The sequence below is a fragment of the Enhydra lutris genome, unplaced genomic scaffold (genome assembly GCF_002288905.1).
Source record: "Enhydra lutris kenyoni isolate GAN:26980312 unplaced genomic scaffold, ASM228890v2 scaffoldscaffold5, whole genome shotgun sequence".
Lineage (NCBI taxonomy): Eukaryota > Metazoa > Chordata > Mammalia > Carnivora > Mustelidae > Enhydra > Enhydra lutris.
Genome location: NW_019154089.1, coordinates 22,977,965 through 23,122,143, shown reverse-complemented (window position 1 = coordinate 23,122,143; position 144,179 = coordinate 22,977,965).

The window sequence follows — 144,179 nt, the reverse complement described above, 5'->3', positions numbered from 1 at the left end:
TAAAAAAAAAAGATAAATCGTTTGATTTGGGGAGGGAAAAAAAAAGCAAGAGAAAAATAGACACACAAATAAACTTCTAGGTCAGTGTTCCATTTGTTCAAAGTATGAATTCCACAAGCTTAATAGGCAGTCATTAGACTTAAAAGACTGAGAAAGAAGCTTATTGATTTGGAAATTAAACATCTGCCAATAACTTGAGTGTATTTTATGTAACAAAATGATGAAAATATGTTTTTGTCATTTAACTTGAAATCACCCATCAAGTGTGCATTGTCCCTTGTGTAAATTTTAGTGTGCTCAAAAAAATCACGCACAAAAATAAAATGAGTTATGTAGGACATAGGATGCCATTTTATGGCTTTACAAATATATTTTTTCCTTGTGATCATGATTTTGAAGGAGAGAGAATATGGCCTGTTTAGAATTGCATTTCATAAATAGGTAGAATATGCAATCTATATTAATAAATTGTTAGAGCATTAGTACCCTTTATAAATGAGCGCAATATTAAATACTTAATTATTCAATAATGCACATTTAGCACACTTCATCTTTCAGCGAAGGAGATGGTGATTAGGGACAAACAAATACTTCCTATAATCAAAAGAGGCACAATCTAAAGTCTAAAGGTACCCACTTCAAGGAAGTGGCTGATATAATCAGAATTTTGAACCCAGAATTTGTGACTCTTTATTGCACTTCAATTTTAGGTGATATGAAAGTGCTTACAGAGTTAGCGTGAATCCAAGAAAGTTTTGATTCACACAGTCTCAAAGGACCTGAGATTCTATAGTCATTGAGAAAATAATTGTTGGGTGCTTTGAGTTTTTTTTTTTTTTCTTTCCCATCTCTCCACTATTTCTGTAATTGGAGGTTATCTATGTATAATTACATCTTTAGTGAAAAGTAATTATAATTCTTATCATTGGATTTTTAAATTAGCTTTTTACTCTAATAAATACTATTTTTTACATCTCATCAGCTACTCTGGGTATAGCCAAAGGAAATGAAAGCAAGATTTCAAACTTTAAAACTGGTTAAGTAGGAAAAAATAAAATTGATAAACATAAAAAATTAGGAGAGAAACATAGAGGTCATTATCAGTATATGGAAAAGCAAGAATTCTGAATATGCTTTTTCTAAGAGCAAAGTACAGAAAGGAAGTAACCAATTATTTTAGAATTCTCTCCTACATTCTTTGTTTCTCTCACTCTCTTTCTCCCTCCCCCTTTTTTTCCCCACCCATTTCCTCTCTCACTTCCCTCTCACCTCCACCAAAGACCTGGTTAATTTATCACAGCCTTTAAACTTATTGTTTATCAAATAGACTTTAATGCTTATCACCATGTGAGTTGGGGCAAGCTCAGTAATCTCTTAGTGTCTTTATAACATTTAAGCAGTTTCTTTGTAGTACTGTATAATAACAAGATAACAGAAGTGTGTTTTTTAGAAAACATTTGTCTGAGAAATCTATTCAAATTATTCCTATTGGAGAATGATTGCTTGAAACTGTCCCAAATCCTTGAAATAAAGGCATTAGCCATAATGGTATAGATGTATGCATCAGATAGTTGAACTGCATGGGGATTATGGAATTAGCATTTACAGCTGATTGACATCCTTCATGTGAGAGACACCATGATTGGCTTCTTACTATGGAGAATAGCAATATTTAATGGAGGGTAGATATTTAATGATCTCTAAAAGGGAAACTGAGCACCTCAGCCTTGTGTTCTGAGCCCTGATCATGCTTTATATGCACAGATGCCCATCTTCTGAGGAAATCTTATATATGACCTTTATCTTAATTTTTATCTTATTTTTTAAAAAGATTTTATTTATTTATTTGACAGAGAGAGACACAGTGAGAGAGGGAACATAAGCAGAGGGAGTAGGAGAGGGAGAAGCAGGCCTCCTGCCAAGCAGGGAGCCCGATGTGGGACTCGATCCCAGGACCCTGGGATCATGGCCCGAGCCAAAGACAGACGCTCAACAACTGAGCCACCCAGGCGCCCCTGAACTTTATCTTATAATTTAGGATAGGAGTTAATGAATTGCATGAATTAAGGATTACCTACTCATGGCCAAGTTTTGGGGCTGTCTTGAGAAGGCACAGTGTTTGATTTCCTCTCCTAAGAAATCTATAAAGTTTTCTAGATTGTTTGTACTGCTAAAATTAGTACCTCATGATGGTTAAAAGCTGAAGCATATCTGGTTATGATTTATATTTGCTCCCTAGTCATTACATGACATTGGGTAAAATACTGACTCTCCTGGAAACTTTGTTCAACCATCTTCAAGAATGATTATAATGATTATAACCATTTCATTGAGTTACTGTGAAAATTAACTGAGGCCTTTGTAGTATGATGTCTGGCTCATGGAAGTGCTGGAAAAAAAATTTTTTAAGATTTTTTTCTATTTATTTGAGAGAGCACACACAGGAGCAGGGGGCAGGGTAGAGGAAGAAGCAGATGCCCCACTGAGCAGGGAGCCTGATGCTGCGGGACTTGATCCCACGGCCGGGATTGTGACCTGAGCTGAAGGCAGTTGCTCAACCAACTGAGTTACCCAGGTGCCTGAAAAATAAATTATTTTTAACTCAAGGAATATTACATTTCTAGGATCATTGTTAATTTCCCCTCTCCTATAGAATCGTGCCAATCCTCATGCTGCATGACTTCTAGAGATTTTGGCCTTCTTTTGAGTATGCAGAAGACCCTCAGATAGCACCCATGTTTCAAGGGGGCAGTTCTTGGAAGCTGCTTGAACTCTCTAGCTGCTCCAGTTGCCTTCAAATGTGTTTACAGCTTCTGTTCTTCTTTCCCCAAACCTAGCTAAGACCTAACTGACCCCAGTTCATACTGACTTGCAAACTTTATTTAAGATTTGAAGATAAAGGAAAGAAGTACATAGAAAGGCAAAATTCATTGCATGTTAGACCTCTTTACTTTGGTGTGTTTTTTTCATCAGAGAGAGTAACATCTTGTTCTGCCCTTGTTCCTCGTTCATATAAACTATCTGCAGAGATTTAGTCCAAACCCTTAATTGATCACTCTGGAATATTTGGTATTAGAATACATCACAGCCCTGGTTATTCTCAAAAACAATAGTGTTTGTATAAATAAAGGGTTCCTTGGGTGATCTTCCTAAATTAAGAACATGAGTTTTATAGGACATAGGCCATTAAACATTGATCTCTCTTCTTTCTGATGATGATGTTGAAGGTGAGGGGAAAATGGCCTATTTAGTTTTGAATTTCATAAACCAATAGAATATGTAATTTATACCCATAAATTACTAGAAATCATTAGTGACTTCCTATTATCTTCACTAACAAACTGCCCAGGGTCGAAATGACTTTTTTTTCCTCTAAAAATTTCTGCCTCATCTGGGATCCCACTATTGTTAGTATTAGTAAGTAGTAAGAATTTTTTATAAATTAACTTTTAATACCAAGCCATTTGTCAAGTACTTGAAAAAGAAAGACTGCTCTGGAGGGGGAAAAAAAAAAAAAAAGTCTTCTGTGAATGTAGCAGTGGTAGGTAGCTCTTGGCTTAGAGATTAGCTAACACTGCCCCGGCTTCCTACAGCTACCATTCCCCAAATCAAAATTGAAGACAAAGTGGGAAAAATAATTTTGAGATCTGAGAGAACTAATGGGTTTGGAGTAACACATTAGTATCAGCTATGTACATTTCAGCAGGAGCAGAAGGCAATCCTCCAACATTTCTGGCTTGCCTTACACATAGTGGCCCCCTACTCAAAATTAGAAATTCTTCTACAGTTGTCTGAATTTCTCTCTTCTGTTCTTTTTTGGATAACTAGACCCCTCTTTTGGAAAAGATACTATTGATGGGATATCTGCCACCATAACTGAGTGTGAAGTAAGGGGGAAATATAGTCAGATCATCTGCCTCAACAGATGATGACTTGCTCTGGTTTGGAAAGGTAGACAATTTGGATTGCTTTGGGGGAGACAAATATCTGGACAGTAGAGCGAACAAGGGCAGAGATTACTTCTCTTTGGAAAACTGTGGAACTGGCCTCTGGCAAAACTGCAAAGTAAGTGATATTTGGTTTGTGGGGACCCTCTCACAGTGTCCCCAGCATTCAGCCTTTAGTGCTCTCCTTTGCCACGTAACCCTCCTCTAACACTGCTTCTTTCTTACTCTCTTCACCAATCTACTGCCTAACTTAATACTTAGTGTTTGAATAACTCAGTATCCTAAATAGAGCCCTTTCCAGAAAATAAATGATCTCATTTCTACAGTCTTGCAGAATTTTTTCATTAGTACTAGTGTCCAACTTGAAGAGAGCCTGTACTTTGTCAGTGTTCCCTCACTCTTCTAATAGGATACCACTTAAACCCACTATTGCTGGGTCAGGGCCAGTAATGTACCCCTTGATGGACAGTCTGAAATCAGACTTGTCCTAGGCACATAGGCAGAGATGCTATCATCAGGCCCTCAGGTTTCTTCTTCATGTTCTCCTTCTATGACTTTTTCTTTGTTCTTACATCAATATCAGATATATTGGCCAGAAATAGGACCACTTTAATTTTAGTACCTTGTGAGTCTGTTCTTTCAAACAGAAATTTGCATGACAAAAACTACCACAAGGGGTTTCTTTAAACAAAACTATAAAGCTTTCAAAATAGAGATGCTGATTCCTTTAAAACAGCAAAGCACATACTAGACACATCTGATATAATTAAAACAAGTAAAATCTATAGTATCAGGATCTAAGACAGTCCCCTTGACAAGTCACCAACTTTCATTTAAAGCCTTCTCATTTTAATGCTATTCTTTTAAGAAAGAAAGAAAAGATGTATTAGTGAGAAATGGAAAAAAAAAAAAACAGAGAACACCCCACAATCAAGGGCAAAAGCAGTGAAATGATTGAAGATGCATTCTTCAATCTGTAGGGTTTACTGGGATTAGTTAGGCTAGACAAAAATCCATGAAGGTCATAATGACATTTTTATCATTTTAGACTGATGTGTGCCATTTTTTTATATTGTCTTTGTAATACACATTAAAATTTTAAAGAGTGAACTGTTACATTAAAAAGCAATGATTTAAAAATTTATCAGCTCCACCCTTCTGTAGTTTAACGAGGATTTTTACCTCCATCATTTAAAAATCAACGAAGAACTTACTTTTTTTTTTTAATTGCTAATGTGCCATCTTCTACAGGTGACTAGTAACTGATTTGTGCCAGTATATTTTTAGCTTGTAAGTATCTATAGTTAGTAATATTAAAAAAAAAAAAAAAAAACGGTTAAGCTTATGTGACATCTATACACAATAACAAGTCAGCATCCCCCATTTTTCAGAAGCTATAAAAGTGTTTGCTCAGTAAATTATTTGATAAACCATATAGGCAATAATAATGAATTGACCTTCAGTAGATGCTTTTATGTGTTAGGTGTCAATGATGTGCCTGCCCTGGAATCAGTGCTTCGTGTATCTTTTTTAAACTTCATAGCAAGTTCTCTAGTCAGTTACCATTTGCACTCAATAGACAGGATTGGGAGGAAGAGAATAAAGAAGGCAGGCAAGCAGGCTGGTCAGGGGGATCTCACGGAAATCCTCAAGCAAGGAATTATCCTTCTTTTACAGATTTGGAAAGAAGCTTGTAGAGGTCAAGAAACCTGCCCAAAGTGGCAAAACTGGCAAGTAGTAGAGATGTGATTTATCTGCAAATCTTCTGAGGCTTAATCTATGTTCTTTTTGCCAGAAATCCCTGCTTACCACACTACATGTATTTTAGCACATCCTTAGAAAATAGGCAGCTTTTTGCAAGATTCAGCTGTGAAAATATTACTACAATACGTTAAACTTCATACAGTAAAACAGTAATACTGACCCATGTGTTAAGAGGACATATTTTAGGCGACATTGGAATTATGAAATAAATTAAAATAGGCATCACAAGTAACAACGGCAAGGAGGCCATCACTAATTGTACTTAAACACATTGGCTGCTTGATGTTAGTGTCAGGGGACAAACCACAGAGCATAACCACCTATAGAGGGTAGAAAGCTTTTTCATTTCCTTTTTTTTCTTCTTTTTTTTTCCCTTTCAGTCTCAGTCTGCATATAAAAATCAATGCAGACCCACATACAAGAAGAATGCTGTCCCTCTTTTTTTTTTTCCCTTTTGGAAAAGCAAATGTATAACTAAACTAATCTCCCCCCTACCCCGCCAAAAAAAAAAAAAAAAAAAAAAAAAAAAAGAACTCAGGAATATAAGTTCTTTTAAAAAGTGAAAGAAATTGTTCCTAGCTAGTGTGCATTATTGAAGGGAGAAAGAAGTAGGGGGTCAGAGAAAGCAGAGCTAGGTGGTGGGAGAAATGAACACAGGTAGGGGTAACAGGGGTCTGGGGAGGTCAGAGGAGAGGAAGGACCTACAGAGGATAATTAGGAGACTGGGATAAGGAGGGCAGGAGAGGAGCCATAGGGGGTACCTGCATCCATGTAGAGAGGACATGTCCAGCCTGACCCTTCGACCCTGGCTTTCTTGGCCATTGGAAGGTCCTGTAGTCCTCTGGCAGCCCCAGGGCACTATGTGATGAGGGCTGGATCTCTTGGAGGCCTCCTGCAGGTGGAGTTCTGTCCATTGTAAGCTCTATGAAAATAGCTCATTAACTTTCAGTCTCACTAAATGTTTCATCCTCCCTCTGCTCTCACCACATAGCCCCCTTTACCCTCTATTTCTCCTCTAGAAACTAGTCAAAACATTTTTTAATTGTTTATAGATTTAACTCTCTCCACTAAGAAATTCTAAGCCTCCTGGAACTCATGTAAGATGTCTGGTTTTTATTCTTTCTCCTTTCAGTTACTATCCTCATCACAAAATTGGTGCTCAGGAGATATTAACCCCCCACCCCCGCCACCAAAAAAAATTACAAACTAAGAGTAGGGCCCAAACCAGGTGAAGGATGGGCAGGGCAGAGAAATATTCCTCCACACACCCCAGTACTCACCACATGCCTTGTTTTTTTGTTTTGTTCTGTTTGTGTGTGTGTGTGTGTCTCACCACACGCCCTGTTTTTTTGTTTTGTTTTGTGTGTGTGTGTGTGTTTGTGTGTGCATGTGTTTAATGTAGCTCTTTAGTTCAAGTTCAGATCACTTAGCCTACTCTCAAGAGCTTAAATGGTCTCACTTGTATCCCTCCAATTTATCTCCAGATACTCTATTTCCTTTGCCAGAGCAAAGATTAATCATGAACAGGTTAATCATGAACTTCTTAGAGTGCCTAGAATAAGTGTGTGCACACTCTCTGCAGGCCCCCTGGCTGCCCCCATTCTGTTTCTCTTTGGAATACTCCCATTATTCTCCCCTTCCTGCTCTTTACCTTTCCACATCTTTGGTCTTAGGTTCTTGTATCTGAAGTCTTTTACCATCTAAACTATCATTGTAGTTTACCAATGTAGCTATCATTGGCTTGTATTCTTTCTCCCCAACCATGGTAAATAGTGCATGAGGAAGGGCTCTTATGTTTCTAGCCCCCAAACAGCATAGCCCTAGCACTCCCGGTGAGTATTCTACAATTGCCTGTTGAAGCTTGAGTACAGGAATACTTTTCTCATTCCCTTCTTCTCTTCCTTAGTAGGAAATATTTCCAAGATCTGAATCTGCCGTCCCTGGAGCAAAAGACCATGGAGATCATTTAGAGCTTTGTGTTCAACTATATTTGTTCATTTTAATTAATAGCCCTGGGATTCCAGCAAGAGGGCTGGTACATCTGGAAGGGAGGGAGAAGTCAAGGGAGGGCTCAGTTATCTATTTTTAGTAAAATTGGCATTGCAAGGATAGAATTAGAGTCTGGGTGCCTAGAGGCCAGATGTGCTAAAGATTAGTTACAGTCTCTTTTGGTTTTTGTTAAAAGTTCCAGATGAAACATGGAATACAGAGTGGATCAAACTATTTATTTCATCCTGGAGCTGCAACTTGAAAGATGGATTTAATATGAAAAACAGGAAACATACCAAAATGTCATTAGGAACCACTTCTTAGTTTTATGGTATTCAATTTTTCCTTTACACATTTCTATACTTAATGAATTTTTTTTAAAATGAGATTTTGGGTTTGCTTTTATTTGTTTTATAGTGTTAAAAATAAAATCTTCTTTCTTGTTTTGATGACTCAATGTGAGATTTCCAACTAAGTGTTGTACAGTTGAATATAGAGTTGCAGTTTCTTTTTATTCAGAAAAAATATATAAGGAGTTAGATGATTAGTAGAATATAATGATAACTAGAATTTCAAACTTACAACTTAATAGACTTAGCCCTTTGGCAATCAGACTTTACCTTATATCACTCCTATTCACTAGAAACTTGCATAGATGCCACAAAATGTAGGATACCATGGATAGCATGAGACCTTGCACAGGTGCCCAGGGGGCTTGGCTGAAGTATAGACTTACTAGCGATGTAAGAATGTCTATTTACATGTGCTCCAACCTTTAATTTCTTCAATTTGTAGAATATGGTTGGGTGAATAGTTTCTAAGATAGCATCTATAGTTTAGTAGGGTAAAAATAACTTGAACCAAAAGAAAGAATAGGCAGAAAGTTCCGATAACTGTGAAATGGCTACTACTGAACGTATACCACCTGTTTATAAATTTAAAGCTAGCTTTTCCCCATTGTTTGAAAAGAGTGGGAAAATAATAAGAAGGAAAAGTCCTGGGAAACAGCTTTGATGGAGCATACACCAACATATTAGCTGATGGATTCTGTCAACTTTGATTATGTGTTTTCTCATTTGATCCACATAAGTCTGCGGCATAGGTATTAGTATCCCCATGAACAGATTGGAAAATAGGTATACTTATTTATATATTAACATGTTTATACTTAGGTACTATGAAATCCATTCCTTGAAGACATTATATATCCATATATACCCCGAGTTAGTAGGGACTGGCATTTGATAGAATCTTAATAAATATTTTTAAGGGAATAAATGGAGAATAAATGAATAATAAATAAGGGAATAAATAAATAAGGGAATAAATATTTTTTAATAGCCATCCTAGTGGCTCATTGCGGTTCTGTTTTGCATTTCTGTAATGACTAAGGATAATGTGAATTTTTTAGATGTTTTTTGGCTATGTTCCTAAGATTCCACAGAGAGGAAAAGAAGTAATAAAACTCAAAGAACAAATCCATTTTCTCTTTAATTACATTTAGAGATATTTTAGGAAATGTCACCACTGCAAACCTGTTGCTGAAGCCAGAATCTTGCAATCATCCTGGACATTTTCTTCTCCTGAATTCCCACCATCAAAACCATCAGCAAGTTCTGCTATATATAGTGCCAAGTATCTTGAATAACTACACTTCTCCACACCTCTACTATTTCCAGCCTAATCCAGTCCAGCATGATCTGTTTCTCACCTAGACTACTGCTTTAATATTCATTATTTGTCTTGTTTAATCCAGAGTCCACATAGCAGCCAGAATTTTAATAATAAATTAGACTATGATCGTTTACTGCTTAAAACCCAACACTTTGTCCCATTACTTGTAGAAGAAAAAAATAAATATCCATACCACAGCTTAGGAGAACCTACATTAGCTGGCACCATCTGTTGTCCCAGTGATATATAAAAATACTCTTTCCTATCAACAGTGCTTTCCATTAAGTCTAACCTTTTACCAATTTCTAGACCCTTCCTTAGAGCATTTTCAAATGTTATTACATTGGCCTAGAAAACAACTTCCAAGTATTACATGGATAGAGACTTCTAATATCTCTTTAATATTACCTTCTCAGAGAAGCTCTTACTGACTGTGTAAGCTAAGGTGTGTGACCCTTTTGAAGCAAGATATTCATCACCTTAACAGTATTTCCCCCCTTCACATTATACTCTTACTTCTTATACACAATTTGTGTATACCTTGTATGCACAAATACAGAAATACTTTAGTATTTATATATATTCTGCCTTTGTGCTTGAGATCGTTAAGTTCCTTTATGGTGGGGACTGTTTTGAGCATGGTATACCATGGTATACCATTTTGACCATGGTATACCCTATGCCCAGCACAGAGTTGATGCTGATAATATGTTTAATGAATGTATAGCTCTGTGCTCTTTGTAACCACAGGGAGTTCAATAGACATCCTATAGAAATGCCCATATGTTCTTGAGAGCAAATTATTGAAAAATATTTAAAATAATATAGTATCTGTCAAGAATAATACCATTTTCCAAGTGTTCAGTTTCTTTAGAAGACGACAAGCTTCCTCTTTCTTGTCAATAACAAAATAAGCCTCTTTGAAACCCGTGGGTTCTGCTGAGTGGCAGTGATGTGCCAAGTAGACAGAGGGAAGGATAAAGAAGGAGAGTAGAACTGGTTAAAAAGAGAATGAAGGCTCATTCTCTCTTATCATGGTCTTTGCACAGCCCGTGTCTTGCCATTCAAGAATCAATACTTTATTTCCATCTCTCTATCTGGTGAGCAGGCTCTAGACCTGTTGACATGAAAATCATCCATAGAGCTGTGGAAGAAATGTGATTAAATTGTGTTGAAATAGCTCAGCCTCTTTCCAACTAATAGAAAATGAATAGTCTGGAGGCCATCTTAGATCCTTGAAATGCCTGTAATGGTAATGCTGTACTATTAAAAATATAAGTGGAAAGCCACCTTTATGCAAGCAAGCAGAACTCAGGATTGCTTTGTTGGTTTGGATATTTGAACTAGTTGAAATATACTTTTATTTTTTTCTGTTGTGTGAATAAGAGCATTACTTGAACTATAGTTAGTTGATTATCACTCTCCATCATATGATTATTATGATATCAGGGGTTTTATTCCACTGCTTTTTTTTTTTTAAACAATAATGTTCAATGAAAGAAAAAACATTTTTTAAATTTTATTTTTAGTGTAAGCTTACTAAATTGTCAGGTAGCCTACTCAATTCACACTTCAACAAACAATAAAATGATTCTCTTTTTAGCAGGTACTTTCAAGTTCATTGTCTCATTTGAAGTTCCCAGCCATAGCTCTGTGATATAGAATGGGAAGATTAAAATTAGAAACATATGATTTTTAGGGGCACCTGGGTGGCTCAGTGGGTTAAAGCCTCTGCCTTTGGCTCAGGTCATGATCCCAGGGTCTTGGGATCAAGCCCTATATCCGGCTCTCTGCTCAGCAGGGAGCCTGCTTCCCTTCCTCTCTCTCTCTGCCTGCCTCTCTGCCTACTTGTGACCTCTATCTGTCAAATAAATAAATAAAGTCTTTAAAAAAAAAAAAGAAACACACGATTTTTAGTTTTCAATTAGTACTGTAGCATAGGTATCATAAATGCAGTACATGAAGAAACTGAAGAGATCAAAGGACTTAAGTTCACATGAATAAATGTAAATATGGAAGATTAAAGCCTAGGCAGAATTCTAATGGAAGAGACTTTACAGAAAAATATGTGTATAAATGTATACACATAGACACACCTATTGAAGCCTTCTGAGAAATGATCCTCTTTTTTAAACCTGAAATTATATATACTTATAAGTGTACAGAGGCATGGTATTCTAAGATTGGGGTTGAAAGGTAGCATCTAGTTGAATATAGTTGATAAAACAAGTCTTGTGTTTTTAATAATAACAATTAAATATTCTTATACCCTCAAATATCTTCATAATTTGATTTTCGTTTTCCTGACATTGACAGTTTTTGTTGCCTTTAGAAACAATTGAGCTTTCTCTATATGCTTCTACCATGTGCAGTATTATAACCTGACCTAATGATGTGGTTTCAACTTTAATGAGTCATCCTGAAGGACATGCCATTAGTGACAGGAACACCTTTCTTAAAATTTAAGATTTTTAATAAAATTTAATCCAGGTTCCTTACTCTCAGAAGTGACATCAGATTGTAGAGTCAGAAAAGAAGACTTAGGGGAACATTTTATAAGTTTCTCAATACCCTAAGCCAGTAATGGGATAAATAATTTATTTACGTTCTGTTTATACTTGTTGGTTTGTTTTTATGCCAGGCTAAGTTCAATTTTATTAACAACCATTTATTTTTTCAAATATACTAGTGCACTGTTCATTTAAAAATGATTTCCATTTTAGAAAACTACAAAAATGCTAAAAAAAAAAAAAAGTTCCATTTACCTTTTACACAAATTCCCCCAATCTTGTTATTTTATATAACCATTGTACAGTTATCAAAACCAGGAAATGATCATTGACACAGAAACATTATTTTCACTGATATCCAAACCTTAGTAAAATTTCGTCAGTTGTCCCACTAATGTCCTTTTTTTGGTCTAAGGTCAAGTCCGGAATCCCACGTTACATTTAGTTATTTTATATTCCTACTCTCTTCCAACCTGGGATAGTTCCTCAGTCTTTGTCTTTTATGAGCTTTACAAATTTAACAAATATTAGCCATTTATATCATAGTCTGTGTCTCAATTTGTGATTGTCTATTTCTTCATGATTAAAATAGAATAATGTAATTGGCAAGACTATCACAGATGTGATTTTTTAGCTGTTTTTTATTGTTTAAATCTTTTCTCCAACAGTAAGAACCTGCATTACATTCACTACACATTTTATTTGTTCAACTCACATAAAATAATTTGATAGTTGTAAACCCATATCCTTGTGGAAAACAAATTTGCTAACTGGAATACAATATTTCTATAGAGTTGTTTTGGTCTTTTGGACCTACTGTGTAGCATCAACATACTGTTTTCTATGGTAACATAGGTTAGTTCCCCAACCCCCAGCCCCTACCCCCTCAACCATCTTACCCATGTTCCCAAGGGTGGTTATGATTTCCATTTGCAATACTTAGGTAGGCTCCTTTGTTACTCTTCCTATTTAAATTTGGCTCCCCCTTACATCCTGGATCATTTTAATTTTTATGATTTTTAATTTTTATTTTTATTTTAATTTCTATATTAATTCTTTGAGTATGTAAGCTATCATCATGGTTCTAAACATCAGAACTACATAAAAAAATACATTCAAGAAGTGTCATCCCTCTCATCCTTTCCGCCCAGTTCTCCTTCCCTCACTTTGCCTCCATTCCTACCCATCCTCTGTAGTTTTTGGTTCAAATGTCAAGGTGTTTTTTTCTGTTTGTTTGTTTGTTTTATTTGTTTTGGGGGGGTTTGTTGTTGCTTTCCACAATTTAGCAGATGCAATGTATTACCTTTTCCCATCAAACACAAAGTTAATAATTTGTGGATTTTTTTTCTTTTGCTTTTTAAAAAATTTAAATATATCATGTAAATTGTTTTATATCAGTTGACTAAGGTCTTTCTCATTTTTTTAAACTGGTGTATTATACTCTGTATTGTAGATGTGCTATCTTTCACTGAGCATTCTCCCATGTATGGACATTTGGGAGGTTTTCCTACTTTGCAGTTACAAATGATACTGCAATGAGTAACATTGTACATAAATAGTTTCATATTATTGAGGATATATCTCTATGGTAAGTTGTTGGAGGCAGGACTATTGGACCAAAGTTAAGAGCACATGTAATTTTATTTGGTATTGTGATGTTCAGCTACAAAGAGCATTACCATTTTGATTTTTTACCAACAGTGTATAAGGATGCCTAATTCTCCACAGGCATCCACATGAGATCCCTACATTTTAAAAAATCTTAACACGAGGCTCTGGGTGGTTCTGTTGTATAAGCCTCAAACTCTGTTTTGGCTCAGGTCGGGATCTCAGTGTGAGATTGAGCCCCTTCTTGATCTCTGCACTCCTGGTGGAATCTGCTTATCTCTCCCCACATCTCTCTGCCACCACCCCCCCCCCACGTTACTCCACCACTCACTCTTTCTTTCTTAAATAAATAAATAAAATCCCCCCCCCCAAATCTTAACATGCTAAAATAGCCAAAAATAGTATATCCTTGTGCATTTCTGTAGTTCTCAGTGGTCTTGAACATTTTTTTCCTAAGTCTAAGGACCATCTTACAACTTTCCTGTCCGTTTTTTTGTCTTTTTCTCATTTCTCTGTTGGTATTTTGTTATCCTTTATCTCAAATTTTAAGAATTCTTCGTAGGTTAAGGACATTATTAACTTTTTGTCCGACATATATGTGACAAATATTTTCTTTCATATTTTCAGTTGTCTTTTGAATTTGTTTTCATGTGTTAGTTGCAATGCAAAAACAGTCATTTTTACATAGTCAGATTTATCAATCTGTCTTATCTCTACTTTGGGGTCATAATCAGAAAACCCTTCCTTACACTTAAGTTAAAAAAGGAAATTACCTGTAGTTTCTTCTTGTAGTATTTCTGTGCTTTACTTTACTTTTATTTTATATTTAGATTTCTAATTCATTTAGAGCCGATTCTTTTTTTTTTTTTTTTTGTTTTTTTATTTTTTTTTCTGTTTTAAAAAATTTTTTTTTTTTTTTTTTCAGTGTTTTTAAATTTTTTTCAGTGTTCCAAAATTCATTGTTTATGTACCACACCCAGGGCACCATGCAATACAGGCCCTTCTTAATACCCACCACCAGGCTCATCCTTCCCCTCACTCCCCTCCCCTCTAAAACCCTCAGTTTGTTTCTCAGAGTCCGCAGTCTCTCATGGTTCTTCTCCCCCTCCAATTTCCCCCAATTCACTTTTCCTTTTCTTTTCCTAATGTCCTCCATGTTATTCCTTATGCTCCACAAGTAAGTGAAACCATGTGATAAATTGACTTTCTCTGCTTGACTTATTTCACTCAGCATAATCTCCTCCACTCCCATCTATGTTGATACAAAAGTTGGGTATTTATCCTTTCTGATGGGGACATAATATTCCATTGTTTATATGGACCATATCTTCTTTATCCGTTTGACTGTTGAAGGGCATCTTGGCTCTTTCCACAGTTTGGCTATTGTGGACATGCTGTTATGAACATTGGGTACATATGGCCCTTCTTTTCACTACATCTGTATCATTGTAGTAGTGCAATTGCAGGGTCATTGGGTAACTCTATTTTTAATTTTTGGGGGCATCTCCACACTGTTTTCCAAAGTGGCCACACCAACTTGCATTCCTACCAACAGTGTAAGTGGTTCCCCTTTCTCCACAACCTCTCCAATATTTATTTCCTGTCTTGTTAATCTTTGCCATTCTAATTCTGTAAGGTGGTATCTCAATGTGGTTTTGATTTGAATTTCCTTATGGCTAATGATGATGAACGTTTTTCTATGTGTCTGCTAGCCATTTGTATGTCTTCTTTGGAGACATGTCTCTTCATGACTTCTGCCCATTTTTTGACATGATTATCTGTTTTTTGGGTGTTGAGTTTGAGGAATTCTTTATAGATCTTAGATATCAGCCCTTTGTCTGTAGTGTCATTTGTGAATATCTTCTCCCATTCCTGGGCTGCCTCTTTGTTTTGTTGACTGTTTCCTTTGCTGTGCAGAAGCTTTTGATCTTGATGAAGTCCCAAAAGTTCATTTTCACTCTTGTTTCCTTTGTCTTTGGAGACCTGTCTTGAAAGAAGTTGCTGTGGCTGATGTCAAAAAACCCATGGCAAATATCATTCTCAATTGGGAAAAGCTGAGAGACTTCCTATTGAGATCAGGAACATAACAAGGATGCTGACTCTCACCTCTGTTGTTCAACATAGTACTAGAAGTCCTAGCAACAACAATCAGACAACAAAAAGAAATAAAACAGAAATAAAACAAAAATTCAAACTGGCAAAGAAGTCAAACTCTCTCTCTTCACAGATGACATGATACTTTATATGGAAAACCCAAAAGACTTCACCCCCAAATTACTCGAACTCATACAGCAACTCAGTAATGTGACAAGATACCAAGATCAGTGCACAGAACTCAGTTGCTTTCTTATACATTAACAGTGAAACTATAGAAAGGGAAATTAGAGAATTGATTCCGTTTACTATAGCAGCAAGAACCATAAGATACCTTGGAATAAACCTACCCAAAGAAGTAAAGTATCTGTACTCGAGGAACTACAGAACACTCATGAAAGAAATTGAAGAAGACACAAAAAGATGGAAAAACATTCCATGCTCCTGGATCAGAAAAATAAACCTTGTTAAAATGTCTATACTGCTACTTTCAATGCCATTGTGATCAAAATTCCATTGGCATTTTTCAAAGTGTTAGAACAAAGAATCCTAAAATTTGTTTGGAACCAGAAAAGACCCCAAATCACCAAGGAAATGTTGAAAAGAAAAACAAAGCTGGGGGCATCACATTGCCTGATTCCAAGATTTGTTACAAAGCTGTGATCACCAAGACAGCATGGAGCTGGCACAAAAACATACACATAGACCAGTGGAACAGAGTAGAGAGCCCAGATATGGACCCTCAGCTCTATGGTCAAATAATCTTCAACAAAGCAGGAAAAAATATCCAGTGGAGAAAAGACAATCTCTTCAATAAATGGTGTTGGGAAAATTGGACAGCTATGTATAGAAGAATGAAACTCAACCATTCCCTTACACCATACACAAAGATAAACTGGAAATGGATGACAGACCTCAATGTGAGACAGGAATCCATCAAAATCCTAGAGGAGAACATAAGCAGTAACCTCTTGAACATCGGCCACAGCATTTTTCTAGAATTGATTCTTTTTTTTTTTTAAACATTTTATTTATTTATTTATTTGAGAGAGAGAGAGAGACAGTGAGAGAGAGCATGAGCGAGGAGAAGGTCAGAGGGAGAAGCAGACTCCCCGTGGAGCTGGGAGCCTGATGCAGGACTCGATCCCGGGACTCCAGGATCATGACCTGAGCTGAAGGCAGTCGCTTAACCAACTGAGCCACCCAGGCGCCCTCTAGAATTGATTCTTATATGTGGTATGACATATGAGTCTGATTTTTCTCAAAGTGACAACCCAGTTGTCCCAGCATTACTTACTAAGAAGTTTATCTATGCCCTAGTAATTTAAGATGCTAACTTTATTGCATGTGAAATTTGTGTATGTAGTTGGGTCTATTTCTGGGTTTTTCTACTCCTTTTAACTGGTCTATTTATCTGCTGATGCATCAGTGACACATTGTTTCAGAGGTTCCACAGTATGCCTTCACAACTTGTAGAGTTAATCTCCAGGTAGTTTCTTTTTTTAAATCTTTTCCTGATTGTTTCTGCATCTTTATTTTCATATGAACTTTCATATCAACTTATCTAACTCTATAAAAATACTTTTGGGCATGTTTTAAAGATTGTATATAATTTTTCAGGCCTAGTAATTTGTCTTTCAGAAGTATATTAAGTATGTGATTATAGAATCATATATCAAATAGAGATAGTATTCTTTCTTAATTTTATACTTCAATATGATTACTCAAATATGGAAATAGTGGACATTTTTGCCTTTTTTCCCTGGTCTAAGTGGAAATGTTCTAGGGTTCCTAGATTAAGCAAGATACTGGCTTTAGTGCTAACAGTTAACATTATAATATGTTAACCAATCAATCAATTTGTATTTCTTCAGTGTTCTTTTTTAATCAAGAGTAAATACTGAGTTTTATCTATAGCTTTTCCAGTATCTATAGAGATAATCATATGATTTTTAAAATATCTTAATCAATAAATATACATTAATATATGCTCTCTTAAAAGATAAACAGAGGCACATTAAAAAATTTGAGAGTGGATAAAAATCCATTTGAATCTCAGAGCATCCAATCTGACCGAATAAGAGCTTCTTGGAGGTGTACAAGACAAAAAACGTTTTATAGGCAGAATAGAGTGGGGGAAAATGGGAAAAAGCTAGTTTGTTACTGCAAAGTCACTCCCATTTTTGGACAGAGGAGTCCATCAGGTAGATATACCTAATTAGCTCTGAACAGGCGATTTCTGATTGACTGAGGATTCTATGTCTGGGAAAGCCAAAACTATAAACTGGCTTGGCTTGGTGATATAGGGCTTAACATAAGTGATTCAAATTTGGTCCTGTTGTCTTGTTTTTACAACTGTATCATACTAATAGATTTTTTTTATATTGGGCCAATATTGTACTTCTGGAGTAAATTCCACTTAGTCTTGGTATGTTATTTCTTAATATAGTATTTGGGTTTGTTCACTGTTTGATTTACCATTTTTACATTGATATTTTTAAGTAATATTTATAGATTTCTTTTCTGAAGGCTATTACCTCTATAATATTTTGATATTGGTATTGTATTAGCTTTGTAAAAAATTAGAAAGTTTGTCTTCATTTTTAAACCTCTGGAACTACAAAGCATTGGAACTAAGTCATGAATGTTTCTTAGATTTCTAAAAAAGCATCTGGACCTGGTGCTTGGTTGGCAAAGCAGTTCCTTAATAACACTGTTTCTTCCATGAAAATTGGTCTGTGTAAGCTTTTTTTCTGTAATGAAATCATGTTTTGTAGTTTGATTTTACTTAGAAAATTATGCATTTCATCTTAAGTTTTCACATTTTTTTTCTTTTTCTTTTCTTTTTTTCCTTTTTGCTTAGTGGTCTGCAGATGGGTCTCTTAAAAATCTCTTTTTAAGATTTTTGAGAATGTTCTCTCTTTTGGAGCATCTGGGTGGCTCAGTGGGTCAAACATCTGACTCTTGATTTCAACTTAGCTCATCATTTCAGGGCCCTGGGATGGAGCCCTACACCCCCAAGCCCAGCTGGGCCCCATGCTCAGTGAGGATTCTGCTTCTCACCCCCTCTCCCTCATCCCCACCCCTTGCTCACACTTGAGGGTGTACTCTCTCTCTCTCTCTCTCTGTCTCAAATACATCATCTTAAAAAAAAAAAAACAGACAAAGACAAAGAAAATGTTATCTCTTTCAATAGCTTCCTCTCTTCATTTCTTAAAGTGTATAGGTATTTTGGCTTCTCATTTTCCTGAAACAAGTTTACTAACAATTTTTTATTAATTATATATTATAGAAAAGGAATTTAGATTTATTTAAATTACTTCTTGTTATGATTTACTATTATGTCACTGGGTTTTTTTTTTTTTCTATTTTTTTCCCATTAATCTTGTCTCTTTATTTCCCTTCTTAGATTGTCTTTGGCTTATTTTTCTGCTTTTTTAGTTTTTTTTTTAATTATTTTTTAAGCTGAGTATTTTATTTTTGTTCTTTAATTTATTTTTATATCAGTTTAATACTATGAGCTTTCCTCTCATTATTACTTTAAATGGATCCCATAGATTCTATTATGTAGCTTTGTTCTGTTTTCTTAGAAATTTTGTAATTTTTACTTCTCTTTTTAGTGTGGTCTTTTAATAGGGTTTTGTGTTAATTTTCAATTGAAGAATTGTTTCTATTTTCTAGTTTTAGTTGCTTTGTGATCAAAGTTGTCTATATTACTTTACCTTGTGGAACTTAACACTCGTTTTGACCCTACAATATGACCAACTGGCAAATTTCTACTGTTCTTGAGAAGGTGTACTCTATGTAATAAGGGTGTAAATTTGAATATATATTCATAAGATTTATCTTTATGTCGCTTAGATTTTCCATCTCTTATGTTTGTTATTTATCTCATTTGTTGTGTACTTTGATCTGTTATGTGCTGTGAGTTCTATATTGAAATGTCTTATCTTTCTATTATTACTGTGTTTCTGCTAAATCTCCTTGCATCTCCTGTAGCTTTGCTTCATAATGGCTGTTAAGTTTCATAAGTACAATATATCCCTTGTGAAATGTGGTTTACTCTAATTCTCTTTTTCCCATCTTGTCATCAGTACCTCTTTACTTTTATTGTTTAGCAAACATTTATCAATTGTTCTTTTGCTATAAGAAGGGCTTACAGTATATATATAACAAAGGTCCTGCCTTCAATAAATTTTTGGTCTTCAAAATCCCCTCAGGGATAGATAGAGTACTATCTACTTATGGAATAAAAATAAAATCATAGAAGACAAAAAATAAACATATCAATAACAAGAACAGCTAAAGCTTCTGATAGTATTTAACATGGTAAGAAAGTAAGAAACAAATAACAGTAGACTGATCTTATTTTATGGATTCATAGGAGGAGAATGTTGGATTCCCCATATCTAGCCCACTGAAAAAAATCCTTGGAAAAAAGAAAACTATAAGTAAATTATTAAATCAACTTATAATGGATCTGAACAGAGATGAGTAAATTATGAATTAGAATAGAGATATCAAAGATAACAAAAAGAATCACTACTGAATCTATAAGATCAATTGGACTTTTTGAATATTTATATAAATATTGTATCATGAAGTAGAGGTAGTTACTGAAGGGAGAGTTGAAAAGAAAACATGTGGAGGAGTTCATGATATGATTATCTTAAGATAAAAATATTGATACACATTTACATAAAACATTTTAGTATATTACATAATACTTAAATGTAGTATATATTTGTAATATCTAGTTACATGTATACAGTTGAATGTGAACTACTTTCATGTGTAATAAAGGTTTAGATATACTTACATGTATATTTGTGTAGATCCATGCATATACTGTGAGGTCAGCATAAAGTTAATGTTAAATGGTAGCAAAACAAGAACAAACCCAGTCAGGGATCTTTTTAATGGTTTAATAGTTTAACCTCTAATCTTTAGAGGTCTTTTTAATGGTTAAGATTCAGAAATATTAGATCAAATGAGAAACATATATGCTCTAATAAGGGCTTAAAGACTTTCTAGTTCAAGGATGAGCAAGGATGACAGCTGGCCATTGCCATCCTAGCTCCTCAAGCACTTCTTTTTCGGAAGAAGCTGGTTGGTTACATGATAGTTGCCTCCCCTTCTTTTTTCTTTTCTTTTTGCAAGTAACTACTACTTAACCATACCAGCAAATCCCTGCTTTTTGCTACAAGGGTGAGTGAACTGAAGGCAGACTATCCACAAGAGCTATCTCCCTTGCTGGACATGTCTTGGGATCTGTTGGAAGCATTACTGTTGGAAAAGCAGCTATATAAGTAGGTTCCCAAGATATATTTATTTTGTCTTTAACATGATACATAATATTATGGAATATATAAATTGAGCATGCTGTGGATTGGAACTATAAAATTAATGGATGTTTAAATGAACACATATTTTAGCATCTTTCAGATTTAAAACTTAAAAGAAAAAATGCCTTCTTTATTAAATACAATGAGGGTACTGTTTCTGTTCCAGCCATTTAAAATCATTTTTAAATGATCTGAAGTAAATAGAGATTACATGTAAGTATACATTTTTTGCATTTGAAAATGTACTCCATATTATAAACTGAGGGTTAAATGTTAGGGATTTAAGGTGAATCTAAAAGAGGTCAGTGGTATTTATTGTTAAATATTTATGAACCCACTGGTAAGGACAAATCATTTTCCTAATCTATTTCACTAATAGAAATTATTTATAAGTACATCATTAATTATTTACATTTTCTGGCATTATGTTTGCATTAATAATTTAAAAATATATAATTATCTATTAAATCATCTAAATATGATTTAACTTCATTTATCTTTTGTAGCACAAATAGCAAGTTGATCATTAACTATAGTCATATAAAACAAGGTTTTCTGCTATAACAAGCTCGGGTATTTAGAAAAAGTAGTGACAAGAGCTTGCATATCTATCTTTTGACTGAATATTTGTGTGGTATAATTAATTTCTTAAAGTTTCTGGAGTTTCAGCCCTGTAAGTCTTTTGTCCACTAGTTACTATATACCCTAAGGTCTCTGGCATGTAGAAAGCAAATTTCTTTCTACAAGTTGCCAATTAACTCCATGCCCTCAGAGCCAAATGCCTTTCTATATACAGCAAGTAAAGACTGATTTTTATTCTGGAAACACCAAACATTCTCATTGGAAACCTCAAAAAGACTTACTGCTGAACAAAATGTATATCATGACAACTTTGTCCTCCCTCAGTTACGATATCCAAGATGGGAACATCCTATCATGCATACTTCCAGAGTATCATGGTCTGGAAGTTGTACCTATAATTATAATCCAAACATAAAAGTACTCAGGCATATGATTGTCCAAGTATCTTGGTCTGAAAAAAAAAAAAATTGTGTTGGAGTGGGGGAAGGCTGTTAATTAAGATCTGTTTAGAGAAATTCCATGTTTAGGATACTGAGAAGTTATCAGCTCATTTTAAATAGGAAAATACTTTTTACACTTTATACATCTTTGATAATGAGCCAGAGTGAGAATCAAAATAATGTGAATTGTAAATGCAATCATCAATTTAAAATCTTTGAGCTGTGGGGCACCTGGGTGGCTCAGTTGGTTAAACATCTCTCTCTCTCTCTTTTTTTTTTTTTTTTAATTATGTTACGTAAGTCACCACAAAGTGCATCTTTAGTTTTTGATGTAGTTTTCCATGATTCATTGTTTGCATATAACACTCATTGCTCTAGGCAATCCATGCCCGCCTTAATACCCATCACCAGGCCAACCCATCCCCCCATTCCCCTCCCTTCTACAACCCTCAATTTGTTTCCCAGAGGAGTCCATAGTCTCCCATGGTTCATCTCCCATTCCTATTTCCCCCCACTTCATTTTTTTTGTCCTTCTCCTAATGTCCTCCATGTTATTCCTTATAGTCCACAAATATGTGAGACCATATGATAATTGCCTTTCTCTGCTTGACTTACTTCACTTCACTTAGCATAATCTCCTCCAGTCCTATCCATGTTGATGTAAAAGTGGGGTATTTATCCTTTCTGATGGCTGAGTGATATCCCATTGTGTGTATGGATCACATCTTTATCCATTAGTCCATTGGAGGGCATCTCAGCTCTTTTCATAGTTTGGCTATTGTGGACATTGCTGCTATGAACGTTGGGGTGCATATGACCCTTCTTTTCACTACATCTGTATCTTTGAGGTAAATACCCAATAGTGCAATTGCTGGGTCATAGGATAGCTCTATTTTTAATTTTTTAAGGAACATCAACTCTGTTTTCCAGAGCAGAATGTCTGACTCTTGATTTTGGCTCAGGTCATGATCTCAAAGAGTCCTGGGATTGAGCCCTGTTTCAAGCTTTGTGCTTAGTAGTGAGTGTGCTTGAGGATCCTCTTTCTATCTCCTTCTGGCCCTCTCTCCAATCTTGTTTTCTCTCTCTCAAGTAAATAAAACTTAAAAAAAAAAAAAAAATCTTTGACCTACAATTTCCAATTACCACAGTCTTTCCTTACAGATTATGGGTTTAGTTGAGTCCTTTCAATATTCATATGTTGATTTCCTAACCTCCCAGTACCTCAGAAAATGACTGTATTAGAGATAGGGTCTTTAAAAATGTAATTCAATTGAAATGAGGTGAAGATGGTGGTCCCTAATTCAATATGACTGGTATATTTATGAAAGAAAATTAGGACCCACACACACACACACACACACACACACACAAAACCATGAGAAGATGAATGAAGAAGATGGCCATCTACAAGTCAGGGGAAAAGGCTTCAAAAGAAACCAACCTTGCTGAAAACCTGGATTTTGGACTTCTATCCCCCAGAAATATGAGAAAATAAATTTTTATTGTTTAAGCTACTTAGCCTTTTTTTAGGGCAACCCTAGCAAATTAATTAACAGACCTTATTTTTTTGATATCCTCATCACAAATCCCAGTTTGTATTCTGCATGTACAATTCTAATTGTTTGGAACCAGGGACCTCTAATAGGACACTTGAAGCAAGAATTGGAAGCAGTTATATAAGCAAGGCAGCTTCTTTATAGAGTAGTAGCCGTGGAAATAGGGTTCAGATTTTAATTGCTTACCGCTTTGGCTTTGGGTGAAAATACCATTTTTAATATTTAGTTTAAGGAAGACAGTTTATGCAAATAAGCTCCTTGAATGCTTTATTAACGGAGTCTTTCTACAACCTTTCCTGACAGCCTTGATACCATTGGGTATTCAAGTTAATCTGAAGGTTAAACCTCCCTGTAGATTTCTAAAGGGAAGCATTAATACGGCCCCAAACTAGGATTCTTAGTTGCGGGGGGGGGGGGGGAGGGAGGGAGAAAAATGGAAAACCTCTTATTTTCAAAATGTTAACCTGGTGTAAGAGATTTATTTTTCTATATTTATATCTATAGGAGTTGCATAAATAAGCTTATAGACTAACACAAAGTACTGTAGCCTCAAGTTTTGTTAATTTGATGGTTTGTACTGGTATAATCTTGACCCTCACTGCCTTATAATTTTTGAACCTGTAATTAAACATACTAAGTATGCAAAGCTGTGTACTGATTTCCAGCTATGCGGTTTCAGGTTACAAATGTTGAAAAAATGTTAACTGCTTCCATAGCAAGATGACCCAAGGGGACACTTTAGGACAATGGGAACTACTGTGCATTAGAAACAGGGCTGATGGCAACATGTGTATCTTTTTAATTTGAGGATTATGTTGGAAATGAAACATAATCTCCGAGGTGAACAAGTACTTTTGCTAGAGTACTTAACCCTAACAGTGAAACTAGCATAAATTACCTGATTGTTATTAACTGGTGTTAAACTTCCCTGCACTTTTAACACTTACATTGTAACTATGATTTTTTTTCCATGTGTTCATGGTTGATTAGAATGTCCCTTTATATTTAACATTTTAAAATCCTGTGCATTGAGTATTTACCAACATATCAATATAGTCATTAAAAATGTGGGTGAGTAGTAATTAGGACTCAGCCTAACATTTTTAAAAGACAGTTGCCTAAATTTTAGCAATAAGTTATAGAGGTTATATTGCATAGTCTGTTCCAAACAACCACAAAACAAATCTCATAATTTTTTAAATTGGATGGCAATACAGAGTATGCAACACATAGTCACAGAACTCCATAATATCTAGACATTTGGGAAATCTTTTTGTTGTATCAGTAGAAAATTTTTCTCTGAACTTTAACCCATTTTTCCAATATTGATTGAATCCTAATGTGATTGGGCAATATTCTGCATTATGAGATAACTTTAACCAAAGTCTTGACAGAATGAAACATTTTAGCGCTATAGCAAATTATTTCTACATACAAATCTTTAGACCAAAGTATTGTGGAAGTCAGATTTTTTCTAAATCTCTGAAAATATCAGTGCTTAGATAATACCACAAATACAATGAAGTTAGTCCTTTTTCTGGATATGTACATTAAAAATTATAAATAAATATACATATACATATATATTTACAAGTCTGAAATTGCTATGAACATTTCCAAATCTCACTGAGTTTTTTTCTAGAAAAAAAAATGTAAAAAAAATGTAAGCTAATAAGCCAGTACCTGGGCAAATGTGACATTAATTTATTAAACATATAAACAATGGAAAATTTTCAGCTTCATCAGTTCTAACTTATCAAGGTCCTCCAAGACACTGAGGTAAGAAACAATGCCATAATCATGCAATCAAACATTATTTCAAACACTGATTTTTAAATATCTCTTTCCTAAATAGTTTTCAGAATTGCCAGATCATTTGAAGGGATAGTGGGTGGGACTGGAGTGTCCTTAGGCACCCTTTGAATGTTGCTTGAGGAAAAACAGTATCCAACTGGCTCCAGAATTTCTCAACTACCCCTCTCTTCCAATCAAAAGAATTTAGAGAAGATCATAGCTGTAAAGAAACACATAAACTGGAAACAAAGTTCCCTTCAGAGGAGGGAGATAATTAAGAAGCATGGATGTAAAGAAGATTTTATTTTCACTGGAAATCTTGAATCTTTAAATTTTGCTCCATGTATGTAATGCCTACTTTTAAATTACTGATCTATTTTTATGAAGAAAAAGCCAGAAGTCAGTATTTGAATGTGACTTTCTCAATTATAAGTCTTGGCAACTGATTAATACTTTCTAAAAATATAAGTATCACAACTCGAGATTTCAAGATACTAGTACAAAGCTGTAGTAATCAAAACAGTATGATACTGGCATAAAAATAGACACATAAATCAATAGGACAGAACAGAGAGCCCAGAAATAAACCCATGATCATATGGTCAGCTAATCTCCAAAAAAGGAGGTAAGAATATGCAATGGGAGAAAGACAATCTTTTCAACCGATGGTGTTGGGAAAATTAGACAGCTGCTACATGTGAAATAAACTGGACCATTTTCTTATAGTATACACAAAAATAAACTCAAAATGGATTAAGGACCTAAATTTGAGACCTGAAACCATAAAATTCCTAGGAGAGAACACAGCAGTAATCTCACTGACACTGGCCATAGCAACATTTTTCTAGTTATGTCTCCTGAGACAAGGGGAACAAAAGCAAAAATAAACTATTAGAACTATATCAAAATAAAAAGCTTCTGCACAGCAAAGGAAACAATTAACAAAACTAAAAGACAGCCTACTGAATGGGAGAATATATTTCACATGACATCTGATAAAGGATTAGTATATAAAATATATAAAGAACTTATATAAAATACCAAAATTCAAATAATCAAAAAGGGACAGAAGACATGAATAGACATATCTTTGAAAAAGACATGCAGATGGTCAAAAGGCATACTAAAAGATGCTCAGCATCACTCATCAGGGAGATGCAATCCCCTCACACCTATCAGAATGGTTAAAATCAGAAGCACAAGAAACAAGTATTGGCAAGAATGTGGAGGAGAAGAAACATTCATGTACTGTGGTGGGAATGCAAACTGGTGCAACCACTGTGGAAAACAGTGTGGAGTTTCCTCAAAAAAAAAAAAAAAATTAAAACTAGAATTACCTTATGATCCAGTAATCCTACTACTGGGTATACCCAAATAATACAAAAACATTAATTTGAAAAGATACATGCATCCCTATGTTTATTGCAGCTTTACTTACCACAGGCAAATTATGGAAGCAGTTTAGGTATTTATCAATAGAAAATGGATAAAGATTATATATATATATATATATGTATATATATATATATATATATACACACACACACATAATGAAATATTACTCAGCATAAAAAAACAGAATTATCTTGCCATTTGCAGGAACATGAATGGCTCTAGAGGGTATAATTCTAAGTGAAATAAGACAAAGGATATATAATTTCACTTATATACATAATTATATACATAATATATACACTTATATACATAATTTAAGAAACAAAAAAAGAGACATACCAAGGAACAGACTTTTAACTATAAAGAATAAAATTCATGGTTACTAAAGGGGAGGCAGTTGGAGTGGATGGGTAAAACAGGTGAAGGGGAATAAGATACACTTTTTTTTTTTAAGATTTTTTATTTATTTATTTGACAGACAGAGATCACAAGTAGGCAGAGAGGCAGGCAGAGAGAGGAGGAAGCAGGCTCCCTGCTGAGCAGAGAGCCCGATGTGGGGCTCGATCCCAGAACCCTGGGATCATGACCTGGGCTGAAGGCAGAGGCTTTAACCCACTAAGCCACCCAGGTGCCCCTAAGATACACTTTTGATGAACAGTGAGAAATGTATAGATTTGTTGAATTGCTATATTGTACACATGAAATTCTAAATAATACTGTATGTTAACTATATAGGAATTAAAATTTTAAAAATAATGAAACCCTTCCTAAAAGGGTAGAAAATAAAAAATAATAATTCAGGAAATATATATTGATTTTCTATATCACAGCAAGAACCAACACTATTCTAGCCAAGTAAAACACTCATTAACCAAATCCAATCTATGGTCTACAAGTTGAAAACCTCTGATTTAGACTAATGAGATACTGATGTTCCCACAAGGAGGGAACAAAAGATATTTCAGAAGTACTCATTCCTTGACATATTGCTGAACTGTGTATCTGTCTTTGCGTGGTGTATGTGTTAGGGGTGAGAGAGAGGGTGAGTTGCCTTCTAAATTATATTAGATCAGGGTGATTATAATCAGAACGATTTCAAATGATGTAGCAATATCAGTACTTCCATCCAGAAATTGGTAGGTGAGGACAGATACAAAGAATACAAATATTAATAATCCAGTGGTTGAGATACATGTGTGTACATATACATATATGTGTGTATATATGTGTGTATATGGAATTGGCTGGAAAAATATGTAGTATACAACCCCCAATAATAAGAAATTATCAGATTTGAGAAAATGGACTTCAGTGTTGATATTGTTTATTACTCAATCACCACTTTTCTGATAAATTTCTACCAGTTATATTAAGGTCATGCTATTAGTCTGTCAGTATTCTCAGTGTTTTACCTGTATGATCTAATTTAATTCTTATGACTACTTCAGATAGAATAGACACTATTTTATACCACATTAAGAGGGAGGAAAATGAAGCTTAGTGAGATGAGGTACTTTACTAACAGGGGTTCCCGAACATAAATTACGAAGTCTCTGTTCCTAACCATTTAACAATGTTTTTCTTATAAGCCCATAGGAGCAGTATGTTTCAATTGGTCGTGAGAGGATTTTTCAAAATTTGGTTTTTTTTCTTCAGCATTTGTGTAGGTATACACTCCCAATTCTCCAGTCTACATAGGACTTCCTCTTATGTTACATTTGTCGGTTCGTATATTGATGCTACCTGACTTTCAGACCATTGGTACTGTTCTTTCTAATCTGCTCTACAATGTAGCAGACAATTATAGGATATTAAATAGTAAAATCATCTAATCTGTACATGGTATATGATAGATAATAAGTTTGTTTCCCCTTCTTTTCTTGAAAGTGGGATACTTCTAGACCATGTTAATATTTGGTAAAATTGGGGAATATTCTTTAACTCTCTTAGGCCTGTTGTCTTGTAAAATGGGGAGTTTGGGCAAGGAATCCTATTTGAGTTTTAAAACAACTAATTTATTCTGTTACCCAATAATAGGATGACACCCATCTGGCTTGTTCCTACAATTTGGACTTGAATTTAAAATTCACGTAGCTTTTTTGCTGTGATCCTTCCAAGTTGATTTTTTCAAAGTTACATGGCTCTGTGTGTATAAAAAAAACAGTGGAGTTTACATTTATGCATCATGCATATGCAAACGTCGTAGGTGTTTGTAGATAATCAGATGGGCACCCACATTTCAAACTGGAGGAAGGAAATCTTAGATTTCATTGTGAGTTGGAACAAGTGTGGAGAATCAGGGAAACCTCCGTGGTTTCTTAACTTTTCAATTGCTTTAATTCTAGAACAGGTAAGCAAAAGAAATAAGTAGATTTTTAGACAGAATGGGTAAAGCAAGCATATTTTTCTATTGTATTGCTGTGAAATAAATTAGCACAGACTTGAGACTTAAAAGAACCTCACTTACTGCATCATAGTTCCATAGAAGAGAAGTCTGAGTATAGGCTAACTGGGTCTTATTCAGGGCTTTATCAGGCCATGGTAATGGTGCTGATTGGATTTGTATTTTCCTCTGAGGCTGAGTCCCCTTGCAGTGTCACTGGTTGTTGGCAGAATTCATTTCCTTTCAGTTCTGTCAGTGAGGACCCCATTTACTTGCTGCTTGTTTTCAACTTATAGGGGCAGCCTGCTGTTCTGTGCCATGTGAGACTCCCGCAAACATGTAATTTTACTCATTTTAGGACCAACAGGAGAGCATTCATTGCTACTTAAGAACTCTGACTTCTTTCCCTCCTCTCTCACCTCTAGATCATCTTTTAAAACTCATCCAATAAGACCTGTCTATATTCAAGGGGAGGGGATTATACAAGGCATGCACACCAAGAAACAAAATTTTGGTATCCATATTAGAATCTACCTTTTACAGAAGTATAATTAAACAGTATTTTGTTATAGGAGCCCCAACAATGTTGTTAGTGTTTTTCTCAAGTTACTTTTACCAAGAGTAAAATGGAATACTTGTTTGGGTTTGATTGCTTCATGAGATTCATTCACACAGATTTGAAAATCACTGTTGTTTGTATCTATTTATACTGTTTTTAATGCAAAATAAAATAATATAATTATGCCTTATAATAAAAGCAAAAATTATTATTATAAATATAAAATAAAAACTTTAGCCATGTCCAGGATGTCCAGTGAATACAGTTTTTCTTTTCATTTGTAATCAATATTTAAATTAGATTAGACTTGACACAGAATTTCCTTACATGGCAATATACATTTCTTATAGGCTAAAAGTTAAGTATTTCATCTATCAAGTTAGTTATATTTTGCATGACACTTTGAATAATCGCTATTGATTCTTGATTATATGAATATCAATATTTATGCTGTCATAAACAGTGTTTATGGCACTATAGTTGATAAGACTGTTAGTGCTACCTACTTGTAGGACCTGCAATTATGTTGTTATAAATGTAGTTTATAGTTATAATGACAGTATCTAACTTTCATCCTAATGCGTGAATCCATAAAGCAATAACTCTCTTTACACCAAAACTGGTGACTAATACAATTTTTAAAAAGGAATTTGTTTAATTGGCAAAAAGATAATACCAGTATTTTTTTTCCTCAGCTCAATTATTTGTTGTTGTTACCTATTCTTTCCATTATTTGCATGATCGTCCTAGCATTAGCTGGTGTAAAAAAAAATAAAACTGATGTGTTCTTAGTAATTCCATGACTTGAGGTTTTTCTAACTTTTTGCCTGGCATATTCTTAATAGATTTTTAATAAATTATGTTTTAGGATTTCCCCTTGGCTTATTTATATGAGACAGAATAACAACTTTTGGTTTGGTATTCAAAATCTTTTTCCTATTTTGGTTCATTTTGTTTTTAGAGTATTGAATGCTATTTTCAGAGAATAATTTGTAGTCAAGAAGAAAAGGATAAGTAATTATTATAGAAGTCTGTCCCTCAGTTTATAGGAGGAACCCTACCCTGAAATCAAATTCATAGTATGATTTTGATAAAACAAGCATCTGAAAAAGATGAATTAAATCTCATATTCTTCTCTGTTTTAAAATAATCATACTGACTAATCATATTATTTACTTAAGGGAACTGTTTTCTTCCTCCCATTTCTCTGACCCCATTCCACAAATGACTGACAAAAAATCAATTAATTAAAAAATGCATTCACTGAATTGTTTCTTTCTAAAAGCTATTCGGAATATTTTACACTGCAATATATTTAAGTAATTATAAGAAGAAAAACATGTGCAAAAAACAAACAAAAATTACATTTTCCCCTCTTCTCTTCTGAATAGATATCTCCCAATAGTATAATTTTCATCTTAACATCAGAAGAATATTTTTTCCCATAGACCAAAATAATGAGATCTTAAAATAATGAGATGCTTATAATTTTATGTGTTTAAATCTTGCTACCTATTCTGTTAGTGTTTTCAGTGGATTACTTATTCAGTATTTGCCCACTTTAAGCATATGATTTTTGCTGATTCAGGGTATAGATTTTCTGATTTCAAAATAAATTTATTTTCATAAAATTATATTTGATTTAAACATAAATTTTGAATCTTTGTATTCAGTTTGTTCTTTTAATTTAATAATAAATCTTAGGATGCCTGGCTGACTCAGTCTGTAGAGCATGCAGCTGTTGATCTTGGAGTCATGAGTTTGAGCCCCACATTAGGCATAGAGCTTAGTGAAAAAAAGTTGGTAATAAATATCTCATGGGCTTAGATTGAATATTTTTTTTCTTTTTAAACAGTTCCAGATCAATAACAAATGCAGAAGTAGGTTAGTCAAGAAAAGACTATAACCAAAAAAATTAACTAGTGTAGAAATCACACTTTGCTGTGGTTTTGTTTTAAAATTCTAATTTGTTGAAATTTGGGGGAAAGGGAATGAAAGTGTTGAGAATCAAGTCTGATCTCATCATAAAGAGTTCTAGTTACCAAAATGAATGAAATGTGCATGCTATGGAAATATATGACTATTGTCCAGCCTGAGTTTTCAGGAATTATGGCATGATGCAAGGTTTCAGTTAAATATAAATTAAGTCAGTGTTTATGTTGAATAATGCCCCTCCCCCAAAACACTTGCCTGCAAGATTGAGGGATGCATTAAGTAAAAAGTTAAACAAAATAAATCTTTCCACAGGATATCAAAGAAATAAGTAAGGTTAAGTACCTAGAATTGTCCGTTCCCCCAAATTTATGTGGTGAGAGTTCATTAATCTGAAACAAGGGGATTCATACTCTATTTAATAAGATATCACATGGAGTTCCTTTCCATTTACAGTATGTTCCTAAAGGTGAAAACAGCAGGAAAATGAAATTACTCCATTTACTGGAATTACAGCTGCTTTTGTATAAAACTTTAATCATTTTATATATGACAACCTTGTGCTTAATGTTTTTAGAATATTCTTCATAAAACATTATTTAGCAAAAGCATACTCTCCCACTGAGCACATCCCTGCTTTCAATGGCTGTGCTAATCTAGTTTGAATATATGCGGTGTTTAATCTTAATTATGATGCTGAAGTCTATACAATGTTAATTATTCATTTCACATGCTCCCTCCACTTTATTGTAACTCCTAATTTGCTTAACAAAGTGTAGCTTTTAATTAGAACTGTGGAACTGTTGGGGTGTTGGGGCAAAGTGGTGTTTTCAGTGTGTGTGTGTGTGTGTGTGTGTGTCCCTGCGTGCACTTTCTGTTGGTTTGGTGATACGTGTGAGAGCACAGTGTTGGAATCAGAGAAGTCAAAAGTTTTTAAATCAACTTAAATTTAATTCAAATCAGATTTCAGTTTTTTAATAGTTGAAAAGAGAAAACAAAAAGACACACACGGTTAGGATTTTAATAGTAAATGATAGTTGGATTGCAATTACTGTGTATATATCTTTATAAATATGAACGGAAGAACACACACATACATACATACACATGCAAAGAAAATTAAACAATCATTTTTACCTACACACAAATAGCCAACTGAAAGTTTGGCTTTTCTGAGATACAGTAGAAAATTACATGATACAAAATGCTGTTTTCAAAAAAAACTTGGAAAAGTGGTTTATATTTATTTAAAGTTTAAATGTTTGTACTTTCCAATGTTTTAATAATTTCTGTTATTTTTGGATTTTAATATCACTTATATAACAATTTTAATATGCTTTTGAAATAATTAATTTTAAAATTAAAATAATTAATTTTAAAAATTTAACATTCAAAAGTTCAAAAATGCTTCAACATAAAATTTTATATCCCTGCTTTAAAAGGAAATCATTACTGTGAAATGTAAGTAAACAGGAAACTATTAAAAGGTTTTTCATGTATCACCTATCAACATAAAACCACCAGAGGTATCCTTTTAAACAGTATACACACTGACTTAGAACTTATACATACACACTTACACTTAGAACTGTAGGCATGAAGTGAAGTATGTCTAAGTTATGCTTTGGATAAGATATTTGCAAAGACAAGGGATCGTAAATGTTTCATAAACAGTGTCAATTTTGAGAAAGGTCATTTCAAAACTGAAAGCAGGGGCACCTGGGTGGCTCAGGCTGTTGAACATACGCCTCTGCCGCAGGTCATGATCTCAGGGTCCTGGGATCAAGCCCGGGATTGGAAACCCTGCTCATCAGAGAGCCTGCTCCTTCCTCTCCTCCCTGCTCATTCTTGCTCATGCTCACTCCCCTCACTTGTGCTCTCTGTTATCTTTGTTTCTCTCTAAAGTAAGTAAGTAAGTAAACAAATAAAAAATAAAAACTGAAACCAAGAAACTCCATAAAATCATAAAGATCCCTTTTGCTCATTTTGTATACTGAAGTTCTGTATACAAATGTGAATTTATGGTTGTGACTACGTGGTCATAGAATAAATTTTAAATATATATAACACACACATCTAGATTGACTTATGAATACATAAAGGTCTGCAATAGCCTAGTTTTTGTTATGCTCCTCTTTTGTAAATAATTCACATAGGTTTGGCAAATGAACTAACAAAAAAAATTAGTTTTGCTCTTAAAAGTAATAGAATTAACACCTGTATGTCTCTGATTGGAGGGATTATACCAACTCCTGTGGTAGTCTTCAACTTCTTAAAAGGTACTATTTTGTTCATTTATTAAATCTCTTTCTAAAAAAATCAAGTATAATTTTTATATCCCTTATTCCATTTATAATGTGTATAGTGTTAATGACAGCTACAATTCATTGAACTGTCTCTTTTAATTTTTACAACTACCACATAAGGGAGCTTCAGTGATTACTCCCACTTGACAAGTGAAGAAACTAGAAGCTTGAGAGAAATTAGCAACTTATATAAGGTGACCTGAGATAACAACCCAGATTTCCCTCACACCCTGAGCTCTCTACTGGTCTCCTCTTCTGTCTCATTGTTACTCAGTTTTAATGCACATTTCTGTATCTCACCAACATTCAATGAGGTAAACCCCCATTTCCAACTGTGGTACTCTTTGATCTCATTTCCCTTCCCATGCCAGTTACTCAGAGGTTAAATCTTCCTTTTGTATCCAAAGAACAACTGCATTAAAATAAATGACAACGTGTGGTTACGAATATTTATACAGTTTGGTAAAAGTTTCAACAAGGAAAAAAATTCATCTGAGAGGTGAGAGTAAATGTTATATCCTACTATAAGGATAGTACATATATTTACATTTTAAGATTTTGGTCTGATCAACAGCAGACTGACTTGCTTCCTCTGCCACTTTGTTCTGAATTAAATCAAATAAGATACCACTGACCCTATGCTACACGCAGCTAAGCTCTTTGTGTTTAAATCTCTTCTCTGCTGCTTACCAGCTAAGTAATTTCAGGAAGTCTATACATCTCGTTATGGACCTCAATTTCTTCGTCTATATAATTGGTATAATAGTTCCTACTTCACTTTTAATATATGCAAAACACCAGAAACAGTAACTGGAACATGTGCTTTCTGCACAAGTGTTTGCTTTTATTTTTTATTAAAAAGGTACATCTTAAAGTTTATGAAAAATGCTATCATTATAAAATACACAATGTTTCATGTATTAATCAGTAAGAATAGCCCTCACGTAATACCTATTCTCTGCCTGAGGACTTTGAAGTCAAAGTCCAAATGTTATTCCAAGAAAGAATTCTACTCTTTGCTTTCTTATGTCTGTCTTAATATCTTTTTTTTTTTTTTAAGATTTTATTTTTTTATTTGACAGAGAGATACAGAGAAAACACAAGGAGACAAAGCAGCAAGCAGAGGGAGAGGGAGAAGCAAGCTCTCCACTTTCTGGGAGAGCTTGTGGGAGCCCGATGCGGGGCTCAATCCCAGGACCCTGGGATCATGACCTGAGCCAAAGGCAGCCACGTAAGCGACTGAGCCACCCAGGTGCCCCTGCTTTAAGTATCTTAACACTGTTTATCAGATGGCCAGATAAAGTTTGTGCTTTCAAGAAACATGAATAAAAAAGCTAATGATGTTGAGGGCTTTTATCGGAACTGTATTAGAAATATTGTAATCCTCTGGATAATTACAAAAATTTCACTTGGGTTTTTCTTCATGAATTGTATAAACCCAGCATCAGTTAAGAATAATTAAGAATTAAGAATCCTGAAAATAAAGCAAAAAAACCACATTGTTTAAAAAATTTCTGTTCCCATCTACCATGTGGTCAAGTGATAATCACCTCACAACATATTCTTTTAAAAAAGGATAAGGTTGAGGGACGCCTGGGTGGCTCAGTTGGTTAGGCGGCTGCCTTCGGCTCAGGTCATGATCTCAGGGTCCTGGGATCGAGTCCCGCATCGGGCTCCTTGCTCGGCAGGGAGCCTGCTTCTCCTTCTGCCTCTGCCTGCCACTCTGTCTGCTTGTGCTCACTCTCACTCCTCTCTCTCTCTGACAAATAAATAAATAAAATCTTAAAAAAAAAAAAAAAAAGGATAAGGTTGGGGTGCCTGGGTGGCTCGGTCGTTAACTGCCTGCCTTCAGCTCAGGTCAGGTTCCCAGCATCCTGGGATGGAGCCCGCATCAGGATTCCTGCTCTGTGGGAAGCCTGCTTCCCCTCCTTGTATTCCCTCTCTCACTTTCTCTCTCTCTCTCTCTCTCTGTGTGTGTCAAATAAATAAATAAAATCTTTTTTAAAAATAAATAAATAAAAAATAAAAAAGGAGGAGGGATTCTTTCAAACTCTGTTTATAATCCCATCCTAAAAGTTTCACATAATACGTGCCTGTAAGCTCTTCTATCTCCTTAATAACTATTTAGTTTTGTTTCTGATTCTTTCACTGTGTCCACTGTAAAGAGCTAAGGAGGAATAGAAGTGGACTACCTAACTAATCTTGAGATATTCACTTAGTTCTGAGTCCTTTAAGCCAATTTTCTTTTATTGAACTTTTACACCCTGGGGAATTCCCGAAGATTGTGAAGTTCTATGGAGCTTTCCTGAAACATAAGCCAGCCTGGCCCTTCTGTCCCTCTCTTTGAAATGAAAAGCTCTGGCTTTTTAGTCTGAATTTAGTTCTATTCACTATCTCACCATCGCACTAAGCTGCTTCTGAAGTTTGCCCCCCACGCAGTTCTAAGTTCTAAAGCCACGTTGTCCACTTTCTTTTCTGTGTGCTTTTCATGCTTCCTCTTTCGTCTGTGGGCTTTGCCATTCTGTTTAGGTATCACCCAGGATGCCATGTTCTGTCTGATGTTTTCTCAGCTGACCTCCAGGTCTGTGGAGGCCTTGCAGCATCTTTTTTCTTCTTCTTTCCTGTTTTGTTGCCGTGGATGGTTTGGTAGAGAGATTTGCAATTTTTTGAAAGAGAGTGCTCTGCTGTTTGGTAGCATTTTAGGGGAAGGGCAGAAAATTACACTTTAAAAGTTGTAGACTAATATTTTATCTCATTTTCATAGTAATCCCTATATTCAGTCTTAATTACTCCCCATTTTTATATGTGAAAAGAAATAACTTACCTGTAGTCGGATATGTGGCTGATTCAGGATTTGAATTCCATTTTCAGAAACTTCAAAGCCTGATTTTTCTCTGCCACAAGGTATTGCTTCTTGAATATTCATTCTCCTTGTTCATTTGTCCTTCACTTAAAATCAGTATAGCAGTTTCCAACCATGGCATGCTTCCTGTATTATGTTGGGGTGTTTATAGAATCTGGCTAAATAGCATAAGTAAAAATAAGTATAATGAGCTATTGATGATGCATGCATCTAAGTAAAATGACAGCTTTGATCTAGAATAGTAGAGGTAGTCCTTGATATTTGGGGTCCAGATTATAATTTATTCAATCACCATGTATCTATGAAATGTCTACACTCTTCTAGAGTCTGGGTCTAGAGTAATAATTCAAACAGAAAGTCCCTGCTCTGGACTTCACATTCTAGTGAGGGAGACAGACAATAAATAAACAGTTGAATACACACACACACACATATCAGTATGTCATGTCATGGTAAGTGTTTCAATTTGAAATAGTATTAGAGAATCACTGACCAGTTTTATGCACCCTGTGTGAGAATAAAGTATGTAAAATAGTTTTGTTTTTGTTTTTGTTTTTTTTTTGTATTTTTGACAGACAGAGATCACAAGCAGACAGAGAGGCAGGCAGAGAGAGAGGAGAAAGCAGGCTCCCCTCGGAGCAGAGAGCCTGATGTGGGGCTCGATCCCAGGACTCTGAGATCATGATCTGAGCTGAAGGCAGAGCCTTTAACCCACTGAGCCACCCAGGCACCCCTGTACAATAGTTTTGAAAATAGCACATAAGTATACAGAAACATAATAACAGAGTATGACTATGTACTGAAAAGCCTTGTGTAAGATACTAAGGGTGGTGGTGTAGTACTTACGAATGGGCTTCAGCATTAGAAACCCCTGTTCCAGGATAGGTTTTAGCTTTGTGTGCTTGGGACACATTACCTAACTCTGTGAGCCTTGTTTTCCTCATCAAGAACATAGGGTGATAGCGCCCCTCCAGGGGTGCCATCAAAAATAGGAGAACGACTACATGTGAAATCTTTTGCATCCTTCCTGGCACGTACGTACATAGTAGGTGTCATGAGAAGTGAGAGGTGTTAGTGGCCAGGGCAGTAGTTGTTGTAGAAATTACTCTTATCACTGTGGCTTTGGAGAATCACTGAGCATTTCTGTGCTTTAGTTTTCTCACATGCATTTTTTTTCTTCTTTTTTTTTTTTTTTTTGTCCCCAACTCTTCACAAATATAGAAAGTGTAAATAATGTATGTGAAGCACTTTGAATGTACGAAGACAAATTTTTTCTATTGTTATCTGAGGTGTCAAAAATAAAACCTAATTCTGGAGGTTTTCAAGAGCGGAATTTTCATTTTACTATTCAGTGGGAGTTCTTGCTTAGAGATGTTTTGCAAAGCCAGACCTAACATATTTAACTTGCATTTGAATAGCTGCCAGAGACCAGCTGAAGAGAGGAGGCACATCTTGCAACGCCAGGCACTCCAGGCGGCACTTGCTGTGTTACTGTGTGCTGGGCAGTACTCACACCTCGCCACAGAGGCATGGCTGCCACCAGCTGATGCCAGAGCAGAGATGATACGGGCACACGGGAGTTATCTCCCCCTTGTCTCAACAAAGCAGTATTGGACAGCTCTCTGCTGTGCTCATCTAGCTCATGGACATAGGCATCTTTCCCCATGCAGATAGGTTTGCCATAACCTCTCCGCAGATTTTTGCACAGGTTTAAGATGTTTTCTTTCATTTTTTTATTAAGGTGGTAAGAACACTTTACATGAGATCTACCCACCTAACAAATTTTTAAGTGCATACTATAAGATTGTTATCTATAGGCAAAATGCTGTATAGCAGATCACCAGATCTCTGTCATCTTGCATAACAAACCTTATTTATACCTGTTGGAAATGTCCTTATTACTACCTCTTCCCTGCCCCTCTCAACACCATGCTCCTCTCTGCTTCTGTATGTTCGACTATTTTAGATGCTTCATCTAAAGTGGAATGATGCAATACTTGTCATTCTGTAACTGTCTTATTTCACTTAGCATAGTGTCCTTAAGATTCATTTATATTGTAGCATATGATGGGACTTGCTTTATTTTTTTAACAATGTTAGAAAGCTACTTAAGTTTAACCACACCCACCTGCTTTCCCCTAAAACTCCTTGAAGAAAGTTTTTATTTTATTTTTTTTAATATCACTTATGTGTACCTAATCTAGTGTTCCTTACATACTAGTTAATTCATAAATATTCATGGTTAACTAACTAGATACTTTGTAACTGTTCACTGTTAACTAACTACAAGTAACTGATTGATTGAAAAACCATTTGTGATACTAACTCCTCTCATGATCAGTGAGAACAATATTATCTTAATTAGGCTTTTACCCGAAAGTCTCTAAAATGATTTTCTGATGAAAAATATACCCCTACACTCCAACTACAATATTTAAGGAAGTTAAATATGCTAAACCACATTAAAATATGTTGAAGCGTACAGAAAATAGTTGTTAACCAAGTCTCTCTCCCTGTCTCCCTTCTTCTTTCCTTCTCCTTTTTCTCTCTCTCCCGCTTCCCCTCCCTCATAGACAATTTTCACTTTCACAGTAGACCACTTTTAAAAATATTTAAGCAAGGTAGTCTTTGGCAATTTCTTGCTTAAGAAATGATAATAGGGCTCCTCTTAGTCCAAATGAAAGGGAAAGACCTATTTTACAGACCTGATTACAACCCTGTTTTTCGTTTATTTGTCTTGATTGTTTTGTTTTTGGTGGGGGTTGGGGGTTGTTTGTTTTTGAGTTCTTGTTGGTGAAGTATTATAGGAGGCACTCCAGACTCACAGTTCAATATTACTAGGTCCGGGAGCTCTGAAATTGTTTAATAGCTTCTGAGTGGCTTGGTTGGTAAGGACACATCATGTTACTTTTCAGGGCTTGTGGTTTTAAGATTGAAGTAGAGATATGGTCATCACACTGGATAAAAATGGACATACAGTACAAGTAATATGCTTGTTAACTTTGGAGCTATGCTAGTGAGCCCAAGGAAGGACATGGTGATTAACTATAAAGAAAAAATGTTTTGAGAAACTGCCAAGGTAAGAAATATTTTTTGATGTTTATGTGTCATTGAGGGTATAATAGTATTTGAATTTGTTGCTAAAATATCAAATAAAATTATATATACTTTCACAATAATAAAACATAAATCCAAGTGTATTAATATATATAAAAATGTGGAAAATGGAGTTAACCCAAAAGAATGGATGTCTTAGTCAATGTTCTTTGGAGCTCAAGCCATGAAAACTTACTGTCATTTGTTTACACAAAGATGAGAAATTGATTAAGAAATGTAAAGCCAGCTCATAATGTGGGAGGGGAAGAAAGACACTCTCACCTCAGCAGGAACAGAGATGGAGACCAGAAAGCAGTCAGCCTCTAGCACCTTGATTCTCAGACTCCGTTAAGATACATAATCCTGTATCTTCACTGGGTCCTTTCTCTGCTGTCTGCATTGCACTTTTGTGGCAAAAGTCCTCCACATAGTTGCAAATAGCATGCCTTTTGTTCATGGGGAGTGGGGGGACATTAATGCTTGACTTACTTCTCCCAGTCAGTTTCAGCTCTGAAAGAATAAATATGAATGTCCAACGTGGGCCAGATATCCATTCCCTGTCCAGGAGGGTATTGGCAGGGAACAGGGTCATGTAGTAAAAATATGGTTAACACTCCAAAGATGCCTACCTCAAAGGAGGCAATTCTTAAGTGAGACAATGTTGAAAGGGAAAATGCGAGTGACAACTTTAATTTTTGAAATAGAATTATGACAGGGCAGTCTATTAGATACTGTTATATTAAAAGAGAATATTTAAAATGGCTTCTTTTTAAAATGTAATTAAAAGACCCTGTCATTACAAAAGCATTTTCTTTGACATGACTTATAAATGCCTAAAAAGGTACAAACATCAGGAAACCTATGGTATGGACATTTCTTAGAAATATAATTCATAAAAGAAAGAAAAGAAAAAATATAATTCAGGTTATCAGTATGAAATATTTCCAAGGTTAATGATAATGACTTGGGTCTGACTCCTCCTGACTATGCCATTCAACTATCTTTTTCTTTTCACTTATACCTGGATAATTATTTAAAATTTTAAGCCAAAATGTCTAATTTCTCTTAAAATGATTAATCAACTCAGATAAATATATATATTTATTATATATTATAATATATAATATATTATTATATCAATATACAATTAATATTAAGTAATAAAACAAATACATATTTATATATGATGAATATTACAAATAATATATAATAATACAAATATACAATGATGAAGATGGCCATTTGTTAATGCAAGTTCTGTGCTTATTCTTTTCTTGTAGAAGAATAAGGAAGCACTCTTAGAGTGATTTGAAAGGTAAAAAAAAAAATTTAAAAACTAAATTTGAAGATACTATTATATAGCTTTTTAGACATGACTTTCCCAATCAACTTATTCAATATTATTCATGATGATATGTAATTGAATTCCATTTCCTGTATGTTATTTGTTCAGGCTTGCTTATATTTTCTCACTTCAAAAGATTTAAATTGAAATATACATGTATTATTGATTTTGGAAGTGATTTTTTTTTAAATTTACTACCTAGAAGCTCCAAAGAAATTTCTTCCTAATGAATCAGAATTCAACTGGTAAAAAACAATAAAATAATAGCACATATTTTTGATTCCAGACATAGTATACTCATTTTAATTTTCAAGTTGGTATAAATACATCAGTGAATCTTTTGTATAAATGAATAACAGCAACGCTATGATAATAAGTCAACTGTTGTTGCCAATGACTTTGAGGCCTTCAAGTAAAAGACATTTAATAATTACTAGTATCTAGTTATCATATTTTTTGTTTTAAAATCCTGCTTTAGACTGCCACAAAAATTGGCATTCTCAGTTATATAATTTCCATTTATGGAAGTGTAGAAGGTGGTGTTCAGAACAGAGAAGAGTTCAATTTTTCATTTACAAGTTATCACATACTTTGAGAGAGTATGTTTTCAGCAGTTAGAATACTTTTTTTCTTTAAAATATTCTGGGTAATGCTGAGTTAAATAATTAGGTTTCAAGTTAGTCAAATACTTCCCAAACTCTTAAATTGTCAAAGATTTTTTAAAAACCGTGTTCATACTTATCTAATGGTTATCTTAATTAGAGGGGAAGGAAATTTTAAATTAATGTCATGATCAGGCTGGTGGTTATATGTTAAATAATTCATTTTTTGCAAATATAAGGTCTAAGTGTCCACAAGCTCTGCTTCAGATTGACTCTTTCCCTGACAATAGAGAACAGAGCAATGACATTGATAAGCAGATAAAACATAGTTCCTGAAATCTTGAGGGGTTTTTTAAGTTTTATATTTTATTAGGAAGTTTTGTAAAGGTGGTTTATTCCAACTTGTATTCCAACTCAAGATTTAACTGATGTTTGGTCCAGAAAATATTCTCTTAAAATAAATTTTTAAAAAAGGAAGGAAGAAAAAAAAAAAATTAAAGGACCTCCAGTGTTCTTTGTATATGGTAATGACTCTAAAAGGAAAAAGAAATGAGAAAATCCATTATTGGGGGTGCCTGGGGGGCTCAGTCATTAAGCATCTGCCTTAGGCTCAGGTCATGATCCCAGGGTCCTGGGATCAAGCCCCGAATCCAGGATCCTTGATCAGTGGGAAACCTGCTTCTCCCTCTCCTACTCCCACTGCTTGTGCTCCCTCTCTCACTGTATCTCTCTTTGTCAAGTAAATAAAATCATAAAAAAAAAAAATTCATGGGGCGCCTGGGTGGCTCAGTGGGTTAAAGCCTCTGCCTTCGGCTCAGATCATGATCCCAGGGTCCTGGGATCGAGCCCCGCATCGGGCTCTCTGCTCGGTGGGGAGCCTGCTTCCTCCTCTCTCTCTCTCTCTCTGCCTGCCTCTCTGCCTACTTGTGATCTCTGTCTGTCAAATAAATTAAAAAAATAATAATAATAAAAAAAAATTCATTACTGATACTGGATATGGTGCTGTGATCAGACTGGTTGTGTTATAATTGTTGTTTAGGACTAATTTCTTATTCTTGGCAAGAATTTAGTAGTTCCACTAAATGCATAAACTCTAAGAGAAAGATTATTTTTATGAAATATAACACTGTTTCAAAGATAGAAATATGTAAGTATTTAGTTACGTTTACAAAGGAATTATTTTATAACTGACACTCAAGTTTGGAGAATAAAAGTAGAAGACCAGTAATAAACATTGATCGGGAGAACTAATCTGCTTAACAATGCTTTAGCTTGCCAAATGGCTTCCAAAATTGTTATGTCAAAGATTATCACATTTTGTATAATTCATCAGTAATTAACCTATTAAACACACTTTGAATTATGTTTTTCAATTAAGTATAATATTAATGCAAAGAAAGTTTAGATATAGTAAAATATGTTATGATTTGAAATATACCTAAGCAAAATCTAAGAGAAGAATGTACTATACATTATTAGTCTACACAAACAGAGCCAAATTCCATTGAGTTAGTTTTGTCAAGTATTCTGGATGCTAAGTAAAAATTTAAAAAAGAAATCTACTTTTTAATTTGTAAATAACAACATGTTCAATGTAATCTAGACAAAACTTTCAGATGACTGATCACATTTTTCAGTTTGCTTCCAGAAATTGGCATCTTACAGACAAAGCCTCTAAGTAAATTTGGAGAATGGAATGTTTTACTAGAGCTAATACTTCTTATGCATTGCATTACCAGAATTAATCATTCTATTATTTATAATGCTAAATATTCTAAATCATTCTATAATTTATAAAGCTAAATATACTATAGTGATATAAAAGGAGAACATGTGCCCTCAAATTTAGGACTAAGCTTAATTTTTATCTTAATATAACAAAATGTAATATTTCCAGATACGTCTACCTTTGAATGGCTTACTCCCATTTGAACTGTTGGCTTATTAAGGAGAGGTTAGGAACACTAGTACCAGAGTGCATAGAAGGCCACGTAATGGATTTAGCATTTGTGCAAAATATGCTTCTTTCTGTAGCAGCACTAGAAATACTGATTCAACGTAGTAGTAGGTAGGACAGAATTCATAAATGTTTGTTTCTCTTTCCAAAGGAGCATGCAATTAAAATAACATTTAAAGCTCTTATATTTGACTGTAATTCCCTCTCTAGAAAAATTACCAAAAAAGAATAGTTTTTGCACTCTCCAATTAATTCGTTAATTTATTTCACATCACACAAGTCATGGTATGTAGTACCATGGTATGTAGTACCATAGACTTGGTGGTTAGATTGCTCAATGTCACTTCCTGCTTGCTGTGGGTTCTCTGTGCCTGTTTCCTCATCTGTAAAACTGAGGTAATAATTGTATTTATAGCATTGTTAGAGGGATTAAACATGCAAAGCTCTTCAAATTGTGCCTAATTAATAATAAATGTGTTGTTGCTACTATTAGTTCTGCCTTCAAATGCTTAGATGTTAATTGGGGCAATAAATCAGGAAGTGTGATAATTGCTAGTAATAAAAAATGCTATCATGTAAATAAGTACAATTGTGAGAAGTATGCCAGAAGTGATATCTTAGGGATATGAGCAATCCATCCCTGAAATATATGGAGAATTCTAGAGCATTCATTGTAGATGGAGGGTCTAAAAGTGAAAGACCCAGGTAGGATGGAAATGTTCAGAACATAAGAAAGAACAGACAGCATTATTGAAGAAAAGCAGTTTGGTAATGGGAATAGATTCTAGAGGGAGGAGAGCCATATCAGTCATGGTTGTACAACAGGGTTTGAGATTTTATTCTCAGACCAATGGTGTCACAAGTCAGGTTCCTTGGATAACAGACTCTGAAATGGAGTTTTGTGGGCAGGAAGTTTACTGCAGAGTGCTTCAGAGCACAACACTTACAGTGAGGAAAACAAGATTGGGACCATGGAGGAATTGAACTACAGTGCAGTTGCCTCACATGCTTCCCTCAGCTTTCCCCACAGGGAGATGTGACGCTGGCATGGCTTGTCAGTTGTCCTACATTTAGACAAAGGTGTTGGGCTTTTATACTCCCATATCAACCAATTGTTGCATGTAGGCTGCACCTGGAAAGGAATTGTAGCCTTCTGCGCAGGGAAGTTCCTGGAGAGAGATACCACTGATAGCTCTTTCGATGCCTTCAGCTACTAAATAAGCTCCTCCTTCCTGAAAGGGAATCTGGGAAGAGTAACACAGTGTCCATGTGGAAGCCATTGAAGGATTTAAAACAGAGAATTCAACTCCCAATTCATTTAGGAAGAAATAAGAGAGAAAGATAAATCATATGAGACTCTTGACTCTGGGGGTAGGGTGAGGTGGGAAATAAACTGAGGGTTGCAGAAAGGCAGGTGGGTGGGGGGCATGGGGTGACTGGGTGATGGGCAATAAGGAGAGCATGTGATATGGTGAGCACTGGATCTTATACACAACTAATGAATCATTGACCATTATATCAAAAACTAATGATGTACTATACATTGGCTAATTTAATTTAAATTAAAAAAAAGTAATCTTTGAACACCTAATATAAACCTGATCCCATACTAAAGCCAAAAACCTAATGGGCAAGTAGACACAAAACCAACCATTGAATGAAGAATTCAATTAGACAAATGAACAAGACAGTGTTGTGTAATGAAAATTATAAGCAACAGTTGGAGTTTAAGATACTGTGGGCACAAGAGGAGCCTTCAACTCAGCATGGGAGGAGGGGATTATGGAAGACTACTGGGCAAACAAATAACATCTGAATTAGAACCTAAAGGATATCTGGAGTTACTCTGATAAAGGGCAGAGGGCTATGCCCTGAGGAAAATTTTAGCACTAGCAAAATCCTAGAAGTGAGATAAATATGAATATAATTTCCTATGGCTAGAACAAGGAATGTGTTCCATGAACCATGCAGGAAATCTCACCTAGCGTAAGAGGAGGAGGATCATAGAATCTGACAACTGCAAGTGACCAGGGACATCATCTGGTTCAGTCTGCTCATTACACAGATGACAAAAGGGAAGTAAGCAAATAAGCTCAAGGGTATTGTTCAAACCTTCACTTAATGAATAGTATCTGAGGGCAAAGAATCTAGGCCAGACATGTAATGTAAGGATCTCCAAGCTTTTACTCGAACCATCTTAACAGCATAAGGCATACAGATGCAGCCACAACACTTACTATAATGGGAGACACCCAGCAAGGGTTTAATAAATAATTGATTAGGGATATAGATTGGTTGATACAGCCCATGGTCTTTTTGTCAATGAATGGGGTCGAGTCAGAGCATGACATCATGTGATTTAAAGTCTCAGTATATTAGTAAGAATGACTAAGCCATGTATTTATTGGATATGAGAGTGTACTGATCATATGAATCTGTGTCTTCACTGTAGTATATTTTCTTTAGAATTATTTTTTCAGAACACATCTGGTAAGAGCATTATAGTTAGTTACATTAGTAAAATTATCTACCTGTGGTTGCTAACTGCTTAAATAGAGCATCTATCTAGATGGATTATCACAAGATATCTAAAATGTGTTTGAGATGCTCTGACTTTAACTCAAGGACTGTTCCATAATGGAAATTAAATTGGAGGGCTCCAAAGGGTAGGTCAGCCTCCTCCAGAATAGCCAAAATAGGGGAAACTTGAGGCTCGTGAGACTTCTATAAGTGACACATGTTGTAGGTATTAAGGTACCAAGGATAAAGGAAACAAACAGTCTACAAAATACAGACCCCATACTGAAAGTCACGGGGCAGATGTACTGAACTGCAAGTTTTTCTATGGTGCTACTTCTCCCAGAAACAACTTAAGTGAGTGGATAAGGGTATTTCTTACTTAAGGCAGCTTAATGACCTCCCAAGCAGCACATGCAGCAAGAGCAGCATGAGCCCCTATTTATTAGACCCTATTCAATGTCAGAGACTTCAGTAGTCATGTTCATCATTTCTCACAACAGCTTTTCAGGATAGGTTTAGCAATTCTGTGTTACAGAAGAGAAAACTGAGGTCCAGAGAGGTTACAGAACCTTCTCAAGGTCACATAGTGTGTACAATGGATAAAATGTAGGTCTGACTCAGAATCCAAACTTCCACAAGAGATACACACACACACACCCCTCTCTCTCTGTGTATATGTAATGTGATTTTTAAAGTGTTATAATTCTATAGCTATATATTATTTGAATTTGAAAATAACATTTTATAGCAATTATATATAATTTTCCGTGTTTGACCCTTACGAAAAAAGAGAAGCTGCAAAACTTGACTGATGAGGGTAAGCAAAACCAGCAGTTCCAAATCTCTCCACTCTTTCCAGTAACACCTAGGTTATGCAACCTCTGTTTTTAAGTAAGAAATGGCAATATTAGTTAATGGGACAGTAGGATATATATTTAACTGAGTCACTTGTGTGCAGAACTGTCTTCAAGTACAAAGGCTTTGGGATTAAACAAATTTGGGAAGTGATCGGTGAAATTTACTTCAAAGACTTTTTTTTTCTAAAAAAAGGGAGTTAAAACTTCTTTAAAAAATGAAAAGCAGGCTTCCTTTTAATATTTTCCAGTCAAAAGTATTCTTAGTAAACAAGGGAGACCATACATGAATCAGCTCAGTCTCAGTCAGAATTTTCTTTTAACAATAACCTGTATTTAATAAGCTGGTACCCAGAGTGCGTACCATGCTGCTTCAAAGTGATAGCAAGACCATGAGGAAGATCAAAGAGGAATGGTCATGGGATCTGAACTGCTAGACTGAGAAAGAGAATTATATCTGCATGCACACAGCTACTTTTTGTTATGCCTGTATAGGAAAAGGATTCACTTCATTTTCTATAACTGCTTAAAGATTTTAATCCAAACTTCCTTTCAGCAGTGGAGATCAAAAACTAGATATTTCTGGGTTGCAGAAGAGAGAGACAATGTATCTAAGAAGAGAGGAAGAATCCTAGGGACTGTTCCAGGAAGCATTAGCACTGATGGACTTAGGATGTGATTGGAATAATTCTAAAGCATCGATTAGAACAGATAGATGGGGGATTGCCAGCAAATCTAATCATTCCAGTGCTATTCGATATTGATAACTATTTCTGTGTCCTCTGACACATGTAATGAATGGTAACTCCACAGATGTTGACAGAAAACTGCTTATCCTGTATAGAACTCTGTATGACAAACACACAGTATAATGAATACCATTCTTGCCACAGCCCCATCGAGGTGAGTTCCATCTTATCAAACCTAGAGTAGAAAATCACCTGCCTTGTATTGGACGTTGTTTGTGTTGCTTCTCCACTGCTCTTACTCCTGCCGGTGTTAGTCCTGCTACTTTTGTTGCTGGTCTGAAGTAGAGAAGGTCACTTGCCTACCCGTTAATGAATATCTGTTCTATCTGCTTTAAGCCTATGGCTGAAAACTTTATAATTAAGTTAGGCCACATTTCATTTGCTTAACAAAACCGTATTTAAAAAAGAAACAGATTTAAGAATATGGATGACTAAAACCTTAAACAGTTAAAAGTCATGCATATTTGGGTAAACAGTAATTTATCAGATTATTATCTAACATAGTCATTTGTTGAAAACATGGCACTGAGAAATGGAAGCCCTGATTTGTGGGGAATGCGTCACAGAGAATGAAAATAAATGTGAAGCCAGGAACAAACAATATTTTACGAGGCAGAAACTATGTGTGGAATGTGGACCGAAAGAGCTGTATGCTTCCAAAAAAAGAGGACAGGGCGCACATGAAAAATAGAAAGGACAGATGGTAGGTTGAACATTCCATCTAATCTAAAATTGTCTTATTGCAAGAAGATGATTCATCACACCTGCCTTTATCTTTCCTTTATTCCTAGTTTTTAGATAGAGTGTTCATTTAAAATTAGAATAGTTGTAATATTGACTAATTATTTATCATCACTCCTCTAGGTGATTGACTTTATTAGTATCATTTTAGGAACAAAACAAAAGATCTCAATGATCTCCTCAAGAGCTCTTCCATCTTCTCCCTGATGCCTTAAAATTGTTAACACAGCCTTTTATTTTACAACCTGAGATAATTCTTAAAATGGGCTCACCTTGGAGTGCCTGGGTGGCTCAGCTAGTTAAGCACTGCCTTCTGCTCAGGTCATCATCCCAGGGTCCTGGGATGCAGCCCTGCGTTGGGCTCTCTGCTCTTTGGGGAGCCTGCTTCCCCTCTTCCCCTGCTGCTCCCCCTGCTTGGGCTCACTCTCTCTCTCTGTCAAATAAATAAATAAAATATTTTAAAAAATAAAATAAGCTAATCCTAAGTAAAGAAATGCACTAATTATGCTAACGAAAATGTATTCATGCTAAAGTGTAAATGACTGATAACTCTTCCATTAACAGAAACAATAAAACGGACAGCAGCAGGCAGTGCCAAAAGGGGTGGGGGAATATAGATAAAGAACAGTAAGGACCCAGAAGATATATTTCACTTATTTCACAATTATGCCTAAGGCAAACTCTACTTTAAGTAGTTCATAATGCTCCTGAGTCATAATAATGGTTATGAAATTTGGAGCGATTCTCTGACAGTGCAATTTGGCTCAAAAAATCTGAAAAATAGTCTTTATATGAAGGGAGAGTCATTTGAGCTGTGATATTAATGCTCCCTCCCTCTCTTCTCATGAAAGACAAATGCAATTTAGCATAATGAATAATCTTTTCTTACAAATGTATTTTTCCTTATGAGTCTTCTGCCAATTTGTTGCTTCTTGCCGACTTCTAGAATAATTGGAGACATCGGATATGAGAAAGGACCATCAGCTTACGTTTCCTTATTTAGGCAACAGACTTCCAATATACTAAACCCACTTTGTGTGAGCAGTTAGTGACACTGTGTTTCCCCTACAGGTGTCTGTCATGGACACATCTTTAAGATTTTTTTTCTTCCTCCTGAAAACTGATAAAAAATAAGAAGCAAAAATTTTCAAAAACCTATATATTATTAAGTTCTCTGATTTGGTTTCTGTTGGCTTTTTCTAGAGTTTTCAAAATGAACCCTTTTTAAGGCATGCTATCCTCTCCACATCAATGATGTATAACTTTATGCTTCTTTCAGGGAATGTGCCCTAGCCAAAAGTGAAAACAATGTGGAATTTTCAGCCCAATAGTTCTGGGTTCAGTATGTGGCTCTGTACCTACTAGTTGATTAACCTGGAGGGAGTTATTTTATCTTTGTGATCCTCAGTCTCCTCATCAATAAAAACAAAGCAAACGAGCCCTCTGCAGTGATAATTAGGAATCATTACAGTTAAAATGCAATGGCTAGTGGAACCCAGATGTGCAGAAGGAGTCTTATCCAGGTGATGGCAAGCCACTATGTCTCACTAAATGATATTGACCCCCATAACTAATCTGACTGGCTTTCTTGCTGGCTCAGAAATTTTTTTCTTGAACTAACTGATTACCCATAGGCTGACTCACATTATTGGTCTAATCCTAGTGCCTGTAGAGCCATAGCTACATAGAGATGTCAACATTCCAGTGTATTAATCTACAATAGGAAAAACAAGTATTTTTTTTAAACATTTTATTTATTTGACAGAGATCACAAGTAGGCAGAGAGGCAGGCAGAGAGAGGAAGGGAAGCAGGTTCCCTGCTGAGCAGAGAGCCCAATGCGGGGCTCAATCCCAGGACCCTGGGATCATGACCTGAGCCGAAGGCAGAGGCTTAACCCGCTGAGCCACCCAGGCGCCCCAGGAAGAACAATTATTAAACATGCCAGATGTTACTATAAATCTAACCAGCACATTTTCTTTCTTTCTTTTTTTTTTTTAAAGATTTTATTTATTTGACAGGCAGATCACAAGTAGGCAGTCAGAGAGAGAGAGGGGGAAGCAGGCTCCCCGCCGAGCAGAGAGCCCGATGCGGGGCTCGATCCCAGGACCCTGGAATCAAGACCCGAGCCAAAGACAAGGGCTTTAACCCACTGAGCCACCCAGGTGCCCCAAACCAGCACATTTTCTTAAAACCACATGTGAAAGTGTATAATCACAAGCTTACCTGTTAAATATGAAATCAGAAAAAGAAATGCTGTGTATATATTTCAAATGTTTGCCCTTAGGCTCTGAGAGCTTGCTTGACTCAATCTCTGTAATACATATCTATCAAGTAAGTAGCAATTCAAGGCGGGTGGGGCGGGGAGGGTGTCACTGGCTACCACCTTCCTCATATGGTATCTGGATAGGACCTGACAGTGTTTCTGTGTTTGTCATTTGTTAGTTCCAGCTCTGTCGCTGAACCAATCTAATTTTTCCTCAGCCTGATCATAACCTTACTCAGAACAGGGCATAGTCAACTTGATTCAGTTTTTCAATTGTGATAACATTCCTGTCCTATATCCTTGAAGTTTTTTCCTCATTTTACTTGTGTCAGAGTTATGAATTTTTCTGAATATTCCATTCATGCATTTGTAAGAAATATTATTTGTCATATCCATTATATGTGGATTTTAATAGCTTAATTCCTAAAAGATTATATTATATCCACTACTAATAATTAGCCCTCCATCACCAATTTTGTCTCCATCACCAATTTTTTAAGTGAAGCTAAAATGCTTAGGACAGTAACTGGTAAATGGTACATGCTCTGTGATAATAGTTATCAGAAGAATTGTTATTTTCCTAGGGGGGATGATGAAACAGCATTTTAATTCCCTACACTGAAATCACTATATGGCTGATCTCATACGCCGTGGGTGAATTGGATGGCAGTTTAACATAGTCTGGTATGAAAGGCCACTAGTAATTCTGTCTATCCCAAACTCAGTACTTCCCTGACTTTCCAGCAATACCTAACACCTCTTCCCTTTAAGATGCTTCCTCTAAACTGGGGCGCCTGAGTGGCACAGTCAGTTAAGCATCTGAGTCTGGGTTTCGGCTCAGGTCATGATATCAGGGTCATGATATCAAGCCTTGAGTGGACTCCATACTCTGCTTAAGACTCTCTCTCCCTCTCCATGTCCTCCTTATGCCTTCTCGCTCTTGTGCTCTCTCTCTTCAAATGATAAAGAAATGAAAAAAAAAAAAAAAGGATGCTTCTTCTAAACCAAAATCTAAGTCTCAAAGCATCTTTGTGAATAGTAGTAGCACTGTAAGTGTGTTTGCTTAGTGACATCAGTCTCTGACTCAGCACAGCTGGCTGTGCTGGGATGAAGTTGATCACCTGCAAGCCTGGGCGATGCCTTCTTAATTCCGTCACATCCGAGAGTTGCTTAACCTCTCTGTGCTTCAGTTTTCTTATCTGTTAAAACAGGGAAAATAGTAGGACCGACTTTAAAGAATTTTGTGGAAATTTTTATTTTTATTATAAAAATAATAATTACTATTTGCCATAGTAGTATTCTGTACTGAGGTATGATCCTGAGAAGGCAGGGTATACTATATAAGGGAACTAGACAACAGGAAAGATGCACTAAAAATGCCCATTGCCCAAATCTGGTTAGTGTGTGACCTGCCTGATGACCTTCGGATAAATGTCATAAAAATTTATGGTTTTAATAGAAAGGGCAGTTAATTGAGAGTTAATCTATTCATAGTGTAAGATAAAATGGGGCTGGTTTCAAACGAGGCAAGGTTAAACAAAGCTGGACCATTCAGGCCATAGGCCAACGAAGTTATTGTATCCCAGAATCTGACTCTCTCCCTTGAAAGACTTGCAAACTCAGATTAACTGAAAGGCACGCTCAAAGGAGACAAATCTCAGAATTCCAAGGTATTAATATCCTATGGGATCTACAACCATGAGCTAAAATACACCACTCTGATCAGTATTGTGTCTTTGTGATCAACCATGTGGGAAGTTAACTCAGAGAAGGAAGCTGCTGTGTTAATCCCCTAGAGCCAGTCACTGGTATAATCAGAAAAACTGTAGGTCCATTAGACCAGTCCATTCTTGTCTCTGAAGTCAGAGACTCAAATCTGGTGGGGTGTATATCACAACCATCTTGCAGCTTTTTGAAAACACATTTATTCACCTCTGGATACAGACAACAGTTACAGAGGGAGGTACTGCCATCCTGTATTTATACTGACATGGGCCACCAAATAGAACAAAATTGACTGATGAGACTTGTATGAAAATGAAGCGAATTAGACAAAAGTTGAACACCATGAGAAAAATGGATTCTTCTGTGGCCATCTCGCAGAAGAGAAAATCTTGACAAGATGGTCTGAACTATTCTAAGACCATGGACTGCTAAAACCGAAGTATGCAGGAGATGTTTATTAGTGAACGTAGCTGACTCCCTGATAGCTGATCAAAGGATTCTTACTAGAGAAAGCTCACCAAATAAACATATGGAAAAAATTAACTGGAGGTGGAAGATGGGAGGAGCAGCACTTATAGGAGGATTATGACCCATATTCATTTTGCACAGTTGTATTCTCTTGATCCACCCCCAACCCCCACCATAACATAAACAGTATTTTGGAAAACAGTGAACAGAAACTATGCTAACTAACTACTGGCAGCTGCTCATCTCATGCATGTTTCTGATTGTACATTGTCACTCACCATCACTGTTTACTCTGTTTACTACGAGCTACAATTTTCTGATTGGGGAGAATTTTTTTCCAGAAACAATCCCCTTTTGGGGAGTAAAGTACATGCTGCTGTTTCCTGCTTTTGAAAAGCCTTCAAAAGTGGCAGGACCATTTGTGAAGCAAATGTGTAAGTTTTGCATTAGAGTACATACGCTAATCTGTTTTAGTCAGCGTTACAGTCTAAAGTCTAGGTATGGGATATGCCCTTGTGCACTCAATTGGAAAACAGGCCAACAGGTTTCTCATCTTAGAATTTCCCCCCATATTTTATTATAAAGCAATTTTCTTTGTCAGATTTTTTTCTATAAGTTATATAATAGGACACAGCTGGTTGTATACCCCATATATGCTGATTCAGTGTTGTATATAAATTTCTGCATAAAAACATGCCAAATGGGCAAAAAATACAACATGAGCAAAATTATCAGATTAGATTGGCAGATGCTTATATTAAACATGTCTGTTTACATTGTGTATAAAAGGTTTTCACGGGCTTTGATTTTAGATTCAGTAGAGCATCTCTGTTCCTTTTATGAGATCTAAATTACACTAGTTATTACTGGTTACAGAAAATGTAAGTTAAATTACAGAAATAATCATATGCTTTTGCTATTTATTTTTTCTCATTACAAATCATATCACAAATGTAGTAATAATATATTCCAGGAGCCTGACTATGACCAGTCACTTCTAACCATAGGTAGCATCACTATTAGCTTGATTGTCTTGCTTTTGGAAGAAGTAAAAAATTAATAGATATATATGTATATAAATTAATAATAATAATTTGTATCCAAGTATCACAACTTATAAGTTATTTAAGGACAGAAAATGAAATTAACCCACTGAGCCACCCAGGAGCCCCACAGAAAATGAAATTAAAAGGCATGTTTAGAGTGAGGCCATATTGTTTGACTATTTGTAATTGTGTAGTCCCAAACCAAAAATTTTAAAAACTTTTTAGTAATATGGCATAGTATATTCCAAGGAAACAGATCTAGTCATGTATATAGATAAGTATATAAAGTTCACATGTACATTTACATATAATACATAACACGCATATGCAGATTATTACTTTATCCCAATTTAAAATAAGTTCAGCAATGAAAGATCCAATTAATGAACATATCAGCATGAGGCAATGAGCAAGTATTTCTTGTGGCCCCTATTAAAAGTGAGTTGGAAAGCTTTTGATGCCCATTCTATAACCACATATTCTTTGTAACACCCACTCAGATAACACCTTTAAAATTTTTCTTATTTATCAGATTTATAGGGGCCTCAATTGAATCTTACTCATGAATGACCAAGTTCTCAAGAGGAATTTAGTACTCTGTATAGTATATAAACATACATAGGAAAGAAAAACAGGAAGAATTACAGGACTATGTTAAAATCATTACATTGATGTATTAATTTGTATAGACTAAAGGAAACGTTCATATGTAGATGACTAGATATTCAAACCATTCTGTCTTTTGGTAAATAAGAAATAAGAATCTTATTGTAGAGGTTCTGGAGGTTTACTTAGTTTACACCATTATTTTTAAAGAAAAATTTTGTCTATATACAAAATATATACAAGTATATACACAAATTGATAAGCTGTATGCCATAATTATTCAATTCAATGATTTCTATAAAAGAGAACACACCTATAAAACTGCAGTCCTGATGAAGAAATGGAATATTACTGTAAGCCCAGAAATCTACCCATGTCCCTTATCAATCCTATGACCTACCCTGTTGATAACTACAATCCTGAGATCATGACCTGAGCCGAAATCAAGAGTCGGACACTTAACGGAACTGAGCCACCAGGCACAATTAGAAATTTTATTGTTTTAGATTTTAAGATGTTTAAGATTTAGATCTTAATTTATTTTTGTATATAATTCAAAATAAACAAGATTCATTTTTATATGGGTTTTTGATTGACCAAGCATCACTTAATGAAAAGACCATCCTTTTCCCATTTTGATCAGTGGTACCTTTACAAAAGTTCTAAAAAGTTACTATTTTTTAGTATTCATTTACAAAATTATGTTAACTACTGAGGCTTTACAGTAAGATGAGGCTTGGTATCCGGTTGTATAAGTTGTTCAGTTTGTTCATCTTCAAAATTACCTTGGCTAATGCTCAACTTATTTTAATGTTTAGTTTTTCAGTGGTGTTTTGTAGAAGATATAGAGATCTTTCATAACTCTTACACATTTTTGGATGTTTGATATTTTATGATCTTTTTATAAATTAAAAAAATATTTATTTTTTAGAGCAGTTTTAGGTTCATGGCAAAAGTGAGTGGAAGATACAGATTACCCATATATCCTCTGCCTTATTTATTTATTTGACAGAGAGATAGACAGTGAGAGAAGGAATACAGGCAGAGGGAGCAGGAGAAGGAGAAGCAGGCTTCCCCCCACCCGCAGCAGGGAGCCTGATGCAGTTGGATCCCAGGACTCTGGGATCATGACCTGAGCCTAAGGCAGACACTTATTAACGACTGAGCCACCCAGGTGCCCCTATGGTTCACTCTTGATACAATACATTCTGTGGGTTTGGGCAAAGGTATAATGATATGTATCTATATCACTATAGTATCACACAGAGATTTTAACTCCTCTAAAATTCCTCTGTGCTCTGCCATAAGTGTTAAGTTTTCAAATTTTTGTTGTTTATTGCTTGTATATGGAAATGTATTTGATTTTTGGATCTTGGCATTCTCTCTCGCAAATCTGCTAAATTTACTTACTAATATTGTTAGATTCCTTTACGTTTTTATGCACATAATTATTTTGTCAGAGAATAAAGACAGTGTCATTTCTTTCAAGTCCTTACATCTTGATTTCTCCTTTTTTTTTTTTAAGATTTTATTTATTTATTTGACAGACAGAGATCACAAGTAGGCTGAGAGGCAGGCAGAGAGAGAGAGGAGGAAGCAGGCTCCCCGCTGAGCAGAGCCTGATGCGTGGCTCGATCCCAGGACCCTGGGATTATGACCTGAGCTGAGGGCAGAGGCTTTAACCCACTGAGCCACCCAGGCGCCCCTTGATTTCTCCTTCTTATCTTATTAAACTGATAACTCCAGTACAATGTTGAATGGAAGTAGTTCATCCAGTGTTTTAAAATTCATTTCTGAACACTTTGTATTTAAAAAAAAGAATAGAGTTTGTTGAGTATGATATCTTCTTCCAGACTTAGTTTTCTTCTGGCAGGCAATTAGAGGAAGGACAATCAGAGCTTGCGAAGGTCTAAGTCTGTGTTTCAGTCTTTTGAGCTCTACACTAGTTCCAGTTTGCGCATATTTCTCAAGCACAGCCTTCAGCCCTCTCAACTGAAAGCCTAGAAGGAGGATGTTAAACAGATTTCCTCATTTATGGCATTTTCAAGCTCCAATTTTTGTGACCACAGGAAAGTGAGACTACCAAAAGTGCTGTTACTTTTCTTTCCCTCTTAGATGCTGTTTTCTCATTGGATTCTTAATCTCTTCCCCACTGACTTAGAAATTGACGAATAGCTTGAGGGGGAAAATAATGCAAAATTCTGTAATCCTTTATTTCTCTGGGATCTTGGTAAACTTGAAATGTGGTTTTTATCCTGCATCCCTGAGGGATCGCAGAAAGTTTAAACTGCTGGTTTTTGGCACTGTCCTTCATCCCAAACAAGTTAAGGCACAGCAAATAGCTCAGTGCAAAAACTCACAAAATTTTGCTCATCTTGGAGCTTTTTCTTTTATTCTGAAACCTTGACTCCTCAAGTCCTGGTTGCCTTGGATGTTCTCAAGATATTCTCAACAGCTTCCATTAGCTGGTTTTATTTTGGTTTGATTGGTTTTATTTGTTTTGTTTTTTGCTTTCTATTATTTATTTATTTATTTTATTTGACAGAACTTCTAAGATTGTTCTAAGTTGGAAGGTTTGGTTGATAGAAGCTATTGTATCCTATATGATAGAAATGTGTGTGTGTATAATGGTATTATATAAATATTATTTATACAGTATGTGTTAAAATTATGTAAATAATTCTAAAAGTTAATATATAGAAATAATAATAAGATTATGTAAATGTCTATTATCATTGTTTTTTTTCTCTTTTCCAAATATTTTCTTATGAAGTATTTCAAACACATACCAAAGTTGAAAAAATGTATAGCAAATCTGTATACCCAACTCCAAACTTAAAAAAAAAAACTAAAAGAAGTATAGTTGACTTACAATATTATATTAGTTTCATACATACAGCATAGTAATTCAACATTTATATACATTATGAAATGATTACCACCATAAGATTAGTTACTTTCACCATACAAAGTTACAAAGTTACTAGAGTATTGTTTTTTTTTTTTAGATTTTTATTTATTTATTTGATAGAGATCACAAGTAGGCAGAGAGGCAGGCAGAGAGAGCGAGAGGAGGAAGCAGGCTCCCCGCTGAGCAGAGAGCCCGATGTGGGGCTCAATCCCAGCACCCTGGGATCATGACCTGAGCCAAAGGCAGAGGCTTTAACCCACTGAGCCACCCAGGCACCCCTTACTAGAGTATTATTAACTATATTTCCTATGTTGCACTTTTCTTTCTTATGACTTACTTATTTTATAACTGGAAGTGTGTATCTTTTAATTCCCTTCACCTATTTCGCCCATCCTCCTACCCTGTCTGTTCTTTCTATTTATGTCTGTTTCTGTTTCATTTTGTTTGTTGGTTTGTTTTGTTTTTTAGATTCCACATATGAGTGAAATGATATAATATTTGTCTTTCTATGTCTGACTTATTCCATTTAACATAATACTTAGGTCCATCTGTATTGTCACAAATGGCAAGATTGCATTCTTTTTTATGACTGAATAACAGTCCCATATATATATCATCTTCTGAAACTTTATCATTAACATTTAACTGTACTCTTCTTTTTAAACCACATATCTATGTATGCATGCATCTCTCTATCCATCAATTCATCCTATTTTTGTTGAATTTCATACTAAATTTCAGACATCAGTATGCTGTGTCCTAAATTGTTCAGCTGGCAGATCATTAACTATGCTCTAAGACTTGTGTGCAATATTTGTTTTTTGAATCAAAATTTACATGCAATAAAACAAAGACGTATTGGAGACTTAAGTATAGATACACTGAGCTTTGATGAGTACAAATAAGCTGTGTAGCAAACACTCCCGTTACAGGATAGAACCTTTGGATCAATCAATCTAGAAAAGGTCCTTATGTTTGATTTCTATCAATTTCCATCCACATCCTCCAGAGACAGATGTTGTTTTGGCTTATTTTTCAATACAGAATATTTTTTCTTGTTCCAGAGTTTCATATAAATTAAAACACACATTATGTACTTCTATCTCATTTTAAAAACATAACAATATACAATATGTGTATGTATGAATATATCTAAATGTCCACACTGCTGGTTCTATCTTCTTTCCTTTTTATTGCTGAATTATTATTTCCTTTTATTGCTGAATATCTTCTGTATGGATATGCAATAGGGGTTTCTTTTTTTAAAATATTTTATTTATTTATTTGAGAGAGAGAGAGCAAGTGAGCACCAGTAGGGGAAGGGAGAGGGAGAAGCAGACTCCCCACTGAGCAGGGAGCCCAATGTGGGACTCTATCCCAGGACCCCGGGATCATGGTATGAGCTGAAGGCAGGTGCTTAACTGATTGAGCCACCCAGGTGCCCCACAATAGGTTTTTTTAAACCACTTTGCAGTTGATATATACCTAGGGTATTTATAATACTTGGTTATCATGGATAAACCTATTATTGGGCATTATTATACAATTCACTTGTGTACATATATTTTTATTTTTCTTGGTTAAAACTAGAGAAAATTTAAAATTCCTATTAAAACACGAGAGTTGTGGATGTTGTACTTTGTTGGCACATTTGTTGTATGTTGCCATTCAGTTTTAGCCATTCTGGTGTGTATGCGGTTCTATTTCTTTGTGACTTTGCATGTGCATTTCCCTGAAGAGTAACAATATTGAGCTTTTTCCATGTACGTAAGGACCATTCATCTATCTCCCTTTGTGAAAAGTCTGTTGAAATATATTGCTTATTTTGGGAAAGAAGGGGTTTTCTTTTATTATTGTTATAAAATTTCATCCATTATCATGGATGGCATATATTTTCTCCAAGTTGTAGCTTACTAACTTTATTAACAATGTCTTTTGAGAAAGCACAGTTTATTTAATTTGTTAGTCTAATTTACTTTTGTTTTTCCTGTTAAATTTTTGGCTTTCTTTAATCTGCATAAATACCTTCACCTACACCCAAGTCATGAAGATATTTGTCTATGGTTTCTTGTAAATGTTTACAGTTTTAGCTATTTTAATTAGATCACTGATGAATCTTGAATTATTTCTGTGTGTCATATGAGATATTTCTTTATTGTGTTAAAATTCGGTTTTTCCAGAACCATTAATGGGAAAGTTTCTTTTCCAAAGTGGAGTAATTTAGCACCTTTGTTTAAAAAAAATATGGCTGTGTGTGCAACAATTTCTGGACTTTTTGTCTTCCATTTGTCTATTCAGTAATATTTATTTTAGTATCACACTGTATTGATTACTATAGTTTACAGTTAGTCTTAATGTAAGATACTGTAAGTCTTCCCATATTATTCTTGTTTTATATATTATAGTCCTTTTCAATGTCATATAAATTTAAGAATTAGCATGGCAAGTTTACAAAATAGGCTTTTGAGATCATGATTGAGATTATTGTTATGGATCAATTTGGGGAAAAATACATCTCAGTGATGTTAAGTCTTAAAACCCATGAATATGGTGTAATTTCCCATTCCTTTAGATTCTTTATTTTCTCCTAGAAAAGCTTTGTAATTTTCAGGGAAGAGATCTATTAATTTATATTTAGCCCAGATGTTTTGTATTTTTTGGAAACTCTTGTAAGGTAAATCTTTAAAACTTCATTTTCAAATTATCCACTGCTGACATATTAGAATATAATTGATTTTTCATATATTAACTTCAGATCCTAAGATATTAATTTTAATAGTTGTGTTGATTCCTTAGGATTTTCTTTGTAAATGTTTATTTTATCAGCAAATAAAGATAATTCATTCATACCTTGTAATCTACAATATTTAGGTCTTTCAATGCATTATTTTAAGAGTTAGGATCCCAAGGACAATGTTGCCTGCCAGAACTAATGAGAGCGGTCTTCCTTCCTTTGACCCTGATTGCGGAGTGTTTGCTATGGTTTTCCTGAAAAACAAATAGATGCTCTTTATCAGGTTGAGGAAGTTTCCCTCTGTTAGTAGTTGGCTGAGAGGAGTTTGTTGTTGTTATTGTTAATCATGCATAGGTATTGAATTTTATCAGTGTATTTTATGTACTTACTGTGTTCTTAATGCTTCATTATCTTAATATGGTAATTATACTAATTTTCAAAAATTGAAACTGACTTTTCATTCCTGATAAACTCTACTAGGTTTTGCTGTATTATCTTAGTATATATTACCAGACTTGACTTTCTAATAATTTGATATAACTTCATCCATATTCATGAAAGGTAGAGGTCTGTAATTGTCTTATTTTGTAATATCATTGACATATTTTGGTATTGCAATTATGATCACCTCATAAGACAGGTTAGAAAGTATTTCTTCTCAATTTTCAGTAGGATTTTATGTAAAATAGATTTTATTTTTATCTTAGAATTTGGGCACAATTCAAAAGCGAAACCATCTGGGCCTGGAATTTTCTTTGAGAATCTTTTAAAAAATATACACTATAACAAATTCCACTTTTTAGTTATACAAAGTGATATAGTGTATTTTCCATTTAAATTTGTTTTATTTTCATAATTTTAAAGGAGTTTTTTCATTTATCTAGGTTGTCAAATTTGTGGTAGTGAAATTGCTCATAATTATTTTATCCATTTAATGTCTATAATTTAGCTAATGGTAACACTTTTTTTCATTGCTGATACTAATTGTGAGTGCTCTCACTCACTTGCTCTCTTTTTTTGCCCTTGGTCTAGTTAGAAGTTTATTTATATTGTTATTCTTTTTGAAAAATTACTTCTGACATTTTAAATTTTCTCTATTTAGCTAGCATCTTTACCAGTTTTTCTTTTGGCTATCTTTTAGGGTTTTGTTTTGTTTTTTTTTTCTCTCTCTCTCTCTCTCTTTCTGACTTCTTACAGTAAAACCATAGGTCATGAATTTCAGATCTTGTTTTTAAAATTAAACCCTAAATGCTATAAATTTCCCTCAAAATACTGCTTTGCTAGCATTCTAAATTGTTTTGTATACTTTCATTATAACTCAGTTTAAAATATTATCTATTTTTCATTATGATTTTTTAAAATTCTTTGACCCTTGCTACTTAGGAAATATATTATTTAATATCCAAATAGTTGGGCATTCTTAAAAATATGCTGGGTTTGGGGCACCTGGGTGGCTCAGTCATTAAGCATCTGCCTTCGGCTCAGGTCACGATCCCAGGGTCCTGGGATGGAGTCCCACATTGGGCTCTCTGCTTCTCCCCCTCCCACTCCCCTCACTTGTATTCCCTCTCTTGCTGTCTCTTTCTCTCTCTCTGTGTCAAATAAATAAATAAAATCTTTTTAAAAATATGTATATCCTGGGTTTTTTAAAATAATTCCTTTATAGCAGCAACATACTTTGCCTAATTGAATTTTTTAAAATTTACGTTTCTTCTGTGAGACAGCAGATTTGACTATTTAGAGAATGTGCTATTTGCAACCAAAAAATAATATATTTTCTGAAGTTTCTGGTATATTGTTGTATAGTAAAAAATATATATTAACTCTATATGGTTGATAGTACTGGTGAAATCATCTCTATTTTTACTGATTTTTTTTCTTCTGTCTTGTTCTGTTTAGTGCTGAGTGTTCTGTTTAAATCTCTGGCTCTAAGTTTGATATTATCTTTTCCTATTTTTAATTCAGTCAGTTTGTTTCTCACATATGTTGAGTTTCCATCATTAGATACATGCATACTTAAAATTGTTGTATCATCTTCATGAATTTAAACTTTTACATTTTGAAATGTCTTTTTCTCTGGTAATATTTTTGGGCTTTGTAATTTTTTTTTTCTGATATTAATTTAGTCCCTTAGCCTACTTGCTTATTCTTTGAATGATGTCTGTTCCCATCCATTTGCTTTTAACCTGTGTCTTTTTATTTAAGTTATATTTATATTACATATATTACTGAGTCTTTCTTTTGTGTCAGTTTTGACAATTTTTTACTTTTACTGAGAGTATTTAGTTCATTAACATTTTATGTAATTTTGTTATGGTTTGACTTAGGTTTACCATTTCGCTATATGTCTTTACTTTGTCCTTCCGATTTTTTATTGTTTCTCCTTTTCTTCATTTTATAAAATTACTTAAGTATACTTGAAGAATTCTATGTTTATTTATTTCTTAGTTTTTTGCTATCCATTTTGCATTATGTCTCAAGTGATTGCTCTTGGGATTATAAGGTACTTCTTTAACTTTCATAGTCTGTATGGAATTAATATTGTTATCATTTCATTTAAAATAAGGAGACATTAGAGCTTATTTAAGTATTTAATTCCCCTTCCTTCTTCATGTTACAGTTGTTGTATGTATAATATCTATGTCTGTATTAAAAAGCTCACAGGACAATTATATATTTTAAAGCAATTAATAGGGGGAAAAAAAAGAAGATTTGTTTGGTTTTAACATTTGCCCAGATATGTATGATTTATGATCTTCTATTCTTTCTTGAGGATCCATGTATCTATCTATTTTCAACTTCTTTTAGCCAGAAAAACTTTCTTAGCCTTTCTTGTATCTCATGTCTCCTGGCATTGAATTCTGAAAGCTGTTTTTTATTCTAATCTGAAAAAGTCTTTATTTATCTGTTATTCTTGAAATTTATTTGTTAAATATAGATGTCTAGGTAGACATGTTATTTTCTTTTTCCTTTTAACATTTTAAATTTGTTTCACTGACTTCTGATGTCCCCAGTTTCTGATGAGCAAAAATTCAAATATTCTCCTGTAATTAAGATTTTTTTCTCTGACTGCTTTTAAGGTTTTGTTTATCTTGCTTTGCAGCATTTTCACTTGATGCATTTACGTTTTTGTTGTTGTTGTTTTCTGACTTTTCCCATTTCTGCCTGGAGTTCAATGGGTTTCTCAAATTTAAAAATTTATACCTTTCACCAATTACAACTTTTTTTCCCTATTCTGTTCTATCCTGTTTTTCTGAGATTCCATTTAGACAAATCTACACCTTTTAAAACTTTTCTACAGGTCTGAGTTTGTTTTCATATTTTTTCCCAATACATTTTCTCTCTGTACTTCAAATTGAATAATTACTGTCGATCTATTTACACATTTATTGGCTTTTCCTTTATTACCTCTACGAGGCTGTTAAATATGTCCTGTAATTTTTAAAATTCAGTTGTTTTAGAACTTTCATTTTTCCTACCATTTTTACTTTGTTTCCGAAATATAATTTTTGTTCACTGCAGACATGTTATTCTTTGCATTTTTTAGTTTAGTTATGGTTCTAATAGTTGGATCACTGTCTTGTTTCAGTTAGGGCTTTTTGTTGGAGAATTGTAAAAATCATCCTGATACCTCATATGTCATGTAATTTTGAATTATACTCTAGATATTTTCATTGTATATTATGAAAATTTTCAATTTGGTTATATCTCTCTGAAAAATGTTGATTTTTCTTTGTTATCATGGTTTTAGCAGGTAGTTATCTTTGTTGGACATAAACTGAAAATTTTGTCTTTAAGAGAGCACCTCAAATCTCAATTCAGCGATTTTTTTGTAAGTTGGTTGATTTGAGTCAGACTCAAATCAGTTCTTTGCTTGGGTTGTTCAGAGGTCAGCTAGAATTTTTTGCAGTTTGTACTTAAAATTTGGTTATCTTCTCTCTGACTCTTAATTAATTTTCAATTTATATGGTTGCCACAAACTGTTCTATAGTTGATAAAGCCAGAATGTCTGTGTATTTGCCACCTGGCACAGGATTAGATATGACTAGCCCTCAGTCTTAAAGCTGTAGAAATGGATAACTCAACTCCATGATGATCCTTTATTCAAAGTACCATGTCTTCTTTAGGTACTGCTTTTCTTTTCATTCTGAAGGTCTTCAGTTCATTGTTACTCCAGATTTTATATTTGTTATATGTGGGATGGTAAGATTGGATAGGATGTCTTCTGGCCATCCAAAATCAGAACCTCTATCATTAAGTTTTAATAATTAAATTCTATAAGCATAATGTGAGCATAAGTGAGTGTCATCATCTCTAACATACTCTGCTTTGTTAAAAACATAACCAAATTTCTTTTTGACCTAATTCTTTAAGAAATAAAAGTAAAATTAAATTAAATTAAAATTAATAAGCTTTTTAAAAAAAAATAAAATAAAATTAATAAGCTTTTGCCTAGATTACTACCTGGAGCTTATATCCATAATGAAACTAATTAGTAATTTTTTTGTCACTTAGTACTAATTTTAACTGGAAGATATGAGAAATTATTTTTCTGTCACTTTTTTAAATGACCAAGTATACGTTAATCATACATCTGAATGTCATCCAGTGGGACACCCACATTGTGCAGGTCGCTAATGGTAAAGGAAAGGCTGAATTGTGTCTATAAACCTTCCTGGAAGAAGTTATAGGGTTCCTTATAACTAAGGAAGACAAAAGAAAGCTGTATAAAATATGTAAATACCTATTATTTCCCATCTTACAATGGCAGGAGAAATATACAGATCAGATGTCAGAAGGGCTCGGTCAAGGGAACATCATAATCAAGAAAAGTTTTATACCTATCATTTCATTAGAGTTGGCCCTGGAAGGGTACCTATTATTTTATACAGAAAATAATAATGAATACATTTAAGAAGGAGAATAAACTTTGGTAGGTAGAGAAATAATGTAGAATATTCAGGGAAGATAAATATGTTTATTAGAGCTTAAATTTTGGTGTGAAAGTAGTAAATGCTGGAAGTGATGATCTAGACAAAGTTTGTAAAGGACCTGAGTTACAGGATCACTGTAAACTTTGAAAGTCTATAGATTAAAATCTGTGAGCTAGGTATATTGACTTGTCTATAAAGTTCTAAGTGTTCAGAGCAAGAAGTTAATAGAAAAGAAAAGAAAAGTTAGGAGGCAGTTGAAATAATTGCAAAGTTAGGAGATAGAGCTTGAGGATTTCACTAGAGGAAATGGAAGGAGGGAGGGTATGCTGAAGTGTATCAGCAGGAGCTAGAGAATTTCATAACTGATTAGACTGATACAGAGAGAAAAAGGGGATAATAGCATAAGAAATACTTTAGTTTGAAAAGGAAAAAAAACACTATGAGTTTAGCTTAACAAATGTTGAATATGCAATAGGAGTAAGGCAGAATGAGTAAAGGGCTGGACATAGGATGAAGCTGAGACTAAGTATCAAGGTTGGAAATACCTTTTAGAATCATCTGACAATAATTAATAATAATTGGAGCTAATAAGAAGATACTGAATGCCAGGTACTCTGCCAAGGGATTTTCCCAAATAACCTTAATTTACTCATTAAAAACATCTATGTATGTACTATTTTTTTTCCCATACTATACATAAGGAATCTGAGTTTCTGATGAGTTTCTTTTTCCAAGGTCACACAAACAATCAGTGGCAGATCTAAGATTTAATCTCGGGAAGTCCAACTTCTTTTATTAACATCTGTTCTCTATTGAGTCAGAAATCAAACCTAATGCCACAATCCTTTGAAATTGTTGAGGGCTGCAGAGTAAGGAAATAAATAAGGAGGATAATAAATAAGACAAATTTGGGGAGACATATAACAAGGATTTGAAGAATGAAAATTAGCAATAAGCAGAAGGATGAGATTTAGCATAATCCAAATCATGATGACATGAACTTGAACAGACTTAATTTGAGCGGGGGAGTGCATTATTCCCTGCCCAGGTTCTCCTAAGGCCCCATATAGGAACTATTTTATCTGCTTCTTCACTTTGACCTTGTCCTCAAAGCTCTTCACTGTCACCCTCCTCTTGATGACCTCTTGAGTTTGTCCTTTCCACTGTTATACCATCTGCTATGACAAAAGTGTTACTCTCCTTCCCAGGTCTTTCATGAATCACCTACAACATAACTGAGGATACACTATCATTTTAAATAATGTGGAGTAAATAAGGTGGAAACAGGAAATGTGTTAGACCTATGGCAAGTTCCCTTATCCTACCACTTATCAGCCTTGTTTTTGAGCTGCTTCTCCATGGCCAGGGACAGCTAGCTCATCCCAGAACTAAAACCCCCCCAGGCACTTCGGTTTCTCTTCAGCTGGGCTGAATTGATTCTCAGCATTAGAGAAAAGTGATGCTCGGGTCTTTTATTGTTTTTTTTTTGTTGTTGTTGTTGTTGTTTGTTTGCTTGTTTTGTTTTACTTGTTGATTCATTGTTCACTCAAATGATACTGTCTTTCCTTATAGAATTCTTATGCACAGCCCCAGGATTAATCTACCTAAAGTTTGGATATTTCTCCTATTGTGAGAATATAGAGCTCTGCAGAGAGAACTAGACACTAGGCTTAGGAGACAAACCGTTAAATAATCAGAATAATATATCCCTTCAATTTACCTTCAAATTCTGACCTCATGGAAAAGGGACAGAGACAAGCAAAAGCCTCTGTTGATTTAATAAATTCCAAATAAGTAAATAAATGATAACCAGAATGTGCCTAAAAACTACCCCATGAAAGAAACAACACTGAATTTAGAAAATCTTTTCTTTTTTTTTTTTTAACAAATGTCCTCCTTGTCACTTTTATATGCTTTACAATAAATATCAGTTATCCGTGGTACTCCTGCGGAAGGGAAACAAAGGATGGATTCATTTATGAATGAAGTGATCAAGGAAGGACTAATTCCTGAGTCTGGGTATCTTCATGACCATGTTTGGTTTCTGCCAAAGTGTTTTGCAACCATTGGCTGTTAAATACAAGCATGGGGCTTCAAGAGTTTTTGAAAGGAAGTCTCAGATAATTAATGTCAAGTCCAGGATATTAACTAGCTAGATCTGAAGAACAGAGACCTTTTCTTCTTATAATAGTCATCAAATACAATAGGTGGCATTTTAAATATTTAATAAAATATGAATAATAAATAACGCTGTAAATAAAAGGTCAGAAGCTCTACTAACACTAGGGAACTCTAACACTCGAGGGGACCAAACACTGGAGTATTTATTTGAGGCAACTGCCCTCTGTGGTCTCTAAGGAATGGTCTGACTGACCTGAAAGGTCTTTTCCATTTTGGGTTAATTTAGTTTTATGAAAAATCTGCTTCTAAGGTGTCTGTACTCAGGAAATACTTAGGAGACCCCAGTCTTTATTAAATGAGAAAAAATATTAAATTGTTTAATCTCCAGGGTCATATATATGTTTACATTTCAAAATAAAATATTCAGCTGTGCTGCATCTAGTTCTTTGATTTTGTTTGTTGGTTGGGTGAAATACTGGACCATTTACATCTTTTTAATAAAGGAGACTGACTTGTTTAGTCCCTCTAGTATTTACTATTCCTGTCTGAGACTGAAGGAACCCTAGATGAAATGAACTCAGGAAAAGAAAATGGTGGAACAGAATTTATATAACACTGTGGTCAAGAAAACTAGTGAAAAAGTAAATGACTCTAAAGTTGAAGCTGAAAAGTTAACACATTAACCTGCTGATAATTACCAGAGAGTCCGAATTTAAGAGTTACTTCTGCAGTCCTATTTCACACAATTGATGTGGTTTTGCTTCTGCTTGTTTGGTAGAGTTGCCAGGTATAAAACTAATACTAGGCCACCCAGGAAAATTTTGTTCTTTTTAGCTTTCTGCTCTCTTTATGTTGTAACATCTTATTTGGGTTACATTTCCCCTTTGGGCTTTGCTCACTTATTATGTGTGGTGAAATGTATGTAGGTTTTGCTTAACAACTGATTGATTTCTTAAATATTGGAGCAAGATATGACGCTGCATTTAAGCTCTGTAGCAAAAACAGAATTCTCACTCCATTGCACAGACTGTGGAAAATAGAGTTTACTTTTTGCAAGATGACTGGCAATTAATGCCCCATCAGGGAACTTCTAATGAATTTTTCCCGCCCATCTTAAACTAAGCTCAGTTTAATACCAAATGTATTATTAAAACTAGTATCTTCTGCAAAACTCATACTGAATATTCAGGTGTCATGTCAAGGGAGTAAGGAATACTGAGCAATGAACTGTATACTGGATGTAAATGAAATATAAAACAAGTTAAAAAACCCAGATATTCTTTACTTTTCTTTGACTTTACTTTTATCTATTATTTATTCTGTATTATATTTTATAGCAAAATGTTTGAGAAATCTGAAACACAAACAACATATGGGGGACTAAATATTTTGTAGGCTTAATGATGTATTAGTATTTTGCTTCGTATGAAATTCTAATCACCAGATATGTTTATCACTGCAGATGGAGTATGCAGGCTCCTCATACCTCAGGGGATTACAGAATCCAAACATCTGTAACATCCCATCACAATATACAAAATTTAAAAGAATGAATTAATGAGAAAAATGAATGGAAATAAAAGTTTATTATTAATACCATCTTGTATTTATAATTACCAAGGAGCCCTATGTGCCTTAGAGATCTTGATTCTTCCTTTAAAAGTGTAATGAGATATTAAAACACAATCTAGATATAAGTTGAAGAAATAGGCAATAATCTTGATTCCATTTTCAGTTGGTTGGTTTGGAGCTGAGATAAAGACATGCCATAATTAATGCAGTCCACATATTAGGCTATTTATATAATTGAAACACCTGGCTCATAATTGGTTGTTTCACTAAATTCAACCAGATATTTTCTAAACATATTAAAACCCTATTAATTGGAAAACAGAGAGAGAAGTGTTGTTTGGGTAATGTAAATATACTGCTTTAACTGAAAGGAGTCAGTGATGATGAATCAGAAATATATATTGACTTGAGAACATATAATACCATTTAGTTGTTTGGAAAAGACTTCATGTATATATTCCTGTTCTCATGAGTTGTGTCTTTTTTATAAAGCCAAGTGCATAGAATAATAAATTAACATTTCGTTCTGATGACTAATTTCTGATTTATTCATCATTGTAATTTTTAAAAAGTGTTCTGAGGATCTCTGCTAGGAGATGGGATGGATTGAAAATAATCTTATAATCAAGTGTAGAAGATAATTGTGTAAACAATGGTCACCTCCCAGAAAAGCCTTTTGCATTGTCATAAATTCAAATATATATATATATATATATATATATATATATATATATATATATATATATGGAAGGACTTATGGAAGAACTTTTTAAAGCTGTATGGTGTAGTTTAGGCAAATTTTGATTTATGGCCTCTCAAAATCATATATTTTTAAAATATTTTATTTATTCAATTGGTGGCGGGGGCAGGGGCAGTGAGCAGGAAAGAGAGAGTGAGTACCTGTGGGAGGAGGGGCAGAGGGAGATGGAGAAGCAGACTCCCCGGTGAGCAGGGAACTGGACACAGGACTCAATCCCAGGCCCCTGAGATCATGACTTGAGCCAAAGGCAGACATTCAACCAAATGAGCCACTCAAGGGACCCATAGAAATAATATTTTTAATGGAATTAGGGCTTAGGAAGAGAAGGGAATGCTTCATCAATAACACTGTGAAGAGTAGTAATTGCATGGGTTCTAAAGCTGGACTATCTGAATTCTAGTCTTGGATCTGCCAATATAGCTCTGTGAGTTGGAGCAAATCAACACTCAGTGACTCATTTTCCATATCTATAGAACGTGCATAATAATATAATTGGCTTAATTGAGTTGTTTGAGGATTAAAATAGTTTATTTGTATATATACATGCATGTGTTTATATATATGTGTATGTGTCTATAAATGTATATGTAGATTGATAAATTGATGTATATAGATATTGCTATATCTATAGCTATATTGATTTTTCTAACTTTCTATATCATTAAGCATGGCATAGGACATGGTAAGGGTTATATATAAATTTTATATATATTTTTAAGATTTTATTTATTATTATTTTTAAGATTTTATTTATTATTAGAGAGAGAGAGAGAGAGAGAAGCTGTGCATGTGCAAGTGGGCAGAGGGACAAAGGGAGAGGAGAGATAGAATCAAGCAGACTGTGTGCTGAGTGCCAAGCCAAATACAGGGCTAGATCTCAGCACCCTGAGACCTTGACCTGAGCCAAAATGAAGAGTCAGACACTCAACTGAGTCACCCAGGCACCCCAGTTTTAACTATTTTTAATTATTTTTGTTGCTTTGGAATTATAGTTTGTATAAAGCATAACATGTACAAAGAAAATTTTCTAGTCTTAGTAAACGATGTGATTTGATAACACTGATGATAATGTCTACTTGTCAATGTTATATATCCTAATACTTGGTTCCTGTCAGTTAGAGATAAAAGGGGAGAGGAGAGTTATTGGATGAAGAGAATCTCACTCTAAACTGGCAAACAGAGAAACTATTTAACCATACCTTATCCAGCAGTAGTCAACAGCTTCTTTGATAGGCAATCCATGTAGTGGGACATACCAAATGCTATGACCTATTATCTAAGAGTCAGTGTGTTTTGAGCACACACACACACATACACACACACACACACAAATTTAATTTTAAAATGGTTTACTCCTCCACTGTCCCATATTCTGACCTCCTCTGACTAAATTGGGCTTCAATGAAAATCCTAAATGTTGACAAATATTATAGAGAATTTTATTTTATTTTATTTTTTTAGCCCACAAAGATTATCCTAAGTTTCATTATAGAAAATTGGAAAAACTGTAATTGTTCAGAGCTGTGCCCATTTGGTCTAATCTTTTTTTTGTTTTGTTTTCATTAACAAGAAGGAAATATTCATATAGAGAAATCTGACTTTCTCTAATACTTATTTAAAAAATTAGATTCACTGATTTTTTCCATATCTATTTATAGCCATCCATTTGAAATGTTCTATTTTTTACCATTAAAACAAAATACTCCAAGAAAATACCAACAGGGCAAGATGTGGTAACTGTTTAGAAATATGGCATCATTTCAATTTTGCAAGAAAGTTTACATGCATGAATTTCAAGGAGACATTTATAAATATTATACATTTTAGGCTATTCACCTCCCTTTAAATTAAACAATAATATCTAATTCTTCTTTAAAAATCATTTGTAGGAAAGGAAACAAAATAAAGTATTGAAGAAAAGTATAAATTTTTGGAAGACAGCTATGCTTACCCCAATACCACCAAAGCTAAAAGTAGAAATTTTGGAAATCAGAATCAAATGGTCTGGAATGGATAAAGGTCTTATTTTCCTTAAAAAAAATAATTGTATGGGGCATCTGGGTGGCTCAGTGGGTTAGGCGTCTGCCTTCAGCTCAGGTCATGATCTCAGGATCCTGGGATTGAGCCCCGCATTGGGCTCTCTGCTCAGCGGAGGGCTTGCTTCCTCCTCTCTCTCTCTGCCTGCTTCTCTGTCTACTTGTGATCTCTCTCTCTGGCAAATGAATAAATAAAATCTTAAAAAAAGTTAATTGTATATTTTTGAATTTAGTCTGCAATATAGTAAAATGAACATGTTAATAAAAATTATGCATAGCATAGAAAGGCATAGGCAACATTTTATACACACAAATCAATAGTGATTGATCACTATTGATTTGTGTGTATAAGATGGCAACACCTTACTGATCTACTTTATATTTTATTTTTTTTTTTTTTAAAGATTTTATTTATTTGTCAGAGAGAGAGGGAGAGAGAGCGAGCACAGGCAGACAGAATGCCAGACAGAGGCAGAGGGAGAAGCAGGCTCCCCGCCGAGCAAGGAGCCCGATGTGGGACTCGATCCCAGGACGCTGGGATCATGCCCTGAGCCGAAGGCAGCTGCTTAACCAACTGAGCCACCCAGGCGTCCCACTGATCTACTTTTTAAATTATTGACTGGATTGATATACTACCTAAAGGGACTAGGCCAACAATGACTAGACACATTATTTCAACATTGGCAAAAATAAATAGATCATTGTATTACTTCCAGTTAATGACCTGGCACCATGGGAACTTTTCTAAGTGAAATGTCTTAATTGAGGCATTTCATGAAGGGCAAATAATTATAAACAATTGATTCAAATAATTTATTTTTTACTTTTAACTTTGAAATAACAACCTCTTTTTTCATCATCACTATTTTGTTTTCCATGTGATTATCATATTCATGTTGGGTTAACTGGGTTACTAATCTGTAATAATGACAATAAGAGGGTCAAAAACTTAGAAATTTGAGAAACACATCCATTTTCAGATAATTTTAAGGAAAACTTTTCCATATACTTTAAAGTACTTCAATGAGGGAGAGAAAGAACAGCATTAAATAGTTAATAGTGATCTTTAGGAGATTATGTTAAAAAAAACACACAAATGATATTTAATTTCAAAAGTAGTTAGATTTGGTAGGCATTATAGAGGAAGTCATTTTTTTCTGTTTATTCTCTGAAGAAATATTCTTCTTACAAAGGAATTCTCATTATCCAATATTTACTAAATTAGAGAGGGGTTCAACAAAAAATCCACCCTGGCACCAAATAATTTGATTGCAGCCATGCTCATTCTTTCATGTATTATCTGTGACTGCTTCTACACTACCATGACTGAGCTTAGTTGTGACAGAGACGCAGACCTAAACCTAAAAGACACAGACAGAGACCTAAAATATTTATTACTGGCTTTTTATAGAATAAGTTTGCTGTCTCCTGATTTAAAGGTTCAAAATACATCCTTACATGAGCCAAGTTTACTAAAATTTGACTACTTATAAAGTTTGTTTCTATTTAATCATATCTTCTCACAGAACAATACTATTTATTGCCTGAACACTTTTGGATATCTTGCTGATTTCTAGTTTTGAAATATGGCAATGTTATTTAGATACAGAGCAACAGGGTTGCAAAGTTACATAGTAAATCTTGGAAAAAGCCACAGGATTCCATGAAGTAGATGAGAGCGACTGGAGAACTGTTGGGATAACTTGTCAAGCGATTGATTAAGATGGGAGCATCTAGGATTAGAGCATTGACAAAACTCAAAAGTTATCTCTTAAGTAAAAATTAATAAGAACAGTGAAATGTTTGATGTTTCAAAAGCATGATTTATGCTTGGGAAAATTTACAAACCCTGAAATATTTTTGGATAAAGACCCTTTCAGTGGGGCGCCTGGGTGGTTCAGTGGGTTAAAGCCTCTGCCTTCGGCTCAGGTCATGATCTCAGGGTCCTGGGATCGAGCCCCGCATCAGGCTCCCTGCTGAGCAGAGAGCCTGATTCCCCCCCTCTCTCTGTCTGCCTCTCTACCTACTTGTGATCTGTCTGTCAAATAAATAAATAAAATCTTTAAAAAAAAAAACCCTTTCAATGCTTACAAAGTGGTGATAGTTACAAAGTGAGAGATGTCATTTTCTTGATATAACAAATTTTTACCAGGAAAATTATGTCCTGAAAACAACTGATCCATGTATTATTAACTCTACAAATGAGTGGATGATTATTAACTATAATCTAAATATTGCTCAGAAAAACTAAATATTATATTTGAGATAAAGTTCCCTTTTACTTTTTACTATATAGCTGCAGATTCATTGTAAGTATCATGAAGTACCAGTTACTCCTAAAAAAAAAAAAAAAGCCCTCAGACAAGAATTACAATTTGTAATAACTCAGAGGGCATTGGAAGATGGAGAGGAGAAGTGAGTTGGGTGAAATTGGAGGGGGAGACAAACCATGAGAGACTGTGGACTCTGAGAAACAAACTCAAGGTTTTGGAGGGGAGGAGGGTGGGGGGTTGGGTGAGCCTGGTGGTGAGTATTATGGAGGGCACATATTGTGTGGAACACTGGGTGTGGTGCATACACAATGAATTCTGGAACACTGAAAAGAAATAAAATTTTAAAAAAAGAATTACAATTTGGTATTTGGGAAAGCATGCATATATATACACACACATACATTTTTGTATGAATGTTTTAAAGTTAGTCTACTATTACATAATGTTTCCAACAAACCTTTTAAAGTAGAAGTCTAAAATATTCCATATTCCCTCTTGTTCTGAATATAGGTTAATTTGGCTGAACCATCAGCTTTTCTGCTAGATCTAAATCATGGATCTTTTACATGTTCTTTTGAAAATAGGAACAATGAGTGGAGAAACATAAATACTCATGAAAGTTTTGATATTTTATAAGTAAGAGAAAAAACTAATTGGGTCTTATCTTCTAGAGCAAAATATCTATGGGACAACTTATCACCAAATTTTTAATATGCAATTTTAGAGGTAGTTAAATTTAAAACAGGGTTTCTTTTCTTTTTTTTTTTTTTCTGTTAAGTGTGCAGAAAATGATATAGCTGCTTGACAACAAACAATAATTTTCTTCCAAATTACTTTTTCTCCCTATAGCATTAATTTACTTTTTCTACCCATATGCCACCTTTTACCTTTGGAAGGTCTGCTGCTAACTATATTATATAACTATATTTTCATGAATCATGGATACCCCTGAGGTAACTATGCAGAGGAGACAATGTTTGGCCAGGGTGAATTGAGGTAGGACAGAGGGCTAGGGTGGTGCAAAAGGTTTATGTAGGCTTATTATTTATTTAGGGTTAAAACACCTAAGGGATCCAGAACTCTGAGCTCTCATTGGTTTAAGTTTTATAGGATGGCTGAGAAGTTTGTTTAAATTGACATGTGTGTCAATTATTATTTAAACAGCTCAGTCCCAGACTTAGTAAAAAAAAAAAAAAAATCATCGTAAGGAAAACATACCTGACAGACTTTTTTGACTTAATGATAGATAATGTCATAGATGTTTTCTTGTATCAAAGTCAACACATCATTTACTCTGCTTTCTAGTGTTATGAGTGGCATTTAGTTTAAAGTTTTCTGTCTTTCCTAACATTCCCAAGTGATTTAATTTTCTCATTTTGCAATGAGAGTTGCAATCATGACAGAAAAGGTTATGTCGTTCATAGACAGATTTCTATGAACAGCAAGGTCTCACTAGGATTTTTATCAGCATTCACTAAAAGTATGCTGTTGCACGTCAGATAAATCTATTCATAACCGCCATGTTAAGCTAAATAATGTAAATTTAAAGTAGGATTCGTTTACATTGTGCTTTATACCTGATAATTGTTGATGAGCTATTGCATTAAAAGCAGTTAACAAGAAAGGATTCATCCTTGTACACAGGTATACTCATATCTACATTCTGTTCATTTTGACTTTTTCACAGAATGTAAAAACAGTGTAAAATACTGTAGGCAGACATATTATTCAGACTTCTTTTTTTAAATCTGACTTATGAATTACATTTCCTACTAAAAATTTAACTACCTCAGGTTCTCAAAGCTTGACTCAGAATCCGATAACACACATATGACATATACCGTTATTTACCTGGGTTGAAGGATAATTTTTGTCAATGAACCATGAAATGTGTTATGGCAAAGTGCTTTGCTAAGAACTGATTACATGGAATTCATGTGGTAATAAAACTGAACAATTCAGTAACTTAAGACATCACTTATTCTTCCAAGCAAGCTAATGTTTCATGTATCTCCTTTAGAGAACAGAGATCACAGATCTCTGCTTTTCCTGCTTTAGCAGGATTAATGATTTTATAAGATTTTGCCAAATAATAACAAGATAATATATCTTCCTTATTCATAAAAGCCAAGTTCATTCCGGTGCTTATTTCTGTGTCATAAAACTGAAGGCTCTTAAATGACAAAGCATTTGAAAAACACTGAAAAATAAATTCAGAATACTCTCTTTGGTTATATTTATTATGAGAACTTGAGCCAGTAACACAAATCTCTCAATTTTCAACTTTACCCAGGGATATACTACAATGTGTCTTGTTCCCAAGAGGACAGCAGGGCAGTAACACTAATGTTATTGATGGTTTAAACCCCCAATTCTCAACCAGCCTCTTCACATAAAGGATTTAGGCCTCAGTGGGTTTTTAGGCCTCCTTTACACCTTTTGTTTCAGATTAAACCAGAAGGGTCTGCTAAGAGAGGCAGCACTACTTGATAGGGCCAAGCCTGAACTTAAAATCTGTCTTGGTCATTTTCACGCTGCTTAAATTATTTTCACCTCCGTGCTTTAGTTTCTTCCTCTGTAAAATAAGAAAAAAAAATGTCTACTTCATATAAGGATTTAATAACTATAAATATAATATTCATATAAATATCTTAGGAAAGGGTCTGGCAAATGGCAGATATCAATAAATACAAGCTAGTGGTGTTATAAATTATTATTAAACTACCTGATTGGGTACTTGTTTTTCTAGACTCCACAGGTTTATTTTAATCTTTTAATCCTATTAAACTAACTTTAGAGGATGAACTAGAAGGAAAAAACCACAAGGAAGATAAACATTTAATCTCCATCTCTTCCACATTATAAACCCTCTTAAAAAAACATTTCCCAGTTATCCAGTTATTGTATCAGACAACCCAAATCATCTTTTCTTTTTTTTTAAGATTTTATTTATTTATTTGAGAGAGAAAGAGAGAGAGCATGAGAGGGAGAAGCAGACTCCCTGTGGAGCTGGGAGCCTGATGCAGGACTAGATTCCCGGACTCCAGGATCATGACCTGAGCTGAGGGCAGTGGCCCAGCCAAGTGAGCCACCCAGGCGCCCATAGCCAAAATCATCTTTTGATCATACTCCTTACCTCCTACAATCAAAAAGTAAGTCCTGCGTATTTCACCTTTAAAGACATTTTAATTCCTTCTCTCTCTCCATATTCCACTGCCAGCCTACTACAAAATGCTGTCATCCCTTCTATTCTCATACCACATCAACAGTGACTGGCAGACTTTTGCACTGAGAATAAACTGCAAAACACTTTCCTTATTCTGTAAATTCCTGAATGATCTCACCTGCACCTAGCCCCCAACCTCATGTTGCTCCACTCTCCCCCTCACTCATAAGACATCAGCTGAACTGATTTTCTTTCTGCTTATGAAGTGATTTGAGTGTATTGCCACTTCCATGCACCTTCATAATCTCTGCCAAGAGTACTCTCTCCTTCTTCTTTGCCTGAGCTTGAACTTTCTGTCTCATTCTACTCATTTCTTTCTCAAGGAAGCATTTCCTGAGCCCTTCAAACCCACTGTGGGCTCCCATTTTCCACTTTGCTGGAATTTTGCCTCTCTTTTGTAGGATTTACATAGTTGCAATGATACAGATAACTTTTTTAATCATGTATTGAATGTGCAATCTGCTGACTAAACTAGAAGTTCCTTAAAAGTTTTAATATGTCCTTTTCAACACTGAACCAACATTAACAAGCATATTCGCAGTATAATAAATCTTTTGAATTAAAGAAAACAGTGCTTTTCTTCTATCAAAAGTCCACAATCTATAATGACTATCATTTTATAAATCATTGTCTCAGAAATACTCTACCTTTGGTGTGGGGCCTCAAAGGGAAGAACTGGGGAACTTGGGTTATAACCCATTTATGGTATTAGGCAAATGATATCTCTGCAAAATGTGTGACTTTCATTAAAAAACCATGGTGTCTTTAAGTTCTGAACTTTGATTTAAGAACTTGGACTCTTTAATCTTCCAGCTTATCTCCTTTACACAAATGAGGACCTTCTTTTGCTATAAATTTTTCCTTAAATACTACATTAAGAACAACTGTACTTTTTCAGGGTTGCCTGATAAAATGTACTGTGACGAAAAGAATGAAGTTGATAAGTTCGTATCAACTTACATTTCATTTAACTCGATAGAAGTTATATTTGAAAAATAGCAGCATATAAATGGTTGAAACATAGTCACTGAGTCAAGAGAAAAGAGTTACTGTGCTTAGAAATTTCACTCTCCTTGAGGCCACTCCACTCCCATTTCTCATCCTTGTCTAACAAGTTTGCCTCTTAGAGTTCCTTATCCTATCAATCTTCACCCCTGCTCTAGTCTGTACACCCACCATCTTTCAAGGTGGATTGTGTCGTTCAATTATCACAACAACCCAATGAAACTGACTAGGTACTATTACTGTCCCCTCATTGTGTCATTCAATTATCACAACAACCCAATGAAACTGAATAGGTACTATTACTATCCCCTCATTTTATAAATGACAAAGCTGAGGCATAGAGAGTCGATTAAGTTGCCAAAAGTCATAAATGTATTAAGTGGAAACAGGTAGGACTGATTCCTCTATTAGTTACAGTGAGCACAGCACCTAAGACTCACAAAAAGTGGCTAATGTATTTTCACATCAGAAGAAAAAATACCCGTAAAAATGTCTTAACACACTGATATAATCTATACCAACATGGTCATAAAGTACAAGTGTGTATGTGTGTGTGTGTGTGTGTGTGTGTGTGTAGTCATAAAGTACAATTATATGTATATGGAGGCCCACAAGGTAAAAGTGCCTGGAACCCACTAGAACATCCTTGAAGTTTGTAATTGTATCTCTTCTCCCCACCCCCCTCTACATAAATAATAACAAGTGTATTAGTGGTATAATAAATAAATCTCTACAATGTCAAAATAAGGTAGCCCTGGGGTCAGGAATTTTAAACAGCCTGCATAACTCCAGAGACCTTGTTCTTGGCTACTGTGAAACAGTGCTGAATCAAGTTGTTTATACATAGACACAGCTATTAAGGGGATCCCAGATGTGTGTGGTCACTGTATTTGCCCTTAGATGCAAGTCACTCAGTATCCTTTGTGAGTTCTAAAATGATTTAAATGAATTCTGGGGAAAATAATAACTTCTTCATCTGTGCATATGTGGCTTAATATCACTTATTCATATACATTGGTTCACATTTCCATACTCCTTTATACCATACTCCCCAATTTCTGCCCTTGAGGATTTACACATTGTTTTCTTCCCCCAAAGACATTTTCTTCCCTAAAGACATTTTCTTTCTTACTGTTCCCTAGTATTCCATTAAATTTTCACAGCTAACCACTAGTACGAATTGATAAAAGTGGCTGATTTTATACTCTGGTTTATTACATGAACCCATCTTTCAAATTATAACTAGAAATCATTAGTTTTTATGGTGTTTTATGCAGGTGTCTTTCATAAGATATTAAATATTGTGCTTTTGTTCCTAAATAAATCAACTGGCTATTCAGACTAGTAGGGAGATGAAAAATCTGTTCCCAAGCAACACATGCCTGTTGTTATTCACCTTCTTAAGATCTGTTTCTAAGAGACCATTGCTATCGAGATTGTTAGCAAGTTCTTGAATGACAAATTATTTCCCATAATATGATCATAATACACTGGATGATGGGTTGATGCAATATGGAATTTAATTAATATGAAACATTTTTGTTTAAATCCCCTTTTCTCTTAGGAGCTTTACAAAAGTGATGTCTTGAAAGGCAGAACTGCCATGTATAACAATAACTTAATTCCACCTTCTGTTATCACTGTCTGAGGTGATTTCCCTTCTTTTTCCCTGCCTATTTCTTATCTGTCTACTAATATTATTTGTAGCAGTAGTCATTATAGAATCAGAGACTATATGAGATAAAAGGGACTTTGAGAGGTCACAGAGTGGAAGTACTTCATGCACGCTCTCATAAAAGATAGCTATATCCTTAAATCTTACAAAAGAGAGAAGCACATTTGCTCTCTTTGTTACTCATTTATATGATTCACAAGGTTAGCTTCATTTTTTGACCTGTACTACCACCCTTTCCCCAGTTCTTTTTCACTTAAGCTTATTGCCTTGCATTGTCTCTAGTTGGATTCAATCATGTTTGGACACATTTTGTTAAGTTTCCACAATGCCTAAGTATCTGGAAAAACACTACCAAGCTGGCTATTGTGATGGACACTGAACTGAATTCTAAGCTGTGTGACCTTGGGGTAAGACTTGCCACCCCTTATTCCTGTTTTCTTCCTTGTCAGAATAAGGTTAGTCATTGTTTGTATTGATAACTAAAGTCCTATTATTTGTATGAATGAAAATAAACCAATTGAAATAACAGTAACACCTCCTGGGACTGTTAAAAGAGCAAATGGATGCCATTTATCAAGCACGGAGACTGATAGCTAGCATATTGTTTTCTTTTATTTGATAACTCTTTGTTATTGGTAAATGGTGCATTTAATTCAGGAAATAGTAAATTTAATGCATTGAGAATATGAGAAGTATACTTAGAATATGAGAAATATACTTATACCTTCATAATTTCAAACAGACTTGAGAGATATATACAAAACAGCAAGATTCCTTTGTTCAGTCACTGTGTAGGATGTCAACATGGCAATTAATTTTTTCCATCAGCACCTAAAATAAGCTTAGTGGTTCTAAATTACTTTACTTCTTGGGATGTTGTACTGTCTCTTAGTTACATTTTTTTGTTTTTAATTTTTTAGTTTACTTTTTATTAAGTTCAATTAACCAACATATTGTACATCATTAGTTTTTTATATTCTGTTCGATGATTCATTAGTTGCATATAATACCCAGGGCTCATCACAACACACACCTTTCTTAAGACCCATTACCTAGTTACCACATTTCCCCACCCACTCCCTTCTGCAACTGTCAGTTTGTTTCCCAGAGTCTAGAGTCTCTCATGGTTTGTCTCCTTCTCTGATTTCTTTCCATTCAGGTTTTTAAACAAATTCCAGTGTGCCCTTTGAGGCCTACTCAATATAAAATACTGTTTAAATATTCAAATAAGTATTTCCTTTTTTAAGATTTTACTCATTTACTTGACACACACAGAGAGAGCACACACACGAGCAGGGGGAGTGGCAGGCAAAGGGAGAGGGAAAAGTGGGCTCTCTACTAAGCAGGAAGCCTGATGTGGGGCTCGATCCCAGAACCCTAGGATCAAGACCTTAGCTGAAGTCAGACACTTAACTAACTGAGCCAATCCGGGTACCCCTCAAATAAATATTTCTTATTATGACTTTTGGAGTATATCTTTGAGAAGATCACATTGATATATATTAATATATTCATATGTGAATATATCTGTATCTATTTATCTGTGATAACCAGATATCTGAACAATTCTTGTAAATTAAAAAAAATGCAATGATTAAAATAGCATATAAATTACATACACAAATATGTATTTTTCCTGCTACATTAGATGTTCACATGGCTTAAATAAGATCAGATATTGCAAGATCTTATATTGGCTTGGACTCAGCTAAGTTGGAAAGAAACAAATTCTTGAAACCCTTTTCAGGAGATTCAGATCAAAATTGCTTCCCCTATTTATTAACATATTGTCAGAAATATGTTAATAAAACTTTGTTCTCATTCCCTTTCTTAATTTTTATCTTAACATACTAGCTTTGTGTTTTTTTCTGACAATTTACATACATTGTGTATCATCAGAATTCACTAGGGAAAATATGAGTTTCTTAATCTTAGCTGTTAAACTATTTATCTTCCCTTTAAGGGATAGAAATAAGGAAGAAACAAGTTTGGAAGAAAATAGTTTTAGGCAAACTGACCATATACTGCCAGTATTTTTTTTAATTGATTAATTAATTTGAGAGGGGGTGCAGAGAGAGAGGGTAAGAGAGTCTTAAGCAAACTCCACACTCAGCGTGGAGCTCCATCTCATGACCCTGAGGTCGTGACCTGAGTTGAAGCCAAGAGTCCTCCATTTAACCAACTGTGTTTAACCCCTGCTGGTATTTTACCTTATTATTTCTAGTAATACTTTGCATGATTATCTGGAATCGACAATGGGGATCCCCAAATTTGTCAACTCTACCTCCTTGACCAGAAATCTGGGGACTGGAGGGAAGAGGCTACCTGCTCTAAAGGGAGCTCTGCTATCAAAAGAAAGTTGGTTTTCACCTAAGACTTTCGTAAAAAGAGTATTTGAACACAGAGGAAGGAGGCATGTGCAAGATGAGGCGATGGAGAGTTAGTGATGAGTGATGGCTAAAGTAGGTATTTTTAGAAAATTTTACCAGGGAAGTTAAGGAAATAGTTTTATTTCTTAGAGGTACTAAACTAGAACAAGGCAGGGAGTTGAGAGATGATTGTCAGAAACATGAAATTGTTGGGACCAATAGGTCCATATGTCCCAAAGACTCTCTGGTATGAATTATAAGTGATGAGGTTTTTATTAAACAAACAAACATATCAACCTACCAACCTACAGACAAAAAAGAAAAAAAAAAGTTTGAGGTTTTTCCAACTTGCTCAGTTAATGATGGAAAGTATCAAATTTTACTAGCGATTTATTCTAATGTCTAACCTAGAAAAGAATTTTCTAATTATACCCATTGAATCAAAAGGAGTAGATATTTCAGAAAGTGGAATCCAAGCTTCCAATCCTTGCCTAAACAGAGAAATAAGAAAATTAATAATCCCTAATTTTGGTTTTCTATATATTTTATTTTTTTATTTTACTGAGTTTTTGAGATGTAATTAATACAAAACTCAGGGAAGCTAGAGAAAAGATAATCTCTGTAAATGACAGTGATTTGGGAGTGAAATTTGCAGTCCATTTTCTCTGAGATTTAGTCTTTCACATGCTTACCACATTTTAAAATTTTTTTCATGACAGAACAAATCCCTGTTTGGGGTAATAAGAGGTTTTTGTTTTGGGTTTTTTTGTCTGGTTGTTTTTTGTTTTTGTTTTTGTTTTTGTGAAAAATAAATAAAGGTAAGTTATGTGAGTAAATCTCATCCAATGATTATTTCCTTTTCAAGTAAAATGCCATTTTAAGAAATGGCCAACATTTAAAATAAATACATATTTTATTATAAACAAATTATTTTTAAAGGACACTTTTTTATTTTTTTATTTTTATTAACATATAATGTATTATTTGTTTTAGGGGTACAGATCTGTGAATCATCAGTCTTATACAATTGACAGAACTTACCATACCATAGCACATACCCTCCCTAGTGTCCGTCACCCAACCACCCTATCCCTCCAACAATCCTTAGTTTGTTTCCTGAGTTTTAAGAGTCTCTAATTGTTTGTCTCTCTCCCCAGATCCATCTTGTTTCATTTCTCCCTCCCTTCCCCTAACAACCTCCTGCCCTACCTCTCAAATTCCTTGTATCAGAGAAATCATGTAATAATTGTCTTTCTTGGATTAACTTATATTGCTCAGCATAATACCTTCTAGTTCCACCCACATCATTGCAAATGGCAAGATTTCAGATTTTTGATGGCTGCATAGTATTCCATAGTATAAATATAACACTGCTTCTTTATCCATTCATCTATGATGGACATCTAAGCTCTTTCTGTAGTTTGGCTGTTGTGGACATTGCTACTGTAAACATTCAGGTGCACATGCCCATTAGGATCCCTATATTTGTATTTTTTATTAATTTTTAAATTTATTAATAATCATATAATGTATTTTTATGCCCAGGGGTACAGGTCTGTGAATTGCCAGGTTTACACATTTCACAGCATTCACCATGGCACATACACTCCACAATGTCCATAGCCCCACCACCTTCTCCCGACCCCCCTCCCCCCAGCAACCCTCAGTCTGATTTTGAGATTGGGTCTTTTATGGTTTGTCTCCCTCCTGATCCCATCTTGTTTCATTTATTCTTTTCCTACCCACCAAAGCCCCCATGTTGCATCTCCACTTCCTCATATCAGGGAGATCATATGATAGTTGTCTTTCTCCAATTGACTTATTTCACTAAGCATAATACCCTCTAGTTCCATCCACATCATCGCAAATGGCAAGATTTCATTTCTTTTGATGGCTGCATAGTATTCCATTGTATATATATATATACCACTTCTTCTTTATCCATTCATCTCTTGATGGACATCTAGGTTCTTTCCATAGTTTGACTATTGAGGACATTGCTGCTATAAACATTTGGGTGCAAATGCCCCTACGGAGCACCACATTTGTATCTTTAGGGTATATACCCTGTAGTGCGATCGCTGGGTCATAGGGTAGCTCTATTTTCAGTTTTTTGAGGAACCTCCACACTGTTTTCCAGAGTGGTTGCACCAGCTTGCATTCCCACCAACAGTTAGGAGGGTTCCCCTTTCTCTGCATCCTCACCAGCATCTGTCATTTCCTGACTTGTTAATTTTAGCCATTCTGACTGGTGTGAGGTGGTATCTCATTGTGGTTTTGATTTGTATTTCCCTGATGCCGAGTGATGTGGAGCACTTTTTCATGTGTCTGTTGGCCATCTGGATGTCTTCTTTGCAGAAATGTCTGTTCGTGTCCTCTGCCCATTTCTTGACTGGATTATTTGTTCTTTGGGTGTTGAGTTTGATAAGTCCATTATAGATTTTGGATACTAGCCCTTTATCTGATATGTCATTTGCAAATATCTTCTCCCATTCTGTCAGTTGTCTTTTGGTTTTGTTAATTGTTTCCTTTGCTGTGCAAAAGCTTCTGATCTTGATGAAATCCCAATAGTTCATTTTTGCCCTTGCTTCCCTTGCCTTTGGCGATGATCCTAGGAAGAAGTCGCTGCAGCTGAGGTCAAAGAGGTTATTGCTGGTGTTCTCCTCAAGGATTTCGATGGATTCCTGTCTCACACTGAGGACCTTCAATCCATTTTGAGTCTATTTTTGTGTGTGGTGTAAGGAAATTGTCCAATTTCATTTTTCTGCATGTGGCTGTCCAATTTTCCCACCACCATTTGTTGAATAGGCTTTTTCCATTGGACATTGTTCCTGCTTTGTCAAAGAGTAGTTGACCATAGAGTTGAGGATCTATTTCTGGGCTCTCTATTCTGTTCCATTGATCTATGTGTCTGTTTGTGTGCCAGTACCATGCTGTCTTGATGATGACAGCTTTGTAATAGAGCTTGAAGTCTGGAATTGTGATGCCACCAACTTTGGCTTTCTTTTTCAATATTCCTTTGGCTATTCGAGGTCTTTTCTATTCCATATAAATTTTAGGATTATTTGTTCTATTTCTTTGAAAAAACTGATGGTATTTTGATAGGGATTTCACTAAATGTGTCAGTTGGTTTAGGTAGCATAGACATTTTCACAATATTTGTTTTTCTAATCCAGGAGCATGGAACATTTTTCCATTTCTTTCTGTCTTCCTCAATTTCTTTCATGAGTACTTTATAGTTTTCTGAGTATAGATTCTTTGCCTCTTTGGTTAGGTTTATTCCTAAGTATCTTATGGTTTTGGGTGCAATTGTAAATGGGATTGGCTCCTTAATTTCTCTTTCTTCTGTCTTGTTGTTGGCATAGAGAAATGTAACTGATTTCTGTGCATTGACTTTATATCCTGACACTTTACTGAATTCCTGTACAAGTTCTAGCAGTTTTGGATTGGAGCCTTTTGGGTTTTCCACATATAGTACCATATCATCTGCAAAGAGTGATAGTTTGGCTTCTTCTTTGCCGATTTGGATGCCTTTAATTTCTTTTTGTTGTCTGACTGCTGAGGCTAGGACTTCAAGTACTACATTGAATAGCAGTGGTGATAATGGACATCCCTGCCGTATTCCTGACCTTCGTGGAAAAGCTTTCAGTTTTTCTCCATTGAGAATGATGTTTGCAGTGGGTTTTACATAGATGGCTTTGATAATATTGAGGTATGTGCCCTCTATCCCTATACTTTGAAGAGTTTTAACCAGGAAGGGATGCTACACTTTGTGAAAGGCTTTTTTAGCATCTATTGAGAATATCATATGGTTCTTGTTCTTTCTTTTATTAATGTGTTGTATCACACTGATTGATTTGTGGATGTTGAACCAACCTTGCAGCCCTGGAATAAATCCCACTTGGTCGTGGTGAATGATCCTTTTAACATACTGTTGGATCCTATTGGCTAGTATTTTGGTGAGAATTTTAGCATCTGTGTTCATCAAGGATATTGGTCTGTAATTCTTTTTTTTGATGGGATCCTTGTCTGGTTTTGGGATCAAGGTGATGCTGGCCTCATAAAATGTGTTTGGAAGTTTTCCTTCCATTTCTATTTTTTGGAACAGTTTCAGGAAAATAGGAATTAATTCTTCTTTAAATGTTTGTTAGAATTCCCCTGGGAAGCCATCTGGCCCTGGGCTTTTGTTTGGAGATTTTTGATGACTGTTTCAATCTCCTTACTGGTTATGGATCTGTTCAGGTTTTCTATTTCTTCCTGATTCAGTTGTGGTAGTTTATATGTCTCTAGAAATGTATCCATTTCTTCCAGATTGTCAAATTTGTTGTAGAGTTGCTCATAGTATGTTCTTATAATTGTTTTTATTTCTTTGGTATTGGTTGTGATCTCTCCTCTTTCATTTATGATTTTATTAATTTGGGCCCTTTCTGATTTCTTTTTGATAAGTCTGGCCAGGGGTTTATCAATGTTATTAAAAGAACCAGCTCGTAGTTTCATTGATTTGTTCTATTGTTTTTTTAGTTTCTATTTCATTGATTTCTGCTCTGATCTTTATGATTTCTCTTCTGCTGGGTTTAGGCTTTCTTTATTGTTCTTTCTCCAGCTCCTTTAGGTGTAGTGTTAGGTTGTATATTTGAGACCTTTCTTGTTTCTTGAAAAAGGCTTGTACTGCTATATATTTTCTCTCAGGACTGCCTTTGTTGTGTCCCACAGCTTTTGAACCGTTGTGTTTTTATTATCATTTTTTTTCATGAATTTTTTTTCATTTCTTCTTTAAATTCCTGGTTGACCCATTCATTTTTTTAGAAGGATGTTGTTTAGTCTCCATGTATTTGGGTTCTTTCCAAATTTCCTCTTGTGATTGGGTTCTAGCTTCAGTGCATTGCGGTCTGAAAATATACAGGGGATGATCCCAATCTTTTGATACTGGTTGAGACTTGATTTATGACCCAGGATGTGGTCTATTCTGGAGAATGTTCCATGTGCACTAGAGAAGAATGTGTATTCTGTTGCTTTGGGATGGAATGTTCTGAATATATCTGTGATGTCCATCTGGTTCAGTGTGTCATTTAAGGCCTTTATTTCCTTGTTGACCTTTTGCTTGGATGATCTGTCCATTTCAGTGAGGAGAGTGTTAAAGTCCCCTGCTATTATTGTATTATTGTCGATGTGTTTCTTTGATTTTGTTATTAATTGGTTTATATAGTAGACTGCTCCCATGTTAGGGGCATAGATATTTAAAATTGTTAGATCTTCTTGTTGGACAAACACTTTGAGTATGATATAGTGTCCTTCCTCATCTCTTATTATAGTCTTTGGCTTAAAATCTAATTGATCTGATAGGAGGATTTCCACCCCAGCTTTCTTCTCATGTCCATTAGCATGGACCCTGGATTGCCACCCCAGCTTTCTTCTGATGTCCATTAGCATCCACCCCCTCACTTTAAATCTGGAGGTGTCTTTGGGTCTAAAATGAGTTTCTTGTAGGCAGTATATTGATGGGTTTTGTTTTTTTATCCATTCTGATACCCGGTGTCTTTTGATTGGGGCATTTAGCCCATTTACATTCACGGTAACTATTGAGAGATATGAGTTTAGTGCCATTGTATTGCCTGTAAGGTGACTGTTACTGTATATGGTTTCTTTTCCTTTGATATACTACTTTTAGGCTCTCTCTTTGCTTAGAGGACCCCTTTCAATATTTCCTGTAGAGCTGGTTTGGTGTTTGCAAATTCTTTCAGTTTTTGTTTGTCCAGGAATCTTTTAATCTCTCCTTCTATTTTCAATGAAAGCCTAGCTGGATATAGTATTCTTGGCTGTATGTTTTTCTCGTTTAGTGCTCTGAATATATCATGCCAGCTCTTTCTGGCCTGCCAGGTCTCAGTGGATAAGTCTGCTGCCAATCTAATATTTTTACCATTGTATGTTACAGACTTCTTGTCCTGGGCTGCTTTCAGGATTTTCTCTTTGTTGCTAAGACTTGTAAATTTTACTATCAGGTGACGGGGTGTGGACCTATTTTTATTGATTTTGAGGGGCGTTCTTTGCATCTCCTGGATTTTGATGTTTGTTCCCTTTGCCATATTAGGGAAATTCTCTACTATAATTCTCTCCAATATACCTTCTGTCCCTCTCTCTTTTTCTTCTTCTTCTGGAATCCCAATTAGTCTAATATTGTTTCATCTTATGGTATCATTTATCTCTCGAATTCTCCCCTCATGTTCCAGTAGTTGGTTGTCTCTCTTCTGCTCAGCTTCTTTATTCCCTGTCATTTTGTCTTCTATATCACTAATTCTCTCTTCTGCTTCATTTATCATAGCAGTAAGAGCCTCCATTCTGGAATGTACCTCATTAATACCTTTTTTTGATTTCAGCTTGGTTAGATTTTAGTTCTTTTATTTCTCCAGAAAGGGAGTTTATCTCTCCAGAGAGGGTTTCTCTAATATCTTCCATGCCTTTTTTGAGCCCCCCTAGAACCTTGAGAATAGTCATTCTGAACTCTAGATCTTTCATATTGCCAATATCCGTTTTGATTAGGTCCCTAGCCTTGAGTACTGCATCTTGTTTTTTTTTTGTGGTGAGTTTTTCCGCCTTGTCATTTTGTCCAGATAAGAATGTATAAAGGAGAAAATAAAATGTTAAAAGGGTGGTAAAGAATCCAGGAAAATGTGCTTTGACCAAATCAGAAGGGACCCCAAATCATGGGAGAAAGAAAGGGTATAAAAAAGAAGTTCAGAAAAAGAAAAGAAAAGAAATAAAGAAAAAATATTAAAAAAGAAAAAAATATATATATATTAGACTGCCAACTACACAAGGTCACTCACTTAATTTTGGGAGTATTTTGGTCTCTTAGTAGGAACTACCTCCCAAAATTTTAAAGGATGAAAAACATATATAAAGGTAGGCACAATGAAGAGATGGAATAAGCCTGTAAAGATGAGAAATTTTTTTTTTAATTTCTAAAAAATGAGTTGATAAAGCAAGTTGGTTGGTAGAATAAAGAATGAAAAAGTGGAGAGAATTTCTTGGGCTGGAGACCAGAACTAGCCTGGAGCTAGATTTAGGATATATTTTGATCTATTAAGAGAAGCTGTACCCCAAATTTTTTAGAAGAAAAAAGCTATGTGTTTATAAAAAATATAGTTAGATACAATAGAGGATAAAATATGACTATAATAAGGAAGGTTAAAGAAAAGATTATTATTTTTTTTGTAAGGTATTTTTAAGATAAACTAGTTTAAAAAAAATAAAAGAGGAAATGGTAAAAGTTAAAAAAAAATTAGCAGCAGAAAAAGAAAAAAAATTAACTGCAAGACTAAAGAATCATGGGGAGAAAGCCATGAATTCCTTGCTTTGCTTTCTCCTCCTCTGGAATTCCACTCTTCTTCTTGGTAAGTGAAGTTGGTGTTGACTGGGTTTCTTCTTGATCTTCTGGGGGAGGGGCCTATTGTAGTGATTCTCAAGTGTCTTTGCACGAGGCAGAATTGCCCCACTCTTATCAGGGTCCAGGCTAAGTAATCTGCTTGTGTTTGCTTTTGGGAGCTTTTGTTCCCTGAAGGCTTTCCATAGAGTTCCAGAGGACGGGAATGATAAGGGCAGCCTCCCAGTCTCCGGCCCAGAGGAGCCAAGAGCCCCAGGGCCCCGCTCCTGAGTGTGCCCTCAGAGAAAAGCGCTCAATCGCTCTGTCTCCCTGGCCTTTGGCTGCACTTGGAGAAAAGCGTTTGGTTGGTCCCGTCTCCCTGGCCTCTGGTCAAGCCCAGAGAAAAGTGCTCAATCACTCACACTTGGAGAAAAGCGCTTGGTCACTCCCATCTCCCCAGCCTCCAGCTGCGCACTTGGAGAAAAGCGATCAGTCACTCTGTCTTCCTGGTCTCTGGCCATGCTCCGAGCTCACCCAGCCTGTGCCCAGTTCAAGGTAACCCTGAGTTGAGAGCTCACTCCTCGGCTTTTTCACTGTAGCCAGTTTCCCTGCTCTAATACCTGCAACCTCTGCAACAATCAGACACCCCCAGTACTTCTGTGACCCCGCGGGACCTGGGGCTATGCTGACCCCGTGTGAGCTTCACCTCGGTTTAGCCTCTGGAGTGATGTCCCTCAGTAGAGCAGACTTTTAAAAAGTCCTGATTTTGTTCTCCATTGCTACGCCACTCGCTAGGAGCCAGCCCCTCCCCCCACAGTCTATCTTCCCATCGTTTTGGATTCATTTTTCTGCTAGCCCTACCTTTCAGAAAGTGATCAATTTTCTGTTTCTAGAATTGTTGCTCTTCTTCTCTTCATTTTACTGTTGGATTTGTAGGTGTTCTCAATTGTTAGATAAGCTATCTAGCTGATCTCCTATTACCTGATGTCATCTCAGCCTGCTACTTCTCCGCCATCTTGACTCCTCTGCGCTATATTTGTATTTTTAAGGTAAATACCCAATAATGCAATTCCTGTGTCATAGGTTAGTTCTGTTTTCAACTTTTTGAGAAACCTGCATACTGTTTTCCAGAGTGGCTACACCAGCTTGCATTCCCACCAACAGTGTAGGAGGGTTCCCCAATCTCCACATCCTTGCCAACACCTGTCATTTCTGGACTTGTTAATTATAGCCCTTCTGACTGGTGTGAAGTAGATTCTCATTGTGGTTTTGATTTGTGTTTCCATGTAGCCAAGTGATGTGGAGCACTTTTTCATGTGTCTGTTGGTCATCTGGATGTCTTCTTTGCAGAAATGTCTGTTCATGTCTTCTGTCCATTTCTTGATTGGATTATTTGTTCTTTGGGTGTTGAGTTGGATAAGTTCTCTATAGATTTTGGATACTAATCCTTTATCTGATATGTCATTTGCAAATATCTTCTCCCATTCTGTCAGTTACTATTGGTTTTGTTGACTGTTTCTTCTGCTGTGCAAAAGCTTTTATCTTGATGAAGTCCCAGTGGTTCATTTTTGCCCTTGCTTCCCTTGCTCTTGGCGATGTTTCTGGGAAGAAGTCGCTGTGGCTGAGGTAGAAGAGGTTGCTGCCGGTGTTCTCTCAAGGATTTTAATGGATTCCTGTCTCACATTGAGACACTCCATTTGGAGTCTATTTTTGTGTGTGGTATAAGCAAGTGGTCCAGTTTGATTCTTCTGTGTGTGGCTGTCCAATTTTCCCAACACCATTTGTTGAAGAGACTTTTTTCCATTGGACATTCTTTCCTGCTTTGTCAAAGAATAGTTGACCATAGAGTCGAGGGTCCATTTCTGGGCTGTCTGCTCTGTTCTGTTGATCTGTATGTCTGTTTTAGTGCCAGTACCATACTGTCTTGATGACTACAGTTTTGTAATAGAGCTTGAAGTCTGGAATTGTGATGCCACCAACTTTGGCTTTCTTTTTCAACATTCCTCTGGCTATTTGGGGTCTTCTCTGGTTCCATATAACTTTTAGGACTAATTTTCCCATTTCTTTGAAAAGAATTGGTGGTATTTTGATAGGGATTGCATTAAATGTGTAGATTGCTTTAGGTAGCATAAACATTTTCACATTATTTGTTCTTCCAATCCATGAGCATGGAACATTTTTCCATTTGTGTCTTCCTCAATTTCTTTCATGAATACTTTATAGTTTTCTGAGTACAGATTCTTTGCCTCTTTGATTAGTTATATTCCTAGGTATCTTTTGGTTTTGGGTGCAATCATAAATGGGATCAGCTCCTTAATCTCTCTTTCTTCTGTCTTACTGTTGGTATATAGAAATGCAACTGATTTTTATGCATTGATTTTATATCCTGACACTTTACTGAATTCCTGTATGAGTTCTAGTAGTCTTGGAGTCTTTTGGGTTTTCCACATAAAATATCATATCATCTGCAAAGAGTGAGAGTTTGGCTTCTTTACCGATTTGGATGCCTTTTATTTCTCTTTGTCGTCTGACTGCCAAGACTAGGACTTCTAGTTCTGTGTTGAATAAAAGTAGTGATAATGGACATCCCTCCTATGTTCCTGACATTAAGGGAAAAGCTCTCAGTTTTTCTCCATTGAGAATGACATTCATGGTGGGTTTCTCATAGATGGCTTTGGTGACATTGAGGTATGTACCATCTATCCCTACAGTGTGAAGAGTTTTGATCAAGAAAGGATGCTTTGCTTTGTCAAATGCTTTTTCAGCATCTATTGGGAGTATCTTATGGTTCTTATTCTTTCTTTTATTAATGTATGGTATCACATTGATTGATTTGCAGTTTTTGAACCAACCTTACAGCCCTGGAATAAGTCCCACTTGGTCATGGTGAATAATCCTTTTAATGTACTGATGGATCCTATTATCTAGTATTTTGATGAGAATTTTAGCATCTGTGTTCATCAAGGATATTGGTCTGTAATTCTCTTTTTAGATGGGGTCTTTGTCTGGTTTTGGGATCAAGGTAATGCTGGCCTCATAAAATGAGTTTGGAAGTTTTCCTTCCATTTCTATTTTTTTGGTACAGTTTCAGGAGAATAGGTATTAATTCTTCTTTAACTGTTTAGTAGAATTCCCCTGGGAAGCCATCTGGCCCTAGACTCTAGCTTTTGGGGAGAAATTTGGTGACTGCTTCAATCTCCTTACTGGTTACGGGTCTGTTCAGGTTTTCTATTTCTTCCTGGTTCAGTTTTGGTAGTTTGTATGTCTCTAGGCATGCATCCATTTCTTCCAGATTGTCAAATTTGCTGACATTTAGTTGCTCATAATATGTTTTTATAATTGTTTGTATTTCTGTGGTGTTGGTTGCGATCTCTCCTCTTTCATTCATGATTTTATTAATTTGGGTCCTTTCTGTTTTCTTTTTGATAAGTCTGGCCAGGGGTTTATCAATCTTATTAATTCTTTCAAAGAACAAACTCCTGGTTTCATTGATTTGTTCTACTGGTTTTTATGGTTTCTATTTCATTGATTTCTGCTCTGATCTTTATTATTTCTCTTCTCCTGCTGGGTGTAGGCTTTCTTTGCTGTTCTCTCTCCAGCTCCTTTAGGTGTAGGGTTAGGTTGTGTATTTGAGACTTTCTTGTTTCTTGAGAAAAGCTTGTATCTCTATATATTTTCCTCTCAGGACTGTCTTTGCTGTATGCCACAGATTTTGAACAGTTGTGTTTTAATTTCATTTGTTTCCATGATTTTTTCACTTCATCTTTAATTTCCTGATTGACACATGCACTCTTTTGTAGGATGCTCCTTAGCCTCCATGTATTTGAGTTCTTTCCAACTTCCCTCTTGTGATTGAGTTCTAGCCTCAGAGCATTGTGGTCTGAAAATATGCAGGGAATGATCCCAATCTTTTGGTACAGGTTGAGACCTAATTTGTGACTCAGGATGGGATCTATTCTGGGGCATGTTCCATGTGCACTAGAGAAGAATGTGTATTCTGTTGCTTTGGGTTGGAATGTTCTGAATATATATGTGATGTTCATCTGATCCAGTGTGTTATTTAAGACCTTTATTTCCTTGTTGTTCTTTTGCTTGGATGATCTGTCCATTTCACTGAGGGGGGTGTTAAAGTCCCCTACTATTATTGTATTACTGTCAATGTGTTTCTTTGATTTTGTTATTAATTGGTTTATATAGTTGGCTGCTCCCATGTTAGGGGCATAGATATTTAAAATTGTTAGATCCTCTTGTTGGACAGACCCTTTGAGTATGATATATTGTCCTTCCTCATCTCTTATTATAATCTTTGGCTTAAAATCTAATTTATCTCATAGGAGGATTTCCACCCCAGCTTTCTTTGAATGTCCATTATCATGGTAAATTGTTTTCCACCTCCTCACTTTAAATCTGGAGATGTCTTTGGGTCTAAAATGAGTTTCTTGTAGACAGCATATTGATGGGTCTTGTTTTTTTATCCATTCTGATACCCTTTGTCTTTTGATTGGGGCATTTAGCCCATTTACATTCAGGGTAACTATTGAAAGATATGAATTTAGTGTCATTGTATTGCCTGTAAGGTGAAGTTAGTGTCTCTTGTTACTTTTTCTGTCTGGTCTACTACTTTTAGGCTCTCTCTTTGCATAGAGGACCCCTTTCAATATTTCCTGTAGGGCTGGTTTGGTGTTTTCAAATTCTTTGAATTTTTGTTTGTCATGGAAGCTTTTTATCTCTCCTTCTATTTTCAATGATAGCCTAACTGGATATAGTATTCTTGGCTGCTTTCTCATGTAGTGCTCTGAATATATCATGCCACTTCTTTCTGACCTGCTAGGTCTCTGTGGATAGGTCTGATGCCAATCTCATGTTTTTACCATTGTATGTTACAGACTTCTTGTCCTGGGCTGCTTTCAGGATTTTCTCTTTGTCACTAAGACTTGCAAGTTTTACTATTAGATGACAGGGTGTGGACCTATTCTTATTGATTTGGGGGGGGGGGGCGTTCTCTGCACCTCCTGTATTTTGATGCTTGTTCCCTTTGCCTTATTAGGGGAATTCTCCACATAATTCACTCCAATATACCTTCTGCCCCATTCTCTCTTTCTTCTTCTTCTGGAATCCCAATTAGTCTAATATTGTTTCATCTTTTTTTTTTTTAAGATTTTATTTATTTATTTGACAGAGATCACAAGTAGGTAGAGAGGCAGGCAGAGAGAGAGGAGGAAGCAGGCTCCCCACTGAGCAGAGAGCCCGATGTGGGGCTCCATCCCAGAACCCTGAGATCATGACCTGAGCCGAAGGCAGAGGCTTAACCCACTGAGCCACCCAGGTGCCCCAAACATCTTCAATTCTTAAGACTGTCACCTTAGTAACCATGTATATATTTTTTTCACTACATTTCATCTTTTGTAACTAGCTAACAATAGAATGGATTCTCAGTTTCAGGGAATTTACATTTTTAAGGTATTTCATTCCTTTAAAAAACATTTATGGAAGTTCTTCTCTATTCCTCCCACTATGCATTTCCAAGCAATGCGGGATGGGGGTAGGCCAGTGAACAGGGGACTGCAGGTGTAGTGTTTGAAGCACAAAGACACTTAGAAGATCAGGGACTAAGTAGATGGGTGGCAAAGACAGGCAATTAATCCCGGAAATCAAAGAAAATTGTTTCTAGAGAAGGCTATGGATGAAAATGCTCTAACACAGGGAGGAGTCCGGCCAAAACTTGATGAAGAGAGATACCACGGTCTGGTTGGGAAATGTTATGTCCTTCAAAACAGGAAAACACACCATAGAGTGGGCTGGGCTTGTTGGAATATGGGAGATTAAAATGATAAGGTCGTCAGAAGTCACTGTATCAGAAAAATGCAATACTTGAGAGATAATCTTAAAGGTAAAGCCAAACAAAACAAAACTACCCAAAACAGCAACACCTGGGGGCAGAGGGACAGGGTAATTGTAAAAGGAATATTAAGAAGAGCAGCTTTTGAGGTTAAATTACTGCATCTAAAGACTATTTGTCCAGGTTAATCAGCTCCGGGTAGAAGAACAGCTCCTAGAATGAGGAAAAGGAAGGAGGAGAAATTCCCCTCTATGGCATTTGGAGTTAGTTGTATTTTCATGTCACCAATAAGGCAAAGACCAGAGCACTTATTTGTACCTGAAATAGGACCGCAATTTAATCACTGAGAGAATTTGGTGGGCTATTCAGAGCTTAAAGTTTTTTCTAAGATTTATTTATTTATTTATTTATTGGGACAGAGATCACAAGTAGGCAGAGAGAAAGAGGGGGAAGGAAACAGGCTCCCTGCTGAGCAGAGAGCCCGATGTGGGGCTTGATCCCAGGACCCTGGGATCATGACCTGAGCTGAAGGCAGAGGCTTTAACCCACTGAGCCACCCAGGTGCCCCTAATATTGTTTCATCTTATAGTACCTCTTAACTCTTGACTTCTCCCCCAAGAGAGAAACTTTGCTCAGCTTCTTTATTCTCCACCATTTGGTCTTCTATATCCCTATTTCTCTCTTCTGCCTCTATTATCCTAGCAGTAAGAGCCTACGTTGTGATTGTAACTCATTAATAGCTTTTTTGATTCCAGCTTGGTTAGATTTTAGTTCTCTTATTTCTCCAGAAAGGGCTTTTATTTCTCCAGACAGGGTTTCTCTAATATCTTCCATGCCTTTTTTGAGCCCAGCTAGTGCCTTGAGAATTGTCATTCTGAACCCTGGATCTGACATATTACCAATGTTTGTATTGATTAGGTCCCTAGCCTTCAGTACTGCCTCTTATTCTTTTTTCTGTAGTGAGTTTTTCCACCTTCTCATTTTATCCAGATAAGAATATATGAACAAGAGAATAAAATACTGTAAGGGTGGCAAAGACCATAGAAAAATGTATGCTAACCAAATCAGAAGAGACCCCAAGTCAGGGGGAGAAAAAAGAGGTTAAAAAGAAGCTTAATTTTTTAAAAAATTATATATATAAAAAAATTTGTATATATTAGACAGATGAATAGAACAGAGCCACCCACTTGATTTGGGGTGTATTTTGGTCTCTTCGAAGAAAGTACCTCCCAAAATTTTAAAGAAGGAAAAACTTATAAATATACCAAAATAAGAGTAAACATGATGAAGGGATGGAATATGAATATAAAGATGAAAATAAAAATAAATTCTATAAAAGGAATTGTTAAGATAAGTTGGTTGGAAATAGAAAGAAATAGAGAGTGGAGAGAATTTGCTCAGGCTGGAGACTAGAACAAAGCTCTGTGCTAGATTTAGGGTATATTTTGATCTATTGGAAGAAATTGTATCCCAAAATTTTTTATAAGAAAAAACCCTAGGGGTGCCTAGGTGGCTCAGTAGGTTAAGTCTCTGCCTTTGGCTCAGGTCATGATCTCAGGGTCCTGGGATCGATCCCCTCATCGGGCTCTCTGCTCAAAAGGGAGCCTGCTTCCCCCTGCCTCTCTGCCTGCCTCTCTGTCTACTTGTGATCTCTCTCTGTCAAATAAATAAAATAAATAAAATATTTAAAAAAAAGAAAAAAACCTATATGTATACAAAAATATAGTTAGATATAATGAAGAATAAAATATGACTAAATAATGAATGTTTTAAAAGTTTTTTTTTTTTAATTAGAAAGGTATTGTTAAGATAAACTAGTTAAAAAATGCTAAAAGAGGAAAGAGGAAAAGTTAAAAAATTAGGATAAGAAAAAATAAATTTAGAAAAAATTAATTAACTTTGCAAGACTAAAGAACCATGGTGAGAAAGCCATAAATTCCATGCTTTACTTTCTCCTCCTCTGGAATTCCACTGTTCTTCTTGATCAGTGAGCTTGGTCGTAGCTGGATGTTCTTGCTGATCTTCTGGGGTAGGGGCCTGTTGGAGTGGTTCTCAAATGTCTTTGCCTGAGGTGGAATTGTGCCACCCTTGCCAGGGGCTGGGCTAAGTAATCTGTTCAGTTCACTCTCAGGAGCTTTTGTTCCCTGAACGCTTTCCATAGCACTCTGAAGGACGGGGATGAATATGCAGCATCCCAATCTCCAGCCCAGAGGAGCTGAGAGCTGGGTCCCCACTTCTCAGTGCACCCTCGGAGAAAAGCGGTCAATCACTCCCATCTCCCTAACTCCAGCCACACTCTGAGCTCACCCAGCCTGTGACCACGTGTCTGTCTCGGGTGCACATCCCCATTTGGAGTCTCCAAAGCCAGCAGATTCCTGTGTGCTGCTCCTCCAGAGGAGGAAGGTGAGTCTCCCTGAATCTGCCACATGTGGGTTCTCTGCTTAAAGAGCAGTGGCCCAACTATGCTGCAGATCACAGTTTAAGGTAACCCCGAGCTGAGAGCTCAGTCCTCAGTTCCATCTCTGTAGTCAGCTTCCCTGCTCTGATACCTGCAAGCTCTGCTACACTCAGACACCCCTGATCCTTCTGTGAACCTGCAGGACCTGAGACCACACTCTCCCCATGAGGGGTCCACCCCTGCTTAGCCTCTGGAGTGATGTCCTTCAGTGAAGCAGACTTCTAAAAGTTCAGATTTTGTGCTCCACTGCTCCACCACTTGCTGGGAGCCCACCCCTCCCCCTGCGGTCTATCTTCCCGTCACTTCAGATTCACTTCTCCACATGTCCTACCTTTCAGAACGTGGTTGATTTTCTGTTTCTAGAATTGCTGCTCTTCTTCTCTTTGATCTCCTGTTGGGTTTGTTGGTGTTCAGAATGGTTTGATAACTATCTAGCTGAACTCCTGCAACCTGATGTCATGTCAGTCTTACTCCTCTGCCATCTTGACTCCTTCAGCACATGTATTTTAAAAACAATTTTCTTAATACTGTTATATGTAGATAGTTTTAAGATTTATATATCGATATTAGTTAATAATTACAGTGGATAATCTGTGTAGTATTATTTGGCTGTGGTTTCTGAAAACTACTCTGAATTTTCAGAGGAAGAAAAAATTAGTTTGGCTAAGTCAGTTGAGGCTATGTTTTCAGGAATGGTGGTTCAGTGTTTGAGAGCTAGCCAGACTATAATCTGGGAGGTAAAAAATGGATATAGGATCTAACCTAGATCCTTTACTCATACATTACTCACTCAGTTCTCTCCTAAAATTGTGTGGTTGTATGGAACTCCCATGCAAGGGACAAAAGTATTCCTTAGGTTCAAGCTGTGAGGAGGAAGGGGAAAATCATCCTTTATTCACATGGCTTTTACTTTCCATAAAGCACTTCCAAAGATCTTGAGATCCATGACTCCCACATACATGCATAGAGTTTATCTAGTTCTAATAAATAAATTGAATATTATGCTGGATTAGTTATCTAAAATTCATTCATTTAAGAATTATTTTTGAGCACCTATTATGTGCTAGATACTGTTTTGGAACTGAAAAATCACTAGGGGATAAAACAAGGTCCCTGTAGAGCTTATATCATGGGGCTATAGAGGGATAAAAGAGGAAAATGAATACATAAATAGATTAGTAAATAAATGAAATTGTAATATATCACATGATGATATCTGATACACAAAATAATAATAAAACATCGTCAAAGGAAGATGAGTGTCAAAGTGAGGGTGTGCTTTATACAAGCTACGTCACATAGAATAATCAAAGTAGACATTGCTAATAAGATGACACTTGAACAACCATGGTAAGAAAGGAAAGAAGGAGCCCTGAGGATGACTAACGTAAGAATCTTCAAAGGAAAAGGAACCATAAGAGCAAATGTCTGGATGTGGAAACTGTTGGATGTTTTTGAAGAGCAGTGGGGAAGTCACTGTGTTTTGAGCAGATTAATCCAAAAGGATAGTATGGCAGACAGGAAGATAGTGGTAGAAGTGAGAATCTCCAGACCAATATCTAGACTGCTTTTCTTTTTTTTTATTCTTCTGAATGAGGTACAGAGTTAATAGAGAGATTCAAGTAGCAAATAATGATATTTATTTTTTTAATGTATAATACATTTAGGAACTTAATAATAAATGTTATATATGACAGATTTACACTAAAAGGTCTTACTCCCACATCTATCTCTATTATCTTGGTTTACCTGCATTTTTGCATAACCATTTTTATGAGTTATGTAAAAGTTTATTATTGTATGTTTATTTTTAGACATATTTAAGGATTTAGAAATATATTTCTTTTCCCACTTTTCCCACTGCTTCACTTTTTTACCGATATTTTCCTACTTTACACACACTTTCCTTCTTGCCTATTTTCATCTAATCATATATTCTGTCACGTTCTATATCAGTAAATAAAGATCACCCTCATTCTTTATTTTTATACAGCTGCATACTATTCCATTGTTTGGATATAACATAATTTAATATTATTGTCCTACTTCTGGCCATTTCAGTTGTTAACAATTTTGGCTATTACAAACAGTGTTCCAATGGAAAACCTAACTATTTAATTTCATATATGTGTGGTAGTTAAAGACCCACAAATGAATACATTCTCAGAGTTGAGGTTGCTCTTTGAGGTTACATATATGTTTTGATAAATATTACTTGATCCCCTCAAAGTACTTGAATCATCTGTATTCTCACTAGCTACTATTTGGATATGATTTTATCTTTTTGAGAATTATATTCAGCATCTTCTTATATTACTCTAAGACATCTGCATTTTATTTTTTTCTGTTGTATATATATATATATATTTCTCTCCTTTACTAATTTATAAAATTAGATTTTTTTTCTTTTCAACTTAAGTAGCCTTACTATATAGGAAGAATAGGCTTTAGTTTGTGCTATTTGTTACTTTTTGTTTTTTTTTTACAGTTTATCCTTTAATTTTAACTTGCCTTTATACTTAATTCTGAATAAAATTTATGACTTAAACTTTATAAAAATAATTTTAGGTGTTTTGTATAGATTGCAGTTGGTTATGGATAGAAGCAAGGAAGCAAGTTAGGAGCTTGTTGCAATAATCCAGGGAACAGATAATGGTGACTCAAATTGGCATGACATCAGGGGAAATTGTTGGAAGTTAACAAATCTGGGATGTATCTTGAAGGTGGAACCAACAGAAGTTGCTAATGGATATGGGCTCTGTGAGGGAGAAAAAAACAAGAATTGAAGATGAAAACAGTGTTTCTAATCTGAGCAACTGAAAGATGGACTTGTTGTTAAATGAGTCCATGGAAGAAATAGGTATAGAATGAGACTTCCAAAGAGAGATGATGAGCAGGCAATTGGGTAATCAGTTTTTGGGGGACTCTATGGGCTGGAGATATGAAAGTGCATAAATTATATTTAAGATCATAAGATTGCATGAGATTCCAAAGAGAATAAATGTAGACAAACAAGAACTGAGAGTTGGGAAAATGAGAAATAACAAAAGGGAGTAAGGGGAGATGGTGCTTGTATTTGGACAATAGCCAAAGGAAAATGGTCCCAAAAGCTAAAGGAAGAAATATTTCAAGGAATGAATAATAATCATTACAAAATTCTACTCATACATTGAGTAAAAGGAGAACTGAGAACTATCTGTTAAATTTAACATTGTGAATGTCATGACTTTCATAAGATTTGTTTTGGTAGAGTGATAAGATTTAAAGAATATTAGAGATACAGTGATTTTTTAAAAAATAGCATCATAATATAGTGCATGATAATCAGAATGATATAGTATAGAGGGCAAAGCAAATTATTTAAAAGAAAAGAGAAAATTGTTGTGTTATATCCTTGAGTTATGAGATAAAATTTGGTCTATCCCAAATTACATTATTTAGTATTCAGTGGAGCATGGAGTCAACATCATTGTATTTGCTCTAGCCTCACTGATCTGTCCAGTTACAGGAATAGACTAAACAGAGAATTAAATTGAACTAGGATTTGGATATTTCTAGGCACTTACAAGTGACAGGGAGGAAAGTGTTGGGGTTGAGTCTATAGACATGAGCCTCATGTCTGGAATGGGCCATATAATTCAAATTGGCTAAGGATGGAAGTTAAGATGTGAAAGGTTGAAAGACCATGGACATATTCTAGGATAGTGGCCTATGGGTCCTAAGAAAGAATAACAACTGTTGAAGCTATGGAATTAATGGGAAGTCCTTGAAATATAGGAGATGATGTTTTGGAGAGTAGAATGCCTAAAATGGAGAAAACATAATAGTTGGTTAAAAAAAAATATTGAGTTGTACCTCAGTGTGCTATGGAGTAAAGAAAATTCATTTAAAGAGAGGAGGTAAAAGAACTGTGAATCAGGCTTTTTAGTATTATCTTTGTGACTATTAAAAGATCATCCAAGAACTAAGAAAATACTGTTACTTGCTCAAGTCTAGTTGGTGTCAATTCCTAACTGTATCTTGAAGATTAATGTCCTGATTTCTCTTCAAACTGACCCTACTTAGTGATATGGGATTAGGTCTTATGAGATTGCTCTAAAGACCTAGCCATATAAATCACATAAACTATAGGATATGCTTTTAACCAACTCAGTCTGCTCTACCATTAGGAAAAAAACAAAAAAACAAAAAACAAAAACACAAATTATAAACTGTTTCCATTCTGAAGTGGGTATGAATTAGAAACTTCTATTTTCAAAACTCCCATCTGCTAAACCTGAATGCCTAAAGTAAATAAATTTTTACATTTTCAACTTTGGTAGAGGATTATGTATTTTTTAAAGATCCACAAAAGTATTCATGCTGACATTCAGATTTTAAATACACTGACTACCATTTATTTTAATCAAGCACTGGCCTCCACTATGTCAATCTTGGCTGTCAAAAAAGGAATACTGCCTGAACAAACCCTAGAGAAATTCTATAATGAAACTTAAATCAGTAAAAGATGACTAATAATTCTATAACACATAGGTGGGAAAATCCACTTGAAAATAAGTTCAGTTTAAAATGTGAATATTTAATAGAAACGTATATTTTTATTTTCTAGTCAAGCTATTTTGTTTTAAAATTTATTTTGTAATGTATCTTATTTTTTCCGTTTGCGTCATATGCAAATAGACAAAATCTGGTCTATGCTAAGAAATTAAGGTTAAGGATATTTTCCAAAATCTAATTTAAGGAAGAGAAACCAAAAGTAAAAATGACATAGTTTAACAATAAAAAAGATCCACATTCTGAGATACATGTTGTTTAGTATTTCCAGTACTTGTTGTCAGTTACATGTAAGTATTGAATACACGTCGCTCCTGAAACCTTAGTGAAATATATAATTTATCACCAAAATGCTCATATACACTTACATACACAAACAGAAGTCTTCCCCAATTTTAGGCTTCAGAGAGAAGAAATTCATAGTGATTTCTCACCACTCAAGAGTCAAAGCATTTTTCATTTTTACCATACATTTAATGACTTAATTGTATTTTATTTATGTCTCATGTTCTCATAGGGTCATAAATTATTCTTGGATTTTGTACTCCCACAGTAATGAGTAGAGTGCCCTGTATGTTTACAGCTCTTAATGGTTCCACATACCTTACAAGACAAACTCTTGTCTAATTGGGAAAGGAGGGATGCAGAAGTGATAAATGTATCACTAGACTACCCCTGAATGATCAGCACTTTTGAATTTGCTTCCTAATAATAAAGTACATATATTCATATTTAGAGAAAAATAATATTTGAAATAGGCTGCTGAATAGAAAAGAAAATGTTACTTTTTGATTCTATACAATAACAAAATTTTGAAAATTCCCTTTATGAAACAAGAATTCTTGAAGACAAAATCAAAAACAAAAATGAAAGCTGTGCTAGGATTTTTTTTTTTTTTTCAGCCACATTATCTGAAAGCATTCATGTATGGTAAAATATTCTTCTCTTTTATTCTTATTTCTATATGTTTGCTCTGTAGACTTGTGCAAAGAATAGGGACAATCTGTTTGTATTAACTTTAAAAAATTAAAATAAAGGAAAATAAGGATACAGGAAAGGAGTCCTTGCTGTTTTCTTTGTGGCACTGTCAACAAACAGTGGAAGGAATCAAATGAGGAGAGAGGCCAAGAGCTCTGACTGCCTCTGGAGTCAGGCCGACCTGGGTGCCAGTCGACTGCCACCATTTTCTAGCTGACAATGAAATACTTAGAATGTCATTAGCCCTGCACCCCAAAATAGCAATCATATAATACTGAGGTCAGGTATTAGTATTTTAACATTTCTGACATAACATGCTCTTATGTTTTGTGATAACTGTCTTCCATCTGAGGATATGTCAGGAGGGTTTTGTTTTTTATTGATAGCATGATAGAATTTTATATAAGTTTCACAGATGCACTTTTGAAACCACTTCAAACTCAGGAATCGCTACATTTCCTAAGCTTCTACTCCAGTCCCAATTCCTTCAACTGATGTCACAGCCAGGACTGCATCAGGACAGCTCTGCACTTCCTGCCATCGGCCATCTGCCTTCTAGAACACCCTTCCAGTACTCTCCATTTCATTAACTCTCTTTAAAACCCAGCTATAAATATTCTCTTCTTCCTTGCTTATATATTTTAACTCCTCTCTGCCAGGATTTTTACTTTGTAACTTGAAGTTCTAATTTATTTTAGCCTACATCTTTCCTAATATCACTGTAAAGAATCTATTTAGTTTCATCCCTCAGATGATAATATGTAATGCATTAATATAATAAATTAGCCTTAATTATGATGGCAATGCCTTTTTAAAACAAATTAACATCATAAATGAGACAACTTGATCAGTATTTTTAAATTAGATGAAAATTTTTGCAAAATATAAAATTAAGGAATTTTGGGGGGCACCTGGGTGGCTCAGTCAGTTAAGTGTCTGCTTTTGGCTCAAGTCATGATCCCAGGGTCCTGGGATTGAGCCCTACAGTGGGCTCCCTGCTCAGTGAAGAGTCTGCTTCTCCCATTCCTCTGCCCCTGCTTGTGTGCTCTCTCTCTCTTTCTCACTTTCTTGGTCTCTCAAATAAAATCTTTTAAAAAATAAAGAAAATTAAAACAAGACATTTTTGTTAAAGAATAGAGATAGGAAGGAAAATAGAGATATAGAATCAAGGTAAAATATAAGAGTTAATTTTGAAATTAGATCTGGGAGGAAAGCTAATCAGTTAGTTACTTGTCAACCACTTGTAAGTAATCTGATGTGTCCAAATCACTGTGTTAAAAATTAAAGGGTTAAAGACTTCATAATCTGATAATATACATAGATGGAATATGAGGCATAAGATAATTTCCACGAAGAGTGAAATTGGAGGCCTCACACATCCTGATTTCAAAACTTATTACAAAGTTGCAGTAACAAAAACAGTGTGGTACTGGCATAAAGACAGACATAGAGACCAATGGAATAAAACAGACCAGTAATAAGCCCTCACATATACAGTGAAATTATTTTTAACAAAGGTGCCAAGAGCATTCAGTGTGGAAAGGACATTTTTTAACAAATGATATTGGGAAAACTGGATATTCATATGTGAAAGAATGAAGTTGGACCTTTACCTTATAACATTTGCAAAAATAAAGTCAAAATGAGTCAAAGATCTAAAAATAAGAGTTAAAACTATGAAGAAAATATAGGGAGAAAGCTTCAAGGCATGGGACTTGGCAACACATTTGTGGGGGGGGGGGATATGGAACCAGAAACAGGGAACAAAAGTAAAACTGAGATAAATTGGGCTTCAAAATTAAAACATTTTGTGCATTAAAGGACATTATAAAAAAATTAAAGAAAGTAAAAAAAAGTAAAGAGATAAAGAGACAGCCTACAGAATTGAAGAAAATATTTGTAAATCATATAGCTCTTAAGGAATTAATATCCAGAATATAAAAAGAACTCTATGACTCAACAACAACAAAAAAATCAACCCAAAGTGTAGGATACCCTGCTGGTATGGTGGAGAACTGCTTGGTTGTGGAAAACCCTCCATGTGTGTGGTGTCAGAACTGTTGTGAATTTGGTAGCAAAGCAAGAGTAAGGAGTCATGTAGGTTTTTCCTACTCAAGTACCCAGAGTAGCAAAATTTATAGAATAAATTAGAATGGTCAAGGGCAGTTAGGGGAGTACAGTGAGAAATTGAAGAATTCTTGTTTACAGGGCACAGAGTTTCAGTTTGGGAAAATGAAAAATTTCAGAGATAGTAGTAATGATTGCTAATAATGCAAATGTACTGAATGCCACCAAATTGTACACTTAAAATGCTAAAATGGTAAATTTTATGCATATTTTATCACAATAAAAATACATATATAGAATAGATACAATGAGAATGGAATGGATACAATTGAGACATATACACACAAAATACACATATGTAATCTTACAAGGAATCAGAGAAATGCAAATTAAAACAATGACATTTTTATTCATTCATCAGATTGGGGGAAAAATATAGATCGATGAATTTATGTGCCAGTAAGCTTGCTGAAGGCAAATTGTCCTTTTGCTTAAGGGAGTGCTGCTTGTTGAAGGGCAAAATGCATTAACTCTTAATACTATAACTGCAGATAACCCAACAATGTAATTCTTGGTATTTAGCCTGGAAAGCATATGTTCAGAAAGAGTCGTGAACACACTTTGATTATAGCTTTGTATTGCAATATGAGTTAAAAAATATTCTAGTGTTCATAAGCATTTTACTGAAGAAATGAATAGTACTAAATCTATATTATGGAATATTTATGTGGTGGTTAAAACACTCTAAATACCATACACATATCTATCTGTAGGAAATTGAGATGTTTTCTAGACATATTGTTGTGATAAAAGAATCTACTTAGAATAAAAACAAATATTTATTTATTTATTTGACAGACAGATCACAAGTAGGCAGAGAGGCAGGCAGAGAGAGAGAGAAGGAGGAGGCAGGTTTCCTGCCGAGCAGAGAGCCTGATGTGAGGCTCGATCCCAGGACCCTGGGATCATGACCCAAGCCGAAGGCAGAGGCTTTAACCACTGAGCCACCCAGGCGCCCCAAAAACAAATATTTATTTGAAAAAAATCCAAGCCCAGGGCACCTGGGTGGCTCAGTGGGTTAAGCCGCTGCCTTCAGCTCAGGTCATGATCTCAGGGTCCTGGGATCTAGTCCTGCATCAGGCTCTCTGCTCAGCAGGGATCCTGCTTCCCCCTCTCTCTCTGCCTACTTGTGATCTCTCTCTGTCAAATAAATAAATAAAATCTTAAAAAAAAATCCAAGCCCAAAATACATCGCACTAAAACAAATATTTCCCATTTCGGTTATAAATTTATATTGCGTTTATTACACTTGTTATTAGAAAATCAGCATTAAACCAACTGTTAGAAATAAAATAAGGAGTTAAGCTTTAAATTTAATTAAACTAAATTTTCCAATCCACCATTCTTTAAAGATAATTAATTTTTATTTTCATCTTTATACATATAATATAAAATTATGCATATATATGTAAATTTATGTAATGGTGTGTAGCATTAATATTTTCATATTACTTAATTAAATAGGTGTTTCTTAAAATGCTTTTTAAAATTTTTAACAATTGCATTTCTGCTTTTGACACACTATGGAGTGCTAAAATAAACATGTTAGTAAATATAGTCATTTGTATTTTGAAATATTTTCACAAACATTCTAAAGAGTAGGAATATTGGTCAAAAGTTATAAATGTTCTATTGAATAATTATGCAAAGGTACTCAAGCAATTCATCTTTCCAGAAATAGAATATAAACACATCACCTGTTGCTTTCAAACTAATTTAACAAACACTGGTTATAATTATTAACTTTTTTCCTGACTTTTAAAATTGTAAATGGCATCCAATGCTGTTGAATTTCCAGTCTTTTTTGCTTTCAAAAGTGAAAAAAGCATCTAATATTGTGGTGTTCCAAGCATATATTCTCTTCTGGGACTTTTTTTTTTCTTTTTTATTCAAGGAAGTCATGATATCGCAGTTATCAAATTACATGAATATAATAGTGATATTGCTGATTTAACTGTTATATTGTCTTATTTTTCAATTTTATCTGCTTTTTCTTTAGAAAATTATTGATATTATATATCGCTATATTATATTATATATAATTGCTATATCATATTAATATAAAGCCATTATTATATAGCAATATTAATAACATTATCACTTCTAGAAATACTGTTCTCTTTGTCCCCCGTTATTTAATAAAACATACATACAGAGATAGCACAAATCATAGTAATGACACAGCTTGATGTATTTTTACAAAATGAAGATTTCTGTGTAACCTGAAACCCAACAGGGATGTCTGAGTGGCTGAGTCAGTTAAGCAGCTGCCTTCTGCTCAAGTCATGATCCTAGGGTCTTGGGATCAAGTCCTGCATCAGGCTCCTTGCTCAGTGGGGAACTTGTTTTTCCCTCTGTCCACTCTCCTGCTACTCTGACACTTGTTATCTCTCTCTGACAAATAAATAAATAAAATCTTAAAAAAAAAACCAAAACGCTGCAGCCAAATAAAGAAACCAGTTATTACCAACATCTGAAGTGCCTAAAGAAACTTTAAAAAAGTTTCCCTTTTTAATTAGTTACTATTATTTATTATATTATTTATTACTATAACATTTATTTATATATATTATATATAATATATAATTTTTATTATTTATAATAATGACTTATTATTATAAATATTATAATTATTATAATACAATTTTATACACACAAATAAGTTGATGTTTATTATCTTTGAATTACCTTTTCTTATCTCAAATTTTAGAAAGGTATAATGCCTTCAAATAGACAAATACTATGATTTACTTCTTACTGGATTTTCAATGTTTGCTTTTCGGTATTACACAATTTGAATATATAAATTCTTGGGAATGTAGTTTAGTCACAGCTCTACATAAAATACTAAATTAATATGCATATGGCAGTTATATACATTAAAAAAATATTACCAAATATAATATGTTAATTGGGAAATACTGTATTATTTTCATTTCTCATTTAAAGTAATGGTACAAAAACCTTATCTGTGTTTTTTTTCACATCTTTTTTCATCACTGATTTCTGTCATCCAGGTAGTTTCCCAAGAACCTCATTTACACTGCTGCCCAAGTTCTTTAAGATAGGTATCCTTTTTAATCTGCATATGCTGCTATTACTGGAGTTTTATTATGAGGCATAAATATCCATTTGCAAAATATATGTTATTTGTTTCATGCTTGCTTGTGTTGTCCTGTACATTTATTTTCATGATCCTTAAGAAGTTAAAGTATAGCAAGTTAATGTATCACCTGGTGATACAACAAGCTTCTAAAAGGATTAATGGCAGTATCTAGACTTGTAATTATGGTCACTTCTCTATAAAAAATTGCCACCTCCATTAAATATATTTGGCTCTTTTTCTTTAAACTCTTATCAGGTGGCATCTAAATGTTTCAAAAGTTTTCACTTATTGACTTCATTTTAAACATGTATTACCTGGGAAATAGGTTTTGTTCAAAATACAATAATTAAGATTTTGCACTACAATATATGGCATTTTGGATAGATAGCAAACTCTAATTTAAGGGACAGCTTTGGGGAAACCACTTTATGATATGTCCTGGAATATCTGACAACTCACGTGTATCTTTTTTTTTTTTTTTTAACATATAATGTATTATTTGCTTCAGGGGTACAGGTGAAACATCAGTCTTACACAATTCACAGCACTCACCATAGCACATACCTTCCCCAATGTCCATCACCCAGCTACCCTAACCCTTCCCTCCCACCCCCCAGCAACCCTCAGTTTGTTCCCTCTGATTAAGAGTCTCCCATGTTTGGGTCCTCCCCGGTCTTAACAGGATAGAAATTACTTGGTGTAAATATATTCAAACTATCTGAAAGGAGCATAGTTTAACTTTTCTCCATTACATAGGGCTTTGTATCTTCTATGATAAGTAACTTCAAATCAACATATGGTAAGTGCTTGTAGGAAGTTCATGTGTAGCTGAACTTCTTATCTCCACTCAGGTCCTCCCCTTACACTCATGCCTCAGTTTCTATCTCTCCAAGAGACTGAGAGAGAGAAACCCAAAGAACTACTTCAACTTTTTGGCTCTTTCCCAGTGTTATAACAAAAACACCTCTATAGCTTTGGTTCCTATATCACCTCTCGTTTTCTCTTCTCAGCACCTATTCACTTATAATTACCTAGTAATTACCATGAAAAGTTCTAATTCCATCAAGAAGTAGCTTTATTATTTGGTATGAGTTACAGATGTAAGACCTTTGACAAAAAATAAGTTCTCCCAAACTAGTTGTGTACAATCCCTTTTTTCTTCTCCTCTGTGTTTATTTCTGTTTTAAATTTTCTATTAGAGATAAAATTCTGAATTTTTATTCTACTTTGCAGATAGAAGTGTCAATATTTGTGCTAGCACTTCATAGCTTTAATTATTGGTTGACCAAGTTAGTGTCTTTTCAATGCTCTTCTACATCAAAATAATATTTAGCACTCTAGTTATTATCAAAGGGGCATTTTAAAATATATTTCTTACCTTGCTGTAAAATAACTTTTGGGATTTTTGGTTGGAACATGTTACCTGTTTTTGGGAGTGCATTTCATTTGTTTTATGCACAATGCCTGCCTTGCTGCAGCTAGATTAAATTTGTGACTTGTTAAAAATGTTTTTCACCACAATATTATTTTGAAAATTTACAAGAGTTTTCATCAGACTCATCAAAGGGACTACCCATGCCTGAATGAGGGTGGGAGAATTCTGTTAGCAAACACTAGAAGGAAAATATAATATTGTGCCCATTTTTATTTATAGTTCAAAACTTTTTATGGGAATCATTAAGGAAACTGCTAATACACAAATAAATAACATTCACAAGCGAAATGCATGTTTTCTTTCTGAGAGCGATGCTGTTTTAATTGCTAAGCCCCACCCAAGAGATTGCTTTCAAAGGAAATCACAAACAAAAAACAAAGGTGGCATATATATGGAGGATATCATTGCTTAAGGATACTTCTGAACTTAAGGTTCTTTTTCAATATATATTATTAGCCTTATAGTAAACTTAAAATAAGCAAAATAATTTGGTGCTTGATATTCATTTCAGGCACAGAAAACATTGGATAGAGATTAAGAAAAAAAAAAAAGCACCTTTTCTAGCTGGTTTGAAAATGCCTGGTTATTTCTATTCCTCATCTTGACCATGAAACAAATAGAGATGATGATTACAACTGTGACCAATCTGCATTTGAGGTATTAGGCAAATTAACCTGAATTTGAACTCTATCAGTTGAAGTAGTTGGTAGTAAAATTGCTCATCTTATCATTGCATTTATACTCTCCCATACTAGCTCAGGTTTTACTTTAAAAAAAAAAAAAATCTGTGCAATCCAGCTGGTGTAATTATTAGGTTTGGGGAAAATATCTCATATAGCTGCAAAATACATGAAACCATAGGGGTAAGTGATTATTCTGATCTACTGGGATGCACACGGATGAAACTAAAACAAGGCCTTTTAAAGAGTAAGGACTGTTTCCAGGCAGTAGTTCCATTGTTCATAGCATAAGTCACTCCTTAAAATAGTAATAATAATAATAAATCTATTCAGGGCATCTCTACTCTCTTCAGTTTAAAACATGGATTTCAAGTTTCCTGTTAGATGTGCCAATCTGGAAGCCCAGAATAAAAGGGAAAGGGAAGGAAGAGCTCAACAATAAAGTTGGTAATACATTAGCTAATTCTTTTATGGAACATTTTGAAGCATAGGATATTAAATCGCCTTTTTCCTATTCAGTTAGCTTTTGAGTCTGGTAAGCATCTAAGCTCATATGGAAAAGCAAAGTCCAAAGAGACTGACATATAAGCACACAGTTTAAAAATTTAGAAAAAGAAGTATTGTACCTTAAGATCTTTCTTGTAGTTATTCTGAGAGTGAGGCTGGTTTCATAATACAAACTGAAAATAAAAAACAAAAACAAAAACAAACAAAAACAAAAGACAGAAAGAAAAAAAGAAAAAAGAAAACCAGGTTGAAATCAAGTTTCACAAAGGGACTTCAGTGGCTCTTTGAGGATTTTAAAACATCTGCAGAAAATGTCCTTCTTTTTGCCTGTTGATGGCTGTAGCAAATTATAGGCTCATTTCTACACCATTATTCAGCACCTGTAAATTGACCCCCCACCCTTTGCCCTACATTTAAATATATGTTCTTTGTAATTCCCAAATGGGGTTGGTAACCAAAGGAGAAGGATTTGGAAAAAGACCTGCCTCAATTTCATGAAGTGCATGGAGCCAATAGCTCATAACTGGATATTAGTTGAACTGCTGACCCCACAGTTGATAGAGCTTTCAAAAGTGCTTAACTTAGTAGCAAAGAGTAGCTTACCCTCTGGTGAAATCAGGATCAATACTTATTAAATACTTCATGAACTCTATTCATTTCTAAAACTGCCACTTGTCTGCCCTTCCTGTCATGTTCTGAATTAATTTGATATGTAATACAATTCCTACATTTTGTATTAGGTTACTTGTATGCTGAAAAGGAAAAGACAAACCATGGATGATGGGGGAGGTCTGTTACTGTTTTATCGTTAACTATCTCTTCTCTTTTTTTCTAAGAGATCGAGTATAACACTGTCCTAGAAAATACATTTCATTACTTTCCCTCTTCACTCCTTATTGATAGGTCTAAAATCACAAGCAAAACATTTAACATTTGTTATGTACTTTCCTCTTAGTTCTCTGAACAAAAGTGATTTCTGAAAATACAAATCAATCATTTTTCCCAAATAACTCTATGGATAGTCTGAAAGGAAGCAAAAAAAAAGGATGTCAGAATAATTATACATGTTTCTGTTAAAATTATTTTGAGAAAGTTCTGTTTAATCTTTACTTTTTCCTATAGAAAAGAGTCTATGAGACAAACTATATAATCTAAGAAATAAAGTCCTATATAATCTCATTCTTGAAAGATAAAGGGTTAAGTTTGTATTTTTTACAGAATTTTTTGGTATTTATAATATTTGAACATATTTGATTACTAATTATTTAACTGATATTATTAATCATCCTTCCCTATGACTTTCTTTTTTCTTAGCAATACACGTTGGATATGCAATTATTTACCTGGCCATATGACATGCTGTTGTATGGGGACATTTTTAACACACTTCCTACAGGCTGGCATTGCAATGTTTTCTGAATAGTTGATTATTTTAAACAGTACTGCTGTATATATTCTAACACATCCTTGAATATTTCTGTGTATTTGAGGATTTCCATTGGTGAAATTCATAAATTTAGAACGCTGGTTTTATAATATATGTACATTTTTTAAAGGCCATATCAATTTAGACTTCATCAACACTATGCAGGAGTGCCCATTTCCCCTACTCAGTACAAATAACAATCAATATTAGTAATTGTTGAAATCTTTGGCAGTTGTACAGTGCCTTTTCATTATTCTATTTCCTTATGCAGTGACACATAGTAAAATAATTTAATTATTGATTGTAATGCATATGTTTGTATACTAGATAAAAATAAACTTTGATGTCTAATCAACTCCAATCCCTCTTCTATAACCTTTCCTCATATGTCTTTCTAGAAGTTTATGGTAATTTATAAATATATAAAATTTAACAAATACTTTAAATTTTTTCTTGATTTGGTAGCATTCCAGTTTACTATTATTTTTCAAGTTAAACATATTTTCATTACATATTTTAAGTGAAATTATTTAAATATGTGAAAGGTAAACTGCACACTTTATTTCTCTCAGTGGAAAAGAACTATTAAAGAACAAACTTGATTCTTTTTTGTTTTGTTTTGTTTTGTTCTTTGAAGATTTTATTAATTTATTTGTCAGAGAGAGAGAGAGTGTGTGTGTGTGTATGTGTGTGCATGTATAAGCAGAGGAAGCAGCAGAGGGAGAGGGAGAAGCAGACTCCCCCCTGATCAGGGAGCCTGATGTGGAACTCAATCCCAAGACCTTTGGATCCTGACCTGAGCTAAACGCAGATGCTTAACTAACTGAACCACCTAGCCATCCCCAAACTTGGTTCTTTGTTTTCTGGCTACATTGTTTGCAATAAAGTTTGAAGACCTCAGGCCTACTTTTAAAGTATTTTTTTTGGTTATGTTATTAAAATGACATTGTACTTGTTCTCTAGGCAAGCTTTCCACTTCTCAATATTTCATGCCTAGAAAATAGCGGAATTATCTCTAAGTTTATCCTAATCTACATGATATGTGACAGATCTCACACCATAATATATAATATCGTTTTGCATAAGTGACATGATACCATATGGTGTCTAAAATTTAAACTAAAAAATCTTAATTTTTGGATCTGATACTAGCAATCAATTTTGATAGAAAGATAATTTCATAAAGCAAGTGTAACAAAGTAAAATATGAAGTATTGATAATTCTACTAGATATTTTGAATTTCCTGGTCAATAATATTCAAAATTATTATTTTGAAAATTACTTCAATCTAATTTTTAAATGTAATTAATGTGATCCCACTCTACTTTTTTTTTTTTTTCACCTTGAAAATATTTGGTTCAAGTATTGAAACAAAAGTATTGAAATAGGGGTGCCTGAATGGCTCAGTGGGTTAAGCCTCTCCTTTTGGCCCAGGTCATGATCTCAGGGTCCTGGGCTTGAGCCTTGCATCAGGCTCTCTGCTCAGCAGGGATCCTTCTTTCCCCTCTCTCTCTGCCTGCCTCTCTGCCTTCTGTGATCTCTCTCTCTCTGTCAAATAAATAGATAAAATCTTAAAAAAAAAAAGTATTGAAACAATTGTTTTCTCCTTTATTTGGAAGAAGAATAGTGTGTTAGTATTTCCCATTGATAAGGAAAGCTTATGAGTTTTCTATAAGGGTGATTTTGGTCGGCTTAGCTATCCCTTTAAAAAATAATACTTTTTGACTAATACATATATATTGAAAGACTTTTTTTTCCTAAAGAGTTTTTACAAAACAATAACATTGAGAATATTAACATAATAATTTTTATTTCATACTTTTTGGAATTCCATGGGTTTGGTCTCTTACCAGTTCTCTTCACTGCCCATTACTTTCATTTTTCTAAAATTGATAAAATAGATATCCAAGAGAATAAATGACTTCCCAAGACTCTAAAATCAATACCCAATGGTAAACCAGAGTTTTTCTGATTGTTAGATCATGATAAAGAGTGTGTGTGTGTGTGTGTGTGTGTGTGTGTGTGTGTGTCCACACTAAAATGGACATTTGGGGTGCTTGGAATGATCAAATTTAAAAATGCATTTCCTTAAGAAAAAGGAATAAAGGTAGAGTTGTAGAAAAATGGGAAGTTATGGAAGTTCAACAGAATTAAAGCAATGTGAGTATGTGGATACAGAGGAACAGAGAAATGGACAACTCATAATTTTGACTGGGAGTCAATATAATTGGAATGCCAAATGAAACTAATAATTTAGTAAAAATTACTTATTTTATCATAAGTGAGAATGGTTGAATAATGGGTGACTGGGTGGCTCAGTCATTAAGTGTTTGCCTTTAGCTCTGTTCATGATCTCAGGGTTCTGGGATCCAGCCCCTCAGCAGGCTCCCTGCTCAGCAGGGAGCTGCTTCTTTTCTCTTACTCCTCCTTTTTGTATTCCCTCTCTCGCTGTCTCTCTCTTTGTCAAATATATAAATAAAATTTAATAAAAAAAGAATAGTCGAGTAAAAATGCTAGATAGAAAATCATTTGAGGGGCGCCTGGGTGGCTCAGTGGGTTAAAGCCTCTGCTTTCGGCTCAGGTCATGATCCCAGGGTCCTGGAATCAAGCCCCACATGGGGCTCTCTGCTCAGCAGGGAGCCTGCTTCTGCCTGTCTCTCTGCCTGCTTGTGATCTCTCTCTGTCAAATAAATAAATAAAATCTTTAAAAAAAAAAAAGAAAGAAAAGAAAATCATTTGAGTGTTGTCCTTTCCTCTATTCATTGATGTCCCTCTTCGATATCCAATTTAGCATTAAGACTTTCTACAAATCCATTCCTCCCTTTCAAATATATCTCCTAGACTCTGTGTAGTCTAAAATCCATACTTTTTTCATTTGTAGTTTCATAATTTTGCTCTATTTTCCCCAGACCTGAGATGTCCCCTCTTTTCTTCAATTATTAAATCAAATATTTCCAGTGCTCTGAATACAAAAGATATTTTCTTCTGTATAGCTCTTTAGTCAATGACATTCCCAAATACCCACCTCCTGTGCCTTACCACAAGATAATAACAACTTCTACTTCCTGAGTGCTTACTGCATGGCTGATAGTGTTTAAGTGTTCTTTATTTCTTAGAAAACTCGGTAAGATAGGTAATATTTTGATCCTAATTTTAAAGATGAATAAACTGAGGTCAGAGGCTAAGTAAATTCCTGAAGTTTACTTATCTGTTACTTAGCTGAGCCTACACTGTTTGGCTTGTAACTGCCTACTATTATTAAACACTTTTATCCTCATTGACAATTAATGAACATTTTTGCCTTCCCAAAGAGGTATACATTCCTTAAAGCCAACCACACAGCTTGGCTATTTTTATGTTGGTCATAGCACTTAACAGAGCACTAAGGCATGATAGGAGCTTAGTAAAAGTTGAGGGAAATCAGGGTGCCTGGGTGGCTCAGTGGTTAAAGCCTCTGCCTTTGACTCAGGTCTTGATCTCAGGGTCCTGGGATTGAGCCCCACATTAGGCTCTCTCTCTGCTCAGCAGGGAGCCTGCTTCCCTCCTCTCTCTCTGCCTGTCTCTCTGCCTACTTGTGATCTCCCTCTGTCAAATAAATAAATAAAATATTTAAAGTAAAATAAAATAGAAGTTCAGGGAAATCAATAAGTTTTCAATATTAAGAACTCTGATAAGGCTTATTCTAGAGTTAAAAAGAAATAATAAAATATGAACCCATGGTGATGTGGAACATTTGAATCTAATTTATTATGATCTTTTTATGAAGGAGGAAAAACATGCATGTGACAGCTGTGATATCCATAAAAACTTTTGTTTAAGGAATTTTGTTTCTTATGTCTCAATTTATCTGTTTACACTGCATTTTTTTTGTTTGCTTCTTTTCATGATTTTTTTTTAATTTCGAAGAAAGCTATTTTCACCCAAATTAGCTTCACGGATATGGTTTTAGTGGTTCCTATCTGAAATCATCCACAAGAAATATTTTTTTTTCCTTTTTGGCTATTTCAAAAAATGGAAAAATCCTTAATATCAGTATGAATAACACATGTGCTCACTGCAGCATAATGTTGGTGCAATCTGTGCTTGATACAGTTATAAATAAGTCTTTGAAAGCATTTTTCTGTATTTTAAATAAAGGCTATAGAAAGCCACAAGAAGGATCTAGTCTTGTTAATATCACAAGCTGTTTCTCCACCTGCACTCAGAGCAGCTTTAGTATAGCAGCTGTTTGGGGTCGTGTTGGCACATCACTGTCTGCACAGGAACCCCATGGTTTACACAGAAAATGAATAGGCCACAGTTCCAATGGGGGTCTTTAATAATCCTTCCTCTAATGCTACCATGTGTGAGCATCGGGCTTTGAAGGGGTGTGAGGTGTGAAGTTTCAGGAGGATTATATAAAGCCACTCAATTTTGAAAGGTAGAAAAGAGCATTAGAAAAACCTGAGAGTGCCTTTGCATTCCTCCTGCATGTTGATTAAATGCAGTTTATATTGATATTACAGCTTCATGTCCAGCATGTGATAGCAAGTAAAGGGATTGGTATAATTATGCAATTCACTCCATCCGGCCTCCTTTAACATTGACAAACAAAACCCAGCACAGATGTTTCATTGATTTTATTTACCAAATATTAGCTGTGAAAATATTAACCTGATGGGAGCAAATATCTATCCAGCCGTACCTGTGGAGATTAAATCCAGGGAGGGAGAAATTTACATATTGAACTTACCTATGTGTAGTTGGATGGCCATTGGATATTCAGGAATAAAGCAAACTTCCTCCCTTCTTTCTGCCCTCCCTTCTACCCTTCCTCCCTCCCTCCCTTCCTCTCTCCCTTTATTCCTTTCCTCACCTTTCTTCTTTTCTTTCTTTCTCTCTCTCTCTCTCTTTCTCTCTTCTTTCTTTCTCTCTCTCAATGCCACATGAGCTGCTAAAAATACCATCTATGACAGTCAGTTAATTATGGTCTATTAGGTCACTTGCATCCTTGACAGGTAGATTATTTATTGAATGGCAAGAATTCAGTTAAAATGAAGGACTATATTCCCAAAACTCTTCTTTCAAAGTACTTCCAGGGACTCAGAACTCCCTTTTGAGAAGATTCTGAGCATTTGGGGGGACTATAGCATGATGGAAGTGAGTTAGTATAGGTCGTCACTTAAAGACATACTGTGTGAAATTGCAGAATCAAAGTCCTGGGGCCTTATGAGCTATCTACTGCTTCAAATTTGAGTTTAAGTGCTAGAGCTCTTTAAGCACTGGGGATGGCCAATATTAAGTTAAGAAATTTTTATCTCTAGTGGTATATGAGAACAAAAGTAAAAATCTGCATGCTCAGTCCACCATGCATTGCATCTATAAATCAGGTACTGTGCAAGACTCTTCAGAAACAAATGATGTATGGGGCTTATACAGAAAGACTCACATTCAAGGAGGGATGATGGACCTATAAACAGATGAGTGCACTAACACCCTGGTATAGAGGCATTTTCAAGGAGAGGATGACTAACTCCTTCAGGAAGTAAAATAGGGAAGATCTCTGACAAGATAATGTCTTAAAACAGGGCTTAGAAGAATAGAACTTTTCTAGGCGGATTAAAAGTTAGAATGAACCATATGCACAAAGTATGATTATAGATTAAATGGAGCTTGATATTGCCGGGCTTCAAAATAAACTGGAAGAGCATATAGACACTGAAAAGATGAGTCTGCAGAACAGGCAAAAGCCAGATCATGAAGAATATTTTCATTTTCCTTAAGGATCTCAGGATGAAAACCTATTGATGTGAAATGAGTTAAAGGCTGGCATATTTTATATTTATGTTTGAAAAGTTGCTTCCAGCAGAGTACAGATTGGGCTAGAGAGAGGACCTTGTAGGTATGCCTGTTTAGGGAGACTTTGTATAGTGCCAAGTCAGGTAATGGGGAAAATGGCAGGACACCTATAATAGGAGGTGTTTAGGATATTTAGGAGACATTTGGCAGTGTTTAATGAACTGCTAGAGTAAGGAAAAAGTGGGTAACTTGAACATCTCTGCTTTGGTAATCTTCTAAGTTCCTTTTCGTAAGATTCACAAAATATCTGGTCTGAATTTTTTGAACCCCTGAACATTTTCCTGATCTTATGTAACAGAGTATAGAAAATTTATAGACTTGTAGTATAGAACACCCAATGACTGCTTCCAGTAGAGCTTGCTAAATATATTGGGCCTCCTATGACACAGTTTTAAGCCACAGACTAAAGATGATTGCAGCTACTACTGCCCTCCTTAAGGTTAAAACAGTTTCCAGTATTTTGCCCTAATATTGTCAAGAATCACAATTTCTTTCCCAGAAAACTGCTCTAATTGGATTCGGTGGACCTTGACTAGCTTGTCACAGCTATATTCAGGGTGAAGGTGAAATCCTTGAGGAGTTTGTTCCTGAAAACAAGAGCTGAACATTTCTGATGAAGGCATTTTAAGAGTATATATCTTTAAAAAAAAAAAAGAAAGATTTTATTTATTTATTTGACAGAAAGAGAGATCACAAGTAGGCAGAGAGGCAGGCAGGGAGAGAGGGGGAAGCAGGCTCCCTGCTGAGCAGAGAGCCTGATGGGGGGGCTTGATCCCAGGACCCTGAGATCATAACCTGAGCCGAAGACAGAGGCTTCACCCACTGAGGCCATCCATACAGGCGCCCCAAGAGTATATATCTTTATGCAGTTTTTTCATAGTACTTTATATCATTTGGGTTTTATTATATATAGTAATATATTTTCTATTTTCCTTATTATATCTTTAAAATAATAGTATATTTTCTAGAAAAAAAGGAAAGAGTTCGTGAAGGATGACTTAGCACCCAAATCTTAGGTGGGTGTATTTACATTTTTGAAAGTTTGCCAACTAAATGAATATAAAACTTGAAAACTGTTTTTTTCTGTATTAAAAAGATCTCAATTTTAAATTTGCAACAGGTGGGAAGTTGCTACTAAGGCTACACTATTTATGAGGAATCAGGCATGTGTCCTGAGTAATCACATGAATGAGAGAGGAGTCTTAGTAATTTTGTAAGGTAAGTGCCTTCTTTAATCTCCTAAAATATGGACAGTGTAAGAGGCCATCATTTAAAATAATCATAGTTGATTTTTCTTGATAAATTGGAAAGAAGTTAATTTACAATTCTCACTCAGATTTCCTTAATTCATATTTTGGTGGCAGGTCTATCATCTCTTTTATGAGATTTTATACAATCCACACACATGTGTATATAAATGGATGAGTATGCACACATGTTAAATATCAAGAAGTTTTATCAAAAGACTCTATTTGCTAGGCTAACAAGTAGAAAATGTGATCATTTTTAATGATACAAATATGCTTAATGTTTTAATATCTTGATGTCCCAAATAGTAGAATCATGATGTTCCAACATGTTCAAACATGAAATTGTATGAAGTATTTTGGTTCTAACTTTCAATTAAGAGAGAGACTATTTTGGACTTTGCCTATTTCCTGGGAGGCCACAATGATGTTTTAATAAGTAATGAGACACAGCTTGTCTCTTCATTCATTTACCTAGAAGAAACGTGGCAGGGAAAAACTTGGAAGTAGGACTCCAAGTGTGACAGGTACCCGCATGAGAAACAAACCTGCCTAAAGAGAAAGTAAATGTTACAAGAGAGAACTCTGTTGGAAGGTGAGCCAATCAGAGTTGGTTGTGCTAAAAGAAGAGACTGAAAGAGAGGCGCCTCTGACTTCTCAACTTCATATTAAAATATTCTTCTGCTCACCTTTCACGAACCCGATTCCCTAACAAGCAGGTTGACATTAAGTCCTTCATTCTTTAGAAATTTTAATATTTGGGAAGTATATGGAGTGTGTCACCTGGAAATGTAAAAAGCAATTCTCAAGATACGGTGCTCTGTTCCAGTTTTGTCAGGATGTGACTCTTCTTTTTAATGAGTAGTTTGATGATCACTATGGAACTGAGAATACCTGAATTCCAAGGTGCTATGTAGAAACACAACTGAAAAAGCAAGCGATGATCTTCTGGTAGGTCAGCTTCTGAAAGTGGCATTACTTTCATCTGTCACTGGCATGAAATTGTTTATTTTTCTTTTATTGAAACATGGAAAGAGAAGGAACTGGACTTCTGTATGATTTATATGATTTGAGATACTAACTGTACCACCTAAAAGTAAAGGCATGTTTATGACATTTTACTATGTTTTATCTGCTTTCTGAAAACTCTTATTCAAGAATGAATTATGATAATAAGGCGCTAAATGGGCTCAGTGAGGGGTTGAGTAAGTGCTGCTCTTTCAAAAGAGACCAGACTTTTTGAGAAAGTATTAAAATTCTGCATTGATAAGAAAACTTTCAAATCTCTAAATTGAACCTCCTAAGGAATCTCTTAACTGATCTTCACTCTGGTTTCATAATGGGTGGGTGGGAATGAGGGAGCGTAACTTTTCTACTTTCCTCAAACCCTAAAAATTTTCAGATCTTTTTTCTTGTGATTTTTGATTAATAGCACCCTTGATTTTGATTTATATTATCCTATTATTCATTATATGGGAGAAAGATAAGTCACTTTTTTTTTTCCAATTTAATTTTAAAAATTAGGGCTAGCAGTGATGGAATTTAAAATCAAATTATCCTGTCAGAATGACAGATAAATCTCTAGAGATTCTAATGAGATTTTCCCGTGGAAGGATGCTGAATTTCTCCCTTTCCCAGATTCTTTCATTCCAGATTTTGACTGTGAGTGACAGTGAGCATCTGTGTTTTGAAATATGTTGTTATTTGTGTCATTTGATTCTTATTTAGGAAATCTGGGTTGCCTTCCTTACTTGTTTGTTCTAGGTTAAAGGGAAAAAATATATAAACAGATGTCAGGTGGTTGCATTTTTTCCTACTGAAAGTTGTGGGTCATTTCCATATACCTAAATTTGGTTAAGGAGAGCAGATTTACCGAATTCTACCCTTGCCTTTACATGTTACTATTCTTAAGGAATTTCTGTTATAGAGGTGGAGGTGGTGTAAATATGCCTTAATTTTTTTTACATACTGTTCTTTGATTTTGTTTTTGTTTTTCCTTTTTTTTTTTTTTTTTCCCTCATTATCCTCAACTAACTCTCCAGTGTTTTCACAGTAGTGGGCAGACCTTTAGAGTTCTATATTCACATCACAATTTTGTTTTATGTAATCATGGATTTAGAGATTCTCCATTTGGGGTGGCTTAAAAAGGAACTATTATTTGCTCTCTTCGAAACACCTAACAAATAACTCTTAAATGGCCTAATGGTTGTGCATTTTATTCCTCTGCAGTAGAACATATCGAGGATAAGCGAGCAGTATATCACATGACATTAAATAACTGAACTGTCAAATGATAGTTTAAAATGTCTTGCAGAGGCAAAGGGAGTACAGAAAAAAGTATTTGTTATTAAGCGTCCCTCTGTATTAAGAGATTGTCTTAGAGTAGAAGGAACATTGCAATCAGAGGTTGACTCTACACTGAGCCTGTTCCCTAACTCTGAACAGGGAGTTCATGATACAGCTGCAAGCTTTAGTTTCCAAAGACCAGAAGCTAGTGAAAATCTAAAGCCATCACGAAGAATTTTGCTTCTTCGTTATATTTCTATCTTGCATGTTGTCGCAATCCCTAAAACAGAGGATATTAACAAGTGAGTGTCCCCTGAGAAGCCTGCTCTGGTTATTCAATTATTATCCCAAAATGAGGAATAGTGAGGGTATTAGGTAATAATTCAAAGAACAGATGATACTCAAAAGAAAATGTGGCAAGCTACCTATGTGTGGGCCCTGAAGAGCCGTACGTACTGTACATTAGTTAAGAGTCTTAATAAAGGAACAGAAGGAAGGGAAAATAACACAAAATGAAGAATGAATTACTTAAGATTAAATAGTTTCTATTATAGAAATAGGCTACATGTAGAGCTAATGGCAGGCATTTTCTACAGACAGATGGAATGCTCTCATCCTCCAATCGTATTGATATGAAATGAAGTCTCTGTTAAGATTCATTTTTCCTGAAACATTTGCATATAAATATAAACATCATTACTAGGGGCTAATTGCCCTGTAGGAACTAAAATGTGGGAATTAACATCTTTAGTCGTTTTTATTATTATTTTTTAAAGTATCTCTAACACGCATCATATTTGGTACTGCATGGCTGCAACAGATAATTACCACCATTAAGAATCTCAAACGCAAAATCAAAACCATTTGGAATGGCTTCCAGGGCAACCCAGCACAGTAAGTAGCCACCAAAATGAGTATATTAGGTTTATGTTCATGCATATTCATAAGGGTACTTAATTCGACATTCGTAGTAGGGGGCTTTTGAAAGCTTGTCAGAAGAGCAGCCCCAAAACAAGACCAAACATCAAAGGTAAGAAGATGCAGTACATCTCGTGCCCACACACATACAAATAGTGCTTGCAGGAGGCAATGAATAACACTAAAGGAATTATTTATTTTAACTACTCAGAGGAGATGGCAACTTCTACGAAGATGTAAACCACAAGCCTTTGCCTTCATCATTCATCTTATTGATCAGAAAGGTCAGGGGTATAAGTTATTCAAAGGATGGATCATAGGCAACGATTCTGGACAAATGGGCATATAGACTTGGGTGATTAATGCTCCTCGCTTATGCAGAATATGAGGAAAGTTTTGAAGGCATGTCTTAAAGACTGAAAAAAATAAAAGCATTTGAAGGAATACAACCATGGCTTTGACACTGACTGTATCTGAAACATTGCCCATTTTGTGGGTACGTCTGTATATTTCAGCATACAGGTGCTGCCTTGTTCAACTGTTGTGTTCAGAGGCGATCTTGCTGACATTATACTTTTCAAAACCATTTCCATGACATTCAGCAAATGTTTATTCTGGTGGAACAAATCTGTTAAATTATAGATTAGAAACAGTACAAAGAAACCTTTACAAATGTTTCAGTTTCAGTTTTGCACAAAGCAAACAGCATTATATTTAAATGAAGCACTCCTTGTTAGAATAAAACATCTACATAACAAGATACCATGCCTCATTTTTTCATTCTCTTCCCTTTCGCGGATGGGCATAGATGTCTGAAGTTGTGAAAGACACAGAGAGTGTTAGGGAGGATATCTCATCAGATCCTTTCAAATGTCCACTTGTACAATTCCCTCCTGCTCACCTGTCATTTCCACATCTTTTCCAGCTTCCTTTCCTTAGTTTTGTTCCCCACCCATACCTTTTCCGCCTTGTTTCTCCATTGTTCCTCAGAATGGTATAAATGTAAAGCAGTGACTCTTTTCCCATCATTGTGGTCCTATCACTACTTAATGAGCATAGGCATTGAGTTCTGTTCAGTCACTCCTTAGCACCCATGAACAATCATTCTATTGGAAAAATACTGGAGAGTCACATGTGAGTGTTTTTAAAAACATCATTTCATGGATGCCAGGGTGCTACTAGATTCAGCAGAGGTTTCAAGTGACCTGTTTATGGGCATATTTTAGATCTGTAAGTCAAATTTGAAGCTGTCTTGTAGGTTAGAGAATAGTAAAGTTTCATTGAGTGATTTTTTGAGAAAGAAAAGTTTGGTTTTTTAGGGCTTCGTGTTATTTTATAGTGATATAAATCATTATTTGTTTAAACTGCCAAAAGATGCTTTTAAAAATTGTTTCTGATTCTTCGTGTTAATAATTAAATAAATCAATGATTCCATTGAGGAAAAAATTACAAAAAAAGACAAAACTATCTAAAATGCTGACTCTCTACAAAATCAGACACTGAAAATGCCAACACGGCATAAAAGATTTATAGAACTTAGGTGACTCTAAACATGTTTTAAGATGTATTTGAAAATGCATATAAAACACACTGAAGCATAGTCTAAATTTTAGAACGTATTAGAAGGACACAATACGTTAAACAACAATATACACAAGAATATCAAAACAGATAAATAAGAATGAATAGAAAACACAGGCACATATGTGTAATCACATGTATACAAATTCCATGTATAGAATTGAGAAAATACCACAAACCATTTGCAAAAGGGTTACTTAATAAACAGGGCTGAACATATTGGCTATTTTTTAGGAGGGGATTATAATTTAGATCTTCATTTCACATCATATACCAAAATAAATTCAAGAGGGAAACACAGAAGCTAAATTCATAGATTAATGAAAAGTCAATGTAGGGTAAATGTAAAGCGAAAATCTTAAAATGTAATGACAATTTAGATAATTACTTTTTGTGATCTGTGGACTTCTAAGCATAAACAAACTTTTAAAGTATGAAAGCAACAGAGACAATCACCAAGGGAAAGATCAATATACTTGAATTAAAATTCACAAACGTTTATACATCAAAAAGTCATTATTAGCAAAATAAAATGATAAATAAAAAACTGGGGAAGTACTTTTCAAAAGTACAGAAGTTAACGAATTTTAAAAACACGCAGGTCTTTATTTTTTTTTAATGGCCAATAGTGGTAAAGAAATTTCAAAGTATAAGAACTACAAAAGAATAATAAGCATATGAAAATAGTTGAACTTCAGTTATAAGAGAATGAAAAATGTTTTAAAAACATAAAAGAACCCTTTTTTTTGGTTCTGTTTGGTTTTGTTTTTTTTTTTTTTTTTTTTTTTTTTTTTCATCTAACGCAGCAAACATTCTAAAAAGATAAAAATCCTCCCTGTGTGGATTGGAAGACATAAGCAGTCTCATGGACAACTGGTGTGTGTGTAAATTAGCATCAACTTTCTGAAAAGCAGTTTTTACTACCATAGAACAAGAGCTTGACAGTCTTGTAGAAAACACATTACTAGTTAAAAAAAATCCTGTGTAAATGATTAGAAATTCAGAGACTCGTGTAGAAGAACGTATTGCTGTCACAAAGAAAAACTTCAATTATTTTTACCCTATGCATTCTTTAAATGTTACTATTACTCATTAAAGTAACATAAACTGTATGTTTTCTCATATATTTACAGTGACGGAAGTTGCTTGTCCCTAATCTTGATTTATAATGTGCCTTCAGATTCTCAAGGTCTGTGTAAGTGTCACAGTGATTTCTTATGAGAAATGCCCAGGTCCTCCAAATTAGTCAAGATAGAGGAAGATAAGGGGCACTTGGGCTTTTGTGCAGGGAAGAGGGTGGTGGAGAAAGCAGAGGAGCTCCCGCCCAAACTCCCCTTGAGGCGCTAAGAACCTTGCAATACAGGAGAAAGATATTTAGCAACTGATGACTGTGCCTGTTTGTTCAGCTGGTAGCATTGATTCATGCCCTATTAATAGCATAGTAAGGTGCGTGGCTACCATCTGAGTATGATAAAATGGTAAATCAAACATGGGCTGTGAGGTATGGAAGCTTAGAATCTTGAATAAGAAGTGTCCGTGCATCTATGTGTGAAAGCAAGAAGCACAGGGATAGGGAACATAGTTACCCAGTCTACTGTTGTGCTCCAAATATGTGACACATAGTGGCTACCCACTAAACATTTTTTGAATGAATGAATACTTCTTTTATGGGCTAAATTGATTTTAATGCATACATGGGATTTGGGCATAGAGAAGGGGGAAAGAGGAAAAAAAGCAAAGAATTAATAGGGAACAACTTGAACAGAGGCAGAGAGAAGGCATCTGTGCCTTAAGTTTTTGAAGGAAAAGAAAGAGTTGATGTAGCACAATAAATTATACAGGGGAGTCATCGGCAAAAGCTGCAGTGACCTGTTTTAATGACGGCATTGCTGTACCTTATAGTATGAGCATCTCTAAATTTTTAAAATCATGCCCAATTATTTTTCAAAGTGATGACTTCAGTTTTCATTCTCACTTAAGTTATGTATATAAGAGTTCATGTTGACCCACAACCTAACCAGTACTTTGTATTGCCATGTGTCTTAATTTTTGCCAATCTAATAAGCAGAAAATTGGGAAATGTCCTTCTCAGTTACACTTGTAGCTACACATAGTCTGCTGCACAATGTTAACTGCTTTTCCTTGTGGTAAAAAGATTACTTCTCAACTGTCAGAGTTACAGACCTCTGTAAAAGTTGAATGAATGAAAGATAATAATTAATTAATTAAATAGATATTAATAGCTATTTGTTAAGAACTTTCCTATTAGATTCTCTGATATTTAAATAACCAACCGTCTTTCATTCCCCACCACTTTTACTCTCCTATGTATGAATTTTATCTCTAGTTACAATAATGTTTCTCTAGAGCTACATTGTCTGATAGGGTCTTTTGTGGTTATCAAACACTTCAAATGCAGCTTAGTTTAAACTTACTGGATTTTTAACAGTTTGTACCTAACAAAGCAAAATATCTTATTAATGAATTTTATGTTGGTTATATATTAAAATGATAATATTTTAGATATATGTAGTTAAATAAGATACTGATAACTATTTTACTGTTTCTCTTTATTTTTCTTTATATAACAAACAGAAAGTTGAAAAGTTACAATTGTGGCTTGCATTCTATTTTTATTGGAGAGTGCTGCTTTGTAAGATTATCAGTAAACACTTTCCCAAATTCAACATTTATTCTCACTTCATTTGTTTCTTCTCTCCTTTCCTTTCTTGGTTCTTTCCTCATTTCTATTCTTCCTGCCTGCCTGCCTTCCTCCCTCCCTCTCTCCCTTCCTTTCCTTCTCTTTCAGTTGGGAAGAGAATTTGTGAGAATGGTATATACCCTTTACCAGAAAATCTGCCTAAATAGACTCTTGTCCTAGAGCTTTTACAAACTTCTATACTGTATCATTCAATTCAGGTCTACTATTTATTATTTTTTAAGAACTTGTATTCATTTTTTTTCTCCACGACTAATTAAATGTCAAGCTGAACTCAGAATAAGGTTTTATCAAGCTTTTCTAAATTCAAAAAATAGTTTCTCAAAGTTTTCTTCTCTCCATATCAATATTCTTTCTGTATAACATAGAAGGAAGTATGCAGAGGGGATTGGGGACATTTAGGAAAACCAAGGGATGGAATGGTCAAGGTATTGGAGCATAGGTTTGCATGGTAAAATATAGGACACATAGTTAAATGAAAATTTCAAATAATGACTAATTCCTATTTTATTATTTATAATGTTATTTCATTAAAATTTCTTTTTTTTAAAGATTTTATTTATTTATTCATGAGAGAGAGAGAGAGAGAATGAGAGTGGCAAAGGTAGAGGGAGAAGCTCAGGGAGCCTGATGAGGGACTCAATCCCAGGATCCTGGGATCACGACCTGACCTAAAGGCAGGTGGTTAACTGACCGAGCCACCCAGACACCCTTCATTGTCACTTCTAAACAACAAAAAATAAGGCATGGGACATATACTAATAATTTTTAGAAATCTTTTATTTGTAATTTACCTGAAATTAAAATTTTAGATCCTGTAGTTTTATTTGCTAAATCTGTCAGTCCTATTGGAATGAACTATCACTGCTTTCCTTGTGGGTGGGACAGGTGAAATGACTGGATTTTGGGTACAGAGAATTGAGATATCAAAGTCTTTATTTCTAGCACACATTGCCTGTTGTTTTCTGTAAGGTGTCTCTTGTTTCATTCATTCACTCATTAATTAATGCATTCAATTTTTAGATTCCCAAATTTTACTTATATCCCCATATTTCTTCTAAGTTTTTCAAATATACCTGTTTTTTTTTTTAATCTTCAAATATACCTGATTTTAGTTCTGTGGTTTTCTTCTTAAGTAAGTCTCCTCTTCCTTCAATGCCTTGTCCTTTTGTTCAAGTCATCTCTCAGTAAGGTTTGCTTTAGTAACACATATGTTATCTTTCATGATATATAGCCTTGCTGGGAACAAGGAGTGTATGATAGGTGAGATATTCTATTAAGTTTGGGATAAAAATAATGCTTGTTAATAGGGGTGCCTGGGTGGCTCAGTGGGTTAAAGCCTCTGCCTTTGGCTCAGGTCATGATCTCAGGGTCCTGGGATTGAGCCCCGCCCCCACCCCCCGCATTGGGCTCTCTGCTCAATGGGGAGCCTGCTTCCCCCTCTCTATCTGCCTGCCTCTCTGCCAAGTTGTGCTCTCTGTCTGTCAAATAAATAAATAAAATCTTTTATTTTATTTTATTTTATTTTTTTTTTTTAAGATTTTATTTATTTATTTGACAGAGAGAAATCACAAGTAGGCAGAGAGGCAGGCAGAGAGAGAGGAGGAAGCAGGCTCCCTGCTGAGCAGAAAGCCCGATGTGGGGCTTGAACCCAGGACCTGGGATCATGACCTGAGCTGAAGGCAGCGGCTTAACCCACTGAGCCACCCAGGCGCCCCTGAATAAAATCTTTTAAAAAAATGCTTGGTAATAGATTCTATTAACTGAGTAGGAAAATTAGTAGTTACTTAAATATACTCTATGTTAAGATGAATATCAGCCCTGAAATGGAGAGGACAGTTTAAAATTTTTCTTCCCCTGCCAAATATACAGCTAATACATTAAAATTTTTTTATATTTAAATTTTACTTAACATGACAGTGTAATATTGATTTCTGGAGTAGAATTCAGTGATTCATCATTTATATAACATCCAGTGCTCAGCACAAGTGCCCTCTTTATTACCCATCACCCATCTAACCTATACCCTACCCACCTCCCTCCATCAACCCTCAAAGGCTTCTAGGTTTTTTTTTTTCTTTTTCCTTTCCCCCCTTCCAATATGTCCCTCTGTTTTCTTTCTTAAATTCCACATATGAGTGAGATCATAAGATATTTTTCTTTGACTTATTTCACTTAGCATAATAACTCCATACATGTCATTGCAAATGATAAGATTTCATTCTTTTTATGGCTGAGTAATATTCCATTGCATGTGCGTGTGTGTGTGTGTGTGTGTGTGTGTGTGTCTGTACACATACACACACATATATATATATTATACAGCATTGTTTTTATCCATTCATCAGTTGAGGGACATTTGAGCTTTCTCCATAGTTTGGTTATTATTGATAATGTTGCTATAAACATTGGGATGTCTGTATCCCTTCAAATCTGTATTATTATTATTATTTTTTTTTATCCTTTGGGTTAATACCTAGTAGTGCAATTCCTGGATCATAGGGGAAGTCTATTTTTAACTTTTTGAGGAACCTCTGTACTGTTGTCCCTGTGTTTGCACCAGTTTGTTGCAACAATTTGCATTCCCAGCAGCAGTGAAAGAGAGTTCCTCTTTCTGTGCATCCTCGCCAACACCTATAATTTCTTGTGTTGTTAATTTTAGCCATTCTGACAGGTGTGAGGTGGTATCTCATTGTGGTTTTGATTTGTATTTCCCTGATGATTAATAAAGTTGAGCATCTTTTTATGTGTTTTCTTTGGAAAAGTGTCTATTCATGTCTCTGCTCATTTCTTAACTGGATTATTTGCATTTTGGGTGTTGAGTTTGATAAGTTATTTTTAGATTTTGGTTACTAACCCTTTATCTCATATGTCATTTGCAAATATCTTCTCTGATTCCATAGGCTACCTTTTAGTTTTGTTGATTGTTTCCTTCACTGTGCCAAAGCTTTTTATCTTGACGAAGTCCCAATAGTTCATTTTTGCTTTTGTTTCCCTTGGTGATGTGTTTAATAAGAAGTCCCTGTGACCAAAGTCAAAGAGGTTTCTGCCTGTGTTCCTCTCTAGGATTTTGATGGTGTCCTGTCTCACATTTAGGTCTTTCATCCATTTTGAATTTACTTTTGTATATGGTATAAGAAAGTGGTCCAGTTTCATTCTTCTGCATGTGGCTGTCCAGTTTTTCCAATACCATTTGTTCAACAGACTGTCTTTGCTCCATTGGATGTTATTTTTCACTTTGTGGAAGATTAGTTGACCATGTATTTGTGGGTACATTTTTGGGTTCTCTATTCTGTTCCATTGAATTATATGTCTGCTTTTGTGCCATTACCCTGCCTTATTGATTATAGCTTTGTAATATAACTTAGAATCCAGAATTGTGATGCTTCCAGTTTTGTTTTTCTTTTTCAGGATTGCTTTGACTCTTTAGGGTCATTTGTAAATCCATACAAGTTTTAGGATTGTTTGTTCTAGCTCTGTGAAAAATGCTGGTGGTATTTTGATAGGGGTTGCATTAAATGTGTAGATTGCTTGGAATACCTACAGCTTTGGGTCCTCACCGTTATATCTCCCCAAGTCAATTTTCCGCACCTCCTAACGTCTAAAAGGTGGTCACTTTTCTGTCTCAGACCTTGATTGATTTCTTTGATGTTCAGAATGATTTGATAATTATCCTAGCTGTGTTAGAGGGACAAAATAAGCTTAGGGTCCTACTACTCTTCTACCATCTTAGCTCCTCCCTCTATACTACTAATACATTTTTTTTAAAGATTTTATTCATTTATTTGACAGAGAGATCACAGGTAGGCAGAGAGGCAAGCAGAGAGAGGGGGAAGCAGGCTCTCCGCCGAGCAGAGAACCCGATGCGGGGCTCGATCCCAGGACCCTGAGATCATGACCCGAGCCGAAAGCAGAGGCTTAACCCACTGAGCCACCCAGTCACCCCCTACTAATACATTTTAACTTGAGATTTCTATATGGTTACTTGTACTACAACTTATATTTTATAATTATTTTATAATTTTAACTCTATACCCTCTCCAGTAAAGAAGTCAGTATGCTCCATATACTGTATTTTTTAAACAGGTCCATAGTGTTTATATTATCACTCAGTTTTATGTTTAATCATATAATCTTATATCATGAAACTATTTTCAAATAACTATATTTGATTAAAGGACAATAACTTGAACTTATCACACTTTCCACTCACCATAGCTCACTATATCTTACTGAAGACTTAATAGCCATTTAAAAGGCTTATTTAGGGACACCTGGGTGGCCCAGTCAGCTAAGCATCCAAGTTCTGATTTTGGTCCAGATCATGATCTCAGGGTCATGAGATCAAGCTCCAATCTGGGCATGGAACCTGCTGAAGATTCTCCTTCCTCCTCTCATTCTGCCCTTCCACCCTACTTGCATTCTCTCTCTCTCTCATAAATAAATAAATACATAAATAAATAAGGCTTATTTAATTTACCCACATGGTCATTAACTAAAATAATGTATACTAAGATTAGAGAGTTTAAAGCCAGATGGTTTTGAATTTGAATCACACCTCTTTGGTGAAATGCATGTGACCAAAGGCAAGTTGTTATTTCAGTTCTAATTTTATTTTTTACAAATGTTTCTCTAAATTATAGAAAGTATTAATAATGTTATTATTTAGAGAGTAAATGTAATTATATTATACATTTAAAAGTCTCAACACAAGCCCTAGTATATAATAAGCCCTTAATAAATTTTAGCTACTATTACTAATGCTAATATAATTTTTGTCTCTTTCAAATTCATAGATTTACTAAAGAAGAGAGGACTAAACAATTTGAGACATCTCACATCTGTCTTTTTTTTTTTTTTCCTCAAGGGTAATTCTCTTTCTGTGGCTAAAAAAGTAGTGAATCATGGGTATTACCAATATGTTAATCCCATACTTAGAGCATTACTGAACATTACATCATACTGACTTTTCTCAGCAACATTTCCCATGTTCAGAATGGGTAAGCAAGGACTCATGACCTTCCTTGTTTCATGAAACTCAGCAATGTTTGAATCCACAATTATGACCCGTCCTCTAGGAATGGGATGGATGACTCTATATTTAAATGAAAAGGAAAATCAAAATGTAATATTAAAAAGGAAAGAGATTGAGATTGTCTTTATGCATCTGTAAATAGAAAAATACATTGAATGAATAAGTGTGCAACTACGAAATTATTTAAGACAATGTGTAAATTGTTTTATTAGCTCTTCTAAAATCTCCACTTGCCAGTTTTACTGTATGTGAGACAAATAACTGAAACTTTTTGCACATTTTTCAAAGAATGTGTATTGAAATACTTCCTTCAGTGTTGACTGTAAGAATTATATGTGTTTCTAGTCGTATTTGGAGACTTTTTTTCCTGTAATGGATAATTTGAATACACATCAATATTCCACTTTTCTGCTGAAATGAAACAAAATTCCCTAGTGTATGTGTTTAGTTGCATTCCCATAGGATGGCGAATATGCATTGCATACATTTGTAAAGTAAATTATATGCTTAAAGATATAATAGCCCTTGCTTTTAGGCAGTTGTTGTTTTCTCCAAGGAATTCAGCACATTTCATATTGACTTTGGAAAAATGAAAAACAAGTACTCATTCTTGATTCACCATACTACTCCAGGAATAGTTCCTTATTTTCAATTATTTTTTTTTCTATAGTAGATTGTAAGAGATTTAAGGTGGGAGAGAGACAGAGACAGAAGGAAAAAAAAGGAGAGTATCTAACACAAAAGTTAATTCATTAGGTCAATATCTTTAAGCTCCAAAATCACCAAATAAGCATAAAAGCTTGGTAGAATCCTCATCTACTAGATCACAGCTACCTCTAATAAGATAAAATATTAATTACATTTTAAATATGTTTCAGGAAATTACATTTCAAAAGATCAATATTTTCTATTTGGATAAATAAGTTTTAAAAAGTATGTCATGACTCAGTTCTTTGGGCTCTTAATTTTTACATATCATCCTAAATGGTGTGAGGGGAGGTATTTCATATGGGTAGTCTGGTAAAAATTAGTTTTATCAATAAGCCCATTTACACACTTCTCCCTTGTAACTAAGGACATACCTTTGCAAGTGCACCACAAAACTAACTGCTCCATGTGGTCATTAAATATATGATGTTTGTAACCATGGAAATGTCAGCCTGAAATATTGAGATACTCTAAATTAGTATTTTCCCTACACTGAGGAGAAACCAAGTATCAGAAAGAGGAAACTATTGGTAGAAAACGAAAGTGCATATTATTGTGGTTAAGAGTATGCACTGATTTGTCGTTGTGTTTTAAAACTGAGTGCTGGCACCTGCTGTGCAATATTGGGCAAGTCTACTAACCATTTTAAGTCTCAGTTTCCTTAAATGTGAAATGAAGCCAATAGCAGTACTTAGAAGCTTATTTTTCACTAAAGATTACAGTGAAATTTAAGAGACCATGTCAAGGACTTACATTAGAAATTTGAAGGTTTGACAATTGTCCTAAACCTCTCTTTTCCTACTTGGAACTGCTACAGAGTCGTTCTATCTTTATGGACTACTTCTGGTTCCATTTCTGCCTTCTACTTCATCTTTGGTCAATTGAAACTGTGCTGTGAGAGTGCTAGAGCATAATGGTTAAGCACCCGACTAGTCTGCTGAGGCCTGAATTTTAGTTCAGCTATGTAACTTAGGGTTTGTACTTTTCCATAACTCAGTGCCTTTTCCTGTAAAAGAAAAATAATCTTCAAGCCTACACCATAGGATTAAGTGAATTAACGTATATAAAGCAGTAGAACAGTAGCAGGTACACTACAAGTGATGTGTGAGTGTGAGTAGTTAGTTGTTGACATAACATACTAAGAAAAACATGTGTGAATATTTTATTCAGTTTTTCTAAAATCTCCATTTGCCAATTCTACTATATGTGACATAAATAACTGGAACATTCGTTCCCAAAAAAATTTATGAATCATACTCTCTTTTCTGTTTTGCTTTGTTTTAACAAAAACATACCCATCAATTTTAATTTTGAAGTAATGTATAAAAACGACTCCATTGCATTACTGTATTTCATTTCAATAAAATAATCTAAGAAAAATAATTCTTCTTACATATTTTGTTAAATTTTCCCAAGTCCTATTCAAGAGAGTAATCACAGTGCCCCCATCATTCCATCAAGAATAAATGACATAAGTGAATATGTAATTACTTTTTATAAAGACCAAGGTAAACATTGTTACATAGTCTCAGATTCTCAGAGTGAAGTTTGTAAGAATTATAAATGCGTTCATGTCCATAAAGTTACTTTATGAAATCCTTCTATGTTAAGCCAAATCTGGTTTTGTTATTAATGAAGTAGATTATTCATTTCTCTACACTTTCATCAAAATTAAGTATATTAATCTTGTACAGATATAATTTCTCTAAGATATAAATTCTGCCCACATGTTTCTTCACCAAGTGTTTCAGTTCAATTCTGTACGGCAAGGAAGAAAAAAATTTCATGTCTTGGTAAATGAATAAATAGGATTTCTATTTATTAGAGTGGACATAATAGAATAATTATGTATTCATGGTGGTCAGTTTTCTATAAATATTGGAATCCAGTAATTACTATAAAACTGCCTGTTATTTACTCATTTGGAAGACTTAAAGGAGCATGAATATGCATGAACTACTTCTAGAAGTCAAAAAATATAATTTGTTTGTTTTGTTCTTTGGGTTGCTATAGGAATACTTTAGGCTTTTAAAAATGTATCTGCTACCTTCATCATCTTGAGCTAGCAGAGATTGATGTGTGATTTTGGTGCAGGTACAATTCATTTAAGATAGTTTTTCTCTTGGAGCACCTGGGTGGCTCAGTTGTTAAGCATCTGCCTTCCACTCAGGTCATGGTCCCAGAGTTGTGGGATCGAGCCCTGCATCAGGCTCCCCACGTGGCATGGCAGGAAGCATGTTTCTCCCTCTCCCACTCCCCCTGCTTGTGTTCCCTCTCTCACTGTGTCTCTCTCTGTCAAATAAATAAATAAAATCTTAAAAAAAAAAAAAAAGATAGTTCTTTACTTATAGATAGTGTGATCAGACCTTTCCTTTCTCCTGTTTTCCCTTCTTTTCTCCTTCCTCTGCCCTTAAAGGTGGAAGCAACAAAATTTGACTGTCCTTTATCTCTCACTGTTCTGCTTTTGTTCTCTCTTTTCAGTGTTATCACTATCTAATCTGAGAATAAAAAAGTGTATAGAAGTATTAATGAAATATTCCCTTGCCAACTCTTACCCCCTTATATTTTTCTGGGTCCTGGGTCACACTATGTTAAATGGATTTCGAAAGATAAACCTTGGTTGTCTTCTCTCTCCAGTTGGTCCTCCAACTCATTTTGGAAAAGAAGATCTAATATTAAAAATGCAGATTTCTGTGATGCTAATATTTCATGTAGAACAGGAGCCATCTGTTAGCCTTCAAATTTACCCAGGTTGGTGTCTACTTACTTTGTTTGCTTAAAAGACAAGCTTTAGTTTCAGAAGAGTTGAATTTTAATTTTAGAAATCTAAGGAGCCTTTTCTGAACTCACATCCCATTTAGCATCACATTAATTTACAACGCATTTCTAGAAATAAATTGCTATGGAATTCAGAAGTGCATAAAAGTAATACTATAATTACAGAAAGCTAAAGATGTAATATAGTTTACTCAACAATTTGCTGAATATAAGGATGGAAATGTTCACAGTTAAAAAGAAAAAAAGCAGTAGTACTTGGCTCATTCAGCTAATCTTATTTGTGTGTATGTTCATGTTGAATCAGATCCTCCAAGTTCAAGAGCTACATTAGATTTTTTTTTCCCCTTCTATTTCAATGCAGGATCATTCCTTTAGTCAGCATTTCCCACCAATCCTCTGGTAATTGACTAGCTTAGAATATACCACCAACCTAAAAGTCCCATACTGTCCCTCTAGATCCAGAGTTCCTGGGAGTCAGAAGGAGAGGGTATAGCTCTATTGCATCTTTCTGCCTATTGTCTTCTACTTCTTCTTCTTCTTCTTCCTTGCTTCACATCTTCCTCCTCCTTCATATTCTCCCTTTCTCTCTTCCTCTTCCTCTTCTTCACCTCCCCCCACCCTCCTCCTTCTTCTCTGATAAGAACACCTAACTTGAGATTTATCCACAATAAATTCTCAAGTGCACAATATAGTATTAGTATCTGTAGGCACAGTGCTGAACAGCATATCTTTGTTCATCATGCATACCAATACACTTTAAACAGCACCTTCCCAATCATACCTCTCCCCATTCCCTGGCAAGCACCATTCTTATCTCTGTTTCTTTGAGTTTGAATACTTTTTATTCCCCATGTAAGTGATATCATGCAGTATTTGTCTTGTGACTGGCTTGCTTCACTTAACATAATATGATACAGATCCTATATTGTCACATATAACAGAATTTCCTTCAGATTTTTAAGGTTGAATTATATTTCATTTTCTGTATATTTCATTTTCTTTTTTTATTTAATCGTTCATGGAATTTACATTGTTTCCATGTCTTGGCTACTGTGGATAGTGCTGCAGTGAACCTGGGAATAGAGCCATCTCCTTGAGATCCTGACTTCAATTCTTTTGTGTATATATCCCCAGAAATGAGATTGCTGGATCACATGGTATTTCTATGTTTAATTTTTTGAGGAACTTACTTACTTTTTAACACAGTAGCTGCATCATTTTTCATGTCTACCAAGAGTGCACAAGGGTTTCGATTTCTCCATATCATCACCAACAGATGTTATCATTTTTTTTCTTTCATAATAGAAGCCCTACAGGTGTGAGGTGATCTCATTGTGATGATTATTTGGATTTTTTTATGATTAGTGTTGTTGAGCATCTCTGCGTATATCTTTTCATATACAATAATACCATTTGTATGTCTTCTTTGGAGAATTATCTATACAAGCCCATTTTAAAATCAGATTATTTGAGTTTTTGTTATTGAGTTGTAGAAATCCCTTTCATATTTTGAACATTAACCTCTTTTGAATATATGGTTTGCAAATATTTTCTTCCATTCTGTAGGTTGCATTTTTTTATGATTGTTTCCTTTGCTGTAACAATTATAACTAGCTTAGGAATGAATTGCTAAGTAGAGAGATAGAACCATAAACTGTTGTCTGTTTACTAAAAGATCATTTTAAAAATAGAGAAAAGAATGATGACTATGAAAACAACAATATGGAATGTTCCGTCTTGCCTTTCACTAACCATTATTTGATGAATGCTGTCTGAATATGGAAGAGGTGGAAAAACTGAGGGTATAGCCCCTGCAAAAACTAAAGGTGACTTTAAATATCCCCAAATACTGTGTTTCTGGAATGTCTGAGTTTGGAGGGGGACCTTTGGTGGAAAACACAGAGCTACTTCTCATTTCCTCCTTTGAAGGTGGTAAATAGTAACGATGATGCTAATGACAGTGGAATCCTGATCATTGTCTTCTAAAAGGATCTGACATATTACTTAGCATGTTACCATTCATATGTAATGTTTACATATAGTATCTTCCTATACTGTTATAATGAATGCACTTATACTCACAAAGCAAAAAACTGACCTTTCTTTAAGCTTCATATAATTACCAATATAACCTAACAAACACACTCACTTATGCTCTTTAAAAAAATTATATGTAACATTTCTCTATATTTTGAGTAAATATGAATTTCTCTTCACACAACAAAGATTTCATAATCTTTTTCTATAGGAATAACAGGTAATTAATTTTATTCTTCTAATGGGAGCGATTATTTTTTTCTTACTGAATTTTAAAAAGCTTATTTCAGCATCACAACTTGCTGTAGGCAATGCCATGCAAGTATTTAGAGTGTTATCAAATATGAGAAAACCTTTCATATTTAAGATGAAAGATTGGGAAAATTTTCCACAGGCTGGCTTCTAGCTTTGTATATTTCAAACCTTGTCCCTTTGCCACCACCCACATAATTCTAGTGCCAGATTTTGTGGGACATGTTCATTTCAGCATATAACATTTAGCCCTTTATTTTGAAGTCACAATTGCACAACACTCTGTAGGGGTGTTACAGGAAGCCATTTCTTCACAGGGACATGTAGGAATAACTACTATCATGGAAGTGACAGCAAACCATGTAAATAAATTTCTCTGAACCAAAACTCAATGTATCCTCAATTCAACTTTCTCTTTAGTGCATTCCCAAGATGTCTTTGGTCACGCTAAGCTATACCTATGACTGTATGAATGAGAGATGGGGAATCAGAGTGAAAATAGTTATAGAAGAAAATATATATAGAAGAAATGCTTCTATGAAGAAGTACGGAATGTCATAGGATTACGTAGTAAGAGGAACAGATCTGGTAAGTCAGAGAAAATTTCCCTAATGGTACTTGAAGCTGAAACTGGAATGATGAACTCATTCTTAGTAACCAGGTGATGGTGGTAGAGAGAGGTGAAGAACATTCCAGGCATAAGGATGAATATGCACAAATACTTTGAAGGAGGAAGTACTATGATGAGTTGAGAAACTGAAAAGGAATTTGATATGCCTGGAGCTCAGAGAATGAGGACAAAAAAGTCATCCTGTTTGGTCTGAGCAGGTTACATTAAGTTGGGCCCTTTTTCTGAAGAAAAGAGGGAGCCATTAGAAGTTGTCATTATAAGATTTGCATCAATACCAGTATACTCTGAACACAGTGTGGAAAATGGGTTGGAGGGGGAGACACATATTGATGCAGGATGTCCACTAGAAAACCATTGCCCTCAATCAGAAAGAAATTGGCCCAGTCTATGAGCAGTCTATTAATAGAGGTAAAAATAATTGTTTTTTTTTTCATTCATTCCCAGCAATACTGTAAAACTCAACTAGATTTTACATCTTCTTTTTTCTTTTTAATTTTGATAGGCATTACTTTCTAATTGATACAAAGCTGGTAAATTATTGAAATATTTGAATTTTATATTTTAAACTATTAAAATATTATTTTAGAAATTTTTTTTCTTGTTAGTGGTTCTCCCATCCACCAAATTACTCAAATTAGAAATCTCAAAATGATTGGTCCTTCCTTCATTCAACATTCTACATATTTTCACAAAGTTTAGTGTCTTCGACCTCAGGATTTTTGGTTTTGGTTTTGTTTTGTTTTTGTTTGTTTTGTTTTTAATAATCACTATTCTCATTTCTACCATTATTTTCATTACCATTTAAAGTAACTCATCTATTAATCGTGGCAGCATTTTCCTAATGATGACCCTCTCCCCTATTTCCAAGCTCTTCTGTATTCAAATGTATTCTACAAGCTGCCTTTATCATTATTCTCCCGCCATACATGTCTAGCTGTGTCATTCTTCTAGGGATGGCATTAATGAAAACGGGTAAGATACAATGAAACCTTCACAAATTTGCTACAATCTACTTGTGTAGGCTTATTTTTAAACCACTTCATTCCTGTCCTTCCTCCCCTCACACACTTATTTACACAGTACCCTGCACATTATATCCTCTTTTATACTCCTTTACTTTTGATCATGTTGTTCCTTTTGATGGCTATTCTCTTATTATTTGTATTAATCAGTACACGTAGAGATGCCAGGAAGAGAAACACATCTCAGAATAGTTTAAGAAAAATAAGCATTTTGGGGAAAGACAAGTATAGAGAGTATTTTAGGTAGATTTGTATGCAGGGACCCAAATAATACCTTCATTGCTCTCCTCATCTCTCGTTTCTGCTTCTAAGGGGAGATGGGTGTGATGGTGTGTAAGAAGATAGGTAAGTAATAGATAAATAAGTGTCTTGACAACTCTACAATATCAAGATCTCAAGAGAAGTTGAAGAGGAGGGGGAAACATTTCCCAAAGTTTGAGCCACATGCTCCTTGGTGAGCAAACCTCTTTGGCAGGAGGGTTGGGTATTCTGATTGTTTGGTCCAGGTGGTATGCCCACCCCTTAAACATGGTACTCAGGTATCATGAATGATAAAATGGCAGGTCCACTAAGATCAAATGGAGTAAGCAGAGAGGCAGTTTCTTTTTTTCTTTTTTTAAAGATTTTATTTATTTGACACAGAAGGAGAGCGATCACAAGTAGGCAGAGAGGCAGGCAGAGAGAGAGGGGAAGCTCAGCAGAGTGCCCGATGTGGGGCTTGATCCCAGGACCCTGAGATCATGACCTGAGCCGAAGGCAGAGACTTAACCCACTGAGCCACCCAGGTGCCGCCAGAGAGGCAGTTTCTTAACAGAAAACATTAAGTATATACCTTCTTATTTTTAGCTTTTATAATTAGGCTTATGACCCACTGCGAATTGGTTTTTATTAAGGGTGTATAGAAAGATTTGAAGATTGTTTTTTCTACATGAATATCCAATTGTTGCAGTACCTTTTGATGAAAGCACTTGCCATTCTTGATTAGCTTGCTCTGTCCTCTGTCAAAAATCAAATGATAATATGTATTTGGGGGCTCTATACTGTTCCACTGATGTAGTTATCATTTCTTAGCTGTTTTGGTTTTTAAAGTCTTGTAATAAGTTTTATGGGCAGGTAGTTTCAATTCCTTTTACTTCTACTTAATTTTTAATATTGCTTTGGACATTCTGGTTACTTTGAATGACATATGAATTGTATAAGTAACATGTCAACTTCTGTAAAATAGCTTGCTGGGATTATGATTGAATGTTTGAATTTATAAAAATAATTTAGAGATAATTAACACCCAAACATTAACTCTTCTCATAAGCATGGGATATCTCTTAAGTCTTAAAATTTCTCTCATGAATGTTTTTGTGTTTTCACTGTTGCAGTTTTGCATATATTTGTCAAATTTATTCCTATTCATTTGTTTCCTATACTAATGAAAATAGAATAACTTTTGAATTTTATTTTCCAGTAGCATGCTGTTCATATATAAAATATAATACGTTGTATTTAATATTGTCATTTTGCTAAATTCACTTAATAGTTTTAGAAGGTGTATTATAGATTCCTCAAGACTTTCTATGTAATCATTTTCTGTATATACAGAGGAAAATTTGCATCTTTATACAATTTATTTATTTGCCTTGTTACAACAGCTAGACATTCCAGCACAATGTTGAATGGGAAGTATGAGGCTGGGTATCCTAGTTTATTTCTAATCTTAGGATGAAAGTACTCAATATTTAACCATAAAATATGTAATCCATAGAATTATTTAAGGTGCTTTTTTTTTGGACCGTGGAATTTTGTTTTTCTAGTTTGCACTTTTTTTTAATAGTGAATTCAGTTGAATATTTCTAACTCTCTGCACGTATTTAAATGAACCTACAAATTTTCTCAATTATTTTATTAACATGCTTAATTACACTGATTAATTTTTAAATATTAAATTAACCATGAGCTCTTTGGATAAATGCCAACTGGAAATGATATGTCACACTTATTATATATTGCTGGATTTGATTTGATGATGTTTTGTGTATAAGACGTTAGTCTCTAGCTTCTTCAGAAAAAAATGATACCAAGTTTCAGTATTTGGATTAGGCTATCCTTGAAAATGAATTAAAAAATGTTCCCCGTTCTGTTTTTCAAAAGAGTTTGTATAAACTAAGTGATTAAACAAAGTTTTTTTGTTGTTAAACATTTGTTGCAATTTAACGGTAAAATTATCTGGGCTTGGGCTTTTCTTTGTAAGAAAGTTATGGTAAAAGTTCAATTTATTTAATAGGTAAAGGGCATTCAAAATTCTCTGCAATATCTACCTGGTTTTAGGAAGTTGTGTTTTTTTTCAAAAGTGCCAATTTTAGGTAAGGTGTCAAATTTTTTGGCATAAAACTGCTTATTATCCTTTTAATGTTTGCAATCTCTAGTGATACCCTTTTTTTAAATTTCCAGTACTGATAATTTGTGTCCACTTACTTCCTCATTCCTGCTAGGTATTTATCAAGTTTCATTAGTCTTTTCAATGAACCAACTTTCGAATGTAAGAATTTTCTGTAGCTTGCTGTGTTTAATTTAATTGGTTTTTGTTCTTTTTACTTCCTTTCACATACTTTGACCTTACATTATTCTTGTATTTTAATCTTATTATGGATTAACCTTAGGTTTTGATTTTAGACTTTCTTTTAGTTTCCAACATTAGCATTTTAATGCTATAAATTTCCCTCTGAGTACTGCTTTCACTGCATCACATATAATTTGATATATTTTTAGAATCATTAAGATATATTTTCTAGTTTATCCATGTGATTTATTATTTGATCAGTGGATTATTTAAAGGTGTGTTCTTGGGGTCCCTGGCTGGATCAGTTAAGCATCTGCCTTCAGCTCAGGTCATGATTCCAGTGTCCTGGAATCAAGCCCCACACTGGGCTCCTTGCTCAGTGAAGAGTCTGCTTTCTCCCTCTCCCTTAGTCACTCCCTCTTCTTGTGTTCCTCTCTGTCCCAAATAAGTGAATAATTTTTTTAAAAATAAAAATGTGTTATTTAATTTCCCAATATTTGGGTTTAATTTTTAAGACATATTATTATTTGTTTCTAATTGAATTTTATTGTTGCCAGAGAACATGCACTTTATGATTTCAATACTATTAAATTTATTGAATGTTTTATTGCCCCAAATATGATCTGTCTTGATTGATATTTCCATTGCACTTGAAAAGAATGTATACTCTGCCATTTATGTAGAAATATTCTACAAATGTTCATTATGTCTAGTAGCTTGATAGGATTATTCAAATCATCTATATCTCTTCTGTATTCTTGTTTAATTGTTCTTTTAATTTTTGCAAAAGGACTGTTAAAATCTGTGATTGTGGAATTATCTATTTTTTAAATTTTGTCAATTTTTTTTTTTTTTTTTTTGTATTTTGAAGGTCTATTATTACTCAAATAAAAATTTAAATCATTTTTTTCCTGGAGAAAATATATTTGACAATTTGTCATTTTAAAATGTCTGTATGTGACAGTATCATAGCCAGTGAGGTTTATCCAAGGCACAATTATTGCTAATTGAAAATGTCCATGTATATCTCTGGTCATACTAATTTGCCTGAAACAGAAATACTCATATAGCCCTGTAACCTTCTTATGCTTACCATCTGTATTTTATATATGTTTTTCCCTAACTAGTGAGGTTAAATGTATCTCTTTATATAAATCAGTTTTCCCTTTTATAGATAGCATACACTTAGACCTTGCTTTTTTATGTTTTATTATAATTTCACTTTTAATTAAAGTGTTTGCCCATTACTATATGTCATTTTAATGTAGATGAGATTTTATAGTTTTTGGTTTGCATCCTAAAATTTTTATTTGTTTTATATTCTTAATTTTTACATTTTTTATTCATTTTACATTTTTTAAAATTCTTCTTTCTCCTGTTTCTCTTTGTTTCTGTTTACCTACATTATTTTGGATTAACTAAACATTTTTTTCTTAGAATTTTATTTTGATATGCCCATATAACATTGCATTCATTTTATAGAGCTTCTCTAAAGATTATAGTATACTTCCTTAACATTTTATAGTTTATTTAACATTAATATTGTACCAGCTTATTTATTTATCCCAAGCCCCCACTTTTAATACAGAATGAACTCTCCCAAACCAAGCACAGTGGTATTATTTAACACTTGACATCAAAAGCTGCACTTTAGGAATATTCCTAGAGTTTACATAGCTATTGGGAAAGTTTTAAAAAGAAAAAGTAGGGATTAAAAAGACAGCTTCAGAGGGTAGCCTAGTGTAACTGGTAGGAATACTGGCTTAGATCTTATC